Source organism: Elephas maximus, chromosome 14 (genome assembly GCF_024166365.1).
Source record: "Elephas maximus indicus isolate mEleMax1 chromosome 14, mEleMax1 primary haplotype, whole genome shotgun sequence".
Taxonomy (NCBI): domain Eukaryota; kingdom Metazoa; phylum Chordata; class Mammalia; order Proboscidea; family Elephantidae; genus Elephas; species Elephas maximus.
In genome coordinates, this window is record NC_064832.1 from 9,318,648 (window position 1) to 9,462,826 (window position 144,179).

At 41.2% G+C, this 144,179-nt stretch overlaps 1 long non-coding RNA gene across 4 annotated transcripts; it reads right to left on the reverse strand.

The window, feature by feature from the left end:
• Positions 1 to 22,860: 22,860 nt before the first annotated feature.
• LOC126058129 (uncharacterized) lies at positions 22,861 to 120,778 on the reverse strand. Of its 4 annotated transcripts, none has more exons than XR_007513109.1 (4): positions 120,637 to 120,778; positions 38,450 to 38,597; positions 33,252 to 33,309; positions 22,861 to 31,383 (listed from the first exon to the last, which is right to left on the reverse strand). It is a non-coding gene; the product is annotated as an uncharacterized LOC126058129 (long non-coding RNA). The 4 variants fall into 4 exon arrangements; XR_007513107.1 differs by lacking the exon at positions 120,637 to 120,778 and adding an exon at positions 101,870 to 102,520; XR_007513108.1 differs by lacking the exon at positions 120,637 to 120,778 and adding an exon at positions 53,608 to 53,907.
• Between the last annotated feature and the right edge of the window lie 23,401 nt (positions 120,779 to 144,179).

Below are 144,179 nucleotides of genomic sequence, written 5' to 3' on the forward strand. Positions count from 1 at the left end.
GAAAAACTTCCCCTTCCCCCTGCCCACAACTGGCAATGACCAATAATCTTTGCTTTCTATATATTTCCTTATTTCATATAAGTCACATTGTACAGTATTTGCCCTATACTTAGGGCAAATACTAACTTATTCCATTTAGCATGATGTTTTCCAAGTCTAGCAGGAAAGAATTTTAAAATTCCAACTACAGCTAAACTCAGTTTCTGCTATCATTCTTAGTTATCCATTCTTTCTCCGACTAGTGTGCCCCCGCCTTGTCTTCTTTGTTGCTGCCCCATTCTGCCCTTCAGTGGCTGAGCCCTGCTTTCTGCTCCCTCCTTGATCTCTGTATCCTTCTAACGAACTGCTGGCATGTTCCCTCTCTGAATCTTGTCTCTCTCTCGAGCTTTCCCTCCATCCAACGCACCCGACCTAGCTCCATCTCTTTCTGCATCCTGAACTCTGCAGTCCTTCCCACAGATTCAGAAACATACACAGACCTTTAGGTTGACACAGACAACCCACTGAGACATACACAGGAGAGGAGGCTGTGTGTTCTCCATCTGAAGTTCTCGCATCAAGGTTCTCAGATACGGCCATCTCTTTCTGCCTCACTTCATCTACTAAGGACTGGGCTTCTATTCCGAGAAAAACAATTTTCATCTTCTACTGTGGCTGGGTTAAGAGGGGTGCAAGGAAGAGGTAGACATGTAAGAATCATAACTAAATATACACATTCTTCTCTTTACGTATACCTCCTCTATAAAAAGCCTTTCAGTAAAAAGAGGATGAAAAGAGGTGACCGTTGCTCTGGAGTGTTTACCCTCCAAATTTACTAAGAATATCACCCGCATACAAAACATCAAGTCACACATTTATTATGAAGCTTCATGGGAACGAGGTCATTTCTAAGCTCCAAAGGAACAAATTCATTGGAATTCAATAAATGTGGAATTAAAGAAAAATAACTTCTTAGAAAATGAACTACTGTAAACAGTGCCACTTTACAATGGAGACTTTGTCTTCCACAGCAGTGCCCCCAAAGGGTGGTGGGTCTCTGGGGAAGAAGAAAGAAACCATGGGGTCTGCAGAGGTGGAGGATGTGGTGATGGAAAGGCCTCCAGGGGTCCCTGTGACCAAAGCTTTGGGGTCACAGGTGAGAATAAGGACCCGGAAAGCTCAACTAAATTAACTCTCTATTCTCAGAGGTCTCTATCCAAGAGGAAAATGCGCAAGAGTCAGCAACATCCCAAGAAAAAAGTCGAAGCTCCAGGCCAAGGAAGATTCCAAAACAATCTCAGAATTCTTATCCTTCATCTTCCACCGAGCAGCCCTCTCACTCCTCCAACTACAGCGCTGCCCCAGGAAAGCCATGGGTCAGGTGCGCATATTTCACCAAGGTGCGCACGGTCAAGGGGGTGGCGGTCGCCTGGCAGACCAAAACCTCCTTTGCCCCCGTGGGCAAGATTCCCCAGGTCTTTGAAGCCGAGCTCTCTGAGGAGAGCACCATCGGCTCTGCCCCCAGTCTGGCCAACACTGAGTCCCTGGTCAGCAACCTGGAGCCCTGGCAGGAGGGGCCCCAGACCTGTACCCAGGAGCCCACTGACCAACGGGAGGAGCATGGGGAGAGATCCCGCCCAACCACCCCGGAGTGGCTGGTGACCCGTGAGCGCGGCTTCCGCTGCGTGGCCTGCTGCCGCGTGTTCGAGTCCCGGGAGGCCCTGGTTGCGCACGCGGAGCATGGTGTGAGCCAGGGCTTCAGCTGCCGGGTCTTCTTCGAAGAGCTGCTGGAGAGGCGGCTGCCACGCTCAGTGCAGCGCAGGCCCAGACGCTGCCACCAGCTGGCCAGGCGTTGCCTGATGGCCGCCAAGAAGAGGGAGGTGAGGGAGAAGAGAGCGGTCTGCAGGCGCCTGGAGGAGCAGCTGGAGAAGCAGAGAGAAGAACTGAAGAGGCTGAGGCACCAGCTGGACAGGCTGAAGAGGCAGGAGACCAGGCTGCAGAAGTAGCAGGCGCATCACCGAGGCAAGATGGGAAAGCACCTGAAGACGTGCTAGAACCCCGGGACTAGGAGGAGCAGGGCCTTTGGGCTGGAAAAGTGGGCCTTCAGGAGAGACCTCCATTCAGGTTCGTTTAACCCAGCTCCCCTGGAAGATCATACCCTCCTTCCCCTGTGACCCCACCCCTCCCAACCCAAGTGCACAGAGAACTCCAGCCCTAAGGGAGATCTGGATGGAAGAAGTCCCAGATAGCTGACCGCAGACACCAGGTCCCCTCAGAGGCTCCCCTGGCCCAGGAGAGGACAGGACGGGCCTCATCTGGATGGTGAGATCTTGGGACCCTAAGGATGAGCGCAACATAAATAGGGAAAGGGAAATGGGATTTCAGTGGGACTTGGGAGGATTGGGGGGGCCCTGCTGAGGAGTGATGGTGAAGGGGGTGTCACTGAGTTCTTTGGAGGAGAAGGAATCAGAGAGATGGCAGGCTGTTGGGAAACATGCCTGCAGGTGAGCAGTGGACATAAAGCCCTAAACAAACAACTCTGGGTCCCTTCCCAGCAGTATAGAGGCAGAGAAAGAAGCAGGGCTTGGTAGGAGGAGAGGAGGGCAGGTTGAAGGAAAATGAACTCACCCCAGCCATGTCTTCTGGTCTCCTAGGGTGAATTTGGGTTTATGATTTGGATGCACCCTTTTTGCCACATTGGGGGAATGTGAAGTGGGAGGTGGTGTAGAAAAATCCCCCTGGGTGTTAACCATTTCTGGATAAGAGTTGATCCAGGGCTTGGAGGATATTTCCTGTAGAGCATGTCCTAGGGTAAGGGGTAGAGCTTTGGAACTTTTTCTTCTCCTTAAAATCAAGCTGTACATTCCGGTTCTTGACATGTCAAACAAACTTGCTAATTTTTTTTGTTTTCCTGTGGTCAAATCTGACCTGTCCCGAGGTCAAAGAACTGGAAGAAAAAGGCCCTCTGAGGTGAAAGAACCAAAAGAGAGGACAAGCTTCAAACCCAGGGAGAACAGCGAGAACACAGGTGATCAGAGGTAATGGTAGGAAGGGGCAGATTCAGGGCCAGACTCAACAGTGGACAACAAAGCCCCAGTCTCAGTCGCGACATCAAATCCCAAGTCTGGGGAAGCCCTGGACATGACAGGGGTGTATCCATCTCTCTGGGAGATGAGACCACAAGTATCCCAGGGAACCCCCCAGGGGCAGAGGAATGGAGGGAAGGGCCTCTAGGATGGGCACCTCCATCCACAGTCTGTCCTGTGTGTATTCCTCAGAGTGACAGAGACAGCTCCTGTGAGGCAGAGGGTCACAGACAGAAAAGAACCAAGGTGTTCAGACCAGGTAAATTCTGCAGTCTCCTAAGGATCCAAAACGAAAAATCAGAGATTCTCAGAGGTATCAGGGTGGGAGGGGTTGGCATTCCCAGGCTGGGGAGAGGCTGGCTGGGGAGGTGCTGCTTTCTGAAATCTTTTCATCAACATCTTTCTTCTTAAAAGCTACCTTCCCAGTTGATGTCCTCTATGATCTAGGCTCAGACCTGAATGGGGCCTAGAATGCACAAAGGTGGATTATCCAGTGGGGCTAGGCAGGGAAGATTCCGGGAAACAGAATCTTCTAGAGGCGCATGAGTTACCTAGTGAACTGCACATGGCGTCCAGCCTTCTGAATTTAGCTGTAGACGTGTGCTCGCAAGACGTCTTTGAGGGGTAACTCTACTGACTTCCCAAAATTATTTTTGGTCATTTCCAGTTATAGAAACCGGAAGAACTCACAGGCTCCAAGAACAACAAGAAATCTACTGGATCTTATTATTACCTTCTGCGGTGTGCTCTCCTGCCAGTGATTCAAATCTTTTGTCTGTCATTCTGGAGAATTTTCACCTATTTTAAATATCTAACAAAACACGTTAAAATATACATATATCTATGATGTTTATGAATTTCCAAAGCTCTGAAATTGTTTTTTATTACATTTGCAAGATTACAGATTTGTATGACAAAAAAATTTATGTCAGGGTCCCACCCTCATATGTAATTTGGTCCTGCTTCCTCAAGGTATCCAATGTTTTTAATAGACACACGTGTATCCTTCCCTACACCTCTCTGCAGGGACACATATACACAGTCACAGAAATAGATGATATCAATTCAGTACACTTTATCTGGACTTATACATGTTCTTGTCAGAAGCTATCAAGTCAGTTCTGACTCACAGTGGCCCTTTGCACCACAGAACAAAACACCACCCGGTCATGTGCAATCCTAATAATCTTTGCTCTATTTGAGCACACTGTTGCAGTCACCGTATCAATCTCATTGAGGGTCTTCCTCTTTTTCACTGGACCTCTGCTTTACCAAGCATGATGTCCTTTTCCAGGGACTGGTCCCTCCCTCTTGATAACATGGCCAAAGCCATCCTTGCTTCTTAAGGAATATTCTGGCTTTCTCCCTTTAAAACAGATTTATTCGTCCATACATAACACTACTAAAATGGAAACATTATCATCCATGCTTTTTAAGTCCACTCTTCCTGCGTGTTCTAGCTCTCCTCCCCCTGTTCTTTCCTGCAAGTGAATCCAAGATAATTCAGGTTAACAATGTGGTAAGTAGTCTCTCTTATCCTTGCTTAAACAAGCACACAGACTTATACACACTCATAAACATAAACAGGAATCCAAGCATATTGAAACAATTGATATTGTTTAACCCAGATGTGCTCATTTTATATACACTTCTCTGCACCTAGATTTTTTCACTAATACCTCAATAATACTTCACAGAGATTTTTCCCACTCAACAACTCATTTATTGATGATGTAGCTTTACCATAAGTTATCTATCATTCAACCATCAATGTACAGTCAATGTTTCGTCAACACTAATAATAACTATCCTTTGTGTACTACAGGATCTGTTTCTGTGGAATAGACTCCATAGAGTGAGATTTCCGGCTCAAAGTATGTTTTTAAAGTACAGAGCCATGGCCATGTCTTTCCCCTAGAGGTTGTCCTAAAGCACCTTTCCAGCCATGTCTCAGGGTATCCTTCTCCCCACAGCCCAGCCAGCCATAGATGGTTTTGATTTTTAAATTGTGCCAGTTTCACTGGGACTTTGATATTTTCTTAACTAGCAGTGTTTTTGAGCAACTTGGACTATGTTTATTGGGCATGTGGATTTGCTGTGAACGATCTGTTTGAATTCACTGCTCATTTCTCAAGTGCTTAACTTTTATCCTTCTGTGTAAAATGGAAATTGTTATTAAGTCTTGTCATCTCCATTTCACATGATTTTCCAAATCTATCATTTGTGTATCACATTTTTGCAAGCTTTGTCCCCCAGAACGATCACTTGAGTCAGCACCATTTATTAAATAAATATAATTTTCTCAAAATACCGCCTTTGTATCAATGGTTGTTGTGACTTCTTAGCAGATTTTGTTTCATTGGTCGACTTGTCAGTTTCTATGCTATGTAATATCAATTTGTTCTGTTACCTGAAGAAGTAGACACCTGTCAGTATCCTGCTTTTTCATGTTTTTCTTCTCTATACCTTTTAAAGCAGCCGTAGTGTTGCAGTGATTAAGTGCTCATCTGCTAATCCAAAGAAGGTTTGGCAGGTCGAACCCCCCAGGGGGCACTGAGGAGAAAGACCAGTTGTTCTGCTCCCATAATGATCACAGTCCTAGAAAAACCTCTGGGGCAGTGAAATGGGATCGCTATGAGTCAGAAATGGACTCCAAGTCTCCTAACACCAGCAACATCCTCTGTTATCTACTGTACTATTTGTAGCATATGATTACTGTATACAATTCAAAAACAACTATCTTAATATTCCGACTGGAAATACATTCCACTTATATATTAGTTTTGGGGACCTCCATTTTATTGACAAGACTTCTCATTTGAAAATATGGCATATTTTTTGCATATATTCAGGTTTCATTTTATGTATTTTAGTACATTAGTTTTCGTCATAGAAGTCCTTTGCTGCTCTGGTGAAAACAATGTTTTCCTAAATATTTTACAGTTTTGAACACAGTTTGATCCAGCCAAGTAGTAGGGGAAAGAGAACGGTCTGCCCTTCTCACCCTTGCCAATTTGAGACCCTCATGTCTATACTGGAGAGAAATCATTGATTTTGATGTATTTGTCTTTTATTCAGGTATGCAATTATATCATCATTCTTTGAAAAATCTCTTATTATACTAGTTATTTAAATTTTCTAGTTTATTCCTTCACCTTAAAACTATGTTGAGTGATACCAAAATTTTTGTCTAGTTCCAAATTGATCAGAATGAGTTGAATATTAATTTTCCATTTATCTCACACCTGCTAAGTTTGGGGACAATCTATTATGCCCCAGTAGATAACTACTACTCTGACCTGCTGACCATTATTGTAATCACACACAACTTGTTTCTGACAGTTAAGTACTTCCACCTGGCCTCTGTTGAGCTGGGATCCCATGATTTGCATTGCTACTAGGCAGCCCAGCTCCCACTAACAACCTGAGCCTATAGACGATTGTTGCTGTTAGTTGTCATCAAGTCATTTCTGACTCATGACCACCCCATGTGGGCATAGTAGAACTAACTGTTCAATAGTGTTTTTAAGGCTTTCATCCTTTAGTAGCAGATGGCCAGGAATGTCTTCCAAGGATCCTCTGAGTACGTTCAAACCGCCAAACTTTCGGATAATAGTCAAGGACTTAACTGTTTGTGGCGCCCAGGGACTCCCTACAAAGTATACATATTGGTAAGCTCCATGTTGCTGGTGCTCCCCTCATCTCCGCATTCCTTATTCTTCTGATGAAATGGGTGTCCTTCAGGACCTCCAAGAAATGGTCTTATAGAAGACTAACTCAGACATGCCCACATACTGGAGGCTTTTAATCCCTCTTCCAACATCTGACACAGCAGGTCTGGCATTTCGATTTCATAGAATGTGGGCCATTGCCTTTTCTAAGCTTCCAAAAGCAATCCCACAGCATATTAAACCCATTTCCAGAACCCTTGCTACAGCAATAAATCCTTGTCAACAAACTATCCTTGACCCAACTTTATATTAAACTCCCCTTGACTCAGCACCTTCAGCACCCACTCCTCAGCACACCCCTGTCCTGCTCACACAAGGCAGCCAGGTCTTGCAGCTCCTTCAGTGTACACTCCCTCCCCACTCAACCACAACAGCACTGCCCCCGGTGGCTATGCTGGTATCTGACAACTAAGTATCTGGACAAATGCATGGGACACTATCTCAGGACTCCGCAAAGGAAAGTGTTGAAGGTGGATGGGGGCAGGGCGGAACCAGAACATAAAGCATGAACATTCCAGAGGCTGAAATTAAATGAGCCCAAATCTCAGAGCTGCACACCCGTTGTGGACAGAAATAGCTCCGAGAGAAGCCCTCTCTCATATAAATGGGATAGAAGGTCCGTAAAGGAGAGAGACGGGCAGGTGGGCAGGTGGGCAGACACCTGAAACTCTGGCAGAGGAGAATCCTTCTCTCTGACCAGAGTATGGAAGGGCCAACGAGTGTAGAAGAATCTCCAATATATTTTTTTTCTCTCTCTGCTGTTAACTGACACCTAGTCAATTCTGCCTCAAAGGGTGAGACTTTTCAAAAGCGGATCGCCAGGCTTGTCTTCTGAGGCGCTTCTTGACAAGTTCAAACTGCCAGCCTTTTGGCTGGTTGTCCAGTGCTTTGGCCCCATAGGTAGAACCAATCACTTATGTGCACAACAGAATGAGGAGATTAAAGCCCCACCATTCCCGCCAGTGGGCCAGGAAAGCACTCCTTCAGAACTCAGAAAGCAGAAGAGAAAGAGAGAGAGGAGGCTGTGCAAGAAAGAGATTCTGCAGACTTGCTATGAACTCCTGATTCACCCCCCAGATGCATACGCATTGCCCTGACCCTAAGAAGCATTATCAAATCCTTTAAGAGCCGTACTATGGGTTAGAACGCACTCCTTCAGAACTCAGAGAGGAGAAGAGAAAGAGAGAGAGGAGGCTGTGCAACAAAGAGATTCTGCAGACTTCCTATGAACTCCTGGTTCACCCCCCAGTTGCATATGCATTGCCCTGACCCTAAGAAGCATTATTAAATCCTTTAAGAGCCGCACTATGGGTTAGAATGCCATCAAGGTTCCATACTGAGTGGCGCTCACATAGATTAGACTTTAATACAGTTGCAAAGCCTTCAAAAATTGAACTAACATTTGAACCACAGAATACAGAAGATGGGACAGAACTTGGAGCCTGAACATAACTGGGTCAATTGACTGCTAAAAAAAAAAAATTCTCCATAAAATTTTTGTAGGACTTGTAGTCTCGAAATCATAAGACACAGATTTTAAAATGCTATTCTAATCATTCTCCAAGAAATAACACGGACACTTTTTAAATAAATGGAAAGATAATAGGTGCTATTTGCAAATGAAAATTTTACATGTTAAAAGTACAATGGTAGAAATAAAAAATTCAGTTGATATTTTCACAATAGCAGAATGGTGATGACAGAGAAAAAACTAAATACTTGAAATAGATCAGTAGAAAATATCCATTCTGCAAACAGAGAGGAAAATATGGAAAAAAATGGACAGTGCCTCAAGAACTAGACAAAAAGCCTATTTATTGGAACTCCAGAAGAAGTGGAGAAAATGTGTGGTGTAGAAAATAGTATTTGAAAAAATACTGGCTGAACACTTTCCAAATGTGGTGAAAGACATAAACTTACAGATTCAAGAAGTTCAGCAAACCACAGCAAGTTAAAGAATTCTATGCCCCAATACCGAATTTGCACAAAAATATTCTGCGGGTTATGGGTTTTTTGCCAACCCAGTGGGCCTTACCCCACATCCCAAGTATATCTGTAAGTACACTACTCTTTTTTTTTTTTTTTAAAACAGCAGCATGTAAAAAGAAAAAAAACAGTGTACTGTACTCACAGACATACCCGGGAGGGGAAAAACAGTTGACACACATATATATATATATAGAACATGTGTTATTTGCATAAAAATACCATACATCATAATCAACTGCGGAATAACAAAGGTCAAGAAAATACTCAGGAAGGAGGTAGAGAGAAAACAACACATTTCACCTGAGAAAAACAATTTGAATGACTCTGTATTCACTATCAGAAGCCAAGGAAGCCAAAAAAATAGATTGTGAAACAACATTTTCTCAACCCTGAAAGATGGAAATACTAACCCAGAATTCTATGTATCATGTATCTATGTATCATTACCTTCAGGAGTAAAGCACAAATAATGCCATTCTTAGGGGAAGGAAAACTGAGAGAATTCATCACCACCAGACTTCTAAGTGAAACACTAAAGGAAGTACTTCAGGTGGTAGACTTGGAATTTCAGTTGTTATTTAAGGAAAGCAGAAAACGTGGAAACTATGTGGATAAATATACTATGTCAACACTGTAGTTATTGCACAACATGGCGCTGGACAAGCCTCTTCGGAAAGTTTTTCCAGTCTCTTGGAAACGCTTGGAAATACATCCTGCCAATCATTATCAGAGAATGGAATTAATTTTGACAACACTTGAGAGATGTCTGTAGTCAAGCCTCGTGAAGAAACTGGAAAATAAATTTTCTGACTGAAACTAAGGTGTGGTAACAAAACATGAGTCTCAGTTCCCGTGTGGCCATGAGCTGGCTCTGAAGGCCAGCCTTCCCCAGAGAGGCATTTCAAGCACATTGGGAGCAAAGGATTCCTGTTGTTATTGCTAGGTGCCATCGAGTGGGTTTCTGAGTCATTGCGGCCCAGTGTAAAAGGAGAACTGCCCCGATAGGGTTTCCTGGTTTGTAATCTTAACGGAAGCAGTTCGCCAGGTATTTACTCCTTAGAGCCTTTTGGTGGGTTCAAAAAACTAACCTTCGCTTAACAGCCGAGTGCTCAAACTTGGCACCACCTGGGCTCCTTGGAGCAATGGCAGCACCACAGAATTTCGTAGAAACCTCCCCATAGGCCTTCTCTGAGAGGTAACCCCTTCCTTAAGGACCAAGTTTAGGTTTTATATATACTCATTCTACATAAACTCTAGATAAGAATTACAGTGCTTCCTTGAGCAGACAATATTGTATATGCCCTCCATAAACAAAATGTGTCAAGGGCAAAGTTTAATATTAAACCAAGGCATTTCCCGTCAGTCCTTACCTGAGAGGGTCTTCGTGAGAATTTCCTGAGACTCTTGGAAAAGGACTTAGTAGACACTGCTTCTTTTTACCTCTTCGTTCCTGAACAGAAACTGCTGCTAAGAGGTCATGTGTCAAGCCCCAAACGCCTCTTCTTATCCTGAATGTAAGCCTTGTAATAAGACCAGGAACTAGGCATTCAGCTGGGTGAAGAAACCCAGGAGTATTTCCTGTCTTCAACACCTTCCAGTTCCAGAGAAATCCTGTTACAAGTCACTAGATCAGCCCAGGAGCTGGAAGACTGAAATTCCTGGTCCTCTGACAACTGGGAAGGGCAGGGTGGGGTTAGGCAGAGCCTCCTTGACCATCACTTGCCCCAAGAGGCTCTGGAGGCTGCTTCATGTTATAAGTCAAAGGCCCTTCCAGCCCAGGCACATAAGAGCAGGGGAAGACTTTGCCCATTGAAAGAAGAGATGGGCACAGGAGTGGCAGGTTTTAGGGCACTCAGCATTGGTCAGCTTTGCGACTTCAGGACATCCTGGCCCATGATCACCTTCACAACTGGGCCTTTATACCCTCTTCACCTCTCCGTCCTTCCCAGTTTTCTCCCAGCACCATGGGCTGTGGCTTCTGCTAGTTTCAATGATTTCAGTATTTCAGTAGCTCCTCACCCCACTCAGGGGAGGCAGTTTTGCAGACTGCAGGACACAAATCCACAGTGCTGTTTAGGTGTCCTTCAGCAGAAACACTTCGGAGGGTACAAGTTGGCCTGACAGATTCTGAGACCCAGGCAGAGATAAGCCCGGGGGAGGGTCACTGGCTTCAGGAAGTGTCAGCACTCTCAGGGTCATGTCCCTGGGGTCATGCCCAATTGCAGGAAAAATGAAGTGGGCTCTGAAGCTCAGCATGTTGACCGTCCAGTACACAGACCCCGGAAACCTCTGGAGGATTCTGTCTTAGTCTAACCCAGCACTCGGGAAATCCTCACAGGGTGACAGCAGTGATATGCCTGAGGATCTTTATTCTAAAAGTCTCAAAGCAGTTGATACAGTCTTGTGAGGTGGGAGATGAGAAAGCTTGGGACCACCGAGAGAGGGTGGCAAAAGAAGGAAGCCCCATCACTCCCGTTGTTCAAGTTTTTTTTTTTTTTAAATTGCAACTGGGGCTCCAAACAGGTCTTTGTTGTTAAAGTTGTATTTCTCTGTGTTAATTTATGATCCTTAACTCAAATCTAGAGTTTGGAGCTCATTTTGATAATTCCTCTTTAGTCTGTGGAGACAGGAGTCTGCCTTCAGCCAGTGGTGAGAGTGGAGGAAATAAAGTCCCTAGTCCAGACTGGGGCAGGCTCTGCTGCTCCACAAGCTAGGGGTGTGGTCCCTGGAGAGCCCTTCTGAGGGCAGCACAGGAGGGGCGTCCCACCTGGAGAAAGGGCAGAGGGGAGTGGGGGATTGTTTGTGTGAGCAGTGTGGCCTCTGTGGTTTTGCCTTCTCCTCCTGGAAGTTCAACCTGGGACCCTCCACGTGCGGACCCTGAGTCCGAGGGTGACCACAACTCTCCTACCCTTTCTGGGTCATCCTCTGGACCCAAGTCCCCATACGCCTCCTCTGCCCGCCTATCCCAGCATAAGCACTGTGACTGGGCTCAGGGGTGTACCCTGGGACTTGACATCGGTAGCCTCAGGCTTCCCCTAGTTCTGGTGGGACCTGTGAGCCTAGCGGGTCTGAGTTCAGGGCAGGGCTGGGTGGGCTGGGACTCTCGCGAAAGGCTCCTGCAGCCAGCTCCTTCCTGATGCACGTGAGATTGTGGTGGGGCAGCCTCCGACCTGGCACCTCCCCTGGGCGCCCCTCTCCACACAGCCCTGCCCAGTTCCCTCCCCCGCCCCGCAACCGCCCAACCACCTCCTCCTGCCTCCTAGTTCTAGAGGAGTGCTCTTTTGATGCGCATTTGCAACTGGCACCCCATGGCCCTGCACAGAGTCAATCCAGCTAATGACCTCAACCTGAAGTGCACAACTTTGAAACTGCTAGATAGGTGGGAAATGAACAAAAAAAAAAAAAAAAAGAGGAGAAACATTTAACAAGAAGAACGATTACAAAAAAAGTTATATGGGACTGTATTCTCACATCATGGACTCAAAGAGGCTGGGTAGTATTTTTGTTTGCAGATAAGTCTTAGATAAGGGAATTGGTGCCAGGAATAGATGTAGAGTCTGACTTTGGAAAAATGAGGGAATATCTGGGATTGATTAATTGACGTGGATGAGACTGAAAATAGTGATAACAGCATAACATTTAAAGAGGAAATCCTAGCAGCCTAGAACATGCAGTGGAAACTTTTCTAAGTAGCACCAGAAAAGACCTTTAATCACTACACAAAATGGGTCAGTAGTTGAAGATCTCCCTAAGAAAATAGGAGGCCGAGACCACTTTCATTCAGGTTGCAGCAAACAGGCAAGAAACAGAGCATTTTAACCTTGTGCAAAGTCAGAAAAGAAGAGAAAAAGATGAGATGCTCCTCTACTTCATCCCTAAGGCTAGTTTAATATTGACACCAAATTAGACAAGGATGATAGAAGAAGAGTTACAAGGCAAGCACACCAAGTAACTGGGATGCAAAAATCTACATAAAATACTGGCAAAGGAAATCCAGCAAAGTATAAACCATGTAATACGCCATCATCAAGGGGGTTTATCATCAGCATGCAAGCTTGAGTGAACATTAAAGATTTAATAATTTAATTCATCACATGCATAGATGGAAGAAGAAAAGACATGCTCATCTCAAGAGATGGGGACAAAGCAGTTGATAAAATCCAATCACACTGAGAGATAAGGATGCTGAGCAATCATGGACCAGAAAAGGAGTTCCTTAAGTTGGAAAAATACAACTGGCATGATAGTTCATGGTGAAATGCGGGACATTCTCTTTAAAATTAATTAACATTAAAATAAGGATGCTTTCCCAATTTGAAGACTGGCGTCTGGCATCTTAAACATTAGCAAGCAGCCATCTCAGATGCAACCATTGGTCTCAACCCACCTGGATCAAAGGAGAATGAAGAATACCAAGGACACGAAGTGATTATGAGCCCAAGAGACAGAAAGGGCCACGTGAATCAGTTACTACATCATCCTGAGACCAGAAGAACTAGTCGGTGCCCGGCTATAACCAATGACTGCCCTGACAGGGAACACAATAGAGAAACCCTGATGGAGCAGGAGAACAGTGGGATGCAGACCCCAAATTCTCAAAAGACCATACTTAATGGTCTTACTGAGACTGGAAGGATCCCAGTGGTCATGGCCCCCAGACCTTCCGTTGCCCCAGGACAGGAACCATTCCCGAAGCCAACTCTTCAGACATGGATTGGACTGGACAATGGGTTGGAGAGGGATGCTAGTGAGGAGTGAGCTTCTTGGATCAGGTGGACACTTGAGACTGTGTTGGTATCTCCTGCCTGGAAGGGAGATGAGAGGGTGGAGGGGGTTTAGAAGCTGGAGAAAAGGACACGAAAAGAGAGAGTGGAGGGAGAGAGCAGGCTGTCTCATTAGGGAGAGAGTAATTGGGAGTGTGTAGCAAGGTATATACGGGTTTTTGTGTGAGAGACTGACTTGATTTGAAAGCTTTCACTTAAAGCACAAAAAAATAATTAAAAAATAAGGATGCTTTCTATCATTATTTATATTAAATATTTAACACTGGAGGTCCAAGCTAGAACAAAACGACAACAAAAAGAAGGAAAAGCTGCAACTGCTATTACTCATAGATTACAGAAATGCCTCCACAGAAAAATTTCCAAACCATTGAAATTAATGCTAGTCGATCATAAATATAAACTAAAAAATAAACTGCATTTCTATACATCAGCATCAAGCTGACTCTGTTGTAGGTCTTAGTGAAAGCAGAGGACACTGATAACGAAATAGCAGGATTCAGGTAGGCTAGACAAGGAGGGGAGAAAACTATTTTACACCAGGCTTCATGTATAACCATGGGTATGTGTTAGTCATCTAGTGCTGCCATAAGAAAAAAATAACACAATTGCGTGGCTTTAAAGAACAGATATTTATTTTCTCACAGTTCGGGAGGCTAGAAGTAGGAATTCAGGGCATGGCTCATGTCTGCTTCAGCTTCTAGCAGCTTCCAGCCACCCTTTGCGTTCCTGGCCTTGTAGATTATCTTCCCCTTTGTCTGTCTCCCTCTTCCCCTGCTTGTGTCTGTGTCTATTCTGCTCTTTTTATAACTCAGAAGGGATTAGGTTTAGGACCCACCCTACACTGGTATGGCCTCATTAAAATAATTTTAAAAATCCCCTATTTCCAAATCAGGTCACATTTATAGGTACAGTAGTTAGGATTTCAACATACCTTTGGGGTTACACAATTCAGTCCATATAGTACCCTCACCAGATATTCTGGACTGAGAGTACAAACATGAGCAGCTGAGAGTTCTATTTTTTTTTGTTTCTACATTAGTTGGCTATAACTTGTCTGATTCCACCCATACAAACTCTGGAGCAACTTATTATGAAGGACCAGGCCAACCTTTATTAGCCATGTCCATCATGTGGAAAAACGCACACATTCCCATCACTGAAGCCCTGAGAAATTCATCGATAAGGGTGGAATGGGGTTGGGACCAAGAATTGTTTCATGGCGTTGATAACATGGCATAGCTGTTAGACATCTACGTAGAGATGTCAGGTAATAATACTGACAGCTAACACTTACTGGTGCCAGGACTCTTGGGAAGGCTTCTCCTCTCTTAAGATACTTGCTCTGCATGATACCCATGTGAGGAATGTATCATTATAAGGCACATTTTACAGATGAAGAACTCGGTACAGAGAGTTAGGCTGACATTTGAATAGAAGTCGCGAACCAGGAGGAGATGAAATGGATGGAGGTGTAAACATCGCATCCTCAGGTACAGACAGACAGCCACCGACTCCCTGAGGCATCCTAGAGAGAGGGTGTCAATAGAGAGAGAGGACTAAGCACTGAGCCTGAGGGCACTCTGACATCTAGAAGCCGGACAGATGAACGGCAGCCAACAAAGCTCTCTGAAGTCCAGTGTGGTTCCTGGAGCATGGTCTGTCCTTCCTCTGGGCTGCATTTTACCAGTCCCCCTCCCACCCGCACTGGGTGTCCGCTTTACAATGGCAGGGACAGTGGGTACCTTTCACCATTGTGTCTACATGATGGAGACTATTCCTGGCACATGGAATCTCTCTAATATTGATTGATTGAAAAAAACGAAAGATGAAAATGATGAATGAAATCATAGTTTGCTACCCCAACGTGTCTGTCAGTTTGTCGTACTGTGGGGGCTTGTGTGTTCCTGTGATGCTGGAAGCTATGCCACCGGTATTCAGATACCAGCAGGGTTACCCATGGAGGACAGGTTTCAGCTGAGCTTCCAGACTAAGAGAGCCTAGGAAGAAGGACCTGGCAGTCTACTTCTGGAGAGCATTAGCCAGTGAAAACCTTATGAACAGCAACGGAACACTGTCTGATATATGGCTGGAAGATGACCCCCCCAGGTTGTAAGGCACTCACAAGATGACTGGGGAAGAGCTGCCTCCTCAAAGTAGAGTCAACCTTAATGACATGGATGGAGTGAAGCTTTCGGGACCTTCATCTGCTGATATGGCACTTCTCAAAATGAGAAGAAACAGCTGCAAACATCGATTTAATAATCGGAACCTGGAATGTACGAAGTATGAATCTTAGAAAATTGGAAATCATCAAAAATGAAATGGAATGCACAAACATCGATATCCTAGGCATTAGTGAGCTGAAATGGGTTGGTATTGGCCGTTCTGAATCAGACAATCATCTAGTCTTCTATGCTGGGAATGACAACTCGAGGAGGAATGATGTTGCATTCATCGTCAAAAAGAACATTTCAAGATCTATCGTGAAATACAACGCTGTCAATGGTAGGATAATATCCATACTCCTACAAGGAAGACCAGTTAATACGACTATTATTCAAATTTACACAGCAACCACAAGGGCCAAAGATGAAGAAATAGAAGATTTTTTTCAGCTGCTGCAGTCCGAAATTGATCGAACATGCTATCAAGATGCATTGATAATTACTGGCTATTGGAATGCAAAAGTTGGAACCAACAAGGGATCAGTAGTTGGAAAATACGGCCTTGGTGATAGAAACAATGCCAGAGATCAAATGATAGAATTTTGCAAGACCAATGACTTCTTCACTGCAAATACCTTCTTTCACCAACATAAACGGTGACTATACACATGGACCTCGCCAGATGGAACACACAGAAATCAAACTGACTACATCTGTGGAAAGAGACGATGGAAAAGCTCAATATCATCAGTCACAACACGGCCAGGGGCCTACTGTGGAACAGACCATCAATTGTTCATATTCAAGTGCAAGTTGAAATTAAAGAAAATGAGAGCAAGTCCACAAGAGCAAAAATATCCCACCTGAATTTAGAGACCAACTCAAGAATAAATTTGACACATTGAACACTAGTGACCGAAGACCAGACAAGTTTTCAAATGACATCAAGGACATCATCCATGAAGAAAGCAAGAGGTCACTGAAAAGACAGGAAAGAAAGAAAAGACCAAGATGGGTGTCAGAGGAGACTCTGAAACTTGCTCTCGAACGTCGAGCAGCTAAAGCAAAAGGAAGAATTGATGAAGGAAAAGAACTGAAGATTTCAAAGGGCCTCTCAAGAAGACAAAGTAAAGTATTATAATGACATGTGCAAAGAGCTGGAGATGGAAAACCAAAAGGGAAGAACACGCTGGGTCTTTCTCAAGCTAAAAGAACTGAAGAAAAAAATCAAGCCTCGCGTTGCGCAAGTGAAGGATTCCATGGGGAAAATATTAAACGACACAGGAAGCATCAAAAGAAGATGGAAGGAATACACAGAATTATTATACCAAAAAGAATTGGTCAATATTCAACCATTTCAAGAGGTGGCCTATGACGAGGAACCAATGGTACTGAAGGAAGAAGTCCAAGCTGCTCTGAAGGCATTGGCGAAAAACAAGGCTCCAGGAATTGATGGAATATCAATAGAGATGTTTCAGCAAACAGATGCAGCACTGGAGATGCTCACTCGTCTATGCCAGGAAATATGGAAGACAGCTTCCTGGCCAACTGACTGGAAGAGATCCATATTTATGCCTATTCCCAAGAAAGGTGATCCAAATGAATGTGGAAATTATAGAACAATATCATTAATATCACACGCAAGCAAAATTTTGCTGTAGATCTTTCAAAAACGGCTGCAGCAGTATATCGACAGGGTACTGCCAGAAATTCAGGCCGGTTTCAGAAGAGGACGTGGAACCAGGGATATCCTTGCTGATGTCAGATGGATCCTGGCTGAAAGCAGAGAATACCAGAAGGATGTTTACCTGTGTTTTATTGACTATGCAAAGGCATTCAACTGTGTGGATCATAACAAACTATGGATAACACTGGAAAGAATGGGAATTCCAGAACACTTTATTGTGCTCATGAGGTGCCTTTACATAGATTAAGAGGCAGTTGTTCGGACAGAACAAGGGGATACTGATTGGTTTAAAGTCAGGAAAGGTGTGCGTCAGGGTTGTATTCTTTCACCATACCTATTTAATCTGTATACTGAACAAATAATACGAGAATCTGGACTATATGAAGAAGAACGGGGCATCAGGATTGGAGGAAGGCTCATTAACAACCTTCATTATGCAGATGACAAAACCCTGTTTGCTGAAAGTGAAGAGGACTTGAAGCACTTACTAATGAAGATCAAAGACCACAGCCTCCAGTATGGATTACACCTCAACATAAAGAAAACAAAAATCCTCACAACTGGACCAATGTGCAACATCATGAGAAATGGAGAAAAGACTGAAGTTGTCAAGGATTTCATTTCACTTGGATCCACAATCAACAGCCATGGAAGCAGCAGTCAAGAAATCGAAAGACACATTGCATTGGGCAAATCTGCTGCAAAGGACCTCTTCAAAGTGTTGAAGAGCAAAGATCTCACCCTGAAGACTAAGGTGCGCCTGGCCCAAGCCTTGCTATTTTCAATCACATCATATGCATGGGAAAGCTGGACAATGAATAAGGAAGACAGAAGAAGGGTTGACCCGTTTGAATAGTGGTGTTGGCAAAGAATATTGAATATACCATGGACTGCCAAAAGAACGAACAAATCTGTTTTGGAAAAAGTGTGGCCAGAATGCTCCTTAGAGGCAAGGATGGTGAGGCTGCATCTTACATACTTTGGATATGTTGTCAGGAGGGATCAGTCCCTGGAGAAGGACATCATGCTTGGCAGAGTACAGGGTCAGCGAAAAAGAGGGTGACCCTCAATGAGGTGGATTGACACAGTGGCTGCAACAGTGAGCTCAAGCATAACAATGATTGTAAGGATGGCGCAGGATCAGGCAGTGTTTCGTTCTGTTGTGTCTAGGGTCCCTATGAGTCAGAACTGACTCGATGGCACCTAACAACAACAACAACAATCTCTGAATACTTTAAAGGCCTTCGTGTGTAAGAGGGAGAAAATATGATCTGAGTTGATCCTGAGACTATCTCTTAGCGTTAAAGAATGCTGAATAACAATTCAATAAAAAGATTCAATAGCAAAGATCTTTGTTAAAAGATTTAAGTATAGGTTGAAGATTACTAGAAACATGCCCATTTAATATTTCAAGTATAGTCAAAGTGCTAAAATTATATACTCCTTGCACGCAGCAGAATATAATACAACAATTTGATGTTGTCTGTAAAATAAACAAAACTTTATCATGGAAAAGGCTAATATTGAGTGAAAGGAGCAGGATATAATATTTATGTGAACATACATAAATGTGTGTGACACACATATAAAACCCATTGCCGTAGAGTCTATTCTTACTCATGGTGTTCCCATGTGTGTTAGGGTAGTCTCCAAATTTTCAATGACTAGAATATACTTCTACAAGCAGGACAAAATTAAAGGAATATATTTAAACAATAAATGAACAGAAGTGAAAGAATTAAACCTGCGGAGAGGCTGCCCAGGAACCCAAGACTACAATAACATTGGTATGGAAAGCAGAATGATGGTGTCGGGAAGCCTGGTGGTCACATGCTTCCAGCTCGAAAGAGAAGAGCAAATAAACCAGGGGAGAAGGCAGTGAGCCAGAAGAGTGGGAGAAATGAAGCATTTCTCAAGTGGCAACTAAGGCTGAGCCTCTGCTGATGGCATGTAGTCCCTCATTTAAACCTTACAAGGATGTAATGGGTGGGATAGACCTTGTTATCCACTTTCATCATGCAAACATGTTATAAAAACAAATTAGAAAATAGAGAAAAGTATAATAAAAGAATACGCCTCATCCGTTGAGCACTATTATGTTGCCTCAGCAGCTGCTCATTGTTGTTGTTGTTGCAAACATACCACACAACCTTTGGTGACTGAACAACTGACAGTAATTACCATTAATTGGCTGTGCAACCCTGCCCTTCATCAATGTGACTTTTCCACCACTGTTAACCAGAACTCAGTCTCCATATGCAGGAACACCCCTTTATTTCCTCCCTCCTGCCCCTGGTAACCCCTAATAAACTTTTATGTCTACACATTTGCTTTTTTTTGTAAAAGACGGCTTTTTGAATCTGAAAGTTCACGACAAGCCACAAGGGTGAATTCATGTGGTAGAAGTTATTTGCAATACATATATCCTACTACTGACTTGGTTCTGAAATACATAAAGAACAACCCAAAAAGGAAACAGGAAAAAGAAAGCAGACAGTTTGATAGAAAAATGAGCAAATACTTGAACACTGTATAAAAGATTTCTATATGGCCAAGAAACATATGAAAAGTGACAAACCTTCACTGGTTATCAGAGAAATTCTAATTAAAAGCCACAATGTGATACTATCCCCTACACGCCAGAATGGCTAAAACGGAAAAGATGGAAAATACCAACTATTGGGTATAACGTGGAGTAACTGGAGCTCTAATCTACCGCTAGTGGAAGTGTAATTTGGTACAACCAGTTTAAAAATGTTTTGTCCGTATCTACAAAAGCTGTGAACATACATATATCCCAGGACCCAGAAATTCTACTTCTAGATACATACCCAGTAGAAATGGGTACATATCTTCACCAAAACACATACACTTCTCAGCATCCGCTAAGGAATGAACACCTTCCTTAGGAATGTCTAACTTTTAAAGCATTATTCTCTGTCTGTTCTAAGGTGATGCCCATATATGATGATAAGTTTACACAGAAAAGTCTAGAGCTTTATGTGAAATTCCACAGCAAATCTCTAGAGGCTCATGTTCTCATAGCTTCTGTCGCCTCTGCAGCCCCTGCTTCCGTCTGTCCGTCTGCTGGGCTGCACCACATGGAACCAGTTATGAAATTCAAGCCCATCTTACACTCGCCAAGGTCCTATTCACACAAAATTTGTATTAGCTTAAAAGAAAAGGTGTGTAGATAAGATACACAAGGGATTTAATTGCAGCAAAACAAACCTTAAAATGAAATGGCTGGGAATGGTGGCCTCCCTTTCTAAAAAGGCTTCTCTGTACAGACTACGGGAAAATGCAGTGAAGATATGGGTCATGGGAAAAGGAGCGTTTGTAGCACTTTGGTAATCACTCAGACCACCTGTAAAAATGTTTTCATCCTTTTTCTCACACCTTACACAAAACAAAATTCCAGATGGATCGAATATTTAAAATTAAAATATGCAACCATAAAAATTTTAGAAGTTTTTATTTTCTTTTTATTGATAAAAGAGAAAGACTTTTTAAAAATCCCAAAATATGAAGGCTAAAACTGTTAAGATCTATAGATCTTTGGCATATCAAAAAGTATATGAAGGGAGTAAAAATACAGGCAAAAAGCTGAAAAAAAGTTTGCAGGCTAAGGATTTGAATAGAGATTTCTCGAAATCAGATGTAGAAACTGTCAACAAGCACAGGAAAAGAAGCGTAACCTCATTAGTCATCAGGGAAATGCAAATCTAAACTAAAGTGCACTATTATTTCAAAAGCACTAAGATGGCTAAACTCAACAGGATGGACAACAAGTGTCGGCGACGATGTGGAGAAGCTGGAATACCACTGGTGGAAATGTAAAATGATCCAATTGTTTTGGAAAATGGTTTGGCAATTCTGCAGACAGTTAAACACAGAATTACCATACAACACTGCAATTGCACTCCTAGGTCTGTACCCCGGAGAATCAAAAGCATGTTCACATACAAACTTACACAGAGGATTCCTAGTAGTGTTATTCGTAACAGCCAAAATGTGGAGAGAACCCAAATGTCATGACCTGATAGACAGGATGTGGTATATTCACAGACTGGAATATTACTCAGCCACAAAAAGGCACCAAGTACTGATACATGCCACAACATGGACGAACCTTGAGAATATTACGCTAAATGAAAGAAGCCAAACACAAATGACCGCATCGTGTATGATTCCATTTACATGAAATGTCCAGAACAGACAAACCAACACAGACAGAAGTAGATTAGTGTTTGCTACGGCTTGGAGGAAAGGAGTAATGAGGATGACTGTTAATACGCCTTTATTAACAAGGGCCTTTATTTACTGGGCACTGAAAATATTCTGAAGCTAGACAGTGGAGACTGTTGTACCAAGTCTGCCCATATACTAAAAGCCAAGGTATTGTGCATATTTTCAAAGGCAGTGTTACGGCAGGTGAATTGTATCTCAATAGAAGTATTTGTGATTCCTAAAAGACTAACTTTTCAATTAACATATAGAACCTATAAATCAGTAGGGAAAAAAACAATCCAATTTTAAAACGTCTCCCTCCAAAGCAAAGGGAAAGGGGTACATTCCATCCACACAGCTTATTTTTTTATCTCTTCATTATTCAAGTTCTATTCTCATCTTATGTAACTCTAAATTATACAAGTAATTGTCTCCATTTTCCTTATCCCTGTTTTCACTATTTAACTAAATAAAGACAGCAACACAGTGTTTTTTATAAAAACCCACCCACATTCACTCAAATCATTTTTTAGCACTTCTTAGGTGCCAGGTACCAGGATACTCGGACAAACACAACAGACAAATTCCTGCCTACATGGGCCTTCTATTTTTGTGAAGCAGGCAGATGATAAACCAGCCAACCAGCTCTTAATGTAACCTAACATTAAGGAGGGAAACATATAATTTTGGAGCTATCTCAAGCTGTGTCTCTTTCACAAAGATTTCTCCGAATCTAGTGAAAAGTAAACACCTCGAAGGAACTCTGTGGGGCCAATAAATGTGAAAAAGCCATTACATTTCAGTTTTGTTTTGTTGCTTTCACCTGGTACCCTGTCATCATTTTTTAATAACATGATTATGGAGCTGACATCAAACTCTCACCACTTGGCTGAAAGAAAAAACCAAACCCGTAGCCATCTAGTCAATTCTGACTCAGAGACCCTATACGACAGAGTAGAACTGCCCCATAGGGGTTCCAGGGAGCAGCTGGTGCTAGGACACAATTCCCTCTTATAAGAATCTGAAAGCTGTTCACTGTGGATGTGGGAGGGACTCAGTAACACTTGCAGAGATTTCCACGTGGGTGGGGTGCTCTAGTGTGAGCATCGGGGGAATGGACCCCATGTGCACTTTGCAGCCTTCTGCAGATTATGACACAACAAACATTCCCTCTTCATCGTCCTACATCTTGTAAGAGAACAGAGGGAATTGTTAGGCAGGACCCTTCGAAAATGCACGGCAAGAAATTTTATTGCAACATTAAATGGAAAATAAAATCTTCCTACATTTTTCCCCCTTCCCTACCTCATTTCAAGGAGATAGCTGGACTCACAGTGTTGAAGCCCTGAAACTTCAAGACTCTGAAGAGTCTGTGGTAAAAGCCTCAGCTCACTGGGGTGATCACACTGAGTGGACTGGAGCCCAGGGGAAGAGTGACAGTCAGATAGTAGGGTCCTAGACATTGGGAAGGGGTAGGATCTCCTTCTTGATAGTGCCCTGGAGGAGGTTACAGCACCTCAAAGGCTGATGCAGGCACATAAGTAGACAAACCCTGTTATGCTGTTGACAGCCCCACCAAGGTTCTCATGATCCAGCTGAGAATGGAAACAGCAGAACGAATGCTTCTAGAGAGATCACCCACATAGGCTGAGGCAATGGGTGTGTTGAAGGTCTTCTCCAAGCACTGGTCCTTCATCAGACCCTGGGAATTACTGCATATCTGGATGAGGGAGTCCCCTAAAAGTAAGTGAGGTTAAAAACTCCCCTCAATTTTGTAAGCAGGTAGTTCTGAGCCTCAATTCATTTTATTTTTAAAAAAATCATGCTTTTTTTCATACATGATTTTGTGTAGACTCACACTTAAAATTCGTATTACTCATTCATGCATTAAGTCAACAAAGATTTCCTGTATTAACAGCTACATATCAGACCCTAGGCCAGATGCTCTCGGTGATGAAATGACTCAGAGAAGTTGCCTCACTGACTGGTGAGAGAAACGGCCAAGTTAACAGGTGTATCAGTCACGTATTGCTGTGTAACAAATGACTCCAAAATGTAGTGTCTTAAAAAAACAACCATTTACTAAGCTCACAATTTTTCAGGTTGTCAATTTGGGGTTCTTCTGATCTGGGCCAGCTATAGTGGCTCGTAGCAGGGCTTATTCATCTGTCTACAATTTGCTTCCAGCTCACCACCGAGCCAGTTTGCCTAAAATCAACTCAGTGAAACCACTAGATCATCTTTCCAATGGTCCCTCATCATTCAGCAGGCTGGCCTGGGGTCATTCCCACAGGTTCTCGGGGTTTAAGAGCAACAAAAGGGCAAGACTCAATGCAAAATCTTTTCAATTCTCTCCTTGTATCTTCTCTGCTACTATGTCAATGGCTGAAGCAACCGTAAGGTTGGCCTTCAACTAACAGGTAGAAGAAGACTCCTACTGCTAATGAAAGGTGCTCTGGAGTCTCATAGAAGGCATGGGCACAGAGAGAGGAAGAATGTGTAGTAAATGCAATTGTGTTTTATGCTGTGGTAAAGGGTTTCCTGGGTACAATGGAGTACAGAGCAAGAAGTGGACTCATCTACCAGGAGAAGATTCAGGGAAGACTACAACCAGGAAGTCATGCCTGAACCAAGTTGGGAATATGACTGAATAGTTAAGGGGTGAAAAAAGGCCGAGCATCCAGGAAGCCCCAGGTATTTTCCACAGGCTTCAGTAAAAGGGGAAGGATGGCTTGATGAGAAAAGTCTGAGGAAACAGGCTGAAAACACTGGGGCATTTGTTATATTTGTGAACAGGCACAGATTATCTTTTGTTCTATTGTTTCCCTACCATTCCTACTTCTTCTGACCTTTGGGGTCACACAAAACAAGCCCCTACCATCCCCATGTTGAAACTTTTGTTTTCCTTGGAGAAGTCTCCTCCCTCCTCATCACCACCCCAACCTTCTTAATTTCTTCCTCAAATGGTCTCCCCATTTGCTGGTTTCTCCTCTAAATGGCACCTTAAACAAAGGCAGAGTCTGTCATGGGCTTTCCCCAAGTCAACTCCCAAACTTCCCATTCTGGCTGACCACAAAACTCCTGAGTCTTAGGGTTTCCTGGTGAAGTCATGAGCCTAATCTTTCCAGTGGGGACAGTTTCCTTCACCTTCACGCTTCACCAGGGAGAGTAGACCAGCAGACGGGAAGGGAGAGAACATCTCCTAGTCAGAGAGCAGAGCCTGTGTGAAGCCTCAGAGGCTAAGGAGACCTAAGAGGGGCTCAGAGTGGACATTTTATGAACAGAGCTGGAGAGACATGATTCCAACAGAGTCAAATGAGAGGACTGGGAGAAAGCAGCTGCCCATGATACTGTTATCATTCCCTGTGCTCTCTTTACCCACCAAAGGATAGTAACCCCTTTTACAGGGCAGGGAAAAGTTGCAATTCATTTTTAGTATCTAATCTCCTTCTTCCTACATTGGTGCTAACACTTCTCAAGCGCCTACCTGACAGTTTCATGTTTTTCTGGTTGCCGTGTTTAGCTTCAAACCGGGCCCATGGAACTCAGCACTGTCAGCAATGATGTCACACAGGATTACAGAAGCCTTGGTGCCTACTCAGATCTCAGCTGCTTTTTGAAAAGGGTGTCGACCTCAGGTCTTGTGGGAGAGAAACCGTAGCTACTGAATCAAGGAAATTCAGGAGCAAGCCAGAGTCCCCAAGTTATCAAAGGTTCATGCTGGGAGAAGGGATAAAGGTCCTTCAGAAGACCATTATGTTCGGACATCTTCACCCAAGCAGGATGAAACAGTGACACACGAGGAAAAGGCCTTTCTCTAAGACTCTAGATAAAGGTGAGGAAAAATTGTTCCAGATTGATGAGTACTACAGAACAAAAGGTCTGACTTCCACCAGAAAAGAGAGCCATTGTAGGACAAGATGAAGGGTTTGGGGTGAATGGATAAGGTCATAAGGAAGATTCTCCTGAGAAAGCACTTTCTGTCATTTAGTAGATAATTAACCAAAGTTTATTTTGTCAATAAGAAATGTAGGAATAAATGAGGGATGAAATGAAAGAATCCAATTGTAAGTTTGAGAGCTTTCCAGAATAGGTGCAGACAAGGCACACTATTGTTCTGGATCTGAACATGATGGAAGGGAAGGAAGCCAGTGGGCAACTGGGGCAGAGAGTATAGGATGGTGGAAAGGCTGGGTAGGAAGACGCATACTTAATTATTATATTTTCTAATTAGATGGAATTAATATACCATGTGAAGAACTAAGGAAATTACTCAGGATGTTCTGGGAGTGGTAGGTTGAAGAGCCCAGAACCCATATCATTGAGGGCAGAAGAAGGGCTGTAGACTCCTCCCTAGATCCAGGAACTCCCCTTCCCCTCCTGTGTCTCCTGCTCACCTCCCTCAAGAGCCTAACAACCCCTAACCACAAACATGGCTACAGGATAGAATTTTTTATTTTCCTACTTTTCTTAACTTGAGCTACATCTAGGATCAGTTATGTATCACTCTTTTCAGGCCAGTTTTGTTGCCCTCCCTACTACTATTACCTCTGCTGTCCTCCTCCACCCAGTGCTGCCCTCCACTGGCCCTGCTTCCTGCTGCTTCCTGCTTTTCTGACTGGCCTCTAATACCCTTTGAGAGATCTCCCACCCCATCTTCTGTCTGTCACTGGAGCTTACACTCACCTCCCAAACTCCTTCTCTTTCTTCCTTAACTTGCCAATCCTTCCCTCAAACTCAGAAAAATACTGACCCTTATGCTGACATATACAAGACCCGCCCCCGCCCACAGGAGGCATGGTTGCGATTTGGCTACTATGGTTTGTGCCATCAGACTCTCAAATGTGGACATCTGTTTCTGCCTCACCCTGAAGGACATGGTAATGGGCTTCTGTTCAGAGAAAGGCAATTTTAATCTCCTGGTGTAGGCTAGTTAAGGGTACGAGGAGAAGTTTTCAATTATACAGAAAAGTACAAATAACGCTGTCTCTTTAAGTATAATTACTTCTATAAAAGCCTTCCCTTAAAAGTAGGATGAAACCTAGTTACAAAGAGGAGACCAATTCTCCTGTTTCAATGCTTACACTCTAAATTTACTAAAAAAAATAACTTTCATAGAAAACAGCTCTTAGAGAAACCATGTATTATCATGAAGGTGCAGAGAATGAGGTAATTTCCATATTCCACAGGAGCAAATTCACTTCCATCCAACAAATGCAAAAAAAAAAATTTTTTTTTTAATGTGGCGATCCTCTGTTTATGTTATAAACTATCACTGGATAAACCTTTGGCTGCTAACTAAAAGGTTGGCAGTTGGAATCCACCAGCCGCTCCTTGGAAACCCTGTGGGGAGTTCTACTCTGTCCTACAGAGTTGCTATGAATTGGAATCTACTGAAAGAAAACTGGGAGTTTTTTTTTTTTTTTTTAAATCAATGTATTATAATTTTTTGGAAAACTATAGACTTTTGCTATAAGGTAGTACCATCATCGAAATTTTCTGGAGGAGACTTTATTGCCCAGAGTAAATTCCCTAAAGTATGGTTGGTGCCTGGGGAAGAAGAAAGAAACCATGGGGACTGTGGAGGTGGAGGATGGCGGCGATGGAGAGGTCTCCAGGGATCCCTGAGACCAGAGACTTAGGTCACAGTTCAGACACCAGAGCCCAGACAGCTCATGTAAATTAACACTCCATTATTGCAAGTCTCAACCCAAGAGGAAAGTGTCACTCAGGGTAGAACATGAGAACAAAAAGCCCAAGTTCCAAGCCCAGGAAGATTCCCCAAGTATCAGCGAGGTCTTTTTCAACAGCTTCCACTAGGCAGAATTCTCACTCATCAAATTACTCCAGAGATCAATAGGTCAAGTATGAGTATTTTACCCAAGTGTGTAAGGTCAAGGGGTTAGCCATGGTCTGGCAGACCAGACCAAAACATCTCACTCCCCTGTTGGCAAAAGGCCCCTGGTCTTGAGGCCGAGTTTTTGAAGAAAGTGAGTGCCATCAGGTCTGCCCTCAGTCTAACCAACACGGAGTTCCTGGTCAGCATCCTGGAGTCCTGGCAAGAAGAGCCAGGTCCCTCCAGGAGCATATGGAGGAGGAGACAGGGGCTCAAGAGGCTACCACACCTACTGGTGCTGCTGCACATGTGGGAGATCTGGCTGCAGAGGATGCAGGCATGGCCTCAAGGTCAAAGGAGAAAGAACCTGAAGACGTGCTAGGACTCTCAGGCTGAGAGAAGCAGGATGTCTGGACTGCAAAATATGCACCCTTCAGGGAAGAACTTCATTCAGGCTTCTTAAACCCACCTCACCTGGAAGATCCATCCTTTTAGCCTTGTGCCCCTTCCACGCCCCCTCTAGTACATGGAGAGATCCAGCCCTAGAGCACCAGGGTGGAAGAAGCCCAGGATAGCTGTCTGAAGACATGAGGTCCACTCAAAAGCCAAGGAGAGAAGAGGACAAGACTCATCTGCAGATGAGGTCTCAGGGCCCTGAGAATGAGCACAATGTTTGTAAAGAAAGAGAAATGGGATTTCAGTGGGACATGGAAGTCTGAGAAAGAGCCTCTGCAAAGATAGCTCTAAGGGAGGTGTGATTGTGAAGGTGGGCTGGTCACTGAGTTCTCTGTAGTACAAGGTACCAGACAGAAGCCAGACTCTGGGGGGAACCTGTCTGCCGGTGAGCAGTGGGCGTAAAACCCTAAACCAGTGAGAATCGAATCCCTTCCCAGCAGCTTCTGCACAGATCAGTGATGTTTGCTTGGTCTTTCTCTTTTCTGTGGTCTAACCTGATCTGTCCTGAGATCAGAGAATTGGAATAGAAAAGCCTGACTGAGATAAAACGAGCAAAGAGAAGACAAGGCCTCCTAAATGTGGTGAAGACAGGACACAGATAACCAAAGGTGAGGATGTGAAGAAACAGATTGAGTTCCAAGTCCCATCCACAGTATCCCAGGGCCTGGGAATCCCTGGAAGTGCCAGAAGTGTGTACTCCCTGGGAGATGCGACCCCAAGTGTCAGAGGAAGCCCTATGGAGCAAGGAAGGGAGGGCAGGGCCTCTAGGATGGGCACTTCCATACAGGCTGCCCATGTGAATTTCTAAGAGTGACCGTGACAGATCCTGAGAGGGACAGTTTGAGGCAAAGGAAAGTAAGTTTTCTGAAGAGGGGTGAATTCCACCTTCTCCTGATAATGAAACAGAAATCCCGTCCTGCTCAGAGGTACTGAGTAGGAGGGATCGTGAATTCCCATCCTGCACAGTGATTGGCTGGGAAGTTCAACTGTCTAAAGACAATGTGGCCAAAGTCTTCTTTATCTTTCAAAGATATATCTTTAACTTCCTGCAAATTCAATTCTGGAAAAAAGCCTAGAATATACAAGCATGGGTTTTTCAGGAGAGCAACAAGGGGAGAAGGTGATAGTGGCATATCAGAGAAGGAGAACAATAGTCTAATGGTCCCTGTGTTACTTAATGAATCACACATGGTGTCAAGCATTCTTCCTTGCCCGTAGACATGTAAATGCAGTAGATATTTTAGCAATAACTGAATTAATCCTCACAGAATTCTTTTTGGCCATTTCGAAGTATAGAGACCAGAAGAAGTCATTAGTTACAAGAGCAAGCAATAATTCACTGATCTCAATTTTGTTCAATTTCTGTGTTTGCCCTTCATAGATAGATAAAAGTCTCTGAATCTGGCATTGAAGACAGTGTTTTCTCTGTTGTTATGGATTGAATACTGTCCCCCAAAATGTGTGTCAACCTGGCCAGACCCTGATTCCCAGTATTGTATGGTTGTCCTGCATTTTGTGATCTGATGTGATTAGTTATGTGTTGTAAATTCTAACCTCTGTGATGTTAATGAGGTGGGATTAGAGGCAGTTAGGTTAATGAGGGAGGACACAATCTACAGGATTAGGGTGAGTCTTGAGTCAGTCTCTTTTGACATACAAAGAGAAAAGTGAGCAGAAATGAGAGGGACCTCATACCACCAAGGAAGAAGTGCCTGGAGTGGAGCACTTCCTTTTGACCCAGTGTCCACGCGCTGAGAATTTCCTAGGCCAGGGGAAGATAGATGACAAGGACTTTCCCCCAGAGCCACAAAGAGAGAAAGCTTTCTCCTAGAGCTGGTGCCCTGACTTCAAACTTCTTGCTTCTTAAACTGTGAGAGAATAAGTTTCTGTTTGTTAAAGCCATCCACTTGTGGTATCTCTGTTATAGCCACACTAGATAACTAAAAAACACATATATAAAATAGTCAAAAAAAAAAAAAAAGTTTCAAATACACACACATACACGTATGATGTTATTAAACTTTAAAAGGTTTTACATTCTTATAACACATTTAACAAGAGATTTGTATACAGAAGTTATAATAAGAGCCATCCCCACATAAGTATATTGTACCTGCTCCCCCAAAGTGTCCAGTGTCCAAAGATACATATGTACCCTTTTACACACTGCTTTTTGCCGGGACACACGTAAGGACATTCATTTGTTTGTTTTTATGGAAATTAGGTCACACTCTACCCATGTTTTTCTCTGAATCACTCTTCACTTAACAATTTCTCATGGTTCCTCTAAATCAGCAGACATGGAAGAAGCACTCTTTTTGGTTCTTCTCATTTTTAACTCCCACCACTCTTCTGTCAGTTTGTTGTACTGTGGTGGCTTGCATGTTGCTGTGATGTTGGAAGCTTTGCCACTGGTATTACAAATACCACCAGGTTCACACATGGTAGGCAGGTTTGAGTGGAGCTCTGGATTTAGACAGACTAGGAAAAAGGACCTAGTGATCTATTTCTAAAAAAAACAACTGGCCAGTGAAATCTTACAAATAGTACTGGAACACTGTCTGATTGAATGACAGAGGATAACCCCTTAGGTTGGAAGGCACTCAAAATACGAGTGGGGAACAGCTACCTCCTCAAAGTAGATCCCACTTTAATGACATTTGCTGATGGGGCACAACTCATAATGAGAAGAAACTGACACAAATATCCATTAATAACCAGAACGTGGAATGAAGGAATTATGAATCTAGGGAAATTGGAAGTCATCAAAAATGAAATGGAATGCATAAAGGTCAATAATCCTAGGCATTAGTGAGCTGAAATAGCTTGGTTTTGGACATTTTAAACTAGACAATGGTATGTTCTACTATGCCAGGATTGAGATACTGAAGAGAACGGCATCATATTCATCGATAAAAAGAACATTTCAAGATCTGTTCTGAAGTACAACACTACGAGCAATAGGATAATATCCACAGGCCTACCAGGAAGACCAGTTAATAAGACTATTATTCAAATTTACACACGAATCATGAACGTGAAAGATGAAGAAGTTGAAGGTTTTTACCAAGTTCTGCAGTTTGAAACTGATCAAACATGATGCATTGATGAATCAAGATGTACTGATAATTACGTGATTGGAATGCGAAGTTGAAAACAAAGCAGACAAATCAGCAGTTGGAAAATAAGGTATTGATGATAGAAATGACACTGAAGCTTACATGATAGAATTTGGCAAGACCAACGACTTATTCATTGCACATACCTTTCATCAGGAACATAAACGGTGACTATACTCGTGAACCATTCCAGGCAGAATAGACAGGAATCAAATTTGTGGAAGGTGATGATGGAGAAGGTCAATATCATGAGTCAGAATCAGGCCAGGGGCTGACTGCAGAACAGATGATCAGTTGCTCATATTCACGTTCAAGTTGAAGCTGAAGAAAATTCAAACAAGTCCATGAGTCAAAGTATGCCCTTGAGTATATCAAACCTGAATTTAGAGACCATCTCAAGAATAGATTTGATGCACTGCACACTAATGATCGAAGACAGATTAGTTGTGGGATGATAGCAAGGACATCATATATGGAAAAAACAAAAAGTCATTAGAAAGACAGGAAAGAAAGCAAAGACCAAAGAGGATGTCACAAGAGACTGTGAATCTTGCTCTTGAATGTACAGTAGCTAAAGAGAATGGAAGGAATAATAAAGTAAAAGAGCTCAATAGAATACCTGAAAGGGAAGCTGGAGAAGACAAAGTATGATAATACAATGTGAACAGATCTGGAGTTAGAAAACCAAAAGGGAAGAAAACACCTGGCATTTCTCAAGCTGAAAGAACTGAGGGAAATATTCAAGCCTCATTTTTTTTTTTTTTTCTAGGTGCAATACTCAAGGATTCTATGGGCAAAATATTGAACAACACAGGAAACATCAAAAGAAGACGGAAGGAATACACAGACTCAATACACCAAAAAGAACTGGTCAACGTACAACCATTTCAGGAGGTAGCATAGGATCAAGAGCTGATGGTACTGAAGGAAGAACTCCAAGCTGCGCTGAAGGCATTGGCAAAAAAAAATGGCTCCAGGAATTGACAGAGTACCAAATGAGATGTTTCAACACATGGATGCAGTGCTGGAGGCGCTTGCTTGTCTATTCCAATATATTTGGAAGACAGCTACCTGACCAAATGACTGAAAGAGATCTATATGTGTGCCCATTCCAAAGAGAGGTGGTCCAACGCAATGAGGAAATTATCGCGCAACATCATTAACATCACACGCAAGAAAAATTTTGCTGAATATAATTTAAAAACAGTTGCAGCAGTACACAGACAGGGAACTACCAAAAATTCAAGCTGGAGTCAGAGGAAGACATGGAACGTGGGATATCATTTCTGATGTCTGATGGATCTTGGCTGAAAGTAGAGAATATCAGTAAGATGTTTACCTATTTTTGTTTCCTATACAAGCACACTCAATGTGTGGCTCATGACAAATTATGGATAGCTTACCAAAGAATGGGAATTCCAGAACACTTAACTGTAGTCATGCAGAATATGTACGTAGACCAAGAGGCAGTTTTGAGTAGAACAAGGGGATACTGTGTGGTTTAAAATGAGAAAGTTATGTGTCATGGTGGTATCCTTTCACCACATTTACTCAATCTGTATGCTGAGCAAATAATCTGAGAAGCTGGTCTGTAAGAAGAAGAACATGGCATCAGTTTTGGAGAAAGATTCACTAACAACCTATGATATGCAGCTGATACGAACTTGCTTGCTGAAAGTAAAGAGGACTTGAAGCAGTTACTGATGAAGAGCAACCACTACAGCCTTCAGTATGGATTACACCTCAACATAAAAAAAACAAAAATTCTCACAACTGGACCAGTAAGCAACACCATGATAAATAGAGAAAATACTGAAGTCATCGAGCAATTCTTTTTACTTGAATCCATAATCAATGCCCACAGAAGCAGCAGTCAAGAATTCAAACAATGTATTGCACTGGGCAAATCTATTGCAAAAGACCTCCTTAAAGTGTTGTGAAGGAAAGATGTCACTTTGAGGACTAAGGTGTGCCTGAGCAAAGCCATGATATTTTCTATCACCTCACATTCTTGAGAAAGTTAGGCAATGAATACAGAAAACCAAAGAACTGATTCACTTAAAATATGGTGTTGGCAAAGAATACTGAATATACCATGGACTGCCAGAAGAATAAACAAAACCATCTTGGAAGAAGTACACCAAGAATGTACCTTAGAAGCAAGGATGGCGAGACTTCGTCTCACGTACCTTGGACATATTTTCGGGAGGGACCTGTCCCAGGAGAGGCTCATCATGCTTGGAAAAGCTGAGGGTCAGAAAAAAAGAGGAAGGCGCTCAACAACATGAACTGACACACTGGCTGCAAGAATGGGCTCAAACATAGCAATGATTGTGAGGATGGTTCAGGATCAGGCAGTGTTTCATTCTGTTTTACACAGGATCGATGGCCTCTAACAGCAACAACAACTAACATATGCACGTATGCATATATGTGTGTGTGTGTGTGTGTGTGTGTGTATATCCATTGCCATCAAGTCGGTTCCAACTCATAGTGACCCTACAGGACAGAGTAGAACTGCCGCACAGAGTTCCCAAGGAGTGCCTGGTGGATTCGAACTGCTAACCTTTTGTTAGCAGCTATACCTATTAACCATTATGCAACTAGGGTTTCCATATATATATACACAAACACACACACACACATATACACACACTCATATATATGTGTATATATATACATGTTCTCTTCACTAGTTTTGCACCTCTACAGATCCCAGGCTAAGACATTTGGTACCTACACTGGTTCTAGAGGAACCAAATCTTAAGGATGAGTTTTCTGAATTGATTCTCAAGTCTGGCTAGTCTTAAAGGCACTGATGACTGTCTCCAGAAGTAAACAGGCTATTGCTAATCCATGGTGTGAGGTGACAATAGAAATACGCAAAATACTACTACCACTGGATCAAATATTTGTGAGAGACAAGGCTCTGCCTGATTACATATTTGATACTTTTCTATAATTTTGTCAGAATAAGAATAATAAGGAAGCTGCTTGGTTGGTCCTGCTTTTGCTAGCCACACTGGTGAATGAAAGAAATGGACTCAAAGCTCAAGCACCACATACAAGATCTGAAAGCTGCCACTTGTGCCCAGAAAGAAAACCATATTTCTTATAGTAACAAGGCTAATGCTGCCAAAAATAAACTCAGATTCTTATCTTAAGAGTGACTGAATTAAAGCGCCAGTTGAATATCCAGCCTCAAATCGTGTCTGAAGTTAAAGTGAGGGCACTGATTGGGAAGAAATGGGATCCTGAAACTTGGGATGAGGACATATGGGCAGACAGTCAGGAAGCGGGGGACAATGAACCTCCAATTTCCGTTGAATCGCTCTTCCTAACAGAACCAGACCACTTACTCCCATCTGAAGAGATTCTCTAACTTTGCCGGCTAAGCCACCCTTCCCAGTAAAACAATTATCCCTTCCACCTCCATCTGATGAGATTACCCCAGCTGTGCCTGAAGTGTCTTGTTTGAGTTGTCTCCTGGGGTGGGATCTGGGGCATTGCCTGGGGCATCACCGTAGGCAGATGCCTTATAAGACACGGCTGAACATCCCACTGCCACTGCCCATTTTTGCTTCTAGACCTATACCTAGGCTTCAGTCCCAACAAGCCCCAAAAGCTGAACTATGAAGTGTGACCCAGGAGACGGTATGCTAAACTCCAAAAGAACTGCTTGATTTTTCTAATATATACATACATACAGAGACCTGGTGAATATGTGTGGGAATGGCTATTATGGGTGTGGGATAATGGTGCAAGCAACATAAGGGTGGAGTAGTCTGAGTTTATTGATATAGGCCCAGGAAGCATAGATTCTTCATTCAGTGTTTCAGCTTGAGAGGTTAGAAAAGGATCTCATAGTTTATTTGGCTGGTTTACTGAAGCACGTATTAAGTGGTGGTCTACAATAAATCAAGTGGAAATGGCAGATCTGCCACTGTGTAACGTAGGAGAAGGTATCCAAAGGCTGACGGAAATTGGAATGTTAGAATGGATTTATTAGGCTGGACCCACAGACCCACACACAGAGTGCCCAGAGGGCTCTCTTTTTACCATAGCGGTGAGGTCCAAATTTGTGAAGCAAGCCCCAGCATTACTGAAGACTTCTGTGGTTGCTATTTAATGTAAGTAAGAGTCCACAGTGAGAACTGCCCTAACTGAATTAAGACACCTAACTACAATGCAGCTGACTGGACCCCATGATGGTAGCATCCAAGTGGTGGCACTCAATCAACAAAGACAAGGTGGGTGTGGTTACCATAACAGACAGTAGAGTCAAAGCAGTAATCAGAATAGTCTGCTCACATGGATTTATGGCATTGGCTACTTAGTCATAGTGTCCCTGGGAGTGAAAGAGTTGGGAAATGTACATCTCCTGGTACCTAGTGTCTTAGGTATCTAGTGCTCCTGTAACAGAAATACCACAAATGGATGACTTTAACAAAGAAAATTATTCCCTCACAGTCTTGGAGGCTCTATAAGTCCAAATTCAGGGTGCCAACTCCAGGGGAAGGCTTTTTCTCTCTGTCACTCCTACGAGAAGGTCTTTGTCACCAATCTTCCCCTGGACAAGAAGGTTCTCAGCACAGGGATCCTAGGTCCAAAGGATGCACTGCTCCTGACACTTCTTTCTTGGTGCTACTGAGGTCCCCCTGTCTCTCTGCTCTTTTCTCTTTTATATCTCAAAAGAGATTGACTTAAAACACAACTTAATCTTGTAGATTGAGCCCTGCCTCCTTAACATAACTGCTTCAAATCTTCGCTCATTAACATCATAGAGGTAGGATTTACAATACATTGGAAAATCACATCAGCCGACAAAATGGTGGATAATCGCACAATACTGGGAAGCATGGCCTAGTCAAGGTGATATATACATTTTGGGAAGACAGAATTTAATCCGTAACACCTAGTATGCAGCTATCCACCTGTTAATGCCTTTTTCTCCATACCTGTTTCAAAGTATCACCAGAAACAGTGTGTCTTCTCTCTGACCAGAGTATATAAGGACCAAATAATATAGAGGAATCTCTGTTACGTTTTCTCCATCTTACCATTATTGGCCTCATAGGCAGACCCAGTCACTTAATTGCACAGCAGAATGAGGAGATTAAAGCCCCAACATTCTTGCCAGTGGACCAGGAAGGTAGCTGCTCAGACATCAGAGAGCCTCAGAGAGACAGAGACCAGGCGGCTCAAGAGAGGGATACCATAAAGTTGTTTTTCATACCCCCCCCACTCCCACAGTTGCATATGCTTTGCTCTGACCCTAAGAAGTAGATCAATCCTTTGAGAACTGCATTATGGGTTAGAACACCAACAAGGTCCCAGACTGAGTGACACTCCCATAGATTACATCCAAATATCACTGCAAAGTCTTCAAAATCTGAACTGACATCTGAGCCACAGCATACAGAAGTTGGGAAAGAACCTGCAGCCTGAACATAACTGGGTCAAGTGATTCCTAAAACAAACAACATCGATATTTTCTGTAAGATTGAAGTAAGACACAGTCTTGGAATCATAGACAAAACCTTTAAAAAGCTACTTTAACCACGCTCAAAGAAGTAACAGGCACAACTTAGAAAAATAGAAAAATACATAGAAACCATTCACAAATGAAAATTTTAGACAGGAAAAATAGAAAAATAGAGATAAAAAATTCACTTGATCAGCTCTACAGCGGAATGCTGTTGACAGACAAAAGGATCAATGAGATGAAAATAGTTCAATTGAAAATATCCAATCTGAAAACAGAGAATATTGAAAAAAAAAAATGAACAGAGCCTCAAAAAAATCCAAAAATATCTAACATTTATTTATTGGAATTCCATAAGGTGTAGAGAAAATATCAGGTGTAGAAAAAAGTATTTGAAGAAATACTGGCTCAACACTTTCCCAATTTGTTGAAAGACATAAACTTACAGATTCAAGAAGCTATGCAAACTCCAGCAAGTTAAACTCACATAATTTTACGCCCAAATGCCTCACTGCCAATTGTGGAATAACAAGGACCAACTCATTTCACACAGGAAAAACAACTGGAATGACTCTGTATTCATCATCAGAAGCCATGGAGGCCAAAAGGCTGTGAAAACATTTTTTCAACACTGAAAGAAAAGAAACATTAACCCAGCTTTCTATATCCTGTTATTTCTTTCATGAGTAAAGGAAAAATACTGACATTCTCAGGTGAAGGAAAGTTAAGGGAATTCATTGCCACCAGACTTGTTGTAAATGAAACGCTAAAGGAAGTTCTTCAGGTGGTAGACTTGGAATTTCAGGAATTATGGAAAGGAACAAAGTGGAAAGTACCTTCTTAAGTTCACCCTTCAGCCAAAGATTAGACAGGTCTGTAAAACAAACAATAACACACGTGAGGTAAGTGTTTCTTAGTTCAATCACGTGTATGAGACCAAAAGTGCAAAACCGGCCCAAAAGCACAGAAAAGAGGGCAGGATGGAACAGGAATCATGGCAGATGGAAATGGGGAACTGGAGCATAGGAGAGTGTTGACACATCATGAGGATTGCAACCAATGTCACAAAACAATTGTGTATAAATGGTTGAACGAGAAACTAACTTGCTCTGTAAAGTTTCAAGTAAAGCACAACAACAAAAAAAAGGGGTAGGTATCTGGGTAAACATATTATGCCATCCCTGCTATCACTGCACAACACGGCACAGGAGTCTCCTCTTTGGAAAGATTTTCTAGCCTGTTGGGAACACTTTGGAATACACTCTTGGTGGCAAATTAGTATTAGAGAATGGGGTTAATTTTGAAAATACCTGAGATGTCTGTACTCAATATGGTGAATAAACTGCATAGTAATGTTTTCAAAGCTAAATGAGGTGTTCTAACAACAAAAAAAATAGGCCTGAATTCCTATGTGGGCCATGAGCCTGCTCCAAAGGCCGTCTGCAGAGAGGCATTTCAGGCATGTCTAGAGAAGCAGGAGCACAGGGGAATGCATGTATCAACCTCCTCCAGGGCCTTCTCTGAGGGGGAAGTACCTGATTTAGTACTAAGCTTAAAAAAAAGCTTAGTGGTTCATAAATAGTCATTCTGCATAAGGTCTTCAGGTTCAAGTCTGTAATCCAGCTGGGATTCTGTGTGTGCTGCATCTCTGCATCAAAAGAACATGCTTCTAGAAGCAGAATGCCAGGAGAGAGGCGGTTGGGCAGTTGGGGGTGGGGGGTGCTGCGCAGACAGGGGTGCCCAAGGGAGGCACAATATAGTCATTCTGCAGCAGGTCTAGTCATTCTGCATAAGAATTAGAATGCTTCTGTCAATGCATAATAGTTTACATGCAGGACATAAACAAAGTGACTGAAGGACAAAGTCAAATAGTAAACCAAGCCACTCCCTGTCAATCCTTACCTGAGAGGGTCTTCGTGAAGACTTCCGGGGATGGAGAAGGACACAGTAAACGCTGATTTATTTTACCTCTTCCTTCCTCAAGAAACAGGAACTGGTGTTAAGATGTCAGGTGTCAAGCCCCAAACTCCTCTTCTGGTCTGGATTTAAGCTGTATAATAAAACTGGGAATCAGGCAATCAGCCGTGAGCAGACAGACCCAGAGTATTCCCAGTGCCCCACATCTTTGAGCTCCAGTGAGATCCTGTTCTTAGTCCCTAGATTAGCAGAGGAGCTGAAAGACTGAAATTCCGTGTTTTCAGGCAACTTGGGCTTCAAACAGTCACTTATTGCTAAAATCGTATTTCTCTGTGTTAATTTATGATCCTTAACTCAAATCCGGAGTTTGGAGCTCATTTTGATAACTCGTCATTAGTCTGCATAGACTAGAGTCTGCTCACAGTCAGTGATGACAATGGAGGAAACAAAGTCCCTAGCCCAGAGGAGGGACTGCTCCCCATATTTGGGAAAATGCCCCTGGGAAGCATCGGCGAGGTGCACTTTGGCCTCTGTGGCTTTGCCTTCTGCTCCTGGAATTGCACCCTGGGGGCCTCCATATGCAGACCCAGAGTCCGTGGGTGACCACAACTCCCCCGTTCTGGGTCATCGTCTGGACACACGTTGCGATATGCTTCCTGCCCTCCTTTCCAGCATAAGCGCTGCGATCACAAGTGGCAGAACCAGTTCTCAGGTCCAGACCCTAGACCTTGCCCTCCTTGGCCCTAGGCTTCCCCTAGTCCTGGTGGAACCTGCAAGCCTGGCGGATGCGAAGTTAGCACCCGGCTGGGTGGGTTTGGGCCTGTCTCAAAAGGCTCATGGCGCACGCAGCTTCCTCCTCCTTGGAGCCTGTGGGCTTGCGGTGGGCAGCCCGGCATCTCCTGCCTCCCTCGGGCGCCCTCTCTGAGCAGCAGCTCCCCTCCCCCTCCCCCGCCAACCACCCAACAGTCGCACTGCCTGCTTTCTGCTTCTACAAGCGTGTTCTTTTGATGCACACATGCAGCACACACAGAAGCTCAGTTGGATTACAGACTTGAACCTGAAACGCACAGCTTTAAAACTACTAGACTGGCGGGGGGCGGGGGTATTGGCAGTGAAAAAAGGAAAAAAAAAATAAGAAAGAGAACAATTACAAAAAAAGTATTAGAAGACTGTATCCTCACATTATGGACTCAAGAAGGTTGCGGATAAACAACTGCGTAGATAGCATACTGTTGTCTCTTTGCAAATAAGTCTTAAATGAGGGAATTTGGTACCGGGAAGAGTTGCAGAGCCTGACTTTGGGGAAATCTGGGATTGATGAATTGCCTTGCATGAGGCTACAAGCCCTGATAGTCAATATTTGAAGATGAGATTCGAGCAACCTAGAACATGCATCAGAATTTTTTCTAAGTAAATTAGCACCAGAAGAGGCCTTTAACCACTAAATAAAATGGGTCAGTAGTTCAAGATCTCCCTACAAAGAAAACGGCAGACCTAGATCGTTTCCAGTCAGGTTCCAGCAAACATGCAAGAAACAGTCATTTTAATCTTGTACATAGTCAACAGAGATTAGAAAACCATGAGACACTCCCCTAACTTGATCCTTAAGGCTAGTTTAAAAACGATAACAAATTAGAGAAGGATGGTAGAAGAAGAGTTAGAGGACAAGCACACTCAGTAACTGAGATGCAAAACCCTACGTAAGATGCCAGCAAAGGAAATCCAGCAAAGGATAAACCAGGTAACATGCCATGATCAAGGCGGTTTATTGTAGGCATACAAATTTGAGTGAACGTTAAAGATTTAGTAATTTCATTCACCACATGCATAGGTGAAAGAAGAGAAGACATATGCTCACCTCAAGAGATGGGGGCAAAGCAGGTTGATAAAATCCAATCACACGGAGAGATAAGGACTAGGAGCAAATATGGAACAGAAAAGGAGTTCCCAAACGTGGAAAACTACAACTAGCATGATAGTTCATGGTGACGTGTGGGACATTCTCTTTAAAATTAATAAACAATAAAATAAGGGTGCTTCTATCATTACTTTTATTAAACATTGAACACTGGAAGTGTAACCTAGTACAAAAAGAGAAAAAGTATAACTGCTATTCATAGATTATAGGACTGTCTCCATTGAAAACTGTAGAAAATACTGGAATTAATAGTAATCATAAATAAAAAATAAATTGAAATTTCAATGCATCAGCATCAAGCAGACTCTGTCATAGCTCTTAGGTGAAAGCAAAGGACACTGATAGGGAAAGAGCAGGTTCGGGTGGGTTAGACCAAGGAGGGAAGAAAATTATTCTGCACTGGGCTGAACTTATAAGAACGGGTATGTGTGTTAGTTACCTAGTCCCTCCATAACAAAAAATAACACAACTGGATGGCTTTAAAGAACAGAAATTTATTTTCTCACAGTTTAGCAGGTAGTAGTTCGAATTCAGGGCATGGCTGTAGTGGGAGGTCCTTCCTTGTCTACCTCAGCTTCTAGTAGATGCCAGCAATCATTTGTGTTCCTGGCCTTCTAGAAGCATCTGTCTTCTTTATCTGTCTTCCTTTTCACCTGTTTGTGTCTGTGTGTATTCTGCTCCTTTTATAACTAAGAAGAGTTAGGCTTAGGACCCACCTTACATTGGTATGACCTCATTCACATAATAAAAGCAGGCCCCCTCTTTCCTAACAAGGTCAGATTTACAGGTACAGGGGTTAGGATTTCCACATACATTTTGGAGGGACACAATTCAATCCCTAACAGTCGACTTACCAGATATTCTGGATTGAGAGTACTCGCATGAACAGCTGAGAGTGGTTCCAAGTCTTTGCTACATTCGTTGGCTGAAACTTGTCTCAATGGTCACCCAAAGGAATGCTGGAGCAATTTATTGTGTAGGACCTGGCCAACCATTCCTAATCACGTTCATTGTGTGGAAAAACACACAATCCCATCACCGAAGCCTTGAGAAATTCATGGATAAGAAAAGAATGGTGGTTGGAACCAAGAATTGTTTCATAGCCTAGATAACATGGTGTAGGTGTTAGATATTCACGTGGAGATGTCAGGTAATAAAACTTCACCCCACATGGGGATGTCAAGGATAATACCAACAGCTAATGTTCATTGAGTACCTACACTGGTGCCAGGCACTCCTGTGCTTTTCCTTTCATGTTTGCTTTTCATGATGGCCATATGAGGAATGTATCATTATAATGCATAAAGAGGTCAATACAGAGAGTTAGGCTGACATTTGAATATATGAGTCTGGACACAGGAGGAGTTTGAATGGATGGAGGTATAAACCTCACGTCCTTAGCTACAAATAGACAGCAGTAAACTCCCTGAGGCATCCTAGAGGGAGGGTGTCAATAGAGCGAGGAGTAGGCACCAAGCCCAAGGGTACTCGGGTATCTAGAAGCCTGCCAGGTGAACAGCAGCCAACAAGCCTCTCTGAAGTCCAGTGTGGTTCCTGGAGGGTTGTCTGTCCTTGCTCTCAGCTGCATTTCCCCAGTGCTCCTCCCCCCTGCACTGGGTTGTCCCCTTCATGAGGACAGGGACAGTGTGTACCTTTCACCACTGTATCTGCATAACATAGACTACTTCTGGCCCATGGAATATACTGACTGAATGAAAAATAAACAAACGATAAGTACGTAAAATCCTTCGTAGTTGATACCTTGGAATACATTAAGGGGCTTCATGAGTAAGAGGGAGAAAAACTGATCAGGGCTGCTTCTGAGACCATCTCTTAGGCGTAAAGAGTGTTAAACAATAATTAAACAAAGAGATTTAATGGCAGAGATGTATGTTAAAAAGATGTTTAAGTATAGGTTGAAGTTACTAGAAACATGCACATTTATTATTGCAACTATAGTCAAATCGTTAAAAAACATATACTACATGCACACAGAATATTATAAAGTAATTTAATGCCCTCATTAAAAAAAAACAAAAAAAATTTATCATGAGAAAAGACTAATGATGAATGAAAATACCAGGATATAATATCCGTGTTAATATACATAACTGTGTGCTCTAATACACACATAAAACCAGTTGCCACTGAGTCAGTTCTGATTCATGACGACACCAGTGTGCCAGAGTAGAACTGTACTCCATAGGGGTTTCAGTGGCTGGGTTTTCGGAAGTAGGCTGCCAGACCTCTCTTTCACAGCAATTCTGGGTGGACCTGAACTCCAACTTTCTGTCAGCAGCTCAAGATATTAACCATTTAAATCAACCAGAGACTCTAACACACATACATGCCAATGTAAGTAAGATAACAGACATATCGGAACGTTAATAATTTATTCTATGCATTACGTATGTTTTCTTGTTATTTATTGCATACTTTCCCATTGCTTCCAAGTTTTTGAGGAATAGAATGTACTTCTGGAAAAATTCATGAGAAATTTTTAAGTAATGAAATAATTAACAGAAACAGAATGAGTAAATCTGTGGCGAGGCAGCCCATGAACCCAAGATTATAGTAACACTGGTATGAAAAGGAGAATTGTGGAGTCCTGAAGCTCAGTGGTCCCATGCATCCATCAGGAAAGAGGGAAGAGCAAATAAACAAGGAGAAAATACAGTGAGCCAGAGGAGTGGGAGCCCTCTGTTGTGGGCACAGTTTTCTCATGAAACTTTAGATGGGCACAATGGGTGGGATTATCCACTTCCATCATACAAACATTTTTATTACCCTTGATTTTAACGGAACTATGTTATAAAAACAATGATAAAATAAAGTATAATAAAAGAATAAATCTCATCAGTGGACTACTATCATTTTCCCCAGCCACTGATTTTTTTACTGAGGAGGGCAGGAGACACACACGGGAAAGAAGATGGAGCAGTGTGAAGACTCATGCTAAGTGAGGAGGGGAGTGTTTCTGAGACAGGCCTTAGCTGCTACCACCTAGGGTGCACGACCAGCTGTGCACGACCAACTGGAAGAAATGGCACATTATTTCTGAGTCCTACTCTAGCTCATAACAAATTATGGATAACATGGGGAAGAATGAGAATTCCAGGACACTTAACTGTTCTCATGAGAAACCTATACATAGAACAAGAGGCAGTCATCTAAACGGAGCAAGGAATATAGCATGGTTTAAAGTCAAGAAAGGTGTACATCAGCGTTGTATCCTTTCACCATATGTATTCAATCTGTATGCTGAGCAAATAATCCGAGAAGCTGGACTGTATGAGAAGAATAAGGCATCAGGATTGGAGGAAGACTCATTAATAACCTCAGATATGCAGATGATACAATCTCCCTTGCTGAAAGTGAAGAGGCCTTAAAGCATTTACTGATGAAGATCAAAGACTACAGACCAACAGCCTAACAACTGGACCAATAAGCAACATCATGATAAACGGAGAAAATGTCGACGTCATTAAGGGCCTCATTTTACTCTGATCCGCAATAAACACCCACGGAAGCAGCAGTCAAGAAATCAAACGACACACTGCATTGGACAAATCTGCTGCAAGAGACCTCTTTAAAGTGTTCAAAAGCACAGATGTCACCTTGAAAAGTAATGTGCGCCTGACTCAAGCCATGGTGTTTTCAGTCGCCTCATACGCGCATGAAAGGTGGGCAATGAATAAGGAAGACTAAAGAAAAACTGAAGGCATTGAATTAAGGGGTTGGCAAAGAATATTGAATATACCACGGACTGCCAAAAGAATGAACAAATCTGTCTTGAAAGAAGTACAGCCAGAATATTCCTGAGAAGCAAGAATGGCAAGGCTTCATCTCACATATTTTGGACATGTTGTCAGGAGAGATCAGTCCCTGGAGAAGCAGGTCATACTTGGTAACAAGTGGCCACAACAATTGGCTCAAACATAACAACGACTGTGAAGGTGACAATAGGTAGTTTAACATACAATTTGACCCATATGAATTAAAATTTAAACAATTATTTCATGCCTTTTTGTAGCGGTTTTAGAATATACAATTAAAATAAATGTAAATAATTATTAGAAAAAATCTCTGAACATAAAATTTAATTTTTTTAAGTCACTGCTCCATACCCCAAATCTAAATGGCTTGATATAAAGCACTGGTCTTTGTGATTCACAAAAAGCAGGTACCAATTCCTGAACAAGAACTGAAGTGACAGGAGAAACTCCTCATGCTGTTATAGCCCTGAGTATGGGCCCTAATCCAATAATCTGTCCTCATTAATTCCTTTTCATTTCATCTCTGTGAAAGAGGGGAGGGAGAAGGTGAGAGAGGGTTACATGTGCCTATTCTGTTCTTTAGCATCTAGTTCACTGCCAGGAACAAGTATTCATAAGAGTCTACAAAACATTAAAGTACAAATAAGGAGGAAAACCTCCTAGTATAGATATGTATTAGGTGGCACAAAGAGTTAAGTGCTCAGCTACTAACTGAAAGGTTGGCAGTTTAAATACACTCAGAGTTGCCTTGGAAGAAAGACCTGGCACTCCAGCTCCAAATGGTCACAGCTATTAAAAACCGTATGGAGGGCAGTCCTACTCTGAAAACTCACGGGGTCGTCATGAGTGAAAATCTACACAATGGCAACTGGATTGGTAATCTATATATGGCATAAATGTTGGGAAAATTAGTTTCTGAACATATACACGGCATATAGAATACACTGTACATTTAGTATCATGTGCCAAAACCCACTGTCATCAAGTCGATTCTAACTCATAGTGACCCCAAAGGACAGAGTAAAACTGCCACATAGGGTTTCCAAGGCTCTAAGTCTTCACTGAAGCAGACTGCCACATCTGTCTCCTACAGAGAGGCTGGTGGGTTTGAACCACTGACCTTTCAGTTAACAGCCAAGTTCTTTAACCACAGAGCCACTAGGGCTCACTGCTGTCATGTACAGTGATTACATAAGCAAATTCTGAAACAAACTGCCTGGGTTTAAATCCTAACTCAGTTTATCAGCTGGGTGATCTGGGCACGTTACTTTACCTCTCACTGCCTCAGTTTCCCATTTCTAAAATGGATCTTATGCAAAAGGTTGTCACGCAGGTTAAATAAAACACACGAGGCACTTAGAAAAAGGCCTTACACACAGAATGAACACAATAAATGTTAGTTTTCATAATTATTAAGGGAATACAAACAAACGGCTAGGTTGAAGGAACTTCCATTGAGAAAGAGTTGAGTTCCAAAATTCATGTGTAAAGTCATTTACATCAACTGTTAAAGTTGTATGTTTAGATTCAAGTGATTACTGAGGTATGTTATGATCTTGAACAGAGTTCTGGGGACTATACAGGCTGGCTCTGCATGCCCTTCTCCTGCACATCCATTCCATCTCCCTTGGAGCCCAGACATCATGTTATCAATTAAACCCCTCCCACGCTGGTGGTGTACTGTTTAAGAGCTACGGCTGCTAACCAAAAGGTCATCAGTTCAAATCCACCAGGCGCTCCTTGGAAAGTCTATGGCACAGTTCTGCTCTGCCCTATTGGGCCGCTACGAGTTGGAATAGACTCAGTGGCAATGGGTTTTTAATGGGTATGAGTTAACTGTTCAGTGCTTAAAGACATACCAAAAGCAACCACTAACACAAAAGTATAGTAAAAGTTCTTATTTTAGAATAGCAAAACCTTTTTCTAACACAGTGGTGAATTAGGGTGGGCTGTGGATCAAGAGAAGCCCTGGTGGCATAGTGGTTAAGAGCTCAGCTGCTAATCAAAAGGTCAGCAGTTCGAATCCACCAACTAGTCCTTGGAAACTCTATGGGGTAGTTCTACTCCATGCTATAGGGTCTCTGTGAGTTCAAATCAACTAGGGTCTCTACGGGTTGGAATCAACTTGATGGTGACAAGTTTGGTTTGGTGGGTGTCATGGATTGAATTATGACCCTAAAAAACGTGTGTCTCAACTTGGTTAGGCCATGATTCCCACTATTGTGTAGTTGACCTCCATTTTGTGATTGTAATTTTACTTTAAGAGGATTAGGGTGGGATTGTACCACCACCCTCACTCAGGCACGTTTCCCTGTGGTGTGACCTGCACCACCTTTTATCTCTCCAGACATAAAAGGAAAGGGAAGCAAGCGGAGAGTTGGGGGCCTCAGACTATCAAGAAAGCAGCACCAGGAGCACAGCATGCCCTCTGGACCCAGGGTCCCTGCACCTGAGAAGCTTCTTGACCATGGGAAGGCTAAGGACAAGGACCTTCTTCCAGAGCCGAAAGAGAGAGAAAGCTTTCCTTTAGAGCTGATGCCTTGAATTTGGACTATTAGCCTACTTTAATGTGAGGTATTACATTTCTCTCGGTTAAAGCCATCCACTCATGGTATTTCTGTTATGGCAGCGTTAGATGATGAAGACAGTGGGTCAAGGTGGAAGGGGTGGATGAAGGACAAAAAAAGAAAAATGGACAACAGGAGAAATATAAGAATTCAGAGAACTGTGAAAATTTAATTCCTGAATATACTTTCTTTCCCCTCCCTATAACTGGAAGGACTTTTCTCATATACAGCATATATAAGTAAATCCTTGCAATATTTAAAACACTTAGATTTTTGTAAAACTCATTCTCTGAAAACTCATGGTGGCCCCATTAATTTGTGGCTTAAAAACAACTCAGAACTAAAAAGAAGCATAAATAAATAAATAAAGGCACTGCTGTCATTTGCGGGTGATGTTCTTTTCCTGCTATCCACAACCCACACACTCGGGAGTTAATTTTCCAGGGTCAGCATTCATAGACCATCCTCTTTCTATTACCACCACCCCACCACCCTTAATTATTTAGAAAAGGCAGGGCCAGTCAGTGTTCCAAACATCAAGTTTTCTCTCCAAAATGCCAACTCGCACTTGGGGAGCAGGCTACATTCTCAGCTATCAGCACTTCCACTAGCCCCTGCAGATAAGGAACATGTCTCCACTTAACTGTTCATCGTAATAATAATACAAAAAAAAAATTGTAAAAACCTGTTTCTTCAAACAAAACAAAACAGGCATTTCCCTATTACCCACCCACCCCACTCTCCCACACCCAGTGCTCCCCCACCACACACACACTCAAATATTTCATACCAAGGGTATGTCCCAAGCACGGGGTCTCGCCCCGCTTTTCTTTTACACCCCTTGGAGGCCTCTGGAGAAACCATACTTTTGGTTGGCAATTCCCTGAACCCTGCCTATTCAAGCTGGCACTTATTCAAAAAGGCAGGTGAGTCTTCAAGTCAGGTTTTTAAAAGGAATTTAAGAGGAATCAGGTGATATGCCTACTCACCCTCAAGTTTCTCAAAGGTAATAATTTCTTGAGATGTTTACAATGTCTCAACTATGGGTTAATTAAATCCCTTAGGATGGTGGGCATGGGAAAATCCTCCATCTCAATGCCCCCCATTTTGAAAAAAAATAGGAGAAATCTCCAAAATTACAAATTTGAATTTCTACATACTTGATTGAACTAAGGAGTAAGTTCCTCACGTGTGTTATTCTTGGTCTGAGCCCTGGTGGTGCAGTGGTTAAGAGCTCAGCTACTAACCAAAAGGTCTGCTGTTTGAATCCACCAGCCGCTCCTTAGAAACCCTGTGGGGTAGTTCTACCCCATCCTATAGGGTTGCTAAGAGTCAGAATCCACTGGATGGCAATTGGTTTGTTTGTTTTTCAATCTTTGGCTGAAAGGTGGACTTTGTTATCAATTTATTAAATCAACGGGTAATTTGCTGGATATTTCTCATACAGGAACTTATGATGTCTTCAAATCCAGCCAATCAGGTTTAGGAAGAGAGAAATTTCTCTACCTTAGCCTCCCTGCCACTCCCACACCTTTTTCATTGATTTCCATGCCCTGTTTAAGTAACATCACTCATCACTTCTCACTGTCTAGGTTATTTGAGCTAATTCAGGGCAGTCAATTCCACCTGAGCCCTAGGATACCCTCATTTACATACTCTGCCCTGTTGTTCCTTCACCAATGGCTGACCTCACATCTCCCCTTGAATGTCTACTAGGCATCTCAGACTTAATGTGGTTCAAATACAATTCTTGCTCCAAGTGTCTTATTTACCTCCCAGTCTTCCTTATCTAAGCAAATGTTCTCACTATCCTCTGGGTTGTTCAGGACAAAAACCTAGGAATCATCCTTGATTTCTCTCCTTTATTCAAATCTTGCATCCAATCCATTGACACATATTCTGGACTCTTGGCTCTACCTTAAAATAAATCCTGACTCTATCCACTTCTCACTACCTCCACCTTACAGCCACCATCATCTCTTGGTTAAAACTGGACTCCATGCCACTGATCTTCCCTCTTACAGTCTACATAACAGCATCATTTCAGCGGCTTCTCATGGCGATTAGGAAAAATTCCCAAATGCTTCCCATGGTCTTTCATGATGTGGGGCTTGCCCACCATACTAACAGTCCTCCCTCGGTTCACTCCACACTCGCCATGACTTATTTCCTGAGCTTCCTCAAACATGCCAAAACACTTGGTTATTTAAGGGCCTCAGAAACAACTCTTTCCTTTATTGGCAATATCCTCCCTCCAGAACTTCATACAGCTATTTTCTCCTTGGATATAGGTCAGTTATCTTCTCAAATATCCTGCTCCCATAAGCCTTTACTGACTATTAATCTAAAACAGCTCACCCTACTCATTCCCTCACATGCAACTCTGTCTTATTTTCAAAATATTTAGCTCTCCTTGACATTTTTTGTTAATTATTACCTGTAAATTTATTTTTTCTGGTGGAGAATGTATGCAGCAAAACATACACCAACTCAACAGTTTCTACCTGTACAATTTAATGACATCGGTTACATTCAAGTTGTGCAACCATTCTTGTCCTCCTTTTCTCAGTTGTTCCTCCATCATTAACATAAACCCACTGCTCCTTAAGGTTCCTATCTAATCTTTTCAGTAGCTGTTGTCAATCTGATGCCATGTAGACAGTTCTTAAAAGAGCATATGCTCAAGGTAGACCATTTTTATTAGTTAAGTAAGCTAATGTTCTGGAGCCCTCGTGGCACAGTGGTTAAGTGATACGGTAGCCAAGCAAAAGAAGAGCAGTTTGAATCCGCCACCTGCACCTTGGAAACCCTATGCGGCAGTGCTATTCTGTCCTACAGGGTCTCTGAGTCAGAATCAACTCAACAGCAACAGTTGGGTTTTTTCTTTTTTATACTTCGGTTTTAAGATAATTCAAGGGAATGCTTTTGGTGTAATGTTTAAAGATTATCTCACGGCAATAGTTTCAGGAGTTCATTCACCCTCAATGGCTCCAAAAAGTCTAGGGTTCATGAGAATTTGAAATTCTATTCTGCATTTTCCCCCTTTTGATCAGGGCTTTGCTATGGACTCTTTGATCAAAATGTTCAGCAACAGTAGCCGGGAACCTTCTGGTTCTTCTGGTCTCGTGGCATGCTAGATGTTCTTTTAAAAAACATGAGTGGATGCTGAAGGTTATCAAATACTTATTTTATTACACCTATTAATATAATCACATTTATTTTTCCTGTACCTATGGCAAATTGTACTGATTCATTTTTGAATGTTAAACTAACCTTGAATTCTTGGGATAGACCCAACTTGGTCATAATATAATCTTCTTTACAGTATTGCTGGATTTGTTTTGCCTATTTATTTTCATATTTTGCATCTATGTTCATCAGTGACATTGGCCTGTAATTTTCCCATCTTGTGCTGCTCTTGTCAGTTTTTGGTATCAATATTCATTCTACAAGCTTTATAAAATGAGTTTGGGTATATATTTCATTTTATATTGAAGAATTTGTGAAATATTTCTTGAATATTTGGCAGAATTTGCAGGAAAAGCCATCTGACATGAAGTTTCCTTTTTGAGAATAGTTTGAGCTCTAATTCAATTCTATTAACAGTTGTGGAATTACTTTTGCTTCCTGTTTCTTCCTGAATCATTGTTATTAACTTACATGGTAGGATACGTTTGCCTACTTTACCTAAATTTGCAAATTTATTGGCTAATATGGTTCATAACATTCTCACATTATCTTTATGTTCTGCAAGATCTGTAGTCATTTTCTTTCTAATTCCTGATATTCGTTATTTATACCTTCATTCTTTTTCACTTGATCAGTCTTGCCTAAAGTTTGTCAATTTTACTGGCATTTTCTAAGAATCAACTTTAGTCTTTGTTGATCGTCCGTTGCATGTATTCAATCATTAATAGAAACAAAAATTCCTATGTTTGTTTCTGGTTTTTACCCAACATTTTGAATGGATGTTTAATTCACTTATTTTTCAAGATTTGTTCTTTCCAATTATATTTTTAAGGCTATAAGTTTCCTGTATTATATTGTCTGTACTGCACAAATTTTTACGTGCACTATGTTCATAATTGTTCACTTCAAAATGTATTCTAATTTTCATCATGATGTCTTCTTGATTCATACTATTTTAATATATCCAAGGACATGGAGATTTTGTATTTTCTTTTTCTAAGATGGTTTTTATTTTAATTTTGGTGTACTTACATAGTATCCTCTATATTATTGCAGACTCTTGAAATTTGTTGAGACTTGCTTTATAACACAGTATATAGTCAATTTTTATAAACACTATGTATTTTGTGCATGAGATGAATGTATATTCTTTAGTGGTTAGATAATACACACACATACACATATATCAATTTGGTATTTTTATACATGTTAAATCTTCTGTATCCTTGATAATTTATGGACTTCTATGTTTCTGAGGGGTGTGTTAAAAATCTATTATGAAGCATGATGTCAAAAGGAGCCCCAGTAGTGCAGTGGTTAAGCACTCAGCTGTTAAACCTTTTGATTTGATCCACCAACTACTCCATAGGAGAAAGATATGACCGTTTCCTTTCATAAAGATTACAGCCTTAGAAACCCTCTGGAGAAGTTCTACTCCATCCTATAGTCACTATGAGTCAGAATTGACTCAACAGCACACAAGAAAAAATGTATGATGTGATGGAAACTGAGGAGTACGAAGCTCAAAGAATTGGTCCTAACTCCAGGGTCAAAGGATGAAGGACAGAGAAAACAGCAGAGACATCCAAAAGCTTGGAAAAAAGGAGGCTGAGAGGACAATGGTTGGTGGTTTAAGGGCTTTGAAGGGCTACCACATATACTGAGGAATCTGGAGTGCAATGTTCTTGCCTAAGGATGAAGACATGCTCATAAAGATCCTGACAAAGCTTTAGGCTTGCACCTCTGGCTGATCTTTGGGCTCCATGGGGGCAGGCAGAGTTTTAGGCACTCTTGCTTAGCATTGAAAGAACGCCCCAGTTCAGAGCCAATCTGCAAAGACTGGGATAATGTTAGTTTTCCCTTTTGGCTACAAGCATTTAAAGAAAGCACTGTCAGGTCAAGAACTGACTGCTGAGATAACAGAACAGAACTTCAGTGTCCACACATGAGAAGACATACAATCTTTGCAGAAATAGTTTGGAAACATCACTAAGCAAATGGATAACTGGCCCTCAACAATTAAAAAAAAAAAAAAGCAAACCCTAATGCCTGGAGGGAATCTGATTTCCAGAGTTACATTATAATATTTAAGATATGCAGTTTGCAACACACTATTTTAAGTCATAAAAAGAAAAAGAAAAGGATGGTTCATTTGTTAAGAAGAAAGAAAGAAGAGAAATGAACAGAAAGCATCCCTAAGGAAACACAGATATTGGGATTACTAGACAAAGATTTTAAAACAATTGTCTTAAGTTTCCTGAAAGAGCTAAAGAAACCACAGACAAAAAAAAAAAGGAAACCAAGAGAAGAATGTATGAACAAGTAGAAAATATTAATAAAGAAATATTATCAAAAGAACCAAATAGAAATTATAGAGCTGAAAAGTTGAATAGCTGAAATAAAAATTTCATTAGAGGAGCTCAACAGCAGATTTGAGCAAGAAAGCAGGAAAATGTAAACTTGAAAAAGCACAACTGAAATTGTTCTAACTCAGGAGCATAAAGGAAAAAGAATGAAGAGAATGAACAGAGCCTAAGGGACCTGTGGGACAACATCAAGCATACCAATATACTCATCAAGGGAGTTCCAGAAAGGAAAGAAAGATGAAAGGACAGAAAGAATATTTGAAAACGTAATGACTAGAAGTTTCCCAAATGTCATCTAGATATCCAAGAAGCTCAATAAACTCAAAGGACAATAAATACATAGACATCCACAGAGATATAATCAAAATGTCAAAAGACGAAGACAGAAACTTGAAAGCGGCAAGAGATAAGTGACTCCTAATGTACAAAGAAGAGAGTCTCAACAACTTTAACTGGTGATTTTTCATCAGAAACCATTGAGATGAGAAAATAGTGGGATGATGTATTTAAGATACTGGAAAAAAAATACAGAAACAAAAGTATGAACCAAGATGTCAATATCTAGCAAAACTATCTTTCAAAAATGAAGGCGAAATTAAGACATGCCCAGATACACAAAACCTGAGGGAGTGTGTTAGTAGCAGAACTGCCTTATGAGAAATGCTACAGGGAATCATTCTGGCTGGCATGGAAGGACACTAGAAAGTAACTTGAAGCCATAAAAAGAAACAAAGACTCCGTAAAGGTAACTGCTTAGATAAAACAAAGTCAGTAATATTTTTATATCACGCCTCTTTTTTTCATATATGATTTAAAGCACAAATGCATAAAAATACTTACACATCTCTCTTAATGGACACACAATGTATAAAGATGCAATTTTTGTACCAGCAACGTAAGTAGGGGAGGTAACTGAGCTGAATAAAAGCAGAATTTTGTATACTGTTGAAGCTAAATTTGTATTAATTAAAAGAAGATTGTTATAAATATAAGATATTAATTGTAATCCTCATGGTCACCACTAAGAAGTTAAAAAATATAAGGAAAGGAAATAAGGAGAGGATCAAAATTGTATACGTGAAAAAAATCAGTCAAACACAAAAGTGGACAGTAGTGAAGAAAATGAGCAACAAAATACATATATGACCTACTACAAAGTAGAAGATATAAGTCCTTCCTTATCATTAATCGCTTTAAATATAAATAGATTAAATTCACAATTGGGATCATTAAAGTTGTGTGTCAACTTTGTTGGACCATGATTCTCAGTGCTTTGGCAGTTATGATGCAGTTTAGCAGTCGTATAATGATGCAATCATTTCCGTACCTCCATGATGGGATCTGCTGTGAGTAGCCAATCAGATGTAAGGGAGTTTCCTCGGGGGTGTGGACTGCATCCAATATAAGTGGCCTTTCTGGCAAGGCTCTTGAGCTTTTGTTCACTCTGAATCCTGCAGCTGGCTCCTCTTCATCTGATCTCAAGTTTTTGGGACTTGAACCTTCAGCTTACCTTCCAACTTTGGGATTCACCAGCCTCCGCAGTCTGTGAGCCACGGCCTGCCAGCTTACCTGCCGATGTTGAGATTTGTCACTCTTTGCAGCCTGTGAGGCACAGACCTGTTGTATGACCTGCAGATCTTGAGTTCTGCAGTCCCTGCATCTATGTGAGTCAGGAGAAGCCACAAGCCTGACTCATGGACTTGAGACTTACCAGCCTCTACAGCCTCATGAGCCATTTCCTTGATATAAATCTATATCTACAGCCTCATGAGCCATTTCCTTGATATAAATCTATATCCATCCATCCATCCATCCATCCATCCATCCATCCATCCATCCATCCATCCATCCATCCATCCATCATCCATCCATCCATCATCCATCCATCCATCCATCATTCATCCATCCATCCATCATCCATCCATCCATCCATCATCCATCCATCCATCCACCATCCATCCATCCATCCATCCATCCATCCATCCATCCATCCATCCATCCATCCATCATCCATCCATCCATCATCCATCCATCCATCCATCCATCCATCCATCCATCCATCCATCCATCCATCCATCCATCCATCCATCCATCCATCCATCCATCCATCCATCCATCCATCCATCCATCCACCTCACTGGTTTTGCTTCTCTAGAGAACCCAGCCTAAGATACCAATTAAAAGACAAACATTGGCAGAATGAATAAAAAAATCATTCAATTGTTATCAAGCTGATCTGACTCATGGTGACCCCTCCCCCCATATGTGTCAGAGTAGTACTGACACACAAGTGTGTCAGTTCAATGGCTAATTTTTCAAAAGTAGACCGCCAAGCCTTTCTTCCGAAGTGACTCTGGGTGGACTCAAACCTCCAGCATTTTGGTTAGCAGCTGAATGCATTAACCGTTTGCACCTCCCAAGGACTACAACATATATCTATGTTTATTTCTGTATTACTTGTCTTTATACTATATACATACATACACACATACACACACACATAGACATCCATGAGTGGTTCATACAGATGCTTTGGACTTCAACTAGCAGGGCTCTAGTAATTATTGATTGAAAAGTACTGATATCAATTGCAAATGCTTATTTGTCCATTTCCCCTTTCAGATTTATTAATTTCTGTATTTTGGAGCCCTGTTGTTAAATACATACACATTTACGATTGTTGTATCTTTTTGGAGAATTGAACCTTTATTATGTTATGTCCCTACTTATTCCTAGTTTATACTCCTTTTCCTGAAGTATAATTTGTCTGATATTAATATAGCTACTGCAGTAGAACTGGATATTTTTCAACCATTTCAAGAGGTAGCATAAGATCAAGAACTGATGGTATAAAAGGAAGAAATCGAAGCTGCATTGAAGGCATTGGTGAAAAAACTACCCTCTCTCCACCATCTGCACTAACTCTGACACCAACTGTCCCTCACACAGCACTCCCTACTTCTCTGCTGGGTTCAATAATTCATTGCAATGGCCACACAGAGCTCACAGTCCATATTCATGATTATGGGGTTTTTAGGGAAGTAACAAGTATAACTCAGGCTCAAAGACACTCAGAATACAGTTCTTCTATCAGGACAGCCTCTTCCCTCCTGTGCTCATAGGCGTGCCTCTGCCTGGCCTTGGGCCTCTCTCCAAAGGCACTCAGCTTTCCTTCTCCATGGGCCATCATCTCCTATAGCCAGGTCCCTGTTGCTTGGTCTCTCCTGCCATGGCATCTTACCGTCTTCAGGGTTACAGCTTCCTCTCTCTATCTCAGTCTCCTGCTTCTAGGAGCTTCTCAGTGCAGGGATCTCAGGTCCATAATATATGCTCAGCTCCTGGCTGTTCTTCCTTGATGGGAGTTGAATCCTCCTCTTTGCTCTGGAACTGGATCTCTTTGAAGGGAAAACTAAACAATCCCCTTGGTGAGCCACAATTACCCTATCACACAGTCCTGCCCAAGCACCAGGGTGAATGTTATAAGACCATGGCTAGAAAGGCCACACAAAGTAAACAATCACATCACAGTACCTTGGACTCATTTTTCAAGTGAAGTATCAAAAATCCCATACGAACAGATTGGTAAAGAACATAATCAACACTAAGAACATTTTCATAATTATGTTTTCTGTATTTGGAAGAAATCTATAGCACTATTCTTATTTTGCCAATTCACAGGGATCACAGACATTAGTGGTAGATATTGCAGGACCAGAAAACTCTCTGGTGAAACAGTCTGTGAGCAGTCTTACAAACGTGGATATTCCACCAGAGTCAAAAGAATGACGTTACATTAATCATCAAAGAGAACACTTCAAGATCTCGCCTGAAGTACAATGTTGTCACTGATAGGCTAATATCCATACACTTACAAGGAAGACCAGTTTATATGACTATTCAAATTTATGCACCAACCACTAATGCCAAAGACAAAGAAATTGAAGATTTTAAACAACTTCTGCAGCCTGAAATTGATCAAATATGCAATCAAGATGCATTGATAATTACTGGTCATTAGAATGTTAAAGTTGGAAACGAGGAAAAGTAGTTGGAAAACACAGCATTGCTGATAGAAATGATGCCAGAAATCTCATGAAAGAAGTTTGCAAGACCAGTGACTCATCCACTGCAAATATTTTTTTTCACCAACATAAACGGCAGCTATACACGTGGACTTTACCAGTTGGAATACACAGGAATCAAACTGACTACATCTGTGGAAAGAGAAGATGGGAAAACTCATATCATCAGTCGGAACAAGGCCAGGGATAGATTGTGAAACAGACTGTCAATTGCTCATATGGGAGTTCAAGTTGAAACTGAAGAAAAGTAGAACAAGTCAAAAAGGGCCAAAGTATGACCCTGAGTACATCTCACTTGTATTTAGAGACCACCTCAAGAATACATTTTACATGTTAAACACTAACGACTGAAGACCACGTGAGTTGTGGAATGACATCAAGGACATCACACATGAAGAAAGCAAGAGGTCCTTTAAAAGACAGGAAAGAAAGCAAAGACCAAAACGGATGTCAGAAGAGACTCTGAACCTTGCTCTTGAATGTCGGGTAGCTAAAGTGAAAGGAAGAAATGACGAAGTAATAGAGCTGAACAGAAGATTTCAAAGGGTGGCTTGAGAAGAAAAAGTATTATAATGACATGTGTAAAGATCTGGAGATGGATAACCAAAACGGAAGAACACACTCAGCATTTCTCAAGCTGAAAGAACTGAAGAAAAAATTCAACCCTTGAGTTGCAATAATGAAGGATTCTACGGGTATAATATTAAATGAAGCAGGAAGCATCAAAAGAAGATGAAAGTAATACCCACAGTCACTATACCAAAAAGAATTGGTCGACCTTCAACCATTTCAGGAAGTACCGTATGATCAGAAACCGATGGTACTGAAGGAAGAAGTCCATGCTGCACTGAAGGAATTGGTGAGAAAAAAAAGCCTCCGAGAATTGATGGAATACCAACTGAGATGTTTCACCAAATGGATGCAGCACTGGAATCGCTCACTTGTCTAATCCCAAGAAATTTGGAATACAGCTACCTGGCCTACGAACTGGCAAGGATCCATATTTACGCCTATTCCTATGAAAGGTGATCCAACCAAATGTGGAAATTATCAAACAATATCATTAGTATCACATGCAAGTAATATTCTGCTAAAAATCATTCAAAAGCAGCTGCAGCAGTACATTGACAGGGAACTGCCAGAAATTTAAGCAGGATTCAGAAGAGGACATGGAAGGAGGGATATCACAGCTGATGTCATATCGATTCTGGCTGAAAGCAGAGAATACCAGAAAGATGTTTACCTGTGTTTTATTGACTATGCAAAGGCATTTGACTGCTTGGATCATAACAAATTATGGATAACATCGCGAAGAGTGGGAATTCCAGAACACTTAATTGTGCTGATGAGGAACCTGATCAAGAGGTAGACGTTCAAACAGAAAAAAGTGATACTGCGTGGTTTAAAGTCAGGAAAGGTGTGTGTCAGGGTTGTATCCTTTCACGATACTTATTTAATCTGCAAATAATCTGAGAAGCTAGACTATACGAAGAACACGACATCAGGATTGGAGGAAGACTCATTAACAACCCGCATTTTGCAGATGACACAACCCTGCTTGCTAAAAGATAAGAGGGCTTGAAGCACTTACTGATGAAGATCAAAGACCGCGGCCTTCAGTATAGATTGTACCTCAACATGAAGAAAACAAAAATCCTCACAACTGGGCCAATGAGCAACATCATGATAAATGGAGAAAAGATTGAGGTTGTCAAGGATTTCATTTTATTTGGATCCACAATCAACACCCATGGAAACAGCAGTTAAGAAATGAAAAGATGCACTGCATTAGGCAAATCGGCGGCAAAAGACCTCTAAAGTGTTGAAAAGCAAAGACATCACCTTGAAAAGGAAGATGCAACTGATCCAAGCCACAGTGTTTTCAGTGGCCTCGTATGTGTGGGAAAGCTGGCTGATGAATAAGGAAGACCGTAGAAGAATTGATGCCTTTTAATTGTCGTGTTGGTGAAGAATTCTGAATATACCATGAACTGCCAAAAGAACAAAAAAATCTATCTTGAAAGAAGTATGTACCTGAATGTACCCTAGCCTAGAAGCAAAGATGGCTAGACTACATCCTACATACTTTGGACCTGTTTTCAGGAGGAATTAGTCCATGGAGAAGGATATCATGTACTATTTCTTTGGACTATCTAAGACCTGAAGAACAAAATCTCATGGTCCAAATTAACGTTTTTACTTACTAATTTTCAAATGTAGCCCTGGTGGAAGAGTGGTTAAGAGCTTGGCTGAAACTAAAAGGTTTCAACCAGCCTCTCCTTAGAAGCCCTGCTGTGCAGTTCTATTCTGTCCAATAGGGTCACTGTTAGTTAAAATTTAATCCACAGCAATGAGTTATTTAATTTTCAAATATAAATTTTTTGTGTTAATGTCTAAATTCTAAAGTAAATTTTATTTTATAAACTACCTGTTTTATAAATTTATTTTCTATTATTCAAATTTATTGTTATGGTAGAATCAAACTTAAAAAGTGACATAATTTTATACCCAGGCAAAATGAAATGCCAATAACTAAGTGGAGTGCAAAAATGGAAGCCTGCAGAAGATAAAATGATTTGTGAATCCCTAAAGACAATTCCAAAATTCCTTTTTAGAATGTAATAAATCAGAACAGACTTCTTCCACTAAAGGTACATGCTTAATGGGTGGGAATCATCCTACTAGTACCACTAGTGCTGAAAATTAACGATGGCAATACAAATATAAGAGAATTTGTTCCAAATTCTGCATCCATTTCTTGCTGTAGTAAAAAAAAAAATTAGTAATGATCTAGAAAGTGAAACTAAGAATATTAAATTGTCACATCTGCAGACCCCATAAATAACAAAAATGCAGATCCTGCCTTGTGGAATAATTTTCTTCCAACGAAGTAAATTACTGGATCAAAAGAGGCCCAAGTGATTGTCAACATCACAGTTGTCCACTTGTAAATTTGTGTTGAAAATTCCTGGACGGTAAACAAAGTTCTGTAGCCAGAATTTTTTCTAGAGTGCACAGTTAATGATGAAAATTATAAGAGGGAGTGGCTACTGCAATCTCCATCAGTCAGCTCTGTGTATTGTTTTGTTTGCAAACCTACTAACCAAACAAACAAACCCGTCATCCTCATTTAATTCTTGAATTGTTACAGATGAATTTAGCAATTGGTGCAAATTGAATAGGATCGGTAAACATGAAAATAGTTCAATTCACAGAGATTATGTTATCATATTTAAACCAAACACACTGTTCTGGCTTAATTTATGAAGCGGAATCACAAATTAATAAACATCAGTATTGAAAGGCCATTTTGTAATGTGTCATTGTTGTCGTAACAATCACTGAATGGGGACTATCTTCGTGAAAAATAAATGAAGTCTTTGGGTCCCCACGAAATGGAAAATTTTAAAGTTGACTTCAACTTGTTGCTCATTTGATCTATTTTTAGCAAGTCACATCTCAAAACACGGTAACACAGGAAAGGGCAATCCATCCTATAATTCTAAAATAATGTGTAAAAAATTTATAATTTTGATAAGTGATGAAATTCAATCAACTACTGTCAGTGAAATAAGTATAGCTCGATATTTCATTTTGTCTGTGGATTCCACTTCTGAGCCTTCTCATACAGGCCAGCTAAGGATTGTTTAAAGATCCGTATCTCCAACAGATAGAAAACCTGTGTGGTGATTTATCACATTTACTAGCTTAAAAAATCTAAAAAATCATACTGGTAAAGACATTGCAAACCAAGTGTTTCACTAATTAGGAGAAACTTGCAAAATTCATTTTTCTAAGTGCAGAGACCAATCCTATGACAATGAGACCAATCCTATGACAATGCTGTGAGATGTCACTGCATTATAAAGGCGTGCAACAGAAAATTCTGGAATGTAATGAATATGCCATTTTCATACCAAGGTGCTGCATATTCACTTAATTTTGTAGGATGTATCACAATGGATTTTTGTCAAAAAAAAAGATTTTTTTCTTCTATTCAGATATTTTACAAATTTTTTGCCATCTCTATTCACCGATGAGCTGTTCATAGGCAATGATCAGCATTAAAATGTCTTTTTAATACCCACTGAGAAGTACACGCTAGAGCAACGAGTGCAATCCTGGACTCACACACTCAGATTCTAGGTGCCCTAGAGAATATTGCTGAAGACCAGTCACAAAAAGGAGATACCAGAACAGAAGCTTAAAACGTCGCCAACAAAATGGAAACACAGCCCATATATTTATGTTTGTTATGTATAATAATATATTCCATCATTTTCATTTGATGAGTCAATTCTCCAAGGTTCAGAAGTAAATTTATAGACATGCATAGATCTCTACCAGCTATTAACAAGATATTTACATAAGAGAATATTTTGAAAACACAATAAAACAAATACTGCCAAATACTGATTATCAAGCAGTTTACTGTTGCAGAAGCATTAAAAGAAACAAGTAAATGACAGAAATGCTCCAGAAGTACTGAGGGCCAGAGATCAATTTCACATAACCACCATCACTGACACACTTGAATCTTCCATGAAATGAAGGATGATGATGTATGAAGTTCTTTCTGATATTTTTTTCCTTCTTAATGTGAATATAAATGATGAAGAATTCCTGAAGGTACCCAATAAATTAGCACAGGCTTATCCTGATGAGGAAACCCTGGTGGCACAGTGGGTAAGTGCTACGACTGCTAACCAAGAGGACAGCAGTTCAAATCCACCAGGCGCTCCTTGGAAACTCTATCGGGCAGTTCTACTCTGTCCTATAGGGTCGGGATGAGTCAGAATCGACTCGACGGCAGTGGGTTTGGTTTTTATCCTGATGACTTAAGATAAACCTTTATGGAGAAGTGCTACAGATACATTCTTATGTTAGAATTAAGTTTAGAGATTCAAGACAAATTTTACTCATGTAGGCGTGTAAACAAAAAAACCAAACCCACTACTGGTGAATTGATTTCAACACATAGCCACGCTATAGGACAGAGTAGAATTGCCCCCATAGGGTTTCCATGGAGCAGCTAATGTATTCGAACTGCCAAGCTTTTGGTTAGCAGCTGAGTTCTTAACCACTGCACCACCAGTGCTCCAAATATACTCTGGCCCAGTAGTTCAAATGCAACAGACGCTCCTTGAAAACCCGATGAGGCAGTTCTACTCTGACCTATAGGGTCATTATGCATCAGAATCGACTCCAACTCAACGGGTTTGTTCTGCCTATTGCCTCATCCCTATTTCATTTTCTCAGAGATAAGTTTCTCTGATAGGGTCAGATTCAGGAATGTGATGAAAAATGTCTCTTGTAGGAGGTGGGGCCAAGATGGCAGAGTAGTCAGATGCTTTGTGTAGCCCCTCTTATAACAAAGACCCAGAGAAGTAAATCGATTATATATGACAATCTAGGAGCCCTGAACATCAAAGGTGAAGTTACAGAATTGGACTTAGTGGCAGGGGGAAGGGGACATGGTTCAGAAGCAGTGAGAGGTTGACAGACCTGACCCGGCAGAAACCAGCACCCTGCAGGCTGGATTGGATGGCACGTGCGGTGAGGCAAGCAGTGACGCTCAGGACATGTTTTTCACATCAGAAGAGACCGAGTGGTGGAAAGTCTACACAAGCCTCCAGAACCAGTGAAAAGCAGTGCTAAGTTGGCAAAAGATAAGTACATGCATTTAAAATGCCACACAAATCAAAAATCATCCCCTTTGGGAAGAACATCTCTCCCATTTACCTGCTTCCTCCCTCTCTGTTTTTAGTCTTGGACCAGCTTCAGCTATTTCTGGGTCGCCTGGGCCAGAAGTAGGAACTATCACATGCCCTGGAGCAGGAACAAACAACAAAAAATAAGCTTCCCTAAGCCAGGAACTCTGGGAAGGCACAGACATAAGGGGTCCAAGGACTCTGAATGCCTTTCACCCTTGCATAGACCTGTGTGGGCCCATTTCAACAGCGTAGGCCCTCGTTAGCACACTACGACAGGGTATATACCTGAAGCCTATTTTCAACTCTATCAGCTATAAAGTAGAGTGGCAGATTTGTGATATTTGACAGTGTTCTGCCAATTAAGCAGGGTCCTCACCTACCCACATCAGTGACCTGAGGGTTGGTGGCTCCATCCATGCCACCTAGCCACCCAATTCAGGAGTCCAGGAATAAGTGGTGAATCCCAGTCCTTACAACAAACAGCATTGGGTGCCCATGGTCTGGCTGCAAAACCCACCCACCTATGTTCTCTAGGGAACAGGGACATGCTTTCCTCCCAGACACTCAAGGGCAGTCATTCCCCCCACAGTAGCCAGACACCTGTACCTACACCAATCAACCCTGTCTATGTAGGACTGTAGGTGAGAGCCCACACCACACACTTGGTGACCAACTACCTGGACACCTGAGCTGAATGCATACAAGAAAAGTAAAATGGCTCCTAGGCTCACATACCTAGTAACAGCTCTGATCACCTGGTGACAGGATGTAAGAGCTTCAAAGGTGCCAATAATCAAACTAGCTCACCCAAGCAGCCTATTTGGGCATATCAAAATAAAACAAGACGCTAGGACACAGTACACCAAAAAAAAAAAAAAAAAACAAACCCAGTGCCATCAAGTAGATTCCGACTCAGTAAGCAAGCATAAAATAAATGAATATAATAACTCATTGATGGCTCAGAGACAAGTGTAAATGTCAAATAACATAAAGAGGCAGACCATGATCGATTCAGGAAGCTTCCAAAACAACAAATCAAGAAATCTTCCAAATGAAGAGAAATTCCAGGAATTACCGGAGGTAGAATTTAAAAGATTAATACACTGAGCTCTTCAAAAGATCCAGGAGGAGATCAGGCAAAACGAAGAACAAGCCAAGGAACACAGAGATAAAACAATAGAGGAACTTAAGAAGGTTATATAAGAGTATAAAGACAAATGTAACAGGCTGCAAGAATCCATAGAATGACAGCAAGCAAATCCAAAAGAGTAACAATAAAATTTCAGAATTAGACAACTCAATAGAAAATGAGAGGAGCAGAATTGAGGCACTGGAAGTCAGAATTAGTGAGATTGAAGATAAAGTACTTGACACCAACTAATTTGAGGAAAAATCAGATAAAATAATTTTTTTTAATTGAAGAAACTCTAAGAATTATGCGGGACTCTATCAAGAGTGATTGGAACACCAGAATCAGGGCGGGGGGTGGAGGGATAACAGAAAACACAGTGAGAATTGTTGAAGACTCCTTGGCTAAAAACTTCACTGATCTTGTGAAAGATAAGAAGATATCTACCCAAGATGCTTACTGAACCCCACGCAAGGTAGATGCCAAGATAAAGTCACCAGGACATATTATAATTTTGCTTGTCAAAACCAAATATAAAGAGAGAATTTTAAGAGTAGCTAGGGATAAACAAAAAGTCACCTATAAAGAAGGGTCAGTAAGACTAAGCTCAGACTACTCAGCAGAAACCATGCAGGCAAGAAGGACATATACAAAGCCCTGAAGGAAAAAAAAAAAAAAATTGCGAGCCAAGAATTATATATCCAGCAAAACTGTCTCTCAAATATGATGGTGAAATTAGGACATTTCCAGATAAGCAAGTTTAGGGAATTTTTAAAAACCTAACCAATATGACAAGAAATAATAAAGGGAGTTCTCCAGTTAGAAAAGCAATAATATCAGGTAACAACCCAAGGCTAGAACACGAGACAGAACAACCAGATACCAACCCACGTAGGGACGTCACAAATAAATGAAAGCTAACACACTGAAAATATAGAAACAGAGACATCGATCTATAAAAGATGACAACATTAAGACAAAAAAGAGAGACTAAATAATGTAGTCATAGATCTTTCATATGGAGAGAAAGTCAAGACGATATAAAGACATAAAAGATTGGTTTAAATTTAGAAAAACAGGTAAATGTTAAGGTAACCCAAAGGAAACTAACAATCCTACACATTAAAATAAAAAAAAAACAAGGAAAACATAAATTTTCAGCAAATACAAAAGCAACAAGAAAAAGATGAAAGACTAAAAAGAAAAACGATTCAGCACAGAAAAAAATAAATTAGCAGTAAATACAAAGGCAACAAAAATGAAGACGATGGAAAGAAAATGCACAAAGAAAAATGACTCAAGAAAATTAAGTGGAATCAGGAAAATGTCAACAAGACATACACAAAAAAAGACAAAAATGACAGCACTAAACTCATAACTATGAATAATTATGATAAATGTAAATGGTTTAATTGCACCAATAAGGAGAGAGAGAGTAGCAGAATGGATTAAAAAACATGATCTGTCTGTATGCAGACTGCAAGAGACACACCATAGACTCAAAGACATAAACAAACTAAATCTCAAAAAATGGAAAAAAAATACATATATATCAAGCAGACAATAAAAAATAAGAGTGGCAATATTAATCTCTGATAAAACAGGCTTTAAAGTAAAATACACCACACAGGAAAAGGAAATACACTATATAATTATTAAAGGGTCAATATACCAGGAGGACAAAATCACAATATTTATATACCCAATGACAGGGCTCCAAAATACATAAAAGAAACTCAAACAGCATTGAAAAGAGAAATAGCTCCACAATAATAGTAGGAGACTTAAACATACCACTTCTGATGACAGACAGGATATCCATAAAGAAGCTCAATAAAGACACAGAAGGTCTAAATACCACAATCAGCCAACTGATCTCATAGACTTAAACACAACACTCCACCCAACGGTAGTCAAGTAAACTTTCTTTTCTAACACTCATGGAGCATTCTTGAGAATAGACCACGTATTAGGCCACAAAGCAAGCATTAAAAAAATCCAAAACATCAAAATATTACACAGCATGTTTCCTGACCATAAAGCCATAAAAGTCAAAACGCTGTAGTTATCATACATTTTAATTTCTTACATATTTTAAACCCAATAAAGTCTATTCTTATTATGTCATGCAGTCAGTAATCATCTATTTTTACCCATTTCATTAACTTTCATTCCTTCTTGCATCTTAAGCCTTTCACCTTATTTTCTTCCTGCTTGAAGAATACCTTTGGAATTTTCTTTAATGTGGGCATGCTGATGTTAACTTATCTAGGTTTTGTTTCTCTGAAAAAAAAATAGGTCTTTGCTCATTCATGAAGGATGTTCTTCCTCAGCACAGAGTTCTGGCTTGCCACGGATTTTCTCTCTATAATATAAATATACCATCTTATTGTCTTAGGGTTTTCACTATTTCTGTACAGAAGTCATCAGCCAGTTTTTTTGTTTGTCCTTTAAAGATAATCTCTTCCATTCTTTAGTTGTGTTAAATTATTTGTTTTTTTGTGGGGTTTTTTGTCTTTAGCTTCAGCAGTCCTACTATGATGTACCTAGATACGAATTTCTTTGTATTTACCCTACATGGGTCTTATAAGGAAACCCTGGTGGCGTAGCGGTTAAGTGTTATGGCTGCTAAGCAAAACGTCAGCAGTTCGAATCCACCAGGCGCTCCTTGGAAACTCTACGGGGCAGTTCTACTCTGTCCTATAGGGTCGCTTTGAGTCGGAATCGACTCGACGGCAGTGGCTTTGTTCTTTTTTTTTTTTTTTTTGGTTTGGGTTTTGTAAGTCTTCTAGGATCTGTGACTTGATATCTTTAATTATTTGAAGAAAATTATCAGCCATAATCTCAGTTTTTCTGCCTCATTCTTTTTCTTCCTTCTTAAAGTATCTTATGCTAGATATTCTCATCGTATTCTCTGTATCTTATTCCTTTTTATATTATATATATTTTTCCTTTTGTCTATGCCTCTATTTTCTTCCAACGTATCTTCCAGTTCACTAAATCTCTCTTCAGCATTTTTAATCTGCTGTTATATACATACGTTAAGATTTTAACTTCAGCTATAGTTTTCAGTTGACTTTCTAAGTTGATCTTTTTCTTAGATTCTAGTTTTTTGCCAAATTTCTAAGTCTTGCCTTTATTTCTTTGAACATAATAGAGTTATTTCAGTGTCTTTGTCTGATAGCTCAAGTATCTAGTTTTTCTGTGGATCTCATTCTGTTATTTGTTGTTTCTACAGGTTTCACTTTTTTCTTTCTTTTTTTAAAAAATTGTTGATTATATTAGAGAGGCAAGGCCAAGACGGCAGAGTAGTGAGACGCTGCCAGTGATCCCTCTTACAAAAAAGACACGAAAAAACAAGTGAAGCGATTATATTTATGACAAGCTAGGAGCCCTGAATATCAAAGGCAAAGTAAGAAAACGGACTCAGCGGCAGGGGGAAGGAGAGACTATTCAGAAGTGGAGAGGAGTTACTGGACCTGAATAGCCAGGAACCCTCAGGCACCGTTCCCTGGAGCGACTGCAGTGGGGCTGGCAGTAGCGTTCCAGAGGCGTTTAGCTCAGGGAAGGACAGCAAGTTGCACAGACTACTCACACCTCCAGAACAAGAGAAGAACGGCACTCTCGGCAAAAGCTAATTACTTGTGTTTATTTTACCACGCCTCAAACTCCCAAGCCGGTTTCAGTGGCTGTCAACTTCCCTGGGCCTGAGATAGGCCCTGGTAGCGCTCTGAGCCATTCTTCCGTCCTTGAAGAAGGTATAAGTTCACAACTGGGGGGAAAGATAATCTGCCAGCTCAATTAAGCTGGGGAGCTCAGGACAGAAGCAGCTCTCGTTCAGGCACAGACAGTCCATGGGCTTTGAATACCTTTCACCCCAGCATGGACCTGTGTGGGCCCATTTCAGGAGAATAGGCCCTTGTTGCCAGACTGCAACTGTCTCAGCTGGACGGTGGAAAGATGGGTGTTTGATGTTTGACACTGCTTTGCCTATTAAACAGGGTCTTCACCTACCCACATCAGGGGCCTAAGGACTGCTGGCTCCACCCACAATACCTAGCCTCCTGTAACAGGGCTCCAAGGGTAAGTAGTACCTCCCAGAACTTACAACCAAAAGCATTGGGTACCCGTCGCCCTTCTGCAGAACCCACCCGTGTGCTCTACAGAAAAGGGATGCGCTTTCCTCACAGACACTCAGAGCACAGCTGTCAGACCCCTGCCTTGATCAGAGCCTGACCCCCTACTGCAGCCAGATACTTCTGCCTACACCAATAACCCCTGCCCCTTTAAGACTGTAGGACAGAGCCTGTACCTTACACTTTATGACCAACTACCTGGGCACCTGAGTTGAATCCAATCAAGAAAACTAAATGAACTCGTAGGCTCATATACCTGGTAACAGTGCTAGCCATCTGGTGATAGTACATTAGAGCTTCGAAGGTGAAAATAATCAACCTAGCGCACTCAAGCGGCTTATTTCGGTATACCAAAACTAAACGAAGGAAGAAGCTAGGATACAAAAAGCAAGCATAAAATAAACTAATACAATAACTTATAGATGGCTCAGATAAGTCGATATCAAATCACATAAAGAGGCAGACACAGGGGCAGGACCAAGATGGCTCACTAGGTAGAAGCTTCCGCTTATCCCTCTTGAAACGAACACTCAAAAAAACAAGTGAATCAATTACATAAAGGACAATCTACAAACCCTGACCATCAAACACAGAACTAAGGAGTTGACCTGAGTGACAGGGGAGCAAAAAGCCACACTGCAGCAGGGACCACTTCCAGAGCCAGTGTCCCATGCCACAGCCTTGAGCCCTCGCGGTTCCCTGGTGCCAGAGTGGTGGGGCTGATTGTGGCTTACTGAGACAGGGAAGCACGGATGTAGGCCTAACCCTCAGGACCAACTTGGATGGGACCGAGACAGCACACGCAGGCTCCACACAGACGCGGCTGACAGGGAAACGAAAAACCACAGGGAAGCAGTGACTGGTTTTAGAGCCTGGAGTGCAGCGTCCCAGAAAGGAAACCTTGGTGCTGGGCTTTGGACTACGTGTGGGGGAGCTGATTGTGGCTTCCTGAGACAGTGTGAGCATGGCTGCAGCCCTAACCCTCTGTGACAGTCTCACCAGGGATCCAGCCAGCACACACAAGCTACACAATGCTCTGGAATCTCAGAAAAAACAGTCCTCACCAAACAACATAAGTAACTTTGTATATTTTGCCAGGCTACTCTCTTCTATATATCTGATTCCACCCCTCATTGCCCCAGCCAGCTTCATTAACACTGGAATTCCCTGTGCCAGAGAGTAAAGTGCACTGCTGGATTTTTTTTTCTTCTTTCTTTTCTAACCCATTCTCCTGGCCTGAGAAAAGCAGCATTTAGCCATCAAAGAAAAAATCCTTCCCTGACTTCCCTAAACTGAAATAACAATACAGAATCAGCTGCATCCAGGCATTAAGAGACCCATAGTCTTTGGCTTTCACCCTACAGGTAACTAGGTGGCTATTATAATGCAAAGGCAATTCTGATAGAGATCTGACCATAATTGTTTTAGCTCAGCAGTGGAAAGGCAAGTTTTGGAGGTCAGATACCTCTGTACCTATTAAACAGAGCCCTCACTGATCTGCACCAGCGAAAAGAGGTCTGAGACTCCACCCACACCACCTAGCCAGCTGCTAGAGGGGTCTGAGAATAGTGACGCCTACCCAAGCATTGGGTGCCTAAGATACAGCTGCAGAGCCCATCCACCAGAGTGCTCTAGAGAATAGAGCCACACCTACCTCACTGACACTTGAAGGAAGGCTGTCAGCATCCTGCCCTCCTTGAAATGTGACCCCCTGACACTAATAGAAACTGGTGCATACAACCATCACCACTACTCCTCTAAGATAATACGTGAGAGCCTACATGACACACTAGGTAACCAGCTATCAGGACACCTGAGCTGATTGTATTCAAGAATAGTGAATGGACTCATATGCTTATATACCTGTTAACAGCTCAGGCAAGCTGGTAACAGGACGTAAGTGATTCAAAAGCTACAGCAATCAAGATACCACAATCTAGTAGCCCATCTGGGTGTACTGTAACAAAACAAAACAAGAAGATAAGACACAGTGATCAAATATAAAAGAAAACATTACAATATCTTATAGATTGGTCAGAGACAGGAGTCAACATCAAATCACATGAAGAGGCAGACCATGATTCCTTCTACAAACCCCCAAATCAAAGAATCAAAATCATTCCCGGATGTAGATACAGTCCTAGAATTGCCAAATGTAGAATATAAAAAAATTATATACAGAATGCTTCAAGACATCAGGGATGACCTCACAAATGAAATATGGCAATCTACAGAAAAAGCCAAGGAACACACGGATAAAGCAGTTGAAGAAATCCAAAAGATTATTCAAGAACATAGTGAAAAAATTAATAAGCTGTAAGAATCCATAGAGACACAGCATTCAGAAATCCAAAAGTTTAACAATAAAGTCACAGAATCAGACAGTTCAATAGGAAGTCAGAGTGGGGGAGCTGGAGGACAAGACAATTGACACAAATATAGTTGAAGAAAAATCAGATAAAAGAATTTAAAACTATGAAGAAACCCTAAGAATCGTGGGGGACTCTATCAAGAATAATTTGCGTGTGATAAACATAACGACTCAGCAAAATAAATTCAACTACTATAAAAAGGAGGAACACACATTCTACAAAGAAAAACTCAGCACAAAAAAGTAAATGGAAAAATGAAATTGTCAAAAACAGGTATCAAAATGACAGCACTAAACTCATACTTATCTAATTACACTTAATATAAATGGACTAAATTCACCAAAAAAGAGACAGAAAGTTGCAAACTGGATAAAAAACACCATCAGTCTGTATGCTGCATAAAAGAGACACACCTTAGACTTAGAGACACAAATAAACTAAAACTGAAAGGATGGATAAAAATATATCAAGCAAATAACAATCAAAAAAGAGCAGGAGAGGCAATATTAATTTCTGACAAAATAGACTTTAAAGTTAAATCCACCACAAAGGATAAAGAAAGACACTACATATGATTAAAGGGACAATTTACCGGGAAGATATAACCATATTAAATATTTATGCACCCAATGATAGGGCCACAACATTCATAAAACAAATGTTAACAGAATTAAAAAGTGAGATAGACACCTCCACAATTATGGTAGGAGACTTCAACACAAGCCTCTCGGTGAAGGGTAGGAAATGTAGTAAGAAGCTCAATAGAGACACGGAAGATCTAATTGCTACAATTAAACAACTTCACTTCATAGACTTATACAGAACACTCCACCCAACAGCTGCAAACTATAATTTCTTTTCTAGTGCACATGAAACATTCTCTAGAATAGATCACATATTAGGTCATAAACCAAGCCTTTACAGAACGCAAAACATTGAAATATTACAAAACATCTTCTCTGAACAAAAGACCATAAAAGTAAAAATCAATAACAGAAAAACCAGGGAAAAGAAATCAAATGCTTGGAAACTGCACAATACCCTGCTCAAAAAAGACTGGGTTATGGAAGACCTTAAGGAGGGAATAAAGAAATTCACAGAATTCAACGAGACTGAAAACACTTCCTATGAAAACCTTTGGGACATGGTGAAAGCAGTGCTCAGAGGTCAATTTATATCAATAAAGGCACACATATTAAAGAAGAGCCAAAATGAAAGAACTGTCGCTATAACTAGAACAAACAGAAAGACAGCAACAAAAGAAACTATCAGGCACCAGAAGAAAGCAAAAAATAAAAACTACAGCAAAATTAAATGAATTAGAGAACAGAAAAACAATTGAAAGAGTTAACAAGGCCAAAAACTGCTTCTTTGAAAAAATTAACAAAATTGATAAACCACTGGCCAGACTGACTAAAGAAATACAGGAAAAGAAACCAATAATCTGAATAAGAAATGGGATGGTCCATATCACAACAGATCCAACTGAAATTAAAACAATCATATCAGATTACTACAAAAAAATCGTACTCTGGCAAATTTGAAAACCTAGAAAAAATGGATGAATTCCTAGAAAAACACTACCTACCTAAACTAACACAAACTGAAGTAGAACAACTAAATAAACCCATAACGGAAAAAGAGATTGAAAAGGTAATCAAAACACTCCCAAGAAAAAACAGCCCTGGCCCTGACAGCTTCACTGCAAAGTTCTACCAAACTTTCAGGGAAGACTTACCACTACTACTGAAGGTATTTCAAAGCATAGAAAAGAATGGAATACTACCTAACTCCTTCTATGAAGCCAGCATAACCCTGATACCAAAACCAGCTGAAGACAACACAAAAAAAGAAAATTACAGACCTATATCCCCCATGAACATAGAGGCAAAAATCCTCAAGAAAATTCTAGCCAATAGAATTCAACAACATATCAAAAAAATAATCCACCATAACCAAGTAGGATTTATACCAGGTATGCAAGGTTGGTTCAATATTAGAAAAACAATTACTGTAATCCACCACAGGAAAAAAAAGGACAAGAACCACATAATTTTATCAATGGATACAGAAAAGATTAGAACTGCCCCATAGAGTTTCCAAGGAGTGCCTGGTGGATTTGAACTGCAGACCTTTGGTTAGCACCGGTGGCTCTTAACCACTATGCCATCAGGGTATCCAACCAAACAACAGATATGTGAAACCTTAACTCTGGTGAAGGAAGAGACGGTACACAAGACTGGGGAATCAACCTCAGCCTCATTCTAACCCTAAACATAACCCTAAACCACTTGTGCCCTAGCCTAGTAACCCCAGCCCTAACCCCAACCACCTAAAACGTATACCCCTCAACCTAACTCCCAAACCTCTAACCCCCAAACCTGAACCCCTAACACCAAACCCTAACCCCTAACCCTAATCCTCTAACCCTTCTGCATCTCTGGGCCTCTTGACTCTCCGTCTGTTTTCTCCCTCCAAATCCTACTAACACTCAGTGGAATTTTGAAGTTTCAGCTGTGCTTTGCTTCTTGCTGTCTCCACCGGTCCCATCAAGGCACTGCATCATTTGCTCTGCTTCACTATTCAGTTCCAAAACCATGGCTTAGAATTGCCTGACACTGAACTTCAGCGATTCGGCGCAAGGGGGCGAGAGGGCGCGCGCACCGCCGGTTCTGTTCTGCCCACCAGGCCCTCCGAGCATGGGAACCTCCTGGACCTAAGCCGGGACCGACCTGGGTACCGCTCCAGTGGCGATAGCAGAAGCTTTTCTTTCCGAGGGACCCAACGCCCCAGGGCGCTCTCTCAATACGCCCATTAATGCTATGATTATCCTGACCCACTCCTTCTGAGCAACCTAGTGGGTCCTCGACCAGGCCCAGCCTTCACGACCCGCAACCCCCTGCCGTGGTCATGTACAGGAACCTGCAGGGCCGCGCCCTCCCCGCCCAAGCTCTGCCCCTCCACACCCTGATGCCCTGCAGGCCTCTACTAGGTCCCCGCCCAGGGAGAGTTGTCGCCCTGCACGGGGTGGGGGGACACGAGTGAACATTCGGAAACCACCCCCCAGGCACGAAGCCCACTGCCCATATTGAGACCACGTGAGCAGCGCTGCCCCGCCGACTGGAGCCTGCAGGGCATCACTCACGTTTGTCAGCTTCTCACCGCCCTCTGGGCTCGGGGTCCTAGAGCAGCCAATCCCCCCGGGGCGGCGGGCGGTCCGTCCGCAGGGGCTGGAACATGGGGTTGGTGCCCATGGCCGGAGCGCTTAAAACCCTTATAAACCCTCATAAACCGTCAGCTCCAGACCTTCAAATGTCAGCCTGAGAGACACCTAATACCCAACCTAAAAAAAAAACCACACCTGTTGGCCATCGAGTCAATTCTGACTCATAGCGACCCTATAGGACAGAGTAGAACTGCCCCACAGAGTTTCCAAGGAGCGCCTGGTGGATTCAAACGGCCAACCTTTTGGCTAGCAGCCTTAGCACTTAACCACTACGCCACCAGGGTAACCCACTGAACCCACTGCCACCAGGGTAACCCACTGAACCCACTGCCACCAGGGTAGAGGCTCCAAATCCCACCAGTTTGAGGAACCCTCAAATCCCCTTAGCACCAGAGACCGCGTCCACAGCGACTGGTACACAGCGCCGCACAAACGTTTAAGTTAACAAACAACATGGTTGCTCAGGACCCCTTCCTGCTACCCCCACCCCCGCCACCCAGCGGGGAGCGGGACCCGGCATCCACACTGTTAACACACACTGAATCGCTGCTGCTTCCACAAGGAGTAGGATCCCCGCACTGCTCCACAGGTTCCCAGGACCCCTTCCTTTCCAGAGTAGACCAGCTGGGCGTGGGCGCGGGTGCGGGGTGCCTCAGCCTCCCAGGCACAGCGCCCAAAACAGTAAGGGGCAGCGGGGCCTTGGGCGGGGGATCCCTCTCTCCCCGTCCCTGGCACCCTACAGAGTCTGGTGGGGGTGGGACGACGAATGGGGGCGAGTGCCCCGCCCTCAATCTGGAGTCTCACCGCCCCCGGGCGAACTCTGGGCCTTGGTTTCCCCTCTGGCACAGGGAGCAGGTGGGGGGCGGGGGGGCAGGCGCCCATCCCCCAGCTTGGCCTGCAAACCCGCCCCGGGCAGAGTAGGGACCTTGGCGCAGCCCTGGACACGGCCTTTCTCCCCAAGCCCTTCAAGCCCCCAGGCCCGAGGGCACTCCGCAGCTGGATCCCGCGGCTGGACCCCCCCCCCCCCCGCAAATCCATGGGGATGAAATTTCGCAGACCAGCTGCGTCTCCCGGGCCAGAAGCTCCCTCTCGCAGCCCTTAGAGTGGCTGCGTCCGCCCGGCCCCACGCCGCGTCCACCCCGGGGATCACTCGGGACGGGGTACGCCGGAGGGGGCGATGCGAGCTGCTAACCCAAAGTCCGGACTCTCCAACCTCTGGAGCCCCGGGGATGCTGGCACTGGGAACCGCCCTCCTGGCGCCTTCCCTCCACACCTTTGAGGGGCCAGGCTTGTTCAGTCTGGGAGCGGGTCCCTCCACCCACCTGCCCGAGTTTCATACCTTTCAGAAAACACGGCACGGAAAGCAGCACGAACAGCATCCTCTCTAAGGCGCTCCATCCGGCCAGGGACCCTCACCACCACTCCCAGCGCTTCCGGGAGTAACTGGCTGGACGGCGAGGAACATGGCTGCCGGCCCCGCCCAGCGGCCCGGGTGGGGGGCGGGCATGGGGGGGTTGGGCCTCCAGAGGGGAAGGTGGGGTCTAGAAGCAAGGACAACGCCAAGGTGTGAGGGGTGAGGAGACGGGAGACGTCAGGAGAGGGCCCTCTCGCGCGCAGAGTTAAGTATTGAAGGTGCAAAGGTTAAGTGCTTGGGTAACTGAAAGGTGGGCCGTTGGAACCCACCAGCTCAGGGGTTGAAAAGATCTGGAGATGGGCTCCCATAAAGATTCTAACCAAACAAAATCCCAAACCAGTTGCTGTTGAATCAATTCTGACTCAGAGTAGAACTGCCCCACAGGGTTTCTGAGGCTGTAAGTCTTTACAGAAGCAGACTGCCATGTCTTTCTGCAAAGAACCAACTGGTGGATTCGAACTGTCCACCCTTTGGTTAGCAGCCAAGCTCTTAACCACGGGTGCCACCAGGGCTGCGCCATAAAGACTGAAACCTAGGAAACCTTGTGAGGCAGTTCTAAGTTGTCATACAGGGTTGATATGAGTTAGAATCTCTTGATGGCACACAACCATGATTGTACTAAGAAAAATTCCTCCAGGTATCTGTCTACATGACCCCTGAAGCACACATGCATGCACGCTATCAAAGCAGTGCGGCCAAAGACAGGAAACTGGAATAGAGACATTATAGAGTGGACAGTGAAAAGTGAATTCTGAGGGGCGTGCAGCTCAAGTAGAGGAAGTAGCATACAACTAAATGCCCTTCTACTTCTATTGTTCAATAGTCTTGAGAAAGAATGTGTCCCAGGAATTAACTGTAGCCCAGGAGAACTTGAAGACAGCAAATACAGAGGACCGGTCAGGATGCTTCTGCAGTGGTCAGGGTGAGAAGTGATGGTGGTAGTGCAGGTGGGAACAGTGGGCAGGCTTGAGGTGTAATTTGGAGCTTGAGCTGCCAAGAATTGCTGGTGGATCAGATGTATGGGATGAGGGGAATGGAGAATCAAAGGAAACTTCTAGAATTCAGGCTACCATGAGAGCATGGTCACCAGAGCCATCCTCTACCACGTGGAAAATCATGGAGGAACAAACTTGAGAAAATGAGCAAAAGATTTTTTCTGGACATGTTAGATTTAGATGTCTGAGTTCGTCCAAGTGTGGAGAACAGTTCCCAGCTGTGGATACCACTCTGAGGTAGAGTAGTTTTCTGGGTTCTAAGAATTTGGAGATCATCAGCCTATAGCTGATTTGAAAGCCACTGGTGGTGCGATGATTATGCACTTGCGTGCTACCAAAAGGTCTGCAGTTTGAATCTACCAGTCGCTCCTTGGAAACCCTGTGGGGAAGCTCTACTCTGTCCTATAGGGTCCCTATGAGTCAGAATCCACTCGACAGCGACTTTTTTGTTTTGTTTTAATACTAAGCTCAGAAAAGTTGTGTGTCAGGGTTGTATTTTTTCACAATACTTATTCAAGCAGTTCGAATCTACCAGCCACTCCTTGGAAACCCTATGGGTCAATTCTACTCTGTCCTTTAGGGTCGTTATGAGATAGAATTAACCCAACAGCAAAGGACTTACAACTTGGACTTAGAGGAGCCCTTTCTTTGTCAAAGCTGAAAGTTTTACTTCATACATTTTAAAAACTGCCATGTCTCGTGCTACACGGCTACCCTTAGAGGAGCATTTTTGGTGCTAACTTGACTTGTTCTTGGTGAAGGGCTCTGTATTCATTTTCTAGGGCTGCCGTAGTAAATTACCAAAAACTGAGTGTCTTTAAAAAAACATATAATCCATACAGTCCAAGAAGCTGGATCATATGAAGAAGAAGGGGCACCAGGATTGGAGGAAGACTCATTAACAGCCTAGACATGCAGATGACACAACCTTGCTTACTGAAAGTGAAGAGGACTTGAAGCACTTACTGATGAGGATCAAAGACTTCAGCCTTCAGTATGGATTACACTTCAACATAAAGAAAACAAAAATCCTCACAACTGGAACAATAAAAAAATCACAAGAAAGAGAGAAAATACTGAAGTCGCCAAGGATTTCATTTTACTTGGATCCACAATCACCACCCATGGAAGCACACTTCGAGAAATCAAATGACATATTTTATTGGGCAAATCTGCTACAAAAGACCTCTTTAAAGTGTTAAAAATCAAAGACGTCACTTTGAGGACTAAGGTGTGCCTGAACCAAGCCATGGTATTTTCAATCGCCTCATATGCAGCTAGAGCTGGACAATGAATAAGGAAGAGAAAAGAACTGAAACTTGAGTTATGTTGTTGGTGAAGAATGATGAATATGCCATGGACTGCTAGAAGAATGAACACACCTGTCTTGGAAGAAGTACAGCCAGAATGCTCCTTAGAAAGGTAGGTAGCAAGACTTGGTCTCACGTACTCTGGACATATATCAAGAGGGAGCAGTCCCTGGAAAAACACATCCCGCTTGGTAAAGCAGAGGGTCAGTGAAAAAGACAAAGATCCTCAATGAGACAGATTGAGACAGTGGCTGCAACAGTGGGCTCAAACATTGCGATGAGAAAGGCCCAGGGCTGGGCACTGTTTCGTTCTGTTGTACACAGGGTCGCTATGAGTTGGAACTGACTCAACAGCACCTAACAACAACATCATAAACTCACTAGATCTCCTGGGGATATAATGTCACATTCACTGTAGAATAGATAGAGTTTTTGTTTGTTTGTTTACCATATTTACTATGACTTACATTTGATAACTTCCACAATCTGTTGGATCGCCTTTCTTTGGAATGGACACAAACATGCATCTCTTGCAGCCTGTTGGCCAGGTAGCTAGCTTCCAAATTTCTTTGCATAGTGGAGTGAGCATCTACAGTGCTGCGTCTGTTTGTTGAAACAACTCAGTGGGTATTCTGTCAGCTCCTGGAGCCTTGTTTTTCGCCAGTGCCTTCAGTGTAGCTTGGACTTCTTGCTTCACTACTACCAGTTCTTCATCATATGCCACCTCATGAAACGACTGAAAGTCGACCATTTCTTTTGGTGCTGTGACTCTGTGTATTCTTTCCGTCTTTTGTGTGTGTGTGCTTTAAGTGAAACTTTACAAATCAAGTCAGTCTCTCATACAAAAATTTGTATACAGCTTGCTATGTACTCCTAGTTCCTCTCCCACTAATGAGACAGCACATTCCTTCTCTCAGCCCTGAATTCCCTGTGTCCATTCAGCCACTTTGTGTCCCCCTCTGCCTTCTCATCTCCCCTCCAAAAGGGAGCTTCCCACGTAGTCTCACGTGTCCACTGAGACAAGAAGGTCACTCCTCACCACTATCATTTTCTATCCTATAATCCAGTCCAATCCCTGTCTGAAGAGTTGGCTTTGGGAATGGTTCCAGTCTTGGGCCAACAGAAGGTCTGGGGACCGTGACCTCCAGGGTTCCTCTAGTCTCAGTCAGATCATTAAGTCTGATTTTTTTATGAGACTTTGAGGTCTGCATCTCACTGCTCTTGTGCTCTGTCGGGGATGCTCTGTTTCGTTCCCTGTCGGGGCAGTCTTCGGTTATAGACGGGTACCATCTAGTTCTTCTGGTCTCAGGCTGATGTAGTCTTGGATTTACGTGGCCATTTCTGTCTTCTGGACTCATAATTACCTTGTATCTTTGGTGTTCTTCATTCTCCTTGCTCCAGGTGGGTTGAGATCAATTGATGCACCTTAGATGGCCGCTTGATAGTGTTTTTAAGACTGCAGACGCCACTCACCAACGTGGGATGCAGAGTGTTTTCTTAATAAATTTTATTGTCAATTGACCTAGATGTCCCCTGAAAACATGGTCCCCCAACTGCTGCCCCTGCTACTCTGGCCTTTGGAGCATTTGGTTTATTCAGGAAACTGCTTTTCATTTAGTCCAGTTATGCTGACCTCTCCTTTATTGTATGTTGTCTTTCCCTTCACCTAAAATAGTTCTTGTCTACTATCTAAATTTGCGAATATCCTTCTCCCTTCCTTTCTCCCCACCCTCATAACCATCAAAGAATATTTTCTTCTCTGTTTAAACTATTTCTTGAGTTCTTATAATAGTGGTCTCATACAATATTTGTCCTTTTGCAACTGACTAATTTCACTCAGCATAATGCCCTCCTGATTTCTCCAAGCTATGAAATATTTCACGGATTCATCATTGTTGTTGATCTATGTGAAGTATTCCATCTTGTGAATGTACCACAATTTATTTATCCATTCATCTGTTGATGGGCACCTTGGTTACTTCCATCTTTCTGCTATTGTAAACAGTGCTGCAATGAACATGGTTGTGCATATATCTGTTCATATACAGGCTCTTATTTCTCTAAGATATATTCCAAGGAGTGGGATTGCCATATCCTATTGTAGTTCTATTTCTAGCTTTTTAAGGAAGTGCCAGATTGATTTCCAAAGTGGCTGCACCATTTTAAATTCCCACCAGCAGTGAATAAGTGTTCCAGGCTCTCTACAACCTCTCCAACATTTATTATTTTGTGATTTGGGATTAATGGCAGCCTTGCTGGAGTGAAATGGTATCTCATTGTAGTTTTGATTTACATTTCTCTAATGGCTAATGATTGTGAGCATTTCCTCATGTATCTGTTACCTGCCTGAATGTCTTCTTCGTTGAAGTGGCTGTTCCTATCCTTTGCCCATTTTAAAAATGGGCTATTTGCCTTTTTGTTGTTGAGTTTTTGCAATATCATGTAGATTGTAGAGATCAGATGCTGATCGGAAATGTTATAGCTAAAAACTGTTTCCCAGTCTGTCGGTAATCAGTTCACTCTTCTGGTGAAGACTTTGGATGAGCGTAAGTGTTTGACTTTTAGGAGTTATCTAATTTTTCTTTGGGTGCTTGTACATTGTTAGTAATGTTTTTTGTACTGTTTATGCTATGTATTGGGCTCCTAGTGTTGTCCCTGTTTTTTCTTCCATGATTTTTATCATTTTAGATTTCATATTTAGGTCTTTGATCCATTTTCAGTTAGTTTTTGTGCATAGTGTGAGGTATGGATCTTGTTTCATTCTTTCGTGGAGGGATATCCAGTTATGCCAGCACCATTTGTTAAAGAGGCTATCTTTCCCCCATTTAACTGACTTTGAGCCTTTATCAAATATCAGCTAATAAGTGAACGGATTTATGTCTGGATTCTCAATTCTGTTCCATTGGTCTATGTGTCTGCTGCTGTACAGGTACCAGGCTGTTTTCACTACTATGGCGGTATAATAAGTTCTAAAATCAGGTAATGTGACGCCTCCCACTTTGTTCTTCTTTTTCAGTAATGCTTTATTTTTCTGGGGCCTCTTTCCCTTCCATATGAAGTTGGTGATTTGTTTCTCCATCACATTAAAAAATGTCCTTGGAATTTGGATTGGAATTGCAGCATATCTATAGATCGCTTTCAGTAGAAGAGACATTTTTACAATGTTCAGTGTTCCTATCTATGATCAAGGTATGCTTGTCCACTTATGTAAGTCTCTTTTGATTTCTTGTAGTAGTGTCTTGTAGTTTTGTTTGTATAGGTCTTTTATGTCTCTGGTTACAATTATTCCTAGTATTTTATCTTCTTGGGGGCTACTGTAAATGGTATTGATTTGGTGATTTCCTCTTTGATGTTCTTTTTGTTGGTGTAGAGGAATCCAACTGATTTTTGTATGTTCATCTTGTATCCTGATACTCAGCTGAACTCTTCTATTAGTTTCAGTAGTTTTCCTGAGGATTCTTTAGGGTTTTCTCTGTATAAGATCATGTCATCTGCAAATAGAGATACTTTTATTTCTTCTTTACCAATCTGGATGCCCTTTATTTCTTTATCTGGCCTAATTGCTCTGGCTAGGACCTCCAGCACACTGTTGAATAAGAGTCGTGATAAAGGGTATCCTTGTCTGGTTCCCGATCTCAAGGGAATGCTTTCAGACTCTCTCCATTTAGGATGATGTTGGCTGTTGGCTTTATATAAATGCCCTTTATTGTGTTGAGGAATTTTCCTTCTATTCCTATTTACTGAGAGTTTTTATCATGAATGGGTGTTGGACTTTGTCAAATGCCTTTTCTGCATCAATTGATAAGATCATGTGGTTCTTGTCCTTTGTTTTACGTATATGGTGGATTACTTTGATTGTTCTTCTAATGTTGAACCATCCCTGCATACCTAGTATGAATCCCACGTGGTCATGGTGAGTTATTTTTTTGATATGTTATTGAATTCTATTGGGTAGAATTTTGTTGAGGATTTTTGCATCTAAGTTCATGAGGAATATAGGTGTTTAATTTTTGTGTGTGTGTGTGTGGTGTCTTTAGCTGGTTTTGGTATCAGGGATATGCTGGCTTCATAGAATGAGTTTGGGAGTATTCCATCTTTTTCAATGCTCTAAAATACCTTTACTAGTAGTAGTGTTAACTCTTCCCCGAAAGTTTGGTAGAACTCACCAGGGAAGCTGTCAGGGCCAGGGCTTTTTTTGGTGTTGTTGTTGGGAGATTTTTAATTTTTTTTAATTACCTTTTTCAGCCTCTCCTTCTGTTATGGGTTTATTTAATTGTTCTGCCTCTGTTTCTGTTAGTTTAGGTAGGCAATGTGTTTCTAGAAATTTATCCATTTCTTCTAGGTTTTCAAAGCTGTTAGAGTATGATTTTTCATACTAATCTGATATGATTCTTTTAATTTCAGTTGGGTCTGTTGTGATGTTGGAAATTTGCTTCTTCTCCTGTTTTTCTTTTGTCAGTTTGGCCAAAGTTTTAGCAATTTTGTTAATTTTTTCAAAGAACCAGCATTTGGTCTTGTTAACTCTTTCAATTTTTTTTCTGTTCTCTATTTCATTTAATTCTGCTCTACTTTTTATTATTTAATTTCTTCTGATGCCTGAGGGTTTCTTTTGTTGCTCTCTTTCTATTTGTTCAAGTTGTAGGGATAATTCTTTGATTTTGGCCCTTTCTTCTTTTTGGATGTGTGCATGTATTGCTATAAATTGACCTCTGAGCACTTCTTTACCTGTGTCTCAAAGGTTCTGGTAGGAAGTGTTTTCATTCTCATTGGATATTGTGAATTTCTTTATTCCATCCTTAATGTCTTCTATAACCCAGTCGTTTTTGAGCAAGGTATTGCTCAGTTTCTGAGTGTTTGATTTCTTTTCCCTGTTTTTTTTTTGTTTTTGATTTCTACTTTTATAGCTTCATGGTCAGAGAAGATGCTTTGCAATATTTTGATGTTCTGGATTCTGTTAAGGTGTGCTTTATGGCCTAATATGTGGTCTCTCCCAGAGAATGTTCCATATGTATAGGAAAAGAAAGTATACTTGGCTGCTGTTGGGTGGAGTGTTCTGTATATGTATGTGAAGTCAAGTTGGTTGATTGTGGCATTTAGATCTTCCATGTCTTTACTGAGCTTCTTTCTGAATGTTCTGTTCGTCACCAAAGTGGTATGTTGGAGTCAGCTAATATTATTGTGGAGCTGTCTATCTCACTTTACAATGCTGTTAGAGTTTGTTTTATGTATCTTGAAGCCCTGTTATTGGGTGTGTAAATATTTAATATGGTGATATCCTCCTGGTATGTTGTCTGTTTAATCATTATATAGTGTCCTTCCTTATCCTTTTTGGTGAATTTAACTTTAAAGTCTATTTTGTCAGAAATTATTGCCACTCTTGCTCTTTTTTGATTGTTGTTTGCTTGATATATATTTTTGCCATCCTTTGAGTTTTAGTTCGTTTGTGTCTTTAAGGAGTGTCTCTTGTAGGCAGCATATAGATGGATCGTGTTTTTTGATCCATTCTTTCACTCTCTGTCTCTATTGGTACATTTAGTCCATTTACATTCAGCGTAATTATGGTAGTTATGAGTTTTGTGCCATCATTTTGATATCTTTATTTTGTATGTTGTCGAGTTTCTTTTTTCTGCTTAATTTTTTGTACTGAGTAGTTTTTCTTTGTATATTGCCTTTTCCTCTTATTCATTGTTGATTTTTTTTTTTTTCTGAGTTGTTATGTTTTTCTTGTATTTTATTTCGATGTCTAGGACTGTTAGTCTCCTTTTTGGTTACATTAATATTTACCATTATTTTTCTAAGTTTAAACCTAACTTTTATTTCTTTCTATCCCTTTGACTATCTCTGTGTGAGACATTTTTCAGTCCCTCTTTATTATTTTAGTATTGTCATCCTTTACATAATAACATTACTGTTTCCCTGTTCTGAGCATTTTTTTATCTTGATTTATTTTTGTAATTTCCCTGCCTGGGTTGATATCTTGTTGCTCTGTCCTGCATTCTAGTCTTGGGTTGATATCTGATATTGTTGATTTTCTAACCAGAAAACCCTCTTTAGTATTTCTTGTAGGTTTTTTTTTTTTTTTTTTACAAATTCCCTAATCTTCTGTTTATCTGGAAAGGTCCTAATTTCACCTTCATATTTGAGAGACAGTTTTGCTGGATATATGATTCTTGGCTGGCAATTTTTTTCCTTCATCACTTTATATAAGTCATCCCATTGCCTTCTTCCCTACATGGTCTCTCTCGAGTAGTCTGAGCTTATTCTTATTGAGTCTCCTTTGTAGGGGACTTTTCATTTATTCCTAGCCGCTCTTAAAATTCTCTCTTTGTCTTTGGTTTTGACAAGTTTGTTTATAATATGTCTGGGTGACTTTCTTTTGAGATCTACCTTATGTGGGGTTCAATGAGCATTTTGGATAGATATCTGCTGCTCATCTTTCATGGTATCAAGGAAGTTTTCTGCCAACAAATCTTCAACAATTCTCTCTGTTTTTTCTGTTACCCCTCCCTAATCTGATACTTCAATCACTCATAGATTATTTCTCTTGATAGAAAGCCTTGCTTGATTCTTAGGGTTTCTCGATGTTTTTTTAAAATAATTTTATCTGATTTTTCTTCAAATATATTGGTGCCAGGTTATTTATCTTCAATCTCACCAATTCTGCTTTCCATTTCCTCAATACTGTTCCTCTGTCTACTGAGTTGTCCAATTCTGTAATTTTATTGTTAATCTTCTGAATTCCTGATTGCTTTCTTTCTATGGATTGTTGCAGCCTATTAAATTTTTCTTTATGTTCTTGAGTAACTTTTTAATTTCTTCAGCTACTTTATCTGTGTGTTCTTTGGTTTGTTCTGCATTTTGCCTGATCTCCCTGATCTCTTGAAAGTTCTGTATATTAACCTTTTGTATTCTGCATCTGGTAATTCCAGGAAAACACCTTCATCTGAACGATTCCTTGATTCTTTGTTTTGAGAGATTGTTGAAGTGATCATGGTCTGCTTCTTTATGTGATTTGATATTGACTGCTGTCTCTGAGCCATCTATAAGTTATTTTATTTTTTTACTTTTGCCTACTGTATCCTAGCTTTTTGCTTTGTTTTGATATGCCCAAATAGGCTCCTTGAGTGAGCTTGCTTGATCATTTGCAACTTTCAAGATTTAACGTCCTGTCACCAGATGGCTCGAGCTGTTACCAGGTATATGAGCCTAGGAGTTCATTCACTTTTCTTGTATAGATTCAGCTCAGGTGTCTAGGTAGTTGGTCATCAATTGTAGGTCATCAAGTCTTAGATGGGGAGGGGTGATTGTTGGAGACACAGGTATTTGGTTGCAGCAGGGGGTCACACTCTGAACAAAGGCAGGGGGCTGACAAGCACGTCCCAAGTGTCTGTGAGGAAAGTGCACCTCTGTTTTCTATAGTGCACAGGTAGGTGGGTTCTGCAGTCAGACCACAGGCACCCTATGCTTTTGTTTGTAAGGACTGGGAGGCACCTGTTATCCCGGACCCCTGTTGTGGGTGTCTAGATGATGTGGGTGGAGCCACCAGTTCTCAGGCTCCCAATGTAGGTAGGTGAGGACCCTGTTTCATAGGCAGAGCAGTGTCAAACATCAAAAACACACCTCTCCACCGCAAGGTGAAACAGTTGAAGTTGGATACAAAGCACATACACCACTGCAGTAACAAGGGCCTAATCTCCCAAAATGGGCCTACACAGGTCCATGCAGGGGTGAAAGGTATTCAAAGTCCGTGGATCATTTGTGCCTGGAAAGGAGCTTCTTCTGTCCTGAGCTTCCCAGCTTAGTGGAGCTGGCAGATTATCTTTTCCCCCAATTGTTAATTTATTCCTTCTCCAAGGCCAGGAGAATGGCTCAGGCTGCACAGCAACACCTATCTCAGGTGCAGGGAAATCTACAGCTACTGAAGCTGTCTTGGGGGCTGAGCGCACAGTAAAACGAATGCAAGTACTTAGCTTTGGCCAACAGCACTGCTCTTCTCTGGTTCCGGAGTTGTGAGTAGACTGTGTGACTTGCTGTCTCCCCCTGAGGAAACTGCATCCTGAATGCTACTGCCAGCCCTACCACTGTCCCTCCAGGGGACTGTGTCCAAGGGGTGCCATTTCTCACCAAGTCAGGTCCGGCAACTGCTCGCCACTTCTGAACCGTGTCTCCCTCCCCCTGCCACTCAGTCCGATTTCCTAACTTTGCCTTTGATGTTCAGGGCCCTTATCTTGTCATGTATAAAATTGTTCCACTTGTTTTTTCAGGTCTTTGTTTTTTTTCTTTTTTTGGTTTTTGTTGTAAGAGGGATCACTGGAAGTGTCTGACTACTCTGCAATCTTGACTCCACCTCTCTCTATCTTCTTTTGATGCTTTCTGCGTCATTTAATATTTTCCCTATAGAATCCTTCAATATTGCAACACAAGGCTTGAATTTTTTCTTCAGTTCTTTCAGTTTGAGAAATGCCGAGCATGTGCTTCCCTTTTGGTTTTCTAACTCCTGGTCTTTGCACATTTCATGATAATATTTTACTTTGTCTTCTTGAGGTGCCCTTTGAAATTTTCTGTTCATCTCTTTTACTTCATCATTTTCTTTTTGCTTTAGCTACTCTACATTCAAGAGCAAATTTCAGAGTCTTTTCTGACATCCATTTTGGTCTTTTTTTTTTCCTGGCTTTTTAATGACCTCTTGCTTTCTTTTTTTTCTGACAGATATACATATATATTTTATTTTATATCTTTATTGTCATACTTTAGATGGAGGTTTACAGAACAAACTAGGTTCCCATTAAACAATTAGTACACATATTGTTTCGTGACACTAATTACCAACCCCACAATATGTCAACACTCTCCCCTTCTTGACCCTGGGTTCCCTATGACCAGCTTTTCTGTCCCCTCCTGCCTTCTAGCCCTTGCCCCTGGGCTTTTGTGCCCCTTTAGTTTTGCTTTATGGGTCTGTCTAATCTTTGTCTTAAGGGTGAACCTCAGTGGTGACTTCATTACTGAGCTAAAAGTGTGTCCGGGGGACATACTCAGCATTTCTCCAGTCTCTGTCAGGCGAGTAATCTGGTCTTTTTTGTGAGTTAGAATTTTGTTCTACATTTTTTCTCCAGCTCTCAGACCCTCTATTGTGATCCCTGTCAGAGCAATGACGTCTTACTTTCTTCAAATATGATGTCCTTGATGTCATTCCACAACTCATCTGGCCTTCAATCATTAGCCTTCAATTCATCAAATCTATTTTTGAGATAGTCTCTAAATTCAGGTGAGGTATAATCAAGGTTGTACTTTGGCTCTCGTAGACTTGCATATGAGAAATTGATGGTCTGTTCCACAGTCAGCCCCTGGTCTTGTTCTGACCGATGATATTGAGCTTTTCCATTGTCTCTTTCCACAGACGTAGACATTTGATTCCTGTATATTCCATCTGGTGAAGCCCATGTGTATACTCACCATTTAAGTTGTTGAAAAAAGGTATTCGCAATGAAGAAGTCATTGGTCTTGCAAAATTCTATCATGCTGTCTCCAAGGCCAGATTTTCCAACTACTGTTCCTTCTTCTTTGTTTCCAACTTTCACATTGCAATCATCAGTAATTATCAATGCATCTTGATTGCATGTCTGATCAATTTCAGACTGCAGAAGATGGTAAAAATCTTCAGTTTCTTCATCTTTGGCATTAGCAGTTGGTGCATAAATTTGAATAACAGTCATGTTAACTGCTTGTCACGGATTGAAATGTGTCCCTAAAAAATATCTGTCAACTTGGCTAGGCCATGATTCCCAGTATTGTATGACTGTCTACCATTTAGTCATCTAATGTGATTTCCCTATGTGGTGTAAATCCTATCACAATGATATGATGAGATGGATTAGTCGCAGTTATGTTGATGAGATCTATAAGATTAGATAGTGTCTTAAGCTAATACCTTTTGAGGTATAAAAGAGATAAGCAAGCAGAGAGATATGGGGACCTCATAACACCAAGAAAGCATCCCCAGTAGCAGAGCATGTCCTTTGGACCCAGGGTCCCTGCACCTGAGAAGCCCCTTGACCAGAAGAAGATTGATGATGGAGACCTTCCTACAGTGCAGACAGAGAAAGTTTCCCCTGGAGCTGACACCCTGAGTTTTGAATTCTAGCCTACTAGACTGTGAGAAAATTAATTTCTCTTTGTTAAAGCCACCCACTTGTGGTATTTCTGTTATAGCATCACTATATGACTAAGACACTGGTCTTCCTTGTAGGCATATGGATATTATCCTATCACTGACAGCACTGTACTTCAGGATAGATCTTGAAATGTTCTTTTTGATGATGAACTCTGTTCGATTTGGCACAGTCGTCCATAAAAAAAAAAAGTCCATATGATTGACCAATTCAAAATGGTGAATATCAGTCCATTTCATCTCACTAATGCCTAAGATATTGATGTTTATGTGTTCCATTTCATTTTTTAATGATTTCTAATTTTCCTAGATTCATACTTCATACATTCTATGTTTCTATTATTAATGGATGTTTGCAGCCATTTCTTCTCATTTTGAGTCATACCACATTAGCAAATGAAGGTCTCGAAAGCTTGATTCCATGCATGTCATTGAGGTCAACTCTACTTTGAGGAGTGTGTGCGGTTTTGTTCTTCTGTAACTTGTATCTTTTAAAATAAATCTTATAAACCTTTTGTTTAATTAAATGGTTTTGAAAATTCATCTAAAATCATTGCTAAGCTTTCTGTTAAAATTCATCAATTGCATTTAATTTCTATTAGGTTTTCTGCTTAGACTATTTTATAACCTTCAATAATAATTTTTATATCAATTCACAACCATTATAATTTCTTTTTCTTTTTTGGGGGGGGTGTTTAAATCTGAAATGTAATTATGAATAGAAGTGTTAATAGCAGAGATTATTTTCTCATTTCTTCTGTTAAATAAAGGTTTGAACTTAAAACTGTTGGATGATCTGTTTCATCTAAAAAACTCCATCTTTTTTTTTTTAAGAAATACACTATTAGTCTTATTTTGTTTATTATATATATATATATAACTATATAAATCTTTCTTTACTGTCTGGTTCTTTTTAAGATTTTTTATTGTATTCATGTACTGAAGTTTCACTACATTATATCTTGATTCAGATTTATTTTTACTTTGCCCTCTTGGGATATCTTTGCCTTCCCTAATCTAAGGATTGATATGTTTCATTGTTTTTAGTCACTAGTTCCCCAAATGTTTTTTCCTGTATTTTTGAAGGGACAGAATTCCTCCACGTTTTGTGAATATATGTACGTCATATTTACAATCACGTTTTCAAAATGATTTTGCCCACGAGGTAGCTAATATTTTCCTAAATTAAAGAAGTGGGGAAAACAGCACAATACAGAAATAATGAATGCCACATCAGATCAGTTATTTGATGCCATGTCTTATGACTGCCAATGGAACATATTGTTTTTTATCCATGTCTTGCCTGTTTATGTGCTAGTATCCTGTCCTGTGAACTCATTTCAAGGGCTGTGTGCCTGACCCGGAAGCAGCTTTAAGCATTTTCCCCAGGTCTAAATAGAAGAGGATGTTTTTTCTTCTGTAAAAAGAAATCCAAATAGGGTTTTTTTTGTCCCTTTTATTTTTATTTTATCCATTGAAAGAGAAATAAATATTTATTTATAGTCTATTTACAAAACTTTTTCACCTGTCTTTATTTTTAATTTTCCCCCATAATTTTGTGATATGGGTATTAGCATTTATTACATTATACACAAAAAGAAAGGACAAGGAGAAAAAATTCTGATGATAATTTCAGAGAAGAAACAAAAGTGGGAGAAACAAGCCTTAAATCTGGACCATGACCATACATGGGAGGTAAAACTTTTATTCACCACCTTTACTGGGTGACACCTAAAATATTTCAGGATTTGTGTCAGGATTAAATTGTAGTTTATACTTCACACAACCTCTTAAGGTTGATATCACCACTGACATTTTATAGATGATAAAATTGATATGAGGAGATTTTAAGTAGTTTTCCCTAAATGTCCAGCTAAATTATATATATATAAAACCTTTTAAAATACATACCCTGTAAATCAAACCCATTGCCATAGAGTTGATTCCAACTCACAGCTACCCTATATTATCTCTCAACTATTTGGAACTGGTGAATCTAAAGGGTGGTACACTTTTTAATGACATAGAACAGAAAGAGAGAGAGAAAGGAAAGAAGTAAAGGAAGGGAGGGAGGGAGGAAGAGAAAGAGAGAGGGAGGAAGGACGGAAGGAAGGTAGGAAGAAAGAAAAGAAAGTTATTAAAATAGAAATTCTCTGTATAGTAGAGGATCAACAATACATATAAAAGAATTTTTATTCCCAGATGAAACTGTTTTAGTGTTAAAAATTTATTCATTTTAACAAATTCTTGTGTTTATATTTCGTCATATGTCCTGGCTCTAACATATTCTCATTCAACAGCGAGTTATTCTAAAAAAACCCAAATCTAATGAATGATAGAAGAAGACATATACACTATCACAGAAAAATGGCTTCTCAGAGCCTCCCAATGAACTCCAATTAAAGTATTGCTCCCAATTCAAAAGTATCTGTTCTTAGGAGATTTTGCTTACAAAGAAACACCCATGTTGTCTCCTTAGTAAGTCAGGGTGTACATATTATGTAAAGGAATATCCTCCAATGGCTTCCAAGTTTGAAATAAATTACATATCATCATGACGTGTATTGCCTTGCATTGTTGTTGTTAGTTCCCTCAAGTCAGTTCCAAATCATAGTGGCACTATGTACAACAGAATGAAATACTGCCAGGTCCTGTGTCTTCAGTGTCTTCTTAGGTCTTCCTTATTCATAGTCCAGCTTTCACGTGCATATGAGGCAACTGAAAACACCGTGGCTTGGATCAGGGACACTTTAGTCTTCAAGGTGACATCTTTGCTTTTTAACACTTGAAAAATTTCTTTTGCACCAGATTTTCCCAATGCAATGCATCATTTGATTTCTTGACTGATGTTTCCATGGGTGTTGATTGTGGATCCAAGTAAAACAAAATCCTTGACAATTTCAATCTTTTCTCCATTTATCATGATGTTGCTTATTGCTCCACTGATGAGGATTTTTGTTTTCTTTATGTTGAGGTGTAATTCATACCTAAGTCTTTATAGTCTTTGGTCTTTATCAGTAAGTGCTTCAAGTCCTGTTTACGTTCAGCAAGCAAGGCTGTGCCATCCGCATATCACAGGATGTTAACGAGTCTTCTTCCAATCATGATGCTCTGTTCTTCATATAGTTCAGTTTGTTGGACTATGTGCACTGCATACAGATTGAATAATTATAGTGAAAGGATTCAACCCTGATGTACACCTTTCCTGACTTTAAACCATGCAGTAGTAGCCCATTGTTCTGTTTGAATGACTGCCTCTTCATCTATGCAGAGGTTCCCCATGAGCACAATTAAGTGTTCTGGAATTCCCATTTTTTGTGATGTTATCCATAATTTGTTATGATTCACAGAGTCAAATTCCTTTGCATAGTCAGTAGAACACAGGTAAACATCTTTCCGATATTCTCTGCTTTCAGCCAGGATCCATCTGACATCAACAATGACTCACCTGTTCCCACGTCCTCTTTTGAATCTGGCTTAAATTTCTGACAGTTTCTGTCAATGCACTGCTGCAGCCACTGTTGAAAGTTTCAAATACACACACATACACGTATGATGTTACTAAACTTTAAAAGGTTTTACATTCTTATAACAGATTTAACAATAGAGATTTGTATACAGAAGTTATAATAAGAGCCATCCCCACATAAGTATATTGTACCTGCTCCCCCAAAGTGTCCAGTGTCCAAAGATACATATGTACCCTTTTACACACTGCTTTTTGCCGGGACACATGCAAGGACATTCATTTGTTCGTTTTTATGGAAATTAGGTCACACTCTACCCATGTTTTTCTCTGAATCACTCTTCACTTGACAATTTCTCATGGTTCCTCTAAATCAGCAGACATGGAAGAAGCACTCTTTGGTTCTTCTCATTTTTAACTCCCACCACTCTTCTGTCAGTTTGTTGTACTGTGGTGGCTTGCATGTTGCTGTGATGTTGGAAGCTATGCCACCAGTATTTCAAATACCACCAGGTTCACACATGGTAGGCAGGTTTGAGTGGAGCTCTGGATTTAGACAGACTAGGAAAAAGGACCTAGTGATCTATTTCTAAAAAAAAAACTGGCTAGTGAAATCTTACGAATAGTACTGGAATACTGTCTGATTGAATGACAGAGGATAACCCCTTAGGTTGGAAGGCACTCAAAATACAAGTGGGGAAGAGCTACCTCCTCAAAGTAGATCCCACTTTAATGACATTTGCTGATGGGGCACAACTCAAAATGAGAAGAAACTGACACAAATATCCATTAATAACTAGAACGTGGAATGAAGGAATTATGAATCTAGGGAAATTGGAAGTCATCAAAAAGAAAATGGAGAGGGGGCGGAGCCAAGATGGCAGACTAGGCAGACGCTACCTCGGATCCCTCTTACAACAAAGACACAGAAAAACAAGTGAATCGATCACATACATAACAATCTACGAACCCTGAACAACAAACACAGATTTAGAGATGGAGAACGAACTAATACGGGGAAGCAGCGATTGTTTCCAGAGCCTGGAACCAGCGTACCAGTCAGGTACGGCACAAGCACAGAGAGCTGCTCCACCCCCCTGAACTAACCCCGGGAGGGGGACCAGCCGGTTCCACGGGCGGCGTGGGACGCAGCCGGTAGGAGAAGTCCCCGGGAGGCAGTGACTGGTCTTGGAGCAGAAAGAGCAGCGTCCGAGCCGGGGAACCGTCCCGCAGGGATTTGGACTGGACGCAGGTGGCTTCATTAACATCTGAATAGCCTGAGCCAGAGGGAGAACTCTGAGAGGGATCTGACTGCATTTTTTTTTTAGCAGATTTTCTCGAAAAACTAGTTTCCCAGTGATGGCTCGGAGACAACAATCCATATCCAACCACTTAAAGAAGCAGACCATGACAGCTTCTCCAACCCCCCAAACAAAAGAATCAAAATCTTTCCCAAATGAAGATACAATCTTGGAATTATCAGATACAGAATATTAAAAACTAATTTACAGAATGCTTAATGATATCACAAATGAAATTAAGATAACTGCAGAAAAAGCCAAGGAACACACTGATAAAACTGTTGAAGAACTCAAAAAGATTATTCAAGAACATAGTGGAAAAATTAATAAGTTGCAAGAATCCATAGAGAGACAACATGTAGAAATCCAAAAGATTAACAATAAAATAACAGAATTAGACAACGCACTAGGAAGTCAGAGGAGCAGACTCGAGCAATTAGAATGCAGACTGGGACATCTGGAGGACCAGGGAATCAACACCAACATAGCTGAAAAAAAATCAGACAAAAGAATTAAAAAAAAATGAAGAAACCCTAAGAATTATGTGGGACTCTATCAAGAAGGATAACCTGCGGGTGATTGGAGTCCCAGAACAGGGAGGGGGGACAGAAAACACAGAGAAAATAGTTGAAGAACTCCTGACAGAAAACTTCCCTGACATCATGAAAGACGAAAGGATATCTATCCAAGATGCTCATCGAACCCCATTTAAGATTGATCCAAAAAGAAAAACACCAAGACATATTATCATCAAACTCACCAAAACCAAAGATAAACAGAAAATTTTAAAAGCAGCCAGGGAGAAAAGAAAGGTTTCCTTCAAGGGAGAATCAATAAGAATAAGTTCAGACTACTCAGCAGAAACCATGCAGGCAAGAAGGGAATGGGACGACACATACAGAACACTGAAGGAGAAAAACTGCCAGCCAAGGATCATATATCCAGCAAAACTCTCTCTGAAATATGAAGGCGAAATTAAGATATTTACAGACAAACACAAGTTTAGAGAATTTGCAAAAACCAAACCAAAGCTACAAGAAATACTAAAGGATATTGTTTGGTCAGAGAACCAATAATATCAGCTCAGATATCAGCACAACACAAGGTCACAAAACAGAACGTCCAGATATCAACTCAAATAGGGAAATCACAAAAACAAACAAATTAAGATTAATTAAAAAAAAAAAACACATAACAGGGAATCATGGAAGTCAATAGGTAAAAGATCACAATAATCAAAAAGAGGGACTAAATACAGGAGGCATTGAACTGCCATATGGAGAGTGATACAAGGCGATATAGAACAATACAAGTTAGGTTTTTACTTAGAAAAATAGGGGTAGATAATAAGGTAACCACATAAAGGTATAACAACTCTATAACGCAAGATAAAAACCAAGAAAAACGTAACGACTCAACTAACATAAAGTCAAGCACTATGAAAATGAGGATCTCACAATTTACTAAGAAAAACGCCTCAGCACAAAAAAGTATGTGGAAAAATGAAATTGTCAACAACACACATAAAAAGGCATCAAAATGACAGCACTAAAAACTTATTTATCTATAATTACCCTGAATGTAAATGGACTAAATGCACCAATAAAGAGACAGAGAGTCACAGACTGGATAAAGAAACACGATCCATCTATATGCTGCCTACAAGAGACACACCTTAGACTTAGAGACACAAACAAACTAAAACTCAAAGGATGGAAAAAAGTATATCAAGCAAACAATAAGCAAAAAAGAAGAGGAGTAGCAATATTAATTTCTGACAAAATAGACTTTAGACTTAAATCCACCACAAAGGATAAAGAAGGACACTATATAATGATAAAAGGGACAACTGACCAGGAAGACATAACCATATTAAATATTTATGCACCCAATGACAGGGCTGCAAGATACGTAAATCAAATTTTAACAGAATTGAAAAGCGAGATAGATACCTCCACAATTATAGTAGGAGACTTCAAGACACCACTTTCGGAGAAGGACAGGACATCCAGTAAGAAGCTCAACAGAGACACGGAAGATCTAATTACGACAATCAACCAACTTGACCTCATTGACTTATACAGAACTCTCCACCCAACTGCTGCAAAATATACTTTTTTTTCTAGCGCACATGGAACATTCTCTAGAATAGACCACATATTAGGTCATAAAACAAACCTTTGCAGAGTCCAAAACATCAAAATATTACAAAGCATCTTCTCAGACCACAAGGCAATAAAACTAGAGATCAATAACAGAAAAACTAGGGAAAAGAAATCAAATACTTGGAAAATGAACAATACCCTCCTGAAAAAAGACTGGGTTATAGAAGACATCAAGGAGGGAATAAGGAAATTCATAGAAAGCAACGAGAATGAAAATACTTCCTATCAAAACCTCTGGGACACAGCAAAAGCAGTGCTCAGAGGCCAATTAATATCAATAAATGCACACATACAAAAGGAAGAAAGAGCCAAAATCAGAGAACTGTCCCTACAACTTGAACAAATAGAAAGTGAGCAACAAAAGAATCCATCAGGCACCAGAAGAAAACAAATAATAAAAATTAGAGCTGAACTAAATGAATTAGAGAACAGAAAAACAATTGAAAGAATTACCAAAGCCAAAAGCTGGTTCTTTGAAAAAATTAACAAAATTGATAAATCATTGGCTAGACTGACTAAAGAAATACAGGAAACAAATAACCCGAATAAGAAATGAGAAGGACCACATCACAACAGACCTAACTGAAATTAAAAGAATCATTTCAGATTATTACGAAAAATTGTACTCTAACAAATTTGAAAACCTAGAAGAAATGGATGAATTCCTGGAAAAACACTACCTACCTAAACTAACACATTCAGAAGTAGAACAACTAAATAGACCCATAACAAAAAAAGAGATTGAAACGGTAATCAAAAAACTCCCAACAAAAAAAAGCCCTGGCCCGGACGGCTTCACTGCAGAGTTCTACCAAACTTTCAGAGAAGAGTTAACACCACTACTACTAAAGGTATTCCAAAGCATAGAAAATGACGGAATACTACCCAACTCATTCTATGAAGCCACCATCTCCCTGATACCAAAACCAGGTAAAGACATTACAAAAAAAGAAAATTATAGACCTATATCCCTCATGAACATTGATGCAAAAATCCTCAACAAAATTCTAGCCAATAGAATCCAACAACACATCAAAAAAATAATTCACCCTGATCAAGTGGGATTTATACCAGGTATGCAAGGCTGGTTTAATATCAGAAAAACCATTAATGTAATCCATCACATAAATAAAACAAAAGACAAAAACCACATGATCTTATCAATTGATGCAGAAAAGGCATTTGACAAAGTCCAACACCCATTCATGATAAAAACTCTTACCAAAATAGGAATTGAAGGAAAATTCCTCAACATAATAAAGGGCATCTATGCAAAGCCAACAGCCAATATCACTCTAAATGGAGAGAACCTGAAAGCATTTCCCTTGAGAACGGGAACCAGACAAGGATGCCCTTTATCACCGCTCTTATTCAACATCGTGTTGGAAGTCCTAGCCAGGGCAATTAGGCTAGACAAAGAAATAAAAGGTATCCGGATTGGCAAGGAAGAAGTAAAGTTATCACTATTTGCAGATGACATGATTATATACACAGAAAACCCTAAGGAATCCTCCAGAAAACTACTGAAACTAATAGAAGAGTTTGGCAGAGTGTCAGGTTATAAAATAAACATACAAAAATCACTTGGATTCCTCTACATCAACAAAAAGAACACCGAAGAGGAAATAACCAAATCAATACCATTCACAGTAGCCCCCAAGAAGATAAGATACTTAGGAATAAATCTTACCAAGGATGTAAAAGACCTATACAAAGAAAACTACAAAGCTCTACTACAAGAAATTCAAAAGGACTTACTTAAGTGGAAAAACATACCTTGCTCATGGATAGGAAGACTTAACATAGTAAAAATGTCTATTCTATCAAAAGCCATCTATACATTTAACGCACTTCCGATCCAAATTCCAATGTCATATTTTAAGGGGATAGAGAAACAAATCACCAATTTCATGTGGAAGGGAAAGAAGCCCCGGATAAGCAAAGCACTACTGAAAAAGAAGAAAAAAGTGGGAGGCCTCACCTTACCTGACTTCACAATCTATTATACAGCCACAGTAGTCAAAATAGCCTGGTATTGGTAGAACAACAGACACATAGACCAATGGAACAGAATTGAGAACCCAGACATAGATCCATCCATGTATGAGCAGCTGATATTTGACAAAGGACCAGTGTCAATTAACTGGGGAAAAGATAGCCTTTTTAACAAATGGTGCTGGCATAACTGGATATCCATCTGCAAAAAAATGAAACAGGACCCATACCTCACACCATGCACAAAAACTAACTCCAAGTGGATCAAAGACCTAAACATAAAGACTAAAACGATAAAGATCATGGAAGAAAAAACTGGGACAACCCTAGGAGCCCTAATACAAGGTATAAACAGAATACAAAACATTACCAAAAATGATGAAGAGAAACCCGATAACTGGGAGCTCCTAAAAATCAAACACCTATGCTCATCTAAAGACTTCTCCAAAAGAGTAAAAAGACCACCTACAGACTGGGAAAGAATTTTCAGCTATGACATCTCCGACCAGCGCCTGATCTCTAAAATCTACATGATTCTGTCAAAACTCAACCACAAAAAGACAAACAACCCAATCAAGAAGTGGGCAAAGGATATGAACACACATTTCACTAAAGAAGATATTCAGGCAGCCAACAGATACATGAGAAAATGCTCTCGATCATTAGCCATCAGAGAAATGCAAATTAAAACTACGATGGGATTCCATTTCACACCAGCAAGGCTGGCATTAATCCAAAAAACACAAAATAATAAATGTTGGAGAGGCTGCGGAGAGATTGGAACTCTCATACACTGCTGGTGGGAATGTAAAATGGTACAACCACTTTGGAAATCCATCTGGCGTTATCTTAAACAGTTAGAAATAGAACTACCATACAACCCAGAAATCCCACTCCTAGGAATATACCCTAGAGATATAAGAGCCTTCATACAAACAGATATATGCACAACCATGTTTATTGCAGCTCTGTTTACAATAGCAAAAAGTTGGAAGCAACCAAGGTGTCCATCAATGGATGAATGGGTAAATAAATTGTGGTATATTCACACAATGGAATACTACGCATCGATAAAGAACAGTGACGAATCTCTGAAACATTTCATAACATGGAGGAACCTGGAAGGCATTATGCTGAGCGAAATTAGTCAGAGGCAAAAGGACAAATATTGCATAAGACCACTATTATAAGATCTTGAGAAACAGTAAACCTGAGAAGAACACATACTTTTGTGGTTACGAGGGGGGAGGGAGGGAGGGTGGGAGAGGGTTTTTTACTGATTAATCAGTAGATAAGAACTGCTTTAGGTGAAGGGAAAGACAACACTCAATACATGGAAGGTCAGCTCAATTGGACTGGACCAAAAGCAAAGAAGTTTCCAGGATAAAATGAATGCTTCAAAGGTCAGCGGAGCAAGTGCGGGGGTCTGGGGAACATGGTTTGCGGGGACTTCTAAGTCAATTGGCAAAATAATTCTATTATGAAATCATTCTGCATCCCACTTTGAAATGTGGCGTCTGGGGTCTTAAATGCTAACAAGCGGCCATCTAAGATGCATCAATTGGTCTCAACCCACCGGGAGCAAAGGAAAATGAAGAACACCAAGGCCACATGACAACTAAGAGCCCAAGAGACAGAAAGGGCCACATGAACCAGAGACCTACATCATCCTGAGACCAGAAGAACTAGTTGGTGCCCGGCCACAATCGATGACTGCCCTGACAGGGAGCACAGCAGAGGACCCCTGAGGGAGCAGGAGATCAGTGGGATACAGACCCCAAATTCTCATAAAAAGACCAAACTTAATGGTCTGACTGAGACTGGAGGAATCCCGGCGGCCATGCTCCCCAGACCTTCAGTTGACACAGGACAGGAACCATCCCCGAAGACAACTCATCAGAAATGAAAGGGACTGGTTAGCGGGTGGGAGAGAGACGCTGATGAAGAGTGAGCTAATTATATCAGGTGGACACTCGAGAGTGTGTTGGCAACTCTTGTCTGGAGGGGGGATGGGAGGATAGAGAGAGAGGGAAGCCGGCAAAATTGTCAAGAAAGGAGAGACTGAAAGGGCTGACTCAAGAGGGGGAGAGCAAGTGGGAGTAGGGAGTGAGATGTATGTAAACTTATATGTGACAGACTGATTGGATTTGTAAACGTTCACTTGAAGCTTAATAAAAGTTATTAAAAAAAAAAGTGACATAATTTTATATCCAGACAAAATGAAATGCCAATAACTAAGTGGAGTGCAAAAATGGAAGCCTGCAGAAGATAAAATGATTTGTGAATCCCTAAAGACAATTCCAAAATTCCTTTTTAGAATGTAATAAATCAGAAGAGACTTCTGCTATTAAAGGTACGTGCTTAATGGGTGGGAATCATCCTACTAGTACCACTAGTGCTGAAATTAACGAAGGCAATACAAATATAACAGAATTTGTTCCAAATTCTGCATCCATTTCTTGCTGTAGTAAAAAAAAAAAAAAAAAAAAAAAATTAGTAATGATCTAGAAAGTGAAACTAAGAATATTAAATGGTCACATCTGCAGACCCCATAAATAACAAAAATGCAGATCCTGCCTTGTGGAATAATTTTCTTCCAACGAAGCAAATTACTGGATCAAAAGAGGCCCAAGTGATTGTCAACATCACAGTTGTCCACTTGTAAATTTGTGTTGAAAATTCCTGGACGGTAAACAAAGTTCTGTAGCCAGAATTTTTTCTAGAGTGCAAAGTTAATGATGAAAACTATAAGAGGGAGTGGCTACTGCAATCTCCATCAGTCAGCTCCCTGTATTGTTTTGTTTGCAAACCTACTAACCAAACAAACAAACCCGTCATCCTCATTTAATTCTCGAATTGTTACAGATGAATTTAGCAATTGGTGCAAATTGAATAGGATCGGCAAACATGAAAATAGTTCAATTCACAGAGATTATGTTATCATATTTAAACCAAACACATTGTTATGGCTTAATTTATGAACTGGAATCACAAATTAATGAACATCAGTATTGAAAAGCCATTTTGTAATGTGTCGTTGTTGTCATAACAATCACTGAATGTGGACTATCTTCGTGAAAAATAAATGAAGTCTTTGGGTCCCCACGAAATGGAAAATTTTAAAGTTGACTTCAACTTGTTGCTCATTTGATCTATTTTTAGCAAGTCACATCTCAAAACACGGTAACACAGGAAAGGGCAATCCATCCTATAATTCTAAAATAATGTGTAAAAAATTTATAATCTTGATAAGTGATGAAGTTCAATCAACTACTGTCAGTGAAATAAGTATAGCTCGATATTTTATTTTGTCTGTGGATTCCACTTCTGAGCCTTCTCATACAGGCCAGCTAAGTATTGTTTAAAGATCCATATCTCCAACAGACAGAAAACCTGTGTGGTGATTTATCACATTTGCTAGCTTAAAAAAATCTAAAAAATCATACTGGTAAAGACATTGCAAAGCAAGTGTTTCACTAATTATGTGAAGTTTGCAAAATTGATTTTTCTAAGTGCAAAGACCAATCCTGTGACAATGCTGCCATTACGTCACTGCATTATAAAGGCATGCGACAGAAAATTCTGGAATGAAATTAATATGCCATTTTCATACCAAGGTGCTGCACATTCACTTAATTTTGTAGGATGTATCACAATAGTTTTTTTTGTCCAAAAGCAATTGATGTTTTTTCTAATATTCAGTTCCTTTACAAATTTTTTGCCACCTCTACTCACTGATGAGCTGTTCTTAAAACACATTCAGGCAATGATTGAGCATTAAAATGTCTAATACACATTGGGAAGCACATGCTATAGCAACAAGTACAATTCTAGGCGCCACACAGAATATTGCTGAAGACCAGATACAGAAAGGAAACACCAAAACAGAAGCTAAAATCATCGCTGCCTTAGTCATCTAGTGCTGCCACAACTGATACCATAAGTGGATGGCTTTAACAAAGAGAAATTTATTTTCTCACAGTCTAGTAGGTTACAAGTACAAATTCAGGACGTCAGCTCCAGGGGAAGGTTTTCTCTCTCTGTTGATTCTGGAAGAAGGTCCTTGTCCTCCATCTTCCCATGGTCAAGGAGCTTCTCAGGCACAGGGACCCCGGGTCCAAAGGATATGCTCTGCTCTTGGGAGGATGAGGTCCCCAACTCTCTATCCTTTCATCTCCTGAGAGATAAAAGGTGGTGCAGGCCACACTCTAGGGAAACTCCCTGTATCTCAGATCAGGGAGGTGTTAAAATCCCACCCTAATCCTCTCAACATAAAATTACCATCACAAAATGGAGGACAACCTCACATGGCCTATCCAAGTTGATACACACATTTTGGGGGGACATAATTCAATCCATGACATTCTACCCTTTAAACCCTTTGGCTCCCCCAAAATCACATTCTTGAAAATGGAAAACATATTCATCCCATCAGAAACCAAAACCAAACCCACTGCCGTCCAATCGATTCTGACTCATAGCGACCCTATAAGACAGAGTAGAACTTCCCCATAGAGTTTCCAAGGAGCGCCTGGCAGATTCGAACTGCCGACCTTTTGGAGATACCAGAACAGAAGCTTAAAACCTCGCCAATAAAATGGAAACACAACCCATCTATTTATGTTTGTTATGTATAATAATATATTCCATCATTTTCATTTGATGAGTCAATTCTCCAAGATTCAGAAGTAAATTTATAGACATGCATAGATCTCTACCAGCTATTAACAAGATATTTACATAAGAGAATATTTTGAAAACACAATAAAACAAATACTGCCAAATACTGATTATCAAGCAGTTTACTGTTGCAGAAGCATTAAAAGAAACAAGTAAATGACAGAAATGCTCCAGAAGTACTGAGGGCCAGAGATCAATTTCACATAACCACCATCACTGACACACTTGAATCTTCCATGAAATGAAGGATGATGATGTATGAAGTTCTTTCTGATATTTTTTTCCTTCTTAACATGAATATAAATGATGAAGAATTCCTGAAGGTACCTAATAAATTAGCACAGGCTTATCCTGATGAGGAAACCCTGGTGGCACAGCGGGTAAGTGCTACGACTGCTAACCAAGAGGACAGCAGTTCAAATCCACCAGGCGCTCCTTGGAAACTCTATCGTGCAGTTCTACTCTGTCCTATAGGGTCGGGATGAGTCAGAATCGACTCGACGGCAGTGGGTTTGGTTTTTATCCTGATGACTTAAGACAAACCTTTATGGAGAAGTGCTACAATTTCATTCTTACGTTAGAATTAAGTTTAGAGATTCAAAACAAATTTTACTCATGTAGGCGTGTAAACCAAAAAACCAAACCCACTACTGGTGAATTGATTTCAACACATAGCCACGCTATAGGACAGAGTAGAATTGCCCCCATAGGGTTTCCATGGAGCAGCTAATGTATTCGAACTGCCAAGCTTTTGGTTAGCAGCTGAGTTCTTAACCACTGCACCACCAGTGCTCCAAATATACTCTGGCCCAGTAGTTCAAATGCAACAGCCGCTCCTTGAAAACCCGATGAGGCAGTTCTACTCTGACCTGTAGGGTCATTATGCATCAGAATCGACTCCAACCCAACGGGTTTGTTCTGCCTATTGCCTCATCCCTATTTCATTTTCTCAGAGATAAGTTTCTCTGATAGGGTCAGATTCAGGAATGTGATGAAAAATGTCTCTTGTAGGAGGTGGGGCCAAGATGGCAGAGTAGTCAGATGCTTTGTGTAGCCCCTCTTATAACAAAGACCCAGAGAAGTAAATCGATTATATATGACAATCTAGGAGCCCTGAACATCAAAGGTGAAGTTACAGAATTGGACTTAGTGGCACGGCGAGGGGGATATGGTTCAGAAGCAGTGAGATGCTGACAGACCTGACCCGGCAGAAACCAGCACCCTGCAGGCTGGATTGGATGGCATGTGTGGTGAGGCAAGCAGTGATGCTCGGGACATGTTTTTCACATCAGAAGAGATCGAGTGGTGGAAAGTCTACACAAGCTTCGAGAACCAGTGAAAAGCAGTGCTAAGTTGGCAAAAGATAAGTACATGTATTTAAAATGCCACACAAATCAAAAATCATCCCCTTTGGGAAGAACATCTCTCCCATTTACCTGCTTCCTCCCTCTCTGTTTTTAGTCTTGGACCAGCTTCAGCTATTTCTGGGTCGCCTGGGCCAGAAGTAGGAACTATCACATGCCTTGGAGCAGGAACAAACAACAAAAAATAATCTGCCAGCTTCCCTAAGCCAGGAACTCAGGGAAGGCACAGACATAAGGGGTCCAAGGACTTTGAATGCCTTTCACCCTTGCATAGATCTGTGTAGGCCCATTTCAACAGCATAGGCCCTCATTAGCACACTACGACAGGGTACATACCTGAAGCCTATTTTCAACTGTATCAGTTATAAAGTGGAGTGGCAGATTCGTGATATTTGACAACTTTCTGCCAATTAACCAGAGTCCTCACCTACCCACATCAGTGACTTGAGGGTTAGTGGCTCCACCCATGCCACCTAGCCACGCAATTCAGGAGTCCAAGAATAAGTGGTGAATCCCAGTCCTTACAACCAACAGCATTGGGTGCCCATGGTCTGGCTGCAAAACCCACCCACCTATGTTCTCTAGGGAACAGGGACATGCTTTCCTCCCAGACACTCAGGGGCAGTCATTCCCCCCACAGTAGGCAGACACCTGTACCTACACCAATCAACCCTGTCAATGTAGGACTGTAGGTGAGAGCCTACACCACACGCCAAACTAGCTCACCCAAGCAGCCTATTTGGGCACATCAAAATAAAACAAGAAGCTAGGACACAGTACACCAAAAAAAAAAGAAAAAAACAAAAACAAACCCAGTGCCATCAAGTAGATTCCGACTCAGTAAGCAAACATAAAATAAATGAATATGATAACTTATTGATGGCTCAGAGACAAGTGTAAATATCAAATAACATAAAGAGGCAGACCATGATGGATTCAGGAAGCTCCCAAAACAACAAATCAAGAAATCTTCCAAATGAAGAGAAATTCCAGGAATTACTGGAGGTAGAATTTAAAAGATTAATATACCGAGCTCTTCAAGAGATCCAGGAGGAGATCAGGCAAAACGAAGAACAAGCCAAGGAACACACAGATAAAACAATAGAGGAACTTAAGAAGGTTATACAAGAGTACGATGACAAATGTAACAGGCTGCAAGAATCCATAGAAAGATAGCAAGCAAATCCAAAAGAGTAACAATAAAATTTCAGAATTAGACAACTCAATAGAAAATGAGAGGAGCAGAATTGAGGCACTGGAAGTCAGAATTAGTGAGATCGAGGATAAAGCACTTGACACCAACTCATTTGAGGAAAAATCAAATATTTTTTTAAACTTGAAGAAACTCTAAGAATTATGCGGGACTCTATCAAGAGTGATTGAAACACCAGAATCGGGGCGGGGGGTGGAGGGATAACAGAAAACACAGTGAGAATTGTTGAAGACTTCTTGGCTAAAAACTTCACTGATCTTGTGAAAAATAAGATGGTATCTATCCAAGATGCTTACTGAACCCCACGCAAGGTAGATGCCAAGATAAAGTCACCAGGACATATTATAATCTTGCTTGTCAAAACCAAATATAAAGAGAGAATTTTAAGAGTAGCTAGGGATAAACAAAAAGTCACCTATAAAGAAGGGTCAGTAAGACTAAGCTCAGACTACTCAGCAGAAACCATGTAGGCAAGAAGGACAGATACAAAGCCCTGAAGGAAAAAAAAGAAATTGCCATCCAAGAATTATATATCCAGCAAAACTGTCTCTGAAATATGATGGTGAAATTAGGACACTTCCAGATAAGCAAGTTTAGGGAATTTTTAAAAACCTAACCAATATGACAAGAAATAATAAAGGGAGTTCTCCAGTTAGAAAAGCAATAACATCAGCTAACAACCCAAGGCTAGAACACGGGACAGAACAACCAGATACCAACCAACATAGGGACTTCACAAATAAATGAAAGCTAAAACACTGAAAATATAGAAACAGAGACATCGATCTCTAAAAGATGACAACATTAAGACAAAAAAGAGGGACTAAATAATGTAGTCATAGATCTTTCATATGGAGAGGAAGTCAAGACGATACAAAGAAATAAAAGATTGGTTTAAACTTAGAAAAACAGGTAAATGTTAAGGTAACCCAAAGGAAACTAACAATGCTACACATTATAATTAAAAAAAAACAAGGAAAACATAAATTTTCAGCAAATACAAAAGCAACAAGGAAAAGATGAAAGACTAAAAAGAAAAACGATTCAGCACAGAAAAAAATAAATTAGCAGTAAATACAAAGGCAACAAAAATGAAGAAGATGGAAAGAAAATGCACAAAGAACAACTCAAGAAAATTAAGTGGAATAAGGAAAATGTCAACAAGACATACACAAAAAAAGACAAAAATGACAGCACTAAACTCATAACTATGTATAATTATGATAAATGTAAATGGTTTAATTGCACCAATAAGGAGAAAGTAGCAGAATGGATTAAAAAACATGATCCGTATGTATGCAGACTGCAAGAGACACACCATAAACTCAAAGACATAAACAAACTAAATCTCAAAAAATGGAAAAAAAAAATATATATATATATATCAAGCAGACAACAATAAAAAATAAGAGTGGCAATATTAATCTCTGATAAAACAGGCTTTAAAGTAAAATACACCACAAAGGAAAAGGAAATACACTATATAATTATTAAAGGGTCAATAATTTTTTTTATACCAGGAGGACAAAATCATAATAAATATTTATATACCCAATGACAGGGCTCCAAAATACATAAAACAAACTCAAACAGTATGGAAAAGAGAAATAGCTCCACAATAATAGTAGGAGACATCAACATACCACTTCTGATGACAGACAGGATATCCATAAAGGAGCTCAATAAAGACACCGAAGATCTAAATACCACAATCAGCCAACTGATCTCATAGACTTATACACAACACTCCACCCAACGGTAGTCAAGTAAACTTTCTTTTCTAACACTCATGGAGCATTCTTGAGAATAGACCACGTATTAGGCCACAAAGCAAGCATTAACAGAATCCAAAACATCGAAATATTACACAGCATGTTTCCTGACCATAAAGCCACAAAAGTCAAAACGCTGTAGTTATCATACATTTTAATTTCTTACATATTTTAAACCCAATAAAGTCTATTCTTATTATGTCATGCAGTCAGTAATCATCTATTTTTACCCATTTCATTAACTTTCATTCCTTCTTGCATCTTAAGCCTTTCACCTTATTTTCTTCCTGCTTGAAGAATACCTTTGGAATTTTCTTTAATGTGGGCATGCTGATGTTAACTTATCTAGGTTTTGTTTCTCTGAAAAAAAAAGGTCTTTGCTCATTCATGAAGGATGTTCTTCCTCAGCACAGAGTTCTGGCTTGCCACGGATTTTCTCTCTATAATATAAATATACCATCTTATTGTCTTAGGGTTTTCACTATTTCTGTACAGAAGTCATCAGCCAGTTTTTTTTGTTTGTCCTTTAAAGATAATCTCTTCCATTCTTTAAGTAGTGTTAAATTATTTGTTTTTTGTGGGTTTTTTTGTCTTTAGCTTCAGCAGTCCTAGTATGATGTACCTACATACGAATTTCTTTGTATTTACCCTACATGGGTCTTATTAGGAAACCCTTGTGGCGTAGCGGTTAAGTGTTATGGCTGCTAAACAAAAGGTCAGCAGTTCGAATCCACGAGGCGCTCCTTGGAAACTCTACGGGGCAGTTCTACTCTGTCCTATAGGGTCGCTTTGAGTCGGAATCGACTCGACGGCAGTGGCTTTGTTCTTTTTTTTTTTTTTTTGGTTTGGGTTTTGTAAGTCTTCTAGGATCTGTGACTTGATATCTTTAATCATTTGAAGAAAATTCTCAGCCATAATCTCAGTTTTTCTGCCTCATTCTTTTTCTTCCTTCTTAAAGTATCTTATGCTAGATATTCTCATCGTATTCTCTGTATCTTATTCCTTTTTATGTTATATATATTTTTCCTTTTGTCTATGCCTCTATTTTATTCCAACATATATTCCACTTCACTGAATCTCTCTTCAGCATTTTTAATCTGCTGTTATATACATGCATTAAGATTTTAACTTCAGCTATAGTTTTCAGTTGACTAAGTTGATACTTTTCTTAGTTTTCTAGTTTTTTGCCAAATTTCTAAGTCTTGCCTTTATTTCTTTGAACATAATAGAGTTATTTCAGTGTCTTTGTCTGATAGCTCCAATATCTAGTTTTTCTGTGAATCTCATTCTGTTATTTGTTGTTTCTACAGGTTTCACTTTTTTTTTTTTTAAATTGTTGATTATATTAGAGAGGCGAGGCCAAGACGGCAGAGTAGTGAGACGCTGCCAGTGATCCCTCTTACAAAAAAGACCCGAAAAAACAAGTGAAGCGATTATATTTATGACAAGCTAGGAGCCCCGAACATCAAAGGCAAAGTTAGAAAACGGACTCAGCAGCAGGGGGAAGGAGAGACTATTCAGAAGTGGAGAGGAGTTACTGGACCTGAATAGCCAGGAACCCTCAGGCACCATTCCCTGGAGCGACTGCAGTGGGGCTGGCAGTAGCGTTCCAGAGGCGCTTCGCTCAGGGAAAGACAGCTAGTTGCACAGACCACTCACACCTCCAGAACAAGAGAAGAACGGCACTCTCGGCAAAAGCTAATTACTTGTGTTTATTTTACCACGCCCCCAGCCTCCAAGCTGGCTTCAGTGGCTGTCAACTTCCCTGGGCCTGAGATAGTCCCTGGTACCACTCTGAGCCATTCTTCCGTCCTTGAAGAAGGTATAAGTTCACAACTGGGGGGAAAGATAATCTGCCAGCTCAATTAAGCTGGGGAGCTCAGGACAGAAGCAGCTCTTGTTCAGGAACAAACAGTCCATGGGTTTGAATACCTTTCACCCCAGCATGGACCTGTGTGGGCCCATTTCAGGAGAATAGGCCCTTGTTGCCAGACTGCAACTGTTTCAGCTGGACGGTGGAAAGATGGGTGTTTGATGTTTGACACCGCTTTGCCTATTAAACAGCGTCTTCACCTACCCACATCAGGGGCCTAAGGACTGGTGGCTCCACCCACAATACCTAGCCACCTGTGACAGGGCTCCAAGGGTAAGTAGTACCGCCCAGAACTTACAACCAAAAGCATTGGGTACCCACTGCCCTTCTGCAGAACCCACCCGTGTGCTCTACAGAACAGGGATGCGCTTTCCTCACAGACACTCAGAGCACAGCTGTCAGACCCCTGCCTTGATCAGAGCCTGACCCCCTACTGCAGCCAGATACTTCTGCCTACACCAATAACCCCTGCCCCTCTAAGACTGTAGGACAGAGCCTGTACCTTACACTTTATGACCAACTATCTGGGCACCTGAGTTGAATCCATACAAGAAAAGTAAATGAACTCCTAGGCTCATATGCCTGGTAACAGTGCTAGCCATCTGGTGATAGTACATTAGAGCTTCGAAGGTGAAAATAATAAACCTAGCGCACTCAAGCAGCTTATCTGTGTATACCAAAACTAAACAAAGCAAGAAGGTAGGATACAAAAAGCAAGCATAAAATAAACTAATACAATAACTTATAGATGGCTCAGATAAGTCGATATCAAATCACATAAAGAGGCAGACACGGGGGCAGGACCAAGATGGCTCACTAGGTAGAAGCTTCTGCTCATCCCTCTTGAAACAAACACTCGAAAAACAAATGAATCAATTACATAAAGGACAATCTACAAACCCTGACCATCAAACACGGAACTAAGGAGTTGACCTGAGTGACAGGGAAGTGAAAAGTCACACTGCAGCAGGGACCGCTTCCAGAGCCAGTGTCCCATGCCGCCGCCTAGAGCCCTCATGGTTCCCTGGTGCCAGAGTGGTGGGGCTGATTGTGGCTTACTGACACAGGGAAGCACGGATGTAGGCCTAACCTTCAGGACCAACCTCGGAGGGGACCCAGACAGCACACGCAGGCTCCACACAGACGCGGCTGACAGGGAAATGAAAAACCATGGGGAAGCAGCGACTGGTTTTGGAGCCTGGAGTGCAGGGTCCCAGAAAGGAAACCTTGGTGCTGGGCTTTGGAATAAGTGTGGGGGAGCTGATTGCGTCTTCCTGAGACGTTGTGATCATGGACGCAGCCCTAACCCTCTGAGACAGTCTCACCAGGGATACAGCCAGCACACACAAGCTGCACAATGCTCTGGAATCTCAGAAAAAACAGTCCTCACCAAACAACATAAGTAACTTTCTATATTTTGCTAGGCTACTCTCTTCTATATATCTGATTCCACCCCTCATTGCCCCAGCCAGCTTCATTAACATTGGAATTCCCTGTGCCAGAGAGTGAAGTGCACTGCTGGATTTTTTTTCTTCTTTCTTTTCTAACCCATTCTCCTGGCCTGAGAAAAGCAGCATTTAGCCATCAAAGAAAAAATCCTTCCCTGACTTCCCTAAACTGAAATTAACAATACAGAATCAGCTCCATCCAGGCATTAAGAAACCCATAGTCTTTTGCTTTCACCCTACAGGTAACTAGGTGGCTATTATAATGCAAAGGCAATTCTGATAGAGATCTCACCATAACTGTTTTAGCTCAGCAGTGGAAAGGCAAGTTTTGGAGGTCAGATACCTCTGTACCTATTAAACAGAGCCCTCACTGATCCACACCAGCGAAAAGAGGGCTGAGACTCCACCCACACCACCTAGCCACCTGCTAGAGGAGTCTGAGAATAGTGACGTCTACCCAAGCATTGGGTGCCTAAGATACAGCTGCAGAGCCCACCCACCAGAGCGCTCTAGAGAATAGAGCCACACTTACCTCACTGACACTTGAAGGAAGACTGTCAGCATCCTGCCCTCCTCGAAATGTGACCCCATGCCACTAATAGAAACTGGTGCATAGAACCATCACCACTACTCCTCTAAGATAACAGGTGAGAGCCTACACCACACAGTAGGTAACCAGCTATGAGGACACCTGAGCTGATTCTATTCAAGAATAGCGAATGGACTCATACGCTTATACACCTGGTAACAGCTCAGGGAAGCTGGTAACAGGATGTAAGTGACTCAAAAGCTACAGCAATCATGATACCACAATCTAGTAGCCCATCTGGGTGTACTGTAACAAAACAAAACAAGAAGATAAGACTCAGTGAGCAAATATAAAATATTACAATATCTTATAAATGGCTCAGAGACAGCAGTCGACATCAAATCACATAAAGAAGCAGACCGTGATTCCTTCTACAAACCCCCAAATCAAAGAATCAAAATCATTCCCGGATGTAGATACAGTCCTAGAATTGCCAAATGTAGAATATAAAAAAATTATATACAGAATGCTTCAAGACATCAGGGATGACCTCACAAATGAAATAAGGCAATCTACAGAAAAAGCCAAGGAACACACGGATAAAGCCGTTGAAGAAATCCAAAAGATTATTCAAGAACATAGTGAAAAAATTAATAAGCTGTAAGAATCCATAGCGACACAGCATTCAGAAATCCAAAAGATTAACAATAAAGTCACAGAATCAGACAATTCAACAGGAAGTCAGAGTGGGGGAGCTGGAGGATAAGACAATTGACACAAATATAGTTGAAGAAAAGTCAGATAAAAGAATTTAAAACTATGAAGAAACCCTAAGAATCATGGGAGTCTCTATCCAGAATAATTTGCGTGTGATTGGAGTTCCAGAACAGGGAGGGATAACAGAAAATACAGAGAGAATAGTGGAAGATGTGTTAGCAGAAAAATTCCCTGGCATCGTGAAAGATGAAAAGATATCTATCCAAGATGCTCATCGAACCTCATACAAGATAGATACCAAACGAAAATCACCAAGACATATCATCAAATCTGCCAAAATCAAAGATAAAGAGAAAATTTTAAAAGCACCCAAGGATAAACGAAAAGTTACCTACAAAGGAGAATCAATAACTTTGCACTACTCGGCAGAAACCATGCAGGCAAGAAGGCAATAGGATGACATATATAGAGCACTGAAAGAGGAAAAACTGTCAGTCAAGAATCATATATCCAGCAAAACTCTAAAACATGAAGGTAAAATTAAGATATTTACAGATAAACACAAGCTTAGAGAATCTGAAAAAATGAACCAAAAGTGCAAGAAGTACTGAAGGAAATTCTTTGGTCAGAAAATCAATAACATCAGATACCAACACAACACAAGGTCACAGAACAAAACATCCTGATATCAACTCAGATAGGGAAATCACAAAAACAAAATAAGATTAATTAAAAAAAAATTACTCAAAATAGGGAATCACTGATGTCATTATGTAAAAGATTACAATAGTCAAAAAAGAGGGACTAAATACAGGAGGCATATATCTTACATATGGAGAGGAAACCAAGGCGATATAGGGAGAAACAAGTTAGATTTTTACTTAGTCAAAATGGGGTAAATATTAAGGTAACCACAATGAGGTCTAACAATTCCATACTTCAAAATAAAAACCAAGATAAACATAACGACTCACCAAAATAAATTCAACTACTATAAAAAGGAGGAACACACATTCTACAAAGAAAAACTCAGCACAAAAAAGTAAATGGAAAAATGAAATTGTCAAAAACAGGCATCAAAATAACAGCACTAAACTCATACTTATCTAATTACACTTAATGTAAATGGACTAAATTCACCAATAAAGAGACAGAAAGTTGCAAACTGGATTAAAAAACACGATCAGTCTGTATGCTGCATAAAAGAGACACACCTTAGACTTGGAGACACAAATAAACTAAAACTGAAAGGATGGATAAAAATATATCAAGCAAATAACAATCAAAAAAGAGCAGGAGAGGCAATATTAATTTCCGACAAAATAGACTTTAAAGTTAAATCCACCACAAAGGATAAAGAAGGACACTACATATGATTAAAGGGACAATTTACCAGGAAGATATAACCATATTAAATATTTATGCACCCAATGACAGGGCCACAACATTCATAAAACAAATGTTAACAGAATTAAAAAGTGAGACAGACACCTCCACAATTATGGTAGGAGACTTCAACACAACCCTCTCGGTAAAGGGTAGGAAATGTAGTAAGAAGCTCAATAGAGACACGGAAGATCTAATTGCTACAATTAAACAACTTCACTTCATAGACTTATACAGAACACTCCACCCAACAGCTGCAAACTATAATTTCTTTTCTAGTGCGCATGAAACATTCTCTAGAACAGATCACATATTAGGTCATAAAACAAGCCTTTACAGAACGCAAAACATTGAAATATTACAAAACATCTTCTCTGAACAAAAGACCATAAAAGTAAAAATCAATAACAGAAAAACCAGGGAAAAGAAATCAAATGCTTGGAAACTGCACAATACCCTGCTCAAAAAAGACTGGGTTATGGAAGACCTTAAGGAGGGAATAAAGAAATTCACAGAATTCAACGAGACTGAAAACACTTCCTATGAAAACCTTTGGGACACAGTGAAAGCAGTGCTCAGAGGTCAATTTATATCAATAAAGGCACACATATTAAAGAAGAGCCAAAATGAAAGAACTGTCCCTACAACTTGAACAAACAGAAAGAGAGCAACAAAAGAAACTATCAGGCACCAGAAGAAAGCAAAAAATGAAAACTACAGCAAAATTAAATGAATTAGAGAACAGAAAAATAATTGAAAGAGTTAACAAGGCCAAAAACTGCTTCTTTGAAAAAATTAACAAAATTGATAAACCACTGGCCAGACTGACTAAAGAAATACAGGAAAAGAAACCAATAACCCGAATAAGAAATGGGATGGGCCATATCACAACAGATCCAACTGAAATTAAAACAATCATGTCAGATTGCTACAAAAAATCGTTCTCTAGCAAATTTGAAAATCTAGAAAAAATGGATGAATTCCTAGAAAAACACTACCTACCTAAACTAACACAAACTGAAGTAGAACAACTAAACAGACCCATAACAAAAAAAGAGATTGAAAAGGTAATGAAAACACTCCCCAAAAATAAAGTTCTGGCCCTAACGGCTTCACTGCAAAGTTCTACCAAACTTTCAGGGAAGACTTACCACTACTACTGAAGGTATTTCAAAGCATAGAAAAGGACAGAATACTACCTAACTCCTCCTACGAAGCCAGCATAACCCTGATACCAAAACCAGCTACAGATAACACACAAAAAGAAAATTACAGACCTATATCCCTCAAGAACATAGATGCAAAAATCCTCAAGAAAATTCTAGCCCATAGAATTCAACAACATATCAAAAAAATAATCCACCATCACCAAGTAGGATTTATACCAGGTATGCAAGGTTGGTTCAATATTAGAAAAACAATTAATGTTATCCACCACATAAAAAAAAGACAAGAACCACATAATTTTATCAATTGATGCAGAAAAGGCATTTGACAACGTCCAACACCCACTCATGATAAAAACTCTCAGCAAAATAGGTATAGAAGGAAAACTCCTCAACATAATAAAGGGTATTGATACAAAGCCAATACCCAGCATCATCCTAAATGGAGAGAGCCTGAAAGCATTTCCCTTGAGAATGGGAAACAGACAAGGATCCCCTTTATCAACACTCTTATTCAACATTGTGCTAGAGGTCCTAGCCAGAGCAACTGGGCTAGACAAAGAAATAAAGGGCATCCAGACTGGTAAGGAAGAAGTAAAATTATCTCTATTTTCCAACGACATTATCTTATACACAGAAAACCCTAAGGAATCCTCAAGAAAACTATTAAAACTAATAGAAGGATTCAGCAGAGTTTCAGGTTACAGTATAAACGTACAAAATCGGTTGGATTCCTCTACACCAACAAAAAGAACATTGAAGAGGAAATCTCCAAATGAATACTATTCAGAGCAGCCCCCAAGAAGATAAAATACTTAGGAATAAACCTTACCAAAAATGTAAAAGAGCTATACCAAGAAAACTACAAGGTACTACTGCAAAAAAACAAAAGGGACCTAAGTAATTGGAATAACATACCTTGCTCATGGATAGGAAGACAACATTGTAAAATTGTCCATTCTACTAAAAGCCATCTATAGACACAATGTGCTTCCGATCCAAATTCCAATGACATTTTTTAAAAAGATGGAGAAACAAATCACCCACTTCATATGGAAGGGAAAGAAGTCGTGGATAAGTAAAGCATTACTAAAAAAGAACAAAGTGGGAGGACTCACTCTGCCTGATATTAGAACCAATTATACCGCCACAGTAGTCAAAACAGCCTGATACTGCTACAAAAATACACACGTAGACCAATGGAACAGAATTGAGAATCCAGATATAAATCCATCCACATATGAGCAGCTGATATTTGACAAAGGCCCAGTGTCAGTTAATTGGGGAGAAGATAGTCTTTTTAACAAAAGGTGCTGGTGTAACTGTAAATCCATCTGCAAAAAATCAAACAGGACCCATACCTCACACCATGCACAAAAACTAACTCCAAATGCATCAAAGACCTAAACATAAAATCTAAAACGATAAAGATTATGGAAGAAAAAATAGGGACAACACTAGGAGACCTAATACATGGCATAAACAGAATACAAAACATTACTAAAAATGACGAAGAGAAACCAGATAACTGGGAGCTCCTAAAAATCAAACACCTATGCTCATCTAAAGACTTCACCAAAAGAGTAAAAAGAGCACCTACAGACTAGGAAAAAGTTTTCAGCTAAGACATCTCCACCTGGTGCCTGATCTCTAAAATCTACATGACTCTGCTAAAACTCAACCACAAAAAGATAAACAACCCAATTAAAAAATGGGCAAAGGATATGAACAGACACTTCACTAAAGAAGACATTCAGGCAGCTAACAGATACATGAGAAACTGCTCTTGATCATTAGCCATTAGAGAAATGCAAATCAAAACTACAATAAGATTCCATCACACTCCAACAAGGCTGGCATTAATCCAAAACACACAAAATAATAAATGTTGGAGAGGCTGTGGAGAGACTGGAACACTTATACACTGCTGGTGGGAATGTAAAATGGTATACAACCACTTTGGAAATCAATTTGGCGCTTCCTGAAAACCTAGAAATAGAACTACCATACAACCCAGCAATTCCACTCCTCAGAATACATTCTAGAGAAATAAGAGCCTTTAAACAAATAGATATATGCACATCTATGTTTACTGCAGCACTGTTTACAACAGCAAAAAGATGGAACCAACCAAGGTGCCCATCAATGGATGAATGGATAAATAAATTATGGTATATTCACACAATGGAATACTACACATCGATAAAGAACAGTGACGAATCTGTGAAATACTTCATAACATGGAGAAACCTGGAAGGCATTATGCTGAGTGAAATTAGTTGCAAAAGGTCAAATAGTGTACAAGACCACTATTATAAGATCTTGAGAAATAGTTTAAACTGAGAAGAACATATTCCTTTGTTTTTACAAGAAGGGGGAGGGAGGGAGGGTAGGAGAGGGGTATTTACTAAAGAGATCGACAAGAACTACTTTGGGTGAATGGAAGGACAACACTCAACACAGTGGAGGTCAGCACAACTGGACTAAACCAAAGCAGTTTCCTGAATAAACTGAATGCTTCGAAGGTCAGCAAAGCAGGGGCAGAGGTTTGGGGACCATGGTTTCAGGGGACATCTAAGTCAACTGACATAATAAAATCTATTAAGTGAACATTCTGCATCCCACTTTGAAGAGTGGCATCTGGGATCTTAAATGCTAGCAAGCAGCCATCTCAGATGCATCAATGATTCTCAACCTATCCGGATCAAGGGAGAATGCAGAACACCAAGAACATAAGATAATAACGAGCCCAAGAGACAGAAAGGACTACATGAACTAGAGACTACATCATCCTGAGACCAGAAGAACTAGATAGTGCCGGGCCACAACCAATGACTTCCCTGACAGGGAACGTAACAGAGATCCCTTGAGGGAGCAGGAGAACAGTGGGATGCAGACCCCAAATTCTCATGAAAAGACCAGACTTAATGGTCTGACTGAGACTGGAAGGACCCCAGTGATCATGGGCCCTACACCTTCCGTTTACCCACTACAGGAACCCTCCCCAAAGCCAGTTCATCAGACATGGATTGGACTAGACAATGGGTTGGAGAGGGATGCTGGTGAGGCGTGAGCTACTTGGTTTGGGTGGACACTTGAGACAATGTTGGCATCTCCTGCCTGGAAGGGAGATGGGTGGGTAGAGGGGCTTAGAAACTGGCAAAATGCTCACGAAAAGAAAGAGTGGAAGGAGGCAGTGGGCTGTCCCATTGTGGGGAAAGTAATTGGGAATATGCAACAAGTTGTGTGTAAGTTTTTATGTGAGAGACTGGCTTGATTTGTAAACTTTCACTTAAAACACAATAAAAAGTAAAAAAAAAAAAGAAAAAAGCTGACCCATGATTGCTTCAACAAGCTTTCAGAACAAAGACTCAAGGAATCTTCTGGATGAAGGTGCAATCCTGGAATTACCAGATGCAGAATACAAAAGATTAATATACAGAACTCTTAAAGACATCAGGAAGGAAATGAGGCAAAATGCAGAACAAGTCAAGGAACACAAAGATAAAGCAGCCGAAGAAATTAAAAAGATTACTCAAGAACGTAATTAAAAATTTAATAAGCTGCAAGAAACCATAGAGAGACTGCAATCAGAAATTCAGAAGATAAACAATAAAATTACAGTATTAGAAAACTCGATAGAAAGTAAGAAGAGCACAATTGAAGAACTGGAAGGCAGAATTACTGAGATTGAAGATAAAACACTTGGGACCAATATATTTGAAGAGAAACCAGATAAAAGAATTTTAAAAAATGAAGAAATCCAAAGAATCATGTGGGACTTTATCAAGAGAAATAACTATGAGTGATTGCAGTACCAGAACAGGGAGGGCTAACAGAAAATACAGAGGGAACTGTTGAAGATTTGTTGGCAGAACTTCCCTGATATCATGAAAGATGCTCATCGAATTCCACATAAGGTAGATCTCAAAAGAAAGTGACCGAGACATATAATAATCAAACTTGCCAAAAACAAATACAAAGAGAATTTTAAGAGAGGCTAGGGATAAAGGAAGTCACCAACAAAGGAGAGTAAATAATAATAAACGTGGACTACTCAGCAGAAATCATACAGGCAAGAAGGCAAAGGGATGACTTATATAAAATATTGAAGGAAAAAAATTGTCAGCCAGGAATCAAATCAGCCTGGCCCTCTGGCCTTCTGGCCCTCTGGCCTTAGCGCTCTAACTGTAGCCCCTAAGCCCTAAGCCCCAAGCCCCAAAGCCCCTAAGACACTAAGCCCTTAGGTTCTAACCACCAAGGCCCTAAACTCTAACACTAACCCAAACACTAACCCCTATACCCTAAACCCTACAACCTAAACACCTACACCCCAAAACACTACACACTAAAATCATACACTCTAAACCCTATACTCTAAGCCGAAAACCCTAAACCCAAAACTCAAACCCCAAAGCCCAAACCGTAAACCTAACCGTAAACCCTAAACGCTAACACCGAACCCTAAACCCTAACCACCCTAACTCTAACAGCCCTAACCCTAACTACTCTACCCCTAACCCTCAAACCCTAACCCTCTAACACTAACCTGAAACCCTAATCTGAAACCCTAACCCTCTAACTCTAACCCTGTAACCCTAGACCTAAACCTAACCCCAACCCCCAAACCCAACCCCAAACCCTAAACCTCAAATCTCTAGCCCTAAACCTAAGAATGAGCCTAAGCCTAACCCTAACACTTAACCCTAAACCATAACACTTAAAACCCTAACATGCAAAACCCTAACAACTTTAGCCCTAATACATTTAACCCTAATACCCTAAATGCCAAAACCCTAAACACTAACACCCTTAACCCCAACCCCTAACCCCTAACCCCTAACTTAAACCCTAAACCATCTAACCCTCTAACCCTAATACCCTAACCCTAAATCCTAAAACCTAAACCCTAACCCCAGCCCCCAGCCCTAACCCTCACTCTAAGCCTTAAACCCTAAACCCTAAGCCCTAAACCCTAGGTTCTAAACCCTAAGCCCTAAATATAACCTAAATCCTAAAACCCTAAAGTCTAAGCCCTAAGTCCTAAACCTAACCTTCTAACCCTAAATCCTAAAACCTTACCCCAAACACATCCCAAACCCCTAAACCTGAACCCCTAAACCCTAGCCCTAACCTCTAACCCTAAACCTCTAAACCATACCCCTAATCCTCTAACCCTAAACCTCTAACCCTAACTCTCTAACCCTAACCACAACACCAACCCCAACCTCTGAACCCCGAAACCCTAACCCCCTAACCCTAAGCCTCTGAACTCTAAGCCTAAACCCTCTCACCCTAAAACCTAACCTTCACCCCCTCACACCCTCACCTTCTCACTCCCTCACTCTATAATCTTCTCAACCTCTAACCCCTCACCTTAACTCCCTCAATCTCTAACCCCCAACCCTCTAAACCCCAGGCCTCTAACACCCACCCTCTAACCCCAAACCACAAATCCCAAACAAACCCAACACCAACCCCAACCCTAAACCTAAACCCTAACAACTAAAACCTAACCCAAACCCTAATGACTAAACCCCCAAAACCCTAAACCCCAAAATGCAACCCCTAACACCTAACCTGTAACTCCAAACTTTAACCTCAAAAACTAACCCTAAACCTAACACCTAACCCCAACCCAAAAACCCTAACCGAAAAACCCTAACTCTAAACTCTAACCCCCAAACCGTAAACCCTAACCCCAAACCCTAACAACCTTAACTCTAACAACCCTAACCCTAACATCCCTAACCCCAAACCCTAACCTTTTTTGTTAGCAGCCGTAGCACTTAACCACTAGCCACCAGGGTTTCCATGAGCAGTCACAGGAATAGACATATGCACACCCATGTTCACTGCAACATTATTCACAGTAGCAAAAAGACGGAAACAACCTCAGTGCTCATCCACAGAGGAACGGATAAACAAACTACGGTACATACACACAGTGGAACACTACACGACAAAAAAGACCAATAATGAATCTCCGAAACATCTCACACCATGGATGAACCTGGAGCACATCACACTGACTAAGTCAATCACAAAACGATATATACACTAAGAGACCACTATCATAAAAACCCATGAAAAATTTACACACAGAAACAATCCTTGATGTTCACCAGGGAGACAAAGAGGGTAGAGAAAAGCCAACTAAACAATAACCAAAAAAACCAAAACCCACCGCCGTCGAGTCGACTCCAGCTCACAGAGACTCTATAGGACAGATTAGAACTGCCCCATAGAGTTTCCAAGGAGTGCCTGGTGGATTCGAACTACAGACCTTGGTTAGCACCGGTGGGTCTTAACCACTACACCATCAGGGTTTCCAACCAAACAACAGATATGTGGTAACTCTGGTGAAGGACGAGACGGTACACAAGACTGGGGAATCAACCTCAGCCTCACTCTAACCCTAACCATAACCTTAAACCACTTGTGCCCGAGCCTAGTAACCCCAGCCCTAACCCCAACCCCCAACCACCTAAAACCTATACCCCTAAACCTAACTCCCAAACCTCTAACCCCCAAACCTGAACCCCTAACACCAAACCCTAACCCCTAACCCTAATCCACCAACCCTTCTGCATCTCTGGGCCTCTCGACTCTCCGTCTATTTTCTCCCTCCAAGTCCTACTAACACTCAGTGGAATTTTGAAGTTTCAGCTGTGCTTTGCTTCTTGTTGTCTCCACCGGTCCCATCAAGGCACTGCATCATTTATTTGCTCTGCTTCACTATTCAGTTCCAAAACCATGGCTTAGAATCGCCTGACACTGAACTTCAGCGATTCGGCGCAAGGCCGCGAGAGGGCGCGCGCACCGCCGGTTCTGTTCTGCACACCAGGCCCTCCGAGCATGGGAACCTCCTGGACCTAAGCCGGGACCGACCTGGGTACCGCTCCAGTGGCGATAGCAGAAGCTTTTTTTCCCCAGGGACCCAACGCCCCAGGGCGCTCTCTCAATACTCCCATTAATGCTATGATTATCCTAACCCACTCCTTCTGCGCGACCTAGTGAGTCCTCGACCAGGCCCGGGCTTCACGACCCGCACCCCCCTGCCGTGGTCACGTACAGGAACCTGTAGGGCCGCGCCCTCCCCACTCAAGCTCTGCCCCTCCACACCCTGATGCCCTGCAGGCCTCTACTAGGTCCCCGCCCAGGGGAGAGCTGTCGCCCCGCACGGGATGGGGGGACACGAGTGAACATTCGGAAACCACCCCCCAGGCACGAAGCCCACTGCCCCTATTGAGGCCATGTGAGCAGGGCTGCCCCGCCGACTGGAGCCTGCAGGGCATCACTCACGTTTGTCAGCTTCTCACCGCCCTCTGGGGGCTCGGGTTCCCAGAGCAGCCAATCCCCCTGGGGCGGGGGGCGGTCCGTCCGCAGGGGCTGGAACATGGGGTTGGTGCCCATGGCTGGAGCTCTTAAAACCCTTATAAACCCTCATAAACCGTCAGCTCCAGACCTTCAAAAGTCAGCCCGAAAGACACCTAATCTCCAACCTAAAAAAAAAACCACACCTGTTGCCATCGAGTCAATTCTGACTCATAGCGACCCTATAGGACAGAGTAGAACTGCCCCACAGAGTTTCCAAGCAGCGCCTGGTGCATTCAAACTGCCAACCTTTTGGCTAGCAGCCTCAGCACTTAACCACTACGCCACCAGGGTAACCCACTGAACCCACTGCCACCAGGGTAGAGGCTCCAAATCCCGCCAGTGTGAGGAACCCTCATATCCCCTCAGCACCAGAGACCGCGTCCACAGCGACCGATACACAGCGCCGCACAAACCTTTAACTTAACAAACAACCTGGTTGCTCAGGACCCCTTCCTGCTACTCCCACCCCCGCCACCCAGAGGGGGAGCGGGACCCGGCATCCACACTGTTAACAGACACTGAGTCGCTGCTTCCACAAGGAATAGGATCCCCGCGCTGCTCCACAGATTCCCAGGACCCCTTCCTTTCCCGGTGGGGCCGGGGCCGTGCCGACGCCCCAGCCCCGAGAGTAGACCAGCCGAGCGCGGACGAGGGCGCGGGTTGCCTCAGCCTCCCAGGCAGAGCGCCCAAAACAGTAAGGGGCAGCAGGGCCTTGGGCGGGGGATCCCTCTCTCCCCTGTCCCTGGCACCCTACGGAGTCTGGTGGGGGTGGGACGACGAAAGAGGGCGAGTGCCCCGCTGTCAGTCTGGAATCTCACCCCCCCGGGCGAACTCTGGGCCTTGGTTTCCCCCCTGGCACAGGGAGCAGGTGGGGGCCGGGGGCGGGGCAGGCGCCCATCCCCCAGCTTGGCCCGCAAACCCGCCCCGGGCAGAGTAGGGACCTGGGCGCAGCCCTGGACACGGCCTTTCTCCCCATGCCTTCAAGCCCCCAGGCCCGAGGGCCCTCCGCAGCTGGATCCCGCGGCTGGACCCCCCCCCCCCCGCAAATCCATGGGGATGCAAATTTCGCAGACCAGCTGCGTCTCCCGGGCCAGAGGCTCCCTCTCGCAGCCCCTAGAGTGGCTGCGTCCACCCGGCCCCACGCCGTGTCCGCCCCTCGGGATCACTCGGGACGGGGTACGCCTGAGGGGGCAATGCAAGCTGCTAACCCAACGTCCGGACTCTCCAACCTCTGGAGCACACGGGATGCTGGCACTGGGAACCGCCCTCCTGGCGCCTTCCCTCCAGACCTTCCAGGGGCCGGGCTTGTTCAGTCTGGGAGCGGGTCCCTCCACCCACCTGCTCGAGTTTCATACCTTTCAGAGAACACAGCACGGAAAGCAGCACGAACAGCATCCTCTCTAAGGTGCGCCAACTTCCCGGGCCCCTCACCACCCGTCCCAGCGCTTCCGGGAGTAACTGGCTGGACGGCTTGGAACATGGCTGCCGGCCTCGCCCGGCGGCCCGGGTTGAGGGCGGGCGTGGTGGGGTTGGGCCTCCAGAGGGGAGGGTGGGGTCTAGAAGCAAGGACAATGCCAAGGTGTGAGGGGTGAGGGGACTGGAGACGTCAGGAGAGGGCCCTGTCGCGCGCAGAGTTAAGTTTTGGAGGTGCAACGGTTAAGTGCTTGGCTAACTGAAAGGTGGGCCGTTGGAACCCACCAGCTCAGGGGTTGAAAAGATCTGGAGATGGGCTCCCATAAAGATTCTAACCAAACAAAATCCCAAACCAGTTGCTGTTGAATCAATTCTGACTCAGAGTAGAACTGCCCCACAGGGTTTCTAAGACTATAAGTCTTTACAGAAGCAGACTGCCATGTCTTTCTGCAAAGAACCAACTGGTGGATTCGAACTGTCCACCCTTTGGTTAGCAGCTGAGCTCTTAACCACGGGTGCCACCAGGGCTGCGCCATAAAGACTGAAACCTAGGAAACCTTGTGAGGCAGTTCTAAGTTGTCATACAGGGTTGATATGAGTTAGAATCTCTTGATGGCACACAACCATGATTGTACTAAGAAAAATTCCTCCAAGCATCTGTCTACATGACCCCTGAAGCACACATGCATGCACGCTATCAAAGCAGTGCGGCCAAAGACAGGAAACTGGAATAGAGACATTATAGAGTGGACAGTGAAAAGTGATTTCTGAGGGGCGTGCAGCTCAAGTGGAGGAGGTAGCATACAACTAAATGCCCTTCTACTTCTATTGTTCAATAGTCTTGAGAAAGAATGTGTCCCAGGAATTAACTGTAGCCCAGGAGAACTTGAAGACAGCAAATACAGAGGACCGGTCAGGATGCTTCTGCAGTGGTCAGGGTGAGGAGTGACGGTGGTAGTGCAGGTGGGAACAGTGGGCAGGCTTGAGGTGTAATCTGGAGATTGAGCTGCCAAGAATTGCTGGTGGATCAGATGTATGGGATGAGGGGAATGGAGAATCAAAGGTGACTTCTGGAATTCAGGCTACCACGAGAGCATGGTCACCAGAGCTATCCTCTACCACGTGGAAAACCATGGAGGAACAAACTTGAGAAAATGAGCAAAAGATTTTTTCTGGACATGTTAGATTTGGATGTCTGAGTTCGTCCAAGTGTGGAGAACAGTTCCCAGCTGTGGATACCACTCTGAGGTAGAGTAGTTTTCTGGGTTCTAAGAATTTGGAGATCAGCCTATAGCTGATTTGAAAGCCACTGGTGGTGCGATGATTATGCATTTGGGTGCTACCAAAAGGTCTGCAGTTTGAATCTACCAGTTGCTCCTTGGAAACCCTGTGGGGAAGCTCTACTCTGTCCTATAGGGTCCCTATGAGTCAGAATCCACTCAACAGTGACTTTTTTGTTTTGTTTTAATACTAAGCTCAGAAAAGTTGTGTGTTAGGGTTGTATTTTTTCACAATAGTTATTCAAGCAGTTCAAATCTACCAGCCACTCCTTGGAAACCCTATGGGTCAATTCTACTCTGTCCTTTAGGGTCGCTATGAGATAGAATTGACCCAACAGCAAAGGACTTAGAACTTGGACTTAGAGGAGCCCTTTCTTTCTCAAAGCTGAAAGTTTTACTTCATACTTTTTAAAAACTGCCATGTCTCGTGCTACACGGCTACCCTTACAGGAGCATTTTTGGTGCTAACTTGACTTATTCTTGGTGAAGGGCTCTGTATTCATTTTCCAGGGCTGCCATAGTAAATTACCAAAAACTCAGTGTCTTTAAAAAACATATAATCCATACAGTCCAAGAAGCTGGACTATATGAAGAAGAAGGGGCACCAGGATTGGAGGAAGACTCATTAACAGCCTACACATGCAGATGACACAACCTTGCTTACCGAAAGTGAAGAGAACTTGAAGCACTTACTGATCAGGATCAAAGACTTCAGCCTTCAGTATGGATTACACTTTAACATAAAGAAAACAAAAATCCTCACAACTGGAACAATAAAAAAATCACAATAAACAGAGAAAATACTGAAGTCGTCAAGGATTTCATTTTACTTGGATCCACAATCAACACCCATGGAAGCACACTTCGAGAAATCAAACGACATATTTTATTGGGCAAATCTGCTACAAAAGACCTCTTTAAAGTGTTAAAAATCGAAGATGTCACTTTCAGGACTAAGGTGTGCCTGAACTGAGCCATGGTATTTTCAATCGCCTCATATGCAGCTAAAGCTGGACAATGAATAAGGAAGACAAAAGAACTGAAACTTGAATTATGTTGTTGGTGAAGAATAATGAATATGCCATGGACTGCTAGAAGAATGAACACACCTGTCCTGGGAGAAGTACAGCCAGAATGCTCCTTAGAAAGGTAGGTAGCAAGACTTGGTCTCACGTACTCTGGACATATTATCAGGAGGGATCAGTCCCTGGAAAAACACATCCTGCTTGGTAAAGTAGAGGATCAGTGAAAAAGACAAAGATCCTCAATGAGACAGATTGAGACGGTGGCTGCAACAGTGGGCTCAAACATAGCAATGAGAAAGGCCCAGGGCTGGGCACTGTTCCGTTCTGTTGTACACAGGGTCGCTATGTGTTGGAACTGACCCAACAGCACCTAACAACAACATCATAAACTCACTGGATCTCCTGGGGATAGAATGTCATATTCACTGTAGAATAGATAGAGTTTGTTTGTTTACCATATTTACTAATGTTGTGATTTACGTTTGATAACTTCCACATTCTGTTGGATCGCTTTTCTTTGGAATGGACACAAACGTGCATCTCTTGCAGTCTGTTGGCCAGGTAGCTAGCTTCCAAATTTCTTTGCATGGTGGAGTGAGCATCTGCAGTGCTGCATCTGTTTGTTGAACCAACTCAGTGGGTATTCTGTCAGCTCCTGGAGCCTTGTTTTTCGCCAGTGCCTTCAGTGTAGCTTGGACTTCTTGCTTCACTACTACCAGTTCTTCATCATATGCCACCTCATGAAACAACTGAAAATCGACCATTTCTTTTGGTACTGTGACTCTGTGTATTCTTTCCATCTTTTGTGTGTGTGTGCTTTAAGTGAAACTTTACAAATCAAGTCAGTCTCTCATACAAAAATTAGTATACAGCTTGCTATGTACTCCTAGTTCCTCTCCCACTAATGAGACAGCATACTCCTTCTCTCAGCCCTGTATTCCCCGTGTCCATTCAGCCACTTTCTGTCCCCCTCTGCCTTCTCACCTCCCCTCCAAACGGGAGCTGCCCACATAGTCTCATGTGTCCACTTGAGACCAGAAGGTCACTCCTCACCACTATCATTTTCTATCCTATAATCCGGTCCAATCCCTGTCTGAAGAGTTGGCTTTGGGAATGGTTCCAGTCTTGGGCCAACAGAAGGTCTGGGGACTGTGACCTCCAGGGTTCCTCTAGTCTCAGTCAGATCATTAAGTCTGATTTTTTTATGGGACTTTGAGGTCTGCATCTCACTGCTCTCGTGCTCCATCAGGGATGCTCTGTTTCGTTCCCTGTCGGGGCAGTCTTCGGTTGTAGACGGGCACCATCTAGTTCTTCTGGTCTCAGGCTGATGTAGTCTTGGATTTACGTGGCCATTTCTGTCTTTTGGACTCATAACTACCTTGTATCTTTGGTGTTCTTCATTCTCCTTTGCTCCAGCTGGGTTGAGACCAATGGATGCATCTTAGATGGCCGCTCGATAGTGTTTTTAAGACTGCAGACGCCACTCACCAAAGTGGGATGCAGAATGTTTTCTTAATAGATTTTATTATGTCAATTGACCTAGATGTCCCCTGAAAACATGGTCCCCCAACTGCTGCCCCTGCTACTCTGGCCTTTGGAGCATTTGGTTTATTCAGGAAACTGCTTTTCATTTAGTCCAGTTATGCTGACCTCTCCTTTATTGTATGTTGTCTTTCCCTTCACCTAAAATAGTTCTTGTCTACTATCTAAATTTGCGAATATCCTTCTCCCTTCCTTTCTCCCCAACCTCATAACCATCAAAGAATATTTTCTTCTCTGTTTAAACTATTTCTTGAGTTCTTATAATAGTGGTCTCATACAATATTTGTCCTTTTGCAACTGACTAATTTCACTCAGCATAATGCCCTCCAGATTCCTCCAAGCTATGAAATATTTCACGGATTCATCATTGTTCTTGATCTGTGTGAAGTATTCCATCGTGTGAATGCACCACAATTTATTTATCCATTCATCTGTTGATGGGCACCTTGGTTACTTCCATCTTTCTGCTATTGTAAACAGTGCTGCAATGAACATGGTTGTGCATATATCTGTTCATATAAAGGTTCTTATTTCTCTAAGATATATTCCAAGGAGTGGGATTGCCATATCCTATGGTAGTTCTATTTCTACCTTTTTAAGGAAGTGCCAGATTGATTTTCAAAGTGGCTGCACCATTTTAAATTCCCACCAGCAGTGAATAAGTGTTCCAGGCTCTCTACAACCTCTCCAACATTTATTATTTTGTGATTTGGCATTAATGGCAGCCTTGCTGGAGTGAGATGGTATCTCACTGTAGTTTTGATTTACATTTCTCTAATGGCTAATGATTGTGAGCATTTCCTCATGTATCTGTTACCTGCCTGAATGTCTTCTTCGTTGAAGTGCCTGTTCCTATCCTTTGCCCATTTTTAAAATGGATTATTTGTCTTTTTGTTATTGAGTTTTTGCAATATCATGTAGATTTTAGAGATCAGAGGCTGATCGGAAATGTTATAGCTAAAAACTGTTTCCCAGTCTGTAGGTAATCAGTTTACTCTTCTGGTGAAGGCTTGGGATGAGCGTAAGTGTTTGATTTTTAGGAGTTCTCTTTTCTCTAGCAATGTTTTTTGTACTGTTTCTGCTATGTATTAGGGCTCCTAGTGTTGTCCCTGTTTTTTCTTCCATGATTTTTATCATTTTAGATTTCATATTTAGGTCGTTGATCCATTTTCAGTTAGTTTTTGTGCATGGTGTGAGGTATGGATCTTGTTTCATTTTTTTGTGCAGGGATATCCAGTTATGCTAGCACCATTTGTTAAAGAGGCTATCTTTCCCCCATTTAACTGACTTTGAGCCTTTATCAAATATCAGCTAATAAGTGAATGGATTTATGTCTGATTTCTCAATTCTGTTCCATTGGTCTATGTGTCTGCTGCTGTACAGGTACCAGGCTGTTTTGACTACTATGGCGGTATAATAAGTTCTAAAATTAGGTAACGTGATGCCTCCCACTTTGTTCTTCTTTTTCAGTAATGCTTTATTTTTCTGGGGCCTCTTTCCCTTCCATATGAAGTTGGTGATTTGTTTCTCCATCACATTAAAAAATGCCCTTGGAATTTGGATTGGAATTGCAGCATATCTATAGATCGCTTTCAGTAGAAGAGATATTTTTACAATGTTCAGTGTTCCTGTCTGTGATCAAGGTATGCTTGTCCACTTACATAAGTCTCTTTTGGTTTCTTTTAGTAGTGTCTCGTAGTTTTCTTTCTTTAGGTCTTTTATGTCTCTGGTTACAATTATTCCTAGTATTTTATCTTCTTGGGGGCTACCGTAAATGGCATGGATTTGGTGAGTTCCTCTTTGATGTTCTTTTTGTTGGTGTAGAGGAATCCAAATGATTTTTGTACGTTTATCTTGTATCCTGATACTCTGCTCAACTCTTCTATTAGTTTCAGTAGTTTTCTTGAGGATTCTTTAGGGTTTTCTCTGTATAAGATCATGTCATCTGCAAATAGAGATACTTTTACTTCTTGTTTACCAATCTGGATGCCCTTTATTTCTTTATCTGATGTAATTGCTCTGGAGAGGACCTCCAGCACACTGTTGAACAAGAGTCGTGATAAAGGGCATCCTTGTCTGGTTCCAGATCTCAAGGGAATGCTTTCAGACTCTCTCCATTAAGGGTGATGTTGGCTGTTGGCTTTATATAAATGCCCTTTATTGTGTTGAGGAATTTTCCTTCTATTCCTATTTTCTGAGAGTTTTTATCATGAATGGGTGTTGGACTTTGTCAAATGCCTTTTCTGCATCAATTGATAAGATCATGTGGTTCTTGTCCTTTGTTTTACCTATATGGTGGATTACTTTGATTGTTCTTCTAATGTTGAACCATTCCTGCATAAAAATACCTAGTATGAATCCCACGTGGTCATGGTGCATTAGTTTTTTGATATGTTATTGAATTCTATTGTGTAGAATTTTGTTGAGGATTTTTGCATCTAAGTTCGTGAGGAATATAGGTCTGTAATATTTTTGTGTGTGTGGTGTCTTTACCTGGTTTTGGTATCAGGGATATGCTGGCTTCATAGAATGAGTTTGGGAGTATTCCATCTTTTTCAATGCTCTAAAATACCTTCACTAGTAGTAGTGTTAACTCTTCCCTGAAAGTTTGGTAGAACTCACCAGGGAAGCTGTCAGGGCCAGGGCTTTTTTGTTGTTGTTGTTGGGAGATTTTTAATTTTTTTAATTACCTTTTTCAACCTCTCCTTCTGTTATGGGTTTATTTAATTGTTCTACCTCTGTTTCTGTTAGTTTAGGTAGGCAATGTGTTTCTAGAAATTTATCCATTTCTTGTAGGTTGTCAAAGCTGTTAGAGTATGATTTTTCATACTAATCTGATATGATTCTTTTAATTTCAGTTGGGTCTGTTGTGATGTTGGATTTGCTTCTTCTCCTGTTTTTCTTTTGTCCATTTGGCCAATGTTTTAGCAATTTTGTTAATTTTTTCAAAGAACCAGCTTTTGGTCTTGTTAACTCTGTCAATTTTTTTTCTGATCTCTATTTCATTTAATTCTGCTCTACTTTTTATTATTTAATTTCTTCTGATGCCTGAGGGTTTCTTTTGTTGCTCTCTTTCTATTTGTTCAAGTTGTAGGGATAATTCTTTGATTTTGGCCCTTTCTTCTTTTTGGATGTGTGCATGTATTGCTATAAATTGACCTCTGAGCACTGCTTTACCTGTGTCTCAAAGGTTCTGGTAGGAAGTGTTTTCATTCTCATTGGATACTGTGAATTTCTTTATTCCATCCTTAATGTCTTCTATAACCCAGTCGTTTTTGAGCAAGGTATTGCTCAGTTTCTGAGTGTTTCTTTTCCATGCTTTTTTTGTTTTGTTTTGTTTTCGATATCTACTTTTATAGCTTCATGGTCAGAGAAGATGCTTTGCAATATTTTGATGTTTTGGATTCTGTTAAGGTGTGCTTTATGGCCTAATATGTGGTCTCTCCCAGAGAATGTTCCATATGCATGGGAAAAGAAAGTATACTTGGCTGCTGTTGGGTGGAGTGTTCTGTACATGTATGTGAAATCAAGTTGGTTGATTGTGGCATTTAGATCTTCAGTGTCTTTACTGAGCTTCTTTCTGAATGTTCTGTTCTTCACCAAAGTGGTATGTTGAAGTCACCTAATATTTTTTTGGAGCTGTCTATCTCACTTTACAATGCTGTTAGAGTTTGTTTTATGTATCTTGAAGCCCTGTCATTGGGTGTGTAAATATTTAATATGGTGATATCCTCCTGGTATATTGTCTGTTTAATCATTATATAGTGTCCTTCCTTATCCTTTTTGGTGAATTTAACTTTAAAGTCTATTTTGTCAGAAATTAATATTGCCACTCTTGCTCTTTTTTGATTGTTGTTTGCTTGATACATATTTTTTCCATCCTTTGAGTTTTAGTTTGTTTGTGTCTTTAAGGAGTGTCTCTTGTAGGCAGTATGCAGATGGATCGTGTTTTTTAATCCATTCTTTCACTCTCTGTCTCTATTGGTGCATTTAGTCCATTTACATTCAGCATAATTATGGTAGTTATGAGTTTTGTGCTGTCATTTTCATATCTTTTTTTATATGTTGTCGAGTTTCTTTTTTCTGCTTAATTTTTTGTACTGAGTAGTTTTTCTTTGTATATTGTCTTTTCCTCTTATTCATTGTTGATTTTTTTTTTTTCTGAGTTATGTTTTTCTTGTATTTTATTTCGATGTGTAGCATTGTTAGTCTCCTTTTTGGTTACCTTAATATTTGCCATTATTTTTCTAAGCTTAAACCAAACTTTTATTTCTTTCTATCCCCTTGACTATCTCTCTGTATGAAAGATCTATGACTACATTTTTCAGTCCCTCTTTATTATTTTAGTATTGTCATCCTTTACATAATAACATCACTGTTTCCCTGTTCTGAGCATTTTTTTATCTTGATTTATTTTTGTAATTTCCCTGCCTGGGTTGATATCTGGTTGCTCTGTCCTGCATTCTAGTCTTGGGTTGATATCTGATATTGTTGATTTTCTAACCAGAAAACCCTCTTTAGTATTTCTTGTAGGTTTTTTTTTTTTTTTTTTTTTTTACAAATTCCCTAATCTTCTGTTTATCTGGAAAGGTCCTAATTTCACCTTCATATGTGAGAGACAGTTTTGCTGTGTATATGATTCTTGGCTGGCAATTTTTTTCCTTCCTCACTTTATATAAGTCATCCCATTGCCTTCTTCCCTGCATGGTTTCTCTCAAGTAGGCTGAGCTTATTCTTATTGAGTCTCCTTTGTAGGTGACTTTTCATTTATTCCTAGCCGCTCTTAAAATTTCTCTTTGTCTTTGGTTTTGGCAAGTTTGTTTATAACATGTCTGGGTGACTTTCTTTTGAGATCTACCTTATGTGGGGTTCAATGAGCATTTTGGATAGATATCTGCTGCTCATCTTTCATGGTATCAAGGAAGTTTTCTGCCAACAAATCTTCAACAATTCTCTCTGTTTTTTCTGTTACCCCTCCCTAATCTGATACTTCAATCATAGGTTATTTCTCTTGATAGAGTCCCACATGATTCTTAGGATCCCTTCATGTTTTTTAAAAATAATTTTATCTGATTTTCTTCAAATATATTGGTGCCACGTTATTTATCTTCAATCTCATCAATTCTGCTTTCCATTTCCTCAATACCATTCCTCTGTCTACTGAGTTGTCTAATTCTGTAATTTTATTGTTAATCTTCTAAATTCCTGATTGCTTTCTTTCTATGGATTGTTGCAGCCTATTAAATTTTTCTTTATGTTCTTGAGTAACCTTTTTAATTTCTTCAGCTACTTTATCTGTGTGTTCTTTGGCTTGTTCTGCATTTTGCCTGATCTCCCTGATCTCTTGAAAGTTCTGTATATTAACCTTTTGTATTCTACATCTGGTAATTCCAGGAAAACACCTTCATCTGGACGATTCCTTGATTCTTTGTATTGAGAGATTGTTGAAGTGATCATGGTCTGCTTCTTCATGTGATTTGATATTGACTGCTGTCTCTGAGCCATCTATAAGTTATTTTATTTTATTTTTTACTTTTGCCTACTGTATCCTAGCTTTTTGCTTTGTTTTGTTTTGATATGCCCAAATAGGCTGCTTGAGTGAGTGAGCTTGATCATTTGCAACTTTCAAGATTTAACATCCTGTCACCAGATGGCTAGAGCTGTTACCAGGTATATGAGCCTAGGAGTCCATTCACTTTTCTTGTATAATTCAGCTCAGGTGTCTAGGTAGCTGGTCATCAATTGTAGGTCATCAAGTCCTATAGTCTAGATGGGGAGGGGTTATTGTTGTAGACACAGGTATCTGGTTGCAGCAGGGGGTCACACTCTGAACAAAGGCAGGGGGCTGACAACCATCTCCCAAGTGTCTGTGAGGAAAGTGCACCCCTGTTTTCTATAGTGCACAGACAGGTGGGTTCTGCAGTCAGACCACAGGCACCCTATGCTTTTGTTTGTAAGGACTGGGAGGCACCTGTTATCCTTGGACCCCTGTCGTGGATGTCTAGATGATGTGCGCGGAGCCACCAGTTCTCAGGCCCCCAGTGTAGGTAGGTGAGGACCCTGTTTAATAGGCAGAGCAGTGTCAAACATCAAAAACACACCTCTCCACCGCAAGTTGACACAGTTGAAGTTGGATACCCAGCACACACACCATTGCAGTAACAAGGGCCTAATCTCCCGAAATGGGCCTACACAGGTCCATGCAGGGGTGAGAGGTATTCAAAGTCCGTGGACCATTTGTGCCTGGAAAGGAGCTTCTTCTGTCCTGAGCTTCCCAGCTTAGTGGAGCTGGCAGATTATCTTTTCCACCAGTTGTTAATTTATTCCTTCTCCAAGGTCGGGAGAACGGCTCAGGCTGCACAGCAACACCTATCTCAGGTGCAGGGAAATCTACAGCTACTGAAGCTGTCTTGGGGGCTGAGCGCACAGTAAAATGAATGCAAGTACTTAGCTTTTGCCAACAGCACTGCTCTTCTCTGGTTCCGGAGTTGTGAGTAGACTGTGTGACTTGCTGTCTCCCCTTGAGGAAACTGCATCCTGAATGCTACTGCCAGCCCTGCCACTGTCCCTCCAGGGGACTGTGTCCAAGGGGTGCCATTTCTCACCAAGTCAGGTCCAGCAACTGCTCCCCACTTCTGAACCGTGTCTCCCTCCCCCTGCCACTCAGTCCGATTTCCTAACTTTGCCTTTGATGTTCAGGGCCCTTATCTTGTCATGTATAAAATTGTTCCACTTCTTTTTTCAGGTCTTTTTTTTTTTTTTTTTTTTTTTTTGGTTTTTGTTGTAAGAGGAATCACTGGAAGTGTCTGACTACTGTGCAATCTTGACTCCACCTCTCTCTATCTTCTTTTGATGCTCTCTGCATCATTTAATATTTTCCCTGTAGAATCCTTCAATATTGCAACACAAGGCTTGAATTTTTTCTTCAGTTCTTTCAGTTTGAGAAATGCCGAGCATGTGCTTCCCTTTTGATTTTCTAACTCCTGGTCTTTGCACATTTCATGATAATATTTTACTTTGTCTTCTTGAGGTGCCCTTTGAAATTTTCTGTTCATCTCTTTTACTTCATCATTTTCTTTTTGCTTTAGCTACTCTACATTCAAGAGCAAATTTCAGAGTCTTTTCTCACATCCATTTTGGTCTTCTGTTTTTCTTTCCTGGCTTTTTAATGACCTCTTACTTTGTTTTTTTTCTGACAGATATACATATATATTTTATTTTATATCTTTATTGTCATACTTTAGATGAAGGTTTACAGAACAAACTAGGTTCCCATTAAACAATTAGTACACATATTGTTTCGTGACACTAATTACCAACCCCACAATATGTCAACACTCTCCCCTTCTTGACCCTGGGTTCCCTATGACCAGCTTTTCTGTCCCCTCCTGCCTTCTAGCCCTTGCCCCTGGGCTTTTGTGCCCCTTTAGTTTTGCTTTATGGGTCTGTCTAATCTTTGTCTGAAGGGTGAACTTCAGGAGTGACTTCATTACTGAGCTAAAAGTGTGTCCGGGGGACATTCTCAGCATTTCTCCAGTCTCTGTCAGGCGAGTAATCTGGTCTTTTTTGTGAGTTAGAATTTTGTTCTACACTTTTTCTCCAGCTCTCAGACCCTCTATTGTGATCCCTGTCAGAGCAATGACCTCTTACTTTCTTCAAGTATGATGTCCTTGATGTCATTCCACAACTCATCTGGCCTTCAATCATTAGCCTTCAATTCATCAAATCTATTTTTGAGATAGTCTCTAAATTCAGGTGAGATATAATCAAGGTTGTACTTTGGCTCTCGTAGACTTGCATATGAGAAATTGATGGTCTGTTCCACAGTCAGCCCCTGGTCTTGTTCTGACTGATGATATTGAGCTTTTCCATTGTCTCTTTCCACAGATGTAGACATTTGATTCCTGTATATTCCATCTGGTGAAGCCCATGTGTATACTCACTATTTAAGTTGTTGAAAAAAGGTATTCGCAATGAAGAAGTCATTGGTCTTGCAAAATTCTATCATGCTGTCTCCAAAGCCAGATTTTCCAACTACTGTTCCTTCTTCTTTGTTTCCAACTTTCACATTGCAATCATCAGTAATTATCAATGCATCTTGATTGCATGTCTGATCAATTTCAGACTGCAGAAGTTGGTAAAAATCTTCAGTTTCTTCATCTTTGGCATTAGCAGTTGGTGCATAAATTTGAATAATAGTCATATTAACTGCTTGTCATAGATTCAAATGTGTCCCTAAAAAATATCTGTCAACTTGGGTAGGCCATGATTCCCGGTATTGTATGATTGTCTACCATTTAGTCATCTAATGTGATTTCCCTATGTGGTGTAAATCCTATCACAATGATGTGATGAGATGGATTAGTCGCAGTTATGTTGATGAGATCTATAAGATTAGATAGTGTCTTAAGCTAATACCTTTTGAGGTATAAAAGAGATAAGCAAGCAGAGAGATATGAGGACCTCATAACACCAAGAAAGCATCCCCAGTAGCAGAGCATGTCCTTTGGACCCAGGGTCCCTGCACCTGAGAAGCCCCTTGACCAGGAGAAGATTGATGATGGAGACCTTCCCACAGAGCTGACAGAGAAAGTTTCCTCTGGAGCTGACACCCTGAATTTTGAATTCTAGCCTACTAGACTGTGAGAAAATAAATTTCTCTTTGTTAAAGCCACCCATTTGTGGTATTTCTGTTATAGCATCACTATATGACTAAGACACTGGTCTTCCTTGTAGACATATGGATATTATCCTATCACTGACAGCACTGTACTTCAGGATAGATCTTGAAATGTTCTTTTTGATGATGAACTCTGTTCGATTTGGCACAGTCGTCCATAAAAAAAAAAGTCCATATGATTGTCCAATTCAAAATGGTGAATATCAGTCCATTTCATCTCACTAATGCCTAAGATATTGATGTTTATGTGTTCCATTTCATTTTTTAATGATTTCTAATTTTCCTAGATTCATACTTCATACATTCTATGTTTCTATTATTAATGGGTGTTTGCAGCCGTTTCTTCTCCTTTTGTGTCATGCCACATCAGCAAATGCAGGTCTCGAAAGCTTGATTCCATGCATGTCATTGAGGTCAACTCTACTTTGAGGAGTGTGTGCGGTTTTGTTCTTCTGTAACTTGTATCTTTTAAAATAAATCTTATAAAGCTTTTGTTTAATTAAATGGTTTTGAAAATTCATCTAAAATCATTGCTAAGCTTTCTGTTACAATTCATCAATTGCATTTAATTTCTATTAGGTTTTCTGCTTAGACTATTGTGTAACCTTCAATAATAATTTTTATATCAATTCACAACCATTATAATTTCTTTTTCTTTTTGGGGGGGGTGTTTAAATCTGAAATATAATTATGAATAGAAGCATTAATAGCAGATATTATTTTCTCGTTTCTTCTGTTAAATAAAGGTTTGAACTTAAAACTGTTGGATGATCTGTTTCATCTACAAAACTCCACCTTTTTTTTTTTTAAGAAATAAACTATTAGGCTTATTTTGTTTATTTATTTTATATATATAACTATATACATCTTTCTTTACTCTCTAGTTCTTTTTAAGATTTTTTATTGTATTCATGTACTGAAGTTTCACTACGTTATATCTTGATTCAGATTTATTTTTACTTTGCCCTCTTGGGATATCTTTGCCTTCCCTAATCTAAGGATTGATATGTTTCATTGTTTTTAGTCACTAGTTCCCCAAATGTTTTTTCCTATATTTTTGAAGGGATAGAATTCCTCCACGTTTTGTGAATATATGTACGTCATATTTACAATCACGTTTTCAAAATGATTTTGCCCACGAGGTAGCTAATATTTTCCTAAATTAAAGAAGTGGGGAAAACAGCACAATACAGAAATAATGAATGCCACATCAGATCAGTTATTTGAGCCATGTCTTATGACTGCCAATGGAACATATTGTTTTTTATCCATGTCTCCCTGTTTATGTGCTAGTATCCTGTCCTGTGAACTCATTTCAAGGGCTGTGTGCCTGACCCGGAAGCAGCTTTAAGCATTTTCCCCAGGTCTAAATAGAAGAGGATGTTTTTTCTTCTGTAAAAAGAAATCCAAATAGGGTTTTTTTTTTTTGTCCCTTTTATTTTTATTTTATCCATTGAAAGAGAAATAAATATTTATTTGTAGTCTATTTACAAAACTTTTTCACCTGTCTTTATTTTTAATTTTCCCCCATAATTTTGTGATATGGGTATTAGCATTTATTACATTATACACAAAAAGAAAGGAAAAGAAGAAAAAATTCTGATGATAATTTCAGAGAAGAAACAAAAGTGGGAGAAACAAGCCTTAAATCTGGACCATGACCATACATGGAAGGTAAAACTTTTATTCACCACCTTCGCTGGGTAACACCTAAAATATTTCAGGATTTGTGTCAGGATTAAATTGTAGTTTATACTTCACACAACCTCTTAAGGTTGATATCACCACTGACATTTTATAGATGATAAAATTGATATGAGGAGATTTTAAGTAGTTTTCCCTAAATGTCCAGCTTAATTATATATGTATATAAAACCCTTTAAAATACATACCCTGTAAACCAAACCCATTGCCATAGAGTTGATTCCAACTCACAGCTACCCTATATTATCTCTGAACTATTTGGAACTGGTGAATCTAAAGGGTGGTACACTTTTTAATGACATAGAACAGAAAGAGAGAGAAAGGAAAGAAGTAAAGGAAGGGAGGGAGGGAGGAAGAGAAAGAGAGAGGGAGGAAGGACGGAAGGAAGGTAGGAAGAAAGAAAAGAAAGTTATTAAAATAGAAATTCTCTGTATATAGTAGAGGATCAACAATATATATAAAAGAATTTTTATTCCCAGATGAAATTGTTTTAGTGTTAAAAATTTATTCATTTTAGCAAATTCTTGTGTTTATATTTCGTCATATGTCCTGACTCTAACATATTCTCATTCAACAGTGAGTTATTCTAAAAGAAATGAATGATAGAAGAAGACATATACACTATCACAGAAAAATGGCTTCTCAGAGCCTCCCAATGAACTCCAATTAAAGTATTGCTCCCAATTCAAAAGTATCTGTTCTTAGGAGATTTTGCTTACAAAGAAACACCCATGTTGTCTCCTTAGTAAGTCAGGGTGTACATATTATGTAAAGGAATATCCTCCAATGGCTTCCAAGTTTGAAATAAATTACATATCATCATGACATGTATTGCCTTGCATTGTTGTTGTTGTTAGTTCCCTCAAGTCAGTTCCAAGTCATAGTGGCACTATGTACAACAGAATGAAACACTGCCAGGGCCTGTGTCTTCTTAGGTCTTCCTTATTCATTGTCCAGCTTTCACGTGCATATGAGGCAATTGAAAACACCGTGGCTTGGATCAGGGACACTTTAGTCTTCAAGGTGACATCTTTGCTTTTTAATGCTTTAAAAATTTCTTTTGCAGCAGATTTTCCCAATGCAATGCATCATTTAATTTCTTGACTGATGTTTCCATGGGTGTTGATTGTGGATCCAAGTAAAATGAAATCCTTGACAATTTCAATCTTTTCTCCATTTGTCATGATGTTGCTTATTGCTCCACTGATGAGAATTTTTGTTTTCTTTATGTTGAGGTGTAATTCATACCTAAGTCTTTACAATCTTTGGTCTTTCTCAGAAGTGCTTCAAGTCCTGTTCACGTTCAGCAAGCAAGGCTGTGCCATCCGCATATCATAGGATGTTAATGAGTCTTCTTCCAATCATGATGCTCTGTTCTTCATATAGTTCAGTTTGTTGGACTATGTGGACTGCATACAGATTGAATAATTATAGTGAAAGGATGATGCACACCTTTCCTGACTTTAAACCATGAAGTAGCCCATTGTTCTGTTTGAATGACTGCCTCTTCATCTATGCAGAGGTTCCCCATGAGCACAATTAAGTGTTCTGGAATTCCCGTTTTTTGTGATGTTATCCATAATTTGTTATGATTCACAGAGTCAAATTCCTTTGCATAGTCAATAGAACACAGGTAAACATCTTTCTGATATTCTCTGCTTTCAGCCAGGATCCATCTGACATCAACAATGACATACCTATTCCCACATCCTCTCGAATCCAGCTTGAATTTCTGACAGTTTCTGTCAATGCACTGCTGCAGCCACTGTTGAATGATCTTCAGCAAAAATTCGCTTGCATGTGATATTGATGATAATTTCTACATTTGTTCCTTTGGAATAGGCATATGTATGGATCTCTTCCAGTCAGTTGGCCAGGTAGCTGTATTCCAAATTTCTTGGCATAGACATATGAGCACTTCCAGGATTGCATTTGTTTGTTGAAACATCTCTATTAGTATTCCATCAATTCCTGTAGCCTTGTTTTTCTCTAATGCCTTCAGTACTGCTTGGACCTCTTCCTTCAATACCATTGCTTCCTGATCATATGCTGCCTCCCAAAATTGTTGAACATCTACCAATTCTTTTTGGTGTAGTGACTCAGTGTATTCCTTCCATCTTCTTTTGCTACATTCTGAGTTGTTCAATATTTTCTCTGTAGAATCCTTCACTATTGCAACTTGAGGCTTGAATTTTTTCTTTGGCTCTTTCAGCTTGAGAAATGCTGAGGGTATTCTTCCCTTTCGATTTCTAACTCCAGATCTTTGTATATGTCATTATAATACTTTGCTTTGTCTTCCATAGCTGCTCTTTGAAATCTTCTGTTTAACTCTTTTACTTCATCATTTCTTCTGTTCTTTTTAGCTACTAGATGTTCAAGAGCACATTTCAGAGTCTCTTATGACATCCATTTTGATCTTTTCTTTCTTCCCCTTTTAATGACCTCTTGTTTTCTTTGTATGTCTGATGTCCTTGACGTCACTCCACTACTCATCTGGTCTTTGGTCATTAGTGTTCAACATGTCAAATCTATTCTTGAGATGGTCTCTAAATTCAGGTGGGATATACTCGAGGTCATACTTTGGCTCTCATACACTTGTTCTGATTTTCTTCGGCTTCAACTGGAACTTGCATATGTGTAGTTGACTGTTCTGTAGTTGGTCCCGGCCATGTTCTGACTGATGGTATTGAGCTTTTCCATCATCTCTTTCCACACAGGTAGTCAGTTTGATTCCTGTATATTCCATCCGGTGAGGCCCACACTTATAAAAAAAAAAAAAAAAAATACTTGCTATTTATGTTGTGGAAAAAGTTATTTGCAATGAAGAAGTCGTTTGTCTTGCAAAATTCTATCATGGGATCTCTGGTATCATTTCTATCACCAAGGCCATATTTTCAACTACTGATCCTTCTTTGTTTCCAATTTCTCATTCCAATAACCAGTAGTTATCAATGCATCCTGATTGCACATTCCATTAATTTCAGACTGTAGAAGTTGGTAAAAATCTTCAATTTCTTCATCTTTGTCCTTAGTGGTTGGTGTGTAAATTTGAATAGATTGTATTAACTGGTATTCCTTGTAGGCGTATGAATATTATGCCATCACTGGCAGTGTTGTACTTCTGGATAGATCTTGAAATGCTCTTTTCAGTGATTAGTGCACAGCTATATTCATTGCAGCACTGTTTACAAAAGCAAAAAGATGGAAACAACCAAGATGCCCGTCAACAGATGAGTGGACAAACAGATTATGGTATATTCACATAATGGAATATTACACAGTGATAAAGAACAACGATGAATCCATGAAACATCTCATAACATGGAGGAATCTGGAAGGCTTTATACTGAGGGAAATTAGTCACAGAAGGACAAATATTGTATGAGACCATTTTTATAAGAACTCAAGAAAAGATTTAAACACAGTAGAAAACACTCTTCGATGGTTGCCAGTGTGGGAAGGGATGGAGAGGGTTTTCACTAATTAGATAGTAGATAGAATTATTTTAGGTGAAGGGAAGGACAACACACAATGCAGGGGAAGTCAGCACAACAGGACTTATCCAAAAGCTAAGAAATTTCCAGGATACAACCAAACATTTTGAGGGACAGAGTAGCAGGGCGGAGGTCTGGGGACCATGGTTTCAGCGAACATCTAGGTCAACTGGCATAACAAAGCATATTAAGAAAACGTTGTGCATCTCACTTTGTTGAGTGGCGTCTGGGGTCTTAAAAGCTAGCAAACTGCCATGTGAGATGCATCAATTGCTCTCAACCCATCTGGAGCAAAGGAGAATGAAAAACACCAAAGACACAAGGAAAATATTAGCCCAAGAGAAAGAAAGGGCTACATAAAGCAGAGACTCCATCAGCCTGAGACCAGAAGAACCAGATGGTGCCTGGCTACCACCAATAACTGCACTGAAAGGGAACATGGCAGAGAATCCCTGATGAAGCAGGAGAAAAGTGGGATGCAGACCTCAAATTCCAGTAAAAAGACCAGACATAATGGTCTGAGATGGAGGTACCCCAGAGGTCATGACCCCCAGACTGTCTGTCAGCCAAAACTAAAACCCATTCTTGAAACCAACTCTTCAGACAAAGATTAGACTATAGGACCTAAAATGATACTGGTGAGGAGTGTGATTTGTAGCTTAAGTAGACACATGAAACTATATGGACAGCTCCTACCTGGAGTCAAGGTGAGGAGGGAGAGGAGAACAGGAGCTGGTTGAATGGACACAGGGAACACAGGTCGAGAGAAGGAGTGTGCTGTCACATTGCAGTGAGAGCAACTAGGGTCACATAACAATGTGTACATAAATTTTTGTATGAGAAACTGACTTGGATTGTAACTTTTCACTTAAAGCACAATAAAAAAAAAGAAAAGAAAATCTAGTATAGACTCATAAACAACTTTTATGACCTTCGGGAGATGATGCTTTTCTTCTAAATTTATATCCTAAGATTTGCTAAAGCAGTGCATCTGCTCCCGTTGAGGAGCTGTATTTCTTCCTTGGGTGTTCTGTGCACAATAATGCCAAAGCAAACTTTCTCAAAGTCAGGTATCATTACCTGGATCCTCTGCTCAGAAATCCAAGATGAATTATCATTGCCAATTACTAGCTACACAAAGTGATTTTAATTCACATATATATATATATATATCTTCAGTTTCTATACTATGCATTCCTTTCTACCCACTCACCCAATTTCCAAAGTTCTAGTTAACCAGAACTTTTACTGGAGCATCTATATGACATGGTCATTGTAGCTGCCGTGACTCTGCTCAAGCTTTCCGCAAAGAAGAAGTGCATTCTGTCACTCTGGTTCCCTGATGCCTGGCTGACACAAAGTATTGCACAGTGGCACCTTCTCTTACTCATTTCTCTTTTTTTGAATTTTTTTTTTTTTGTATTTAAAACTCAAGTTATATGATGATTAAGTAATAGAAATGTTATAAATTTAAAAAGAAAAAGTATAGAGAGTATAAAGAGATTAAGAATGAGAGCATGAGATGAGACAGTGAAAGATTTCAGGCCCTTCCCACCTCCCTGTCACAGCTGGCAACCCCCAATAATCTTTGGTTTCTATATATTTGCTTATTTCATATAAGTAAGATCATACAGTAGTTGTTCTTTTGTGACTAACTTTCTTCAATCAACATGATGTTTTCAAAGCCTAGCAAGAATTTTCAAATTCCAACTATAGCTAACCTCAGTTTCTGCTATCATTCCCAGTTCTCCATCCTTTCTCCAACTAATGTACCCCCTTTGTCTTTTCTGTTGCTGCCCCATTCTGCCTTTCAGTGGCTGAGCCCTGCTTTCTGCTCCCTCCTTGGTCTCTGTATCCCTCTAACACACTACTGGCAGGTTCCCTCTCTGGATCTTGTCTCTGGAGCTTTCCCTCCATCCAACACATACGACCTAGCTCTATCTCTTTCTGGATCCTGAAGTCTACAGTCCTTCCCACATATTCACAAACATACACAGACCTTTAGGTTGACATAGGCAACCCACCCAGACAGAACCAGTCAAGGTGGTTGTGTGCTGTCTATCTGAGGTTTCTGGCATCAGGTTCTCAGATACGGACATCTCTTTCTGCCTCACGCTGAAGGAGTTTCTCTAATAAGGACAAGGGCTTCTATTCTGAGAAAAGCAATTTTAATCCCCTACTGTAGCTTGGTTAAGAAGGGTACAAGAAAGAGGTATACATGTAAGAGTCTTAACTAAATATACGCATTCTTCTCTTAAGTATAACTTCTCCGTAAAACAGCCTTTCAGTAAAAGAGGTTGAAAAGAGGTGAGCATTGCTCTCGTTTGAGTGCTTACACCCCAAATTTACTAAGAAAATCACCCTTATAGAAAACTTCTTTCAATGAAGTCACACATTTATTATGAAGTTTCAGGGGAATGAGGTCATTTCTAAGTTCCAAAGGAACAAATCCATTGGAATTCAATAAATGTGGAATTAAAGAAAAACAACTTCTTAAAAAATGAACTACCATAAACAGTCCCACTTTACAATGGAGATTTTGTCTTCCACAGCAGTGCCCCCAAAAGGTGGTGGGTCTCTGGGGAAGAAGAAAGAAAGCATGGGGTCTGCAGAGGTGGAGGCTGTGGTGATGGAGAGGCCTCCAGGGGTCCCTATGACGAAAGCTTTGGGCTCACAGGTGAGGATAAGGACCGTGAAAGCTCAACTGAATCTACTCTCTATTCTCAGAGGTGTCTATCCAAGAGGAAAATGCCCAAGAGTCAACAACATCCCAAACAAAAAGTCAAAGCTCCAGGCCCAGGAAGATTCCAAAACAATCCGAGAACCCTTCTCCTTTATCTTCCACCGAGCAGACCTCTCACTCCTCCAGCTACGGGGCTGCCCCAGGAAAGCCATGGGTCAGGTGCGCATATTTCACCCAGGTGTGCACAGTCAAGGGGGTGGCGGTCGCCTGGCAGACCAAAACCTCCTTTGCCCCCGTGGGCAAGATGCCCCAGGTCTTTGAGGCCATCGGCTCTGCCACCAGACTGGCCAACACTGAGTCCCTGGTCAGCAACCTGGAGCCCTGGCAGGAGGGGCCCAAGACCTGTACCCAGGAGCCCACTGACCAAGGGGAAGAGCATGGGGAGAGCCCCCGCGCAGCCACCCCAGAGTGGCTGGTGACCCGTGAGCACGGCTTCCGCTGCGTGGCCTGCTGTCACGTGTTCGAGTCCCGGGAGGCCCTGGTTGCGCACGCGGCGCATGCTGTGAGCCAGGGCTTCAGCTGCCAGGTCTTCGTTGAAGAGCTGCTGGAGAGGCGGCTGCCAAGCTCAGTCCAGTGCAGGCCCCAACGCTGACACCAGCTGGCCAGGCGTTGCCTGATGGCCGCCAAGAAGAGGGAGGTGAGGGAGAAGAGAGCGGTCTGCAGGCGCCTGGAGGAGCAGCTGGAGAAGCAGAGAGAAGAACTGAAGAGGCTGAGGCACCAGCTGGACAGGCTGCAGAGGCAGGCCAGGCCGCAGAAGGCGCAGCACCAAGGCCAGAGGGGGAAGCGCCTAAAGACCTGCTAGCACCCTGGGACTAGGAGGAGCAGGGCCTTTGGGATGGAAACCTGGGCCCTTCAGGAGAGACCTCTATTCAGGTTCGTTTAACCCAGCTTCCCTGAAAGATCCTACCCTCCTTCCCCTGTGACCACCACCCTTCCACCCCAAGGGCACAAAGAGCTCCAGCCCTAAGGGGGATCTGGATGGAAGAAGCCCCACATAGCTGACCGCAGACACCAGGTCCCCTCAGAGGCTCCACTGGCCCAGGAGAGGACAGGACGGGCCTCATCTTGATGGTGAGGTCTTGGGACCCTAAGGATGAGCACAGCATAAGTAGGGAAAGGGAAATGGGATTTCAGTGGGACTTGGGAGGCTAAGGGGGACCCTGTTGAGGTGTGATGGTGAAGGGGGTATCACTGAGTTCTTTGGAGGAGAAGGAATCAGAGAAACTGCAGGGTGTCAGGAAACCTGCCCACAGGTGAGCAGTGAACATAAAGCCCTAAACCAAGGACTCTGGGTCCCTTCCCAGCAGCATACAGGCAGAGAAAGAGGTAGGGCTTGGCAGGAGGAGTGGAGGGCCCGGTGAAGGAAAATGAATTCACCCCAGCCATGTCTTCTGGTCTCCTAGGGTGAATTTGGGGTTATGATTAGGATGCACTGTTGTCGCCTCATTAGGGGAATGTAACTGGGAGGTGGTGTAGAAAAATCCCCCTGGGTGTTAACCATTTCTGGGTAAGAGTTGATCCAGGGCTTGCAGGGTATTTCTTGTAGAGCATGTCCTCGGGTAAGGGGCAGAGCTTTGGAACTTCTTCTTCTCCTTTAAATAAAGCTGTACATTCTGGTTTTTGACACGTCAATAAATCTTGTTAATTTTTTTTTTTTCCTGTGGTCAAATCTGACCTGTCCCGAGGTCAAAGAACTGGAAGAAAAAGGCTGTCTGAGATGAAAGAAGCAAAAGAGAGGAGAGACTTCTGAACCTGGGGAGAACAGCGAGAACACATTTGACCAGAGGTATGGATGGAAGAGGCAAATTCAGGCCCAGACTCAACAGTGGACAAAAAAGACCAAGTCTCAGTCACAACATCAAATCCCAGGTGTGGGGAAGCCCTGGACATGACAGGGATGCATCCATCTCTCTGGGAGATGAGACCGCAGAGGGCAGAGGAAAGGAGGGCAGGGCCTCTAGGACGGGCACCTCCATCCACAGGCTGTCCTGTGTGTATGCCTCAGAGTGACAGAGACAGCTCCTGTGAGGGAGAGGGTCACAGGCAGAGAAGAGCCAAGGTGTTCAGGCCAGGTAAATTCTGCAGTCTCCTAAGGATCCAAAGCAAAAATTGAGAGATTCTCAGAGGTATCAGGGTGGGAGGGGCTGGCATTCACAGGCTGGGGAGAGGCTGGCTGGGGAGGTGCTGCTTTCTGAAATCTTTTGATCAACGTCTTTCTTCTTAAAAGCTACCTTCCCAGTTGATGTCCTCTTTTATGCTCTAGGCTCAGACCTCAAAGGGCCTCGAATGCACAAAGGCGGGTTATACAGTGGGTCAAGGCAGGGAGGAAGTGGTACCAGCACATCCAGGAAAGAGAATTTTCTGGAGCGCCATGAGTTACCTAGTGAATCGCACATTGTGTCCAGCCTTCTACATTTAGCTGTAGACATGTGCTTGCAAACGTGTTTGGGGGTTAATTCTACTGAGTTCCCAAAATTATTTTTGGTCATTTCCAGTTATAGAGACCAGAAGAGCTCACTGGTTCCAAGAACAAGAAGAAATGCACTGGATCTGATTATTACTGTCTGTGGTGTGCTCTCCTTCCAGTGATTAAAATCTTTTGTCTGTCATTATAGAAAATTTTCACCTATTTAAAATATCTAACGAAACACATTAAAATATACATGTATCTATGATGTTTATCAACTTCCAAAGTTCTGAAATTGTTTTTTATTACATTTTCGAGATTACAGATTTGTATGACAAAAAAGTTACATCAGGGTCCCACCCTCATATGTAATTTGCTCCCACTCCCACAAGGTATCCAATGTTAATAGACACATGTGTGTCCTTCCCTACATTTCTCTGCAGGGAAACATATACACAGTTATAGGTACACAAGTACATCTGCTGGAGTGTTTGCTTTTATGGAGACTTCGTCTCACTCTACCCACATTGCTCTCGCCCCTTCTTTCACTTGACATTCTACCTTGATTCTCTGTAAGTCATTAGATATGGCACTAACACTATATTTTGGG